Source organism: Stenella coeruleoalba, assembly GCF_951394435.1.
Source record: "Stenella coeruleoalba genome assembly, chromosome: 5".
Taxonomy (NCBI): Eukaryota; Metazoa; Chordata; class Mammalia; order Artiodactyla; family Delphinidae; genus Stenella; species Stenella coeruleoalba.
Window position 1 is genome coordinate 32,751,624 of NC_137150.1, and position 126,861 is coordinate 32,878,484.

At 51.6% G+C, this 126,861-nt stretch overlaps 1 protein-coding gene across 3 annotated transcripts; it reads left to right on the forward strand.

Moving 5' to 3' along the window:
• Nucleotides 1–39,068: 39,068 nt before the first annotated feature.
• On the forward strand, nucleotides 39,069–117,280 carry SLCO2A1 (solute carrier organic anion transporter family member 2A1). 3 transcript variants are annotated; one of them, XM_079922618.1, is made up of 14 exons: nucleotides 39,069–39,662; nucleotides 75,151–75,288; nucleotides 81,748–81,910; nucleotides 97,306–97,533; nucleotides 98,302–98,400; nucleotides 100,284–100,420; nucleotides 102,241–102,319; nucleotides 102,840–103,004; nucleotides 104,037–104,226; nucleotides 105,827–105,992; nucleotides 108,307–108,470; nucleotides 111,784–111,848; nucleotides 114,346–114,469; nucleotides 115,311–117,280. In XM_079922618.1, the coding sequence occupies exons 1-14, from the start codon at nucleotides 39,567–39,569 to the stop codon at nucleotides 115,429–115,431; spliced, it is 1,935 nt and encodes a 644-aa protein (XP_079778744.1). In that variant the 5' UTR covers nucleotides 39,069–39,566; the 3' UTR covers nucleotides 115,432–117,280. The 3 variants fall into 3 exon arrangements, with proteins under 3 accessions (XP_079778744.1, XP_079778745.1, XP_079778746.1); XM_079922619.1 differs by having other exon boundaries at nucleotides 104,202–104,226; XM_079922620.1 differs by lacking the exon at nucleotides 39,069–39,662 and adding an exon at nucleotides 64,269–64,362.
• Nucleotides 117,281–126,861: the final 9,581 nt, after the last annotated feature.

Here is a 126,861-nt window from a genome sequence, read left to right on the forward strand (position 1 = left end):
GGGCCCATGATCTGAGTCAGTATTTTTGTGTTTGTGTTATTATGTATGGACTCAGTTATTTTAAGCATATTTGATGTAAAATTTCATTGCAGTCATTATTCATTTTGATGCTCAAATTGTTCCATGTCTATCTGCTCAAATTTTTTCATGTCTATCTAAGACTTCACTCCTGTGATCTTCTGACATGACCCTAATAGTCTTGGGTAGCATCCTTTCTTTCTAGTTTAACAAGGTATTACAGGCTCACCTTGTAAATTTCCTGCTTCAGCCTCTGGACATTTCTCCCAGAAGCCTTTTATTGGGAGATGGTATTTAGAGACCATAATCTGGGTGTTAGGAGTGCTCATTTCTACTGGATGAGTCATTAATTCCAGGTCTTTTCAGAAGGCAGAGCTAGGAAATAGGTATTTGTTGTCTAACATAAAAATAAATTGTGAGTCATAAAAATAAATTATGAGTCAATATTAATATTTCAGATTAAACTTTAAGATTATAGAATTTGACTTAACATTTAAAATTTTGTATTTGTATCTCCTTTCTCTTATGCTGAAAATTTTGATTCTTATTAACACTAACAAAATTATTTATTTTATCCTAATATACAATAGTTTCAAAATAATATTACTAATATTATCACCACAGTATGATTACTGAACTAAGCAACTAAGCAATTTAAGATTCCTATTTAAGATTAAGATTTAATATTCAGCCAAATTACTGTATTTTAATGTCACTTTAATAATTCTCTGTATGGTTAAGCCACCAACTTGATAGCCACTTAGGTTCATTTGATTTAATTTTCTTTAATTATTCTGTAAAACATGTACATGATTCCGAAGTCAAAGCTATAAAGTTAGGTAAATTCAGAGAAATTCAGCTTCCAGTCTCTTCCCCTAAATCCTTTACACTCCCTCTCCATGCAGGATACCATTTTTATCTCCTCTTCAACTGTTGTTGTTTTGTCTTAAAATATAGACAAATATGAATATGTATATACATATATTTCCCCAGCCCTTATATAAAAATGTAGTATACTGTACACATGATTCTACACCTTGCCTTTTTTTCATAGAACAATACATGTCCTATTATACCAAAAATGTATACAGAAATTCTCCTCATTCCTTTTCATAGCTGCATGGAACTCCATTGTATTGACATGCTGTGGTTTATTAACTCAGTCCCTGATTGCAGGAATTGTGGATTTCCAGACTTTTGCTGTTATAAACAGTGATTCAGTCTTACAATATGTCATTTTGTATTTTTTGCTAGTGTATCTTTGGGATAGATTCCTAGAAGTAGGGTTGATGAGTAAAGGGGTAAACACTCATGTGATTTTGCTAGGTATTACCAAATTCCCCTTTTTAGAGTTTGTGCTATTTTCCATTCCCATCACGGCATACATTTTAAAGAGTGTGTGACACTTTATTTAATATTTACAATATATCAAAACTTATATATATTTAGAGCAATTTAGACTTATACTAAAATACTGTAGAGTTAAATTTTGAGACAGTACAAAGTGTTTCAGAAATCTTTTAGGGTTTCCCGAGGAAAGTTTTAAAAGACAAGTGGTGTAAGAAACTGTAGAATGAGTGTTTGGTTTATATGCATGTTGTTCCCAGGTGAAGGGTGAGGCTTTGATGTCAGGTAGACCTGTGTCCCCGTTCCTGCCTCTCCACCTATTGTCAGGTGACTTTGGATGAGTCATTTAACCTCTCTAGGATTCCTGGGGAAAGTATTTATGGAAAGTGTGAGATGAGGTAATACATGAAAAGCTCTTGGGACAGAGTCTGGAGCAGATGGACCACCATGAGGGAGAAATTATTGGGAGTTGACTTATTCTTGCCAAGACCACACTGTCCCTCCCTGTCCTTGTGGATCAGAGTGGAGAAAGCAGCTATGATGGGACTGAGTGATAGGGGACTAGGTTAAGCAACTTGTCCTGGTTTGCCCCGGACTTTTCTAGTTTTTGTTCTGAAAGTCCCATGCCCTGGGAACCTCCTCAGTCCCACATAAACTGGGGCAGTTGGTCACCCTCTTGGGGAAACAGGCCTGGGTTGAGGACCCCAGGGACCTCTGCCAGAGGTTGAAGACAGGCAGAATACATGGCAGAACAAAACAAGCTCTTCTCACAGAAGGGACCAGAAGAAATGTTTTGAAGTTAAAATGGAGACTTCGTCTTGAACGGCTGATGCCAAGGGAAGTTGGGGGTGCTTGGTTCCTTTCTGCAAGTCTGTGACCAGGAATAATTTTTCATAAGGCCTTTGGCTTTTTGGTGTCGACCATAACTGAAAAGCCCCTTGGCCATCACAGAATGGTTGATATCTTATTGATAACAATAGTTAGGTGTATAGTTAGCCTATTAACTATTCCAAAATACAGATATTCATGTAATAAAAAGCAATCCCAGGAAAATGAATTTAATCATCCCTATTCATGGGAGGAAGTCATTGTTTAATACTGACCAAGCGAATGAGAACACTGGTGTTTGACAGCCTCAGCTTCAGGACTCATGGCAGGGGTTTTCAGGCCAGACTTGGATCACTCAGCTCCAATTATTTCAATATTTTCATGAAAGAGAAATGTCCTTCCATAGACTGCAGGGCACCGCAAGATTGCCAAGAAGTAAGCCACTCAGCCAGAAGGTTCGGGACTGTGCTGGGATCCACCGACCCACCTCTGACATTCTCGGGCGGCTGACTCTCTCAACCCACTTCTGACATGCTCCCCGGGAGCATCGCGGGTGATCAGCTCTCCAGTTGCTGCCAAGAAACAGGCCCAGGGTGTGGCACGCCAGCCACTGGAGGTTTAGCCCTGATGGGCTTATAATGTGAGTCACACAACCGAATCCCATTAATTGCCTCTGAAATTGTAACTTCATGTTCAGAATAGCTTAGCAGTTCTTCAAGACCCAATTCGTTTCTCTCACAGGGCACTCTGTCAGTGGGGATGCAACCGTCTCCTGTGGCTGGTCACTGAATCTGTGCTTCCTTTGATCTGACTGTCCACCACCACGTTCCACCCTGGAGTTTCAAGTGTGCTGTGCTCCATCACCCCCGTGGGGGATGTTCTGCCAGTTGAGGTGGCCTGGCACCCTGCAGCACCCAGTGGAGTGAGTGAAGCTTCCCCACTGTGGCCAGCCCTGGCAGGTTTATCCCAGGCATGGGCAGGATGTCCACTCCCAGCCCCAGGCCCTTCCCATTATTGCTCTGATGCAGCTGAGCGGGGGCACCAGACCGAGGACTGGCCAACGGGAATTCCTCTCCTGGGACCACGATTCTCCAACAGAGCCATTCGAGGGCTGAGCAAACGTCTGGACTTGAGCCTCCTCGGGCTGCCACGGTGGGAGCAGCTCAGACACCACCTGGCTCTCCAGGCCCCCTGCCTGAGGGCTTCCACGTGCCTTCCAGCCTGGGCGCTCTGTGTACGAGTTGGCCAGAGTCCATGGTGTGCCAGGGCCCACAGCACTTGGCCGGCACCCAGTGGTGAGGAAGGCCTGTAGGCCACCATGCTTGGAGACTTGCTTGTGAGATAGTCTGACTCCTCAGATCCAGGGCATTTTTTTAAATGTTATGAATTAGTTTCTTATTTTGATTAAGTAATGCATAAACCTGATACAAAATTCAAAATGTGTTATAAAACCCAGTGAAAACGAAATCTCTCTCCTTCCCACTCCAGCCCCCCACCCCCATGCTGCCAGGATCTTTGTTTCCCCCGCAGAGCTAACCCACACATCCATGATTACGGCGACTTTTAACATCACAAGTGGAATCCACCTACTCACACGCTGTTCCGCACCCTGATTTTTCCCACTGATGACACCTTAGATTCTCAACGTTTCTGATGGGAGGAAGGAGTTGGGTGCTTTTGTTGGAAGGAATAAGGGCCACTTGAAGGGATTTGTTTCGGGGTGGGAGACTGGCCTCCAGGAGGCTGCAGGAGGGGAGCTGGGTGCAGCCTGTGAGTTGCCCTGTGGATCTTCTAGTGCCACTGCCTGTTTTCTGTTGGGAGAAATCCTTTTAGAGACTTGACAAGGGCCGCTGAGTAAGCTGTCATCCAAGTATGTCTTCTCCATGTATGTGTGTGTGGAAGTGCCTTGTGTACGTGCATAAGCATGTGTGTGTGTGTATGTGATGCTGGCTGCACACATATCTCTGACACCCACTGCCTTGTGCAGGGTGTGATAGGGTGGGGAGAATCGGGCCTGGTTCGTCTTCTTGCACTGAGCACAGGGCCTGGCACACAGCAGGTGCTGGAGAAACATTTGATCACCTCTTCCTGACCCCTCACCCCCACCCCCAGCATGAATCCCACACATCAGCCATGAATCCCACACATTAGGCAATCTAGAGGATTGTTTTCCAGCTTCTCTGCCCCTGCTCAGGAAACAGTTTTGTTATTTCTTATTGTATTTTGTTTCTTCTACCTGGAATATTCTCCCAAGTTCATGATCGCCTGTGGAAGTTGAGAGTGTGCTCTCTGGCCCTCCTTCTCTGGAATGATTTCCCTGGCCGGCCGGACCAGCCAAAGGCCACCAAAGGCATTCCTCTGTCTCTCACAGAACTGTGCTGAACCCTGACGCTTACACAGAGCAGCCCTCCCTGACCCTGCTCCCCAACCTAACACCCACACCAGTGATGTAATATTATATGTGTGGAAGGAACAGCTCTTCACCCAGGCCTGCGGGCTCCCAGTGGCACCTGGAGCCAGAGGTCTGTGACAACCTGGGGCCTCATCTGTGCACCCGCGGTCTTTCCATGGGGAGCCACTGTTTCTGCGACTGGGAACCCTTGGCAGGTAACTTCCCTTTCTTGCTATCTCCTGGCTAATCTTCTCTAAACTCCTGAGAAAGAGGGAGCTGGAGATGGATGAGGGCTTGGCCCACAAGTCCCCACCATGCAGAAGGACTGAGCTTTCTCCTCCTGACTTGCCTGGTTGCTGGCCCACCTGGGGATTAGCAGTCCCCGGCTCCGTCAGCTATGGGCAGAGTAGAGGAATCACGGCTGTCTGGGGCTGCCCTCGGCATTCACTCATTTAATCACCATTTATTCAACAAGAGTTATTCGAGCTCCTGCCATGGGCGGCTGGGCAGTGGGGATGGAGCCGTGAATACCACCACTTCCTGCTCCTGAGGAGCTGATGCTCTAGGGAGGGAGACCAATGATGAACAAGTAAGTGATGAGCAGACAGCAGTTAAGATGTCAGCAGTGCTATGAAGCAAATAGTAGAGGAGACCAGGGTGTGCAGTAGGGTGGACACTGGCAGTTGTCCAGATGGTCAGGGATGAGGGGATACCTGAGCAGGGACTCGAAGGAAGTGAGGGAGGCTCTGTGGGAACAGAGGGAACAGCTGGGCTGTGCAGGGGCTGTTCAGGGGAGAACGAGGGCCCAGTGTGCTTGGGAGGGTTGAGCGAGGGGACCAAGGTGAGTGTGCTGGGGGTGGGGTGGGAGCAGATTGTACAGGCCACAGAAAAGACTTTGGATTTGGCTCCATGTGAGCTGGGAAGGGTCCTCTGGACTCTGGAACATTCTAGAAGAGTGACAACTTCGGACTTACATTTAAAAATGATGCTTCTCCAGCTGGTAGGCTGTAGAGGGGCAAAGGCAGAAGCAGGGAGACCAGGGAGGAGGCCACAGCAACGACCCAGGTAGGAGAAGATAGTGCTTGGGCCGGGGTGGTCGCTGTGGAGGTGATGGGAGGTGGTCCAGCTCTGGACAGATGCTGAAGGAAGGGCCAGCAGGAGTTGTGGTGGGGATAGAGGCACCAGTTTTTGCCTTGAGCCCCTGGAAGGTGGAGATGGGGAAGGTACTGAGGTGTCCAGGACAGACCTAGGATACCCCCTCAACCTCGCCATCTGACTCATCACTGAATGGGCTTCCGTTTCTTCTCAAGGCCCGTAACTTGTGGTGGTTAGACACACAGGCATTAGAAAGACAAAGCCTTGCTCCCCTTCGGGTCCACGGTGCAGGGCAGCTGCTCTGCAAGCCTCCCTGTACGTAGGGTGCCTGCAGGACCACTGTTTTCACTTCAACAGCCTAACCAAGCCTGGCCAGTCTTTGCAGGAAAACCATCTGTAGCAAGTAAACCCACTTGTCACATTTAGACCAAAATTCTCAAATTTGATGCAGGAAGATAGTTTTTAGTAAATAGTTTTGGTAAAATAATGACTTTTTTTTTTTTTTGCGGTACGCGGGCCTCTCACGTTGCGGAGCACAGGCTCCGGACGCACAGGCTCAGCGGCCATGGCTCACGGGTCCAGCCGCTCCGCGGCATGTGGGATCTTCCCGGACCGGGTCACGAACCCGTGTCCCATGCATCGGCAGGCGGACTCCCAACCACTGCGCCACCAGGGAAGCCCAATGACTTTTGTTATAAACAAACCACCCAGCCAGCCTGGCCTCAACTGCAAGACGAGAGGAATTCTGACTCCATCCCGCCATTGTTATGGGAAATGGCCCTGCTGTGTCCTTTGAAACAATAGAGTCCGAGGAAATGTAAACAACGCCCTTTTCCCTTGGTGTCCTGGTGGAACACCCACTCCCCTCCCACAAGGTCTCTGAAAGTTGAATAGCTTCTCCAAGGAGGCTCTTCCACAAAGACAGAGGTCATGACTGAGCCTGGAGCACCCCCATCCTCCCAGCAGACTCTGGCTTTCGGTGAGGAAGTGGGGGGGTGCTTTGTGGGTCTCTGCGTCTGTAAGTTTGGGGACGGAAAGATCCTCAAGTGTCTGCGTCTCTGGACACTGCCGCTTGAGGCTTTGTTCTGGCCATGTAGCAGTGCCTCCCAAGAGGCTGCTCCCCACATGGTAGGGGTGCTTCCTGCTCCTCCATGAAGAAACCATGTCAGGGCCGGGCTGTGAAGCAAGACAGGGACCCAGCAGTTGGGAGGCAAACAGGGGTTCCCCCAGTGGCCAGTTCTGGCCTGCAGGCTGCAGGACTCTGCAGGAATAATGGTGGTGGTGGCTAACGCCGATGTATGCCTGGCACCGTTCTAAGCGCTTCGCGTGGATTATACCGTCTGATCCTCACAACTGCCAAATGAAGTAGATGACACTGTTGTGCTGTCTTACAGTCGGGGAAACCTAAGCTCGGCAAGATGAGGCAGTGTGCTCGGGGTCACACAAGCTGGGAGTGGTGGGGCCAGGGTGGGAGCCCTCGCGGCCCAACTTGAGAGCCCGCATGGTGACAGAGGCCCGTGGTCAGGGCAGGGGGTCCAGCGCACAGTGGGTGGGGCTTCAGCCATCCTGTCACCATAGCACAGGGCCTTGCAAACACTCACAGGCCTGCTCTGGGGGGTTCAAGGATGACTAAGGCGAAGTCCCTGACCATGAGCTAAGCCCACCACCCTACCACTGCCTCGACCCAGTCATGTTCTCTAGTGTTCCCTGCGTGGGCAAGAGTATAGAAGTGACTTCTGCTGGGACGCTAACAGTACTGGGCTGAGACACCTACCTTTGGGGGCTTGGACTTACAAAGCCCTTCCCTACAATGGAGGATCGTGACCTTTGGTGGGGTGAACTTTGAGCCCTCACAGGGCCTGGCACGTTGCAGGTGCCTGGGGAGGCGCCAGTGAGCAAAGAGCATGGATCGTTGAGGGAGGGGCTGCTGCACTGTCAGCCTGGTACCTGGCCGCCCGGGTGAGGCTCCCAGCGATGCAGGTGGACGCTGTCGATGACTCCCGGGGAACCTGCCCTGTGCTGGAAGGGACGGCACTTGGGAAACGTCCCTTAGCCTTGGAGGCTGTGGATGATGAACGTGTCTCTGAGCACCAGCCCAAGCACCCCCATCCCCCAGTGAGGCTCCTGGGGGGGGGGGGCGGTGGGCATGGGAAGCTGGGAGGAGCCTTCAAAGGTGAATGGGAAGACTGGGGGCCACTCCGGGCGGTGTCCAGACAGACACTCCCGACCACAGGACTTGGGGAAGGGAGGTGAGCCTGTGACGTCCAGAGGCGGGAGAGTCAGGCTGTCGGGTGTGCGATGAGCAGAAACCAGCCCAGCTGGACACGGGCTTTCGTAGCTACAGATTTTTCTATTTAAAGAATCTTACCTGGAACCCCATGGAAACAGTGTTTTATTAAGCAAAACTTTATCTGATGCCTTCCTATCTGTAGTGTTTACTTATTAAGCCAACTGATGAGAACAGTAAGGCCATTTTGATGAAAAGAGCCACCTGAAATCCAGGGTTACAGAAATCAATCAGAGTCTCATGCCAACCTGGGCATCCAACACCTCCCCCTATATCAGAATTCTTCAGCCTGTTCTTTGCTGTGGGGCTTTCCTGTGCCCTGTAGGATGTTTGCCAGCATCCCTAGCCTCTACCCGTTGGATGTGAAAACCAAACAAGTCTCCAGATCTTGGCAGGTGTCCTTTGGGGAGTAATATCGCCCCAGGTGAGAACCACTGCCATCTACTTTGATTGTGCAAGATCAAAAAATCCTGTTTCACAGTGAGAAGTATTTGCAATTGTTAAAAGTGTCATTGTTTTCTTTGTTTTGCTCATTTGCTTTTATCAGCTCTCTTTCGGCTCCTAGGACCACCTTTAATTAAATCTTGCTGCTCCTAGGACCACCTTTAATTAAATAAGAGTTTTGTTCTGAGATCTACACAAAAAACACATTCCTGCAGCAGCCCAAGTTAATGTGTTGGTAGTTTTCAATGTACTAAAATTTGTATGTAACACATTTGTGTGGGTGTGTTGTTTTCATTACAATTTTGAGGAATAGGAAAATTTTCATATTAAAAACATTCAGACCAAATGTTGGCGGATCCCCCAAGCCTTTTGGAGGAAGGTTCAAAGACGCTGGTTTCACGTTGGGAAGCAGCCACAGAGAGAGGCCAGGACATGATGATGGTGCAGGTCGGGCGGGAGGGCAGGGTCACTGGGGCCTGTCTGCTGCCCTGAGACCCCAAGGCTTCATCAGACAAAGACTGCAGGATTGGGGGCGGGCGTGCAGAGGACTGGATCCAGTCAGGAGAAATCCAGAATTGAGGGAAGAGAAATAAGACTGATTCAGGGGGTGAGCAGAGGAAAGAAAGGCCTCTCACTCCATGCAATTCTAAGAAAGAGCCCTCAGTTCTTGGTGACACAGGGCCAGGAGGTTAAACACAGAATAATCATAATGAAAACAATCTGTTTGTACCATTTGATGCTTCCAGAAATTCCCGGGAGCGAGTCCAAGGCGGAGAATCCCAGCAGAAGAGCTGCTGATTGGAAGTGAGAGGGGGGGTTGGGAGGGAAGGATGGAGGAGAGTGTCTTTCCCAGGTCCCAAGGGTCTAGGACCCGGCCACTCTGGGGATGACAGGGTGGGGGGCACCCCTGCAGGCAGCAGAAACAACAGCTGTCTTTAACGTTCAGGAAAAAATAGTCCTTCCCTGGAATCGGTTTGTTCTCCCTCCTGCAAAATCGGGAGCCACTTTCGGGGCTCACTCCTGGAAAATCTGCCTTGGATATGGGGGACCACTGACCACAGGCCAGGACTCGCCACACAGCAAAACACGGCAAACCTGACCAGGGGCCTGCCAGGAGAGTTCGGAGCTCAGTTCATCTGGGCTCCCAGGGCTCTGTATTTCAGAATCAAGGACTCTGAGAGTTTTCAGACCTTGCCTGTCCCCTCATTCTGTGGGTCCCGCTGTGCCCTCAGGCAAAAGAAAACCCCAGCTTAGCAGCTTCTCTGCTCCAGCGTCCTCCGCTAGGGTGACCCAAGCCTGATAAGAGCCTCACCTCACACTTGGAAAGCACCGTACAGCTTCCTGTGACCTCAAACCCTTTCTCTGGCACTGGCAGAGCAACTGTGGGTTCCATTTCACAGATAAGGCCACTGAGGCTTGCGGAGGGCGAGGGTGGGCTTCCTCGGAGGTTGGTGTTCTCCCCACACCCAGGCCCTGCCTTGCAGCCCCTTGCCCCTTCCAGCCTCCGGTGACTTCCCTCCCAGCACAGGCCATACCTCCGTTCCTATGCGAAGGGAGTGGTTTCCAAAACCAACTGTGAAGTTTCCTGAAAGGCGCTCCAGGGCTGCCAGCTTCAAGGGCTCCGGCAGGGCCCTGCCCAGGAAGCACTGAGCCAGTACTGGTCTGTGGCGTCTGCGGCGTGCTGTGCTGACCCTGGCCTCAGGGGCCTTCCTCTCCTCACTAGAGGAGGATGCTGGGGACGGTGAAGCAGACCCTGGGGAGCCAAGGCCCTTCTGGGAACCATCCTAGTGGAAATACCCCTCCTGCCTGGCCCTGCCCCATGCTGGGCTGTGCCCACCCTTGGCTTCAGCAGGGCTCTGGCACTGGGAAGAATGGGCCTTAGCTCCTGGGCGTTGCAGGAGGCAGAGGTCAGCACATTCCAGGGTTTGGCCTTTCCGCCTCAGTCAGAAAACTCAGCAGATGGAAGGCCCAGCCCTCCTGGGCTGCATGGAGCCGGCAATGGACAGGGTGTGGAGACTGGCACCCCCCTCTCTGCTGGGCAAAGCTCTTGGAGCTGCTTGGCCTCTGCTGAGCAGGAACTGACCTGGGAGCCTCCCTCTCCAAGGGTGCCATGAGGCCCCAGGCCCCTGCCCACTCCCAGTGCCTGGGCCCCAGCCACCGAGCCACCTGAGGGAAGGGTGTGTGTGTCTTCTGGTGGATAAGACACACTGCTTCTGGTCCCGCCTCCCATTGGGACATCCCCAGTCACCCTGCCTGGTGTCCCCCCTTGAGGCACAGAGGCATTCTCTGTCCCTCACAGCCCGGCCCCCTCCCTCCTCCATCTTCCCCTGGCGACTTCTACTCATCCTTCAGCCCCAGCTCTCCTCTCCCTTCCCCGGAACACCTTTGTGGACCCTGGGATGGCTGGTCCCTCTGTCCCATGCCCTAACCTTTTCCTTCAGAGCATGCTTCATGGTCAAAGTTAATGACCTGAGGTTGACCCACTGACTTCCCCTCTCCAGGCACAGGATGGCTAGGACATCTGTCCTAGGACAGAAATTTCTGTCCTAGGACAGAAATGCAGGTTGCTATTAACTGCCTCTTGTGTGCCAGGCCAGACACTGTGGGAGCTGCCCAACTGTGTTTATCGGGTAAGTTGAATGTTCTAGCAGGATTGGGGTTTCCAGAAGGTACTGCCATGAGGCCCTGCACACACCTGGGGTGTGAGAAGTTATGCATGGCCCAGAGAAGGTCCTTGAGGACAGGGCGGGGTTGGGGAGTGTGGGCTCACAATGAAAGGCTAGGATGGAGTGTCAATGTGTGAGGCTGGTCAGGGAGATCGGGTGGCTAGTCCAAACAGGACAAAATGTCTTGCAATAGGTTTGCAGAGAGAGCAGAGCCCTGGAAATGGGGCAGTGCTCAGCTGGGGATGGCCAAAGGCAGATCTGCTCAAACTTTCATGCCACCAAGGGTCACCAAGGTGGCAGTGGATTCAGAGACAGCGGGTTCAGATCTGGTCCCATCTTCTTTCTGGAGCCCCACTTTCCTCATCTGTGAAGTAGGGACCTAACTGGTGGGGTTATTGGGAGGTCAGCTGAGGGAATGTTAGCGAAAGGTGAGTCAAATGTCATCTTGCTTTTTCCTTTTCTGCAAAAATTCCGGCCAGAGGTGAGGCCCACGGGAAGCGGTTGTCGTCGTCTGGGTACACGCCCTCCAGTAAAGGGTCACAGATCCCGCTCTTGTGACTCACGCTCTGTGAAGAAATGGTTCCTGCAAACATTGCAGAGGTGAAGAGAGTTTTCCTTGCCCTCCTAGCCCAGTTGTTCCACAAACGTGTTCCAAGCTCTTCCCAGGGACCAGGCCCTGTGCGGGCACCGGGCAAACTGAACGACACTCTGCCCTTGGAGGGCCCCCTTTCCAGGGCTCGGGGAGGCCTGACCCCTGGAGGGAAGCAGACCTTGTCTACAGAGCCGGCCCTGACCAACCACTTAGTGGGAGGCCAGGGCCCAGCCATCGCCTACACTAACTCCTTGGAGGTCTGGCAGTCCCTGGCTTCCAGTCCTCTGCCAGTCTCCAGCCCAGACTCTAGAACTCAGGGCTCCTGTGGCTGACCACCCCTGACCCCTCTCCACACGGGGATGACTGGACAGCCCGCCTCGTGCCCAAAGCTGAGCTTGGGTAGCTCCCCCTCCTCACCTCAAAGGACGGTGGCTCCAGCCTTCCAGTCCTCAGGCCACAGTCCTGGTGGCACCGCTGTCTTTCTCTCCCAGGCCACACCCAGCCTGCCCACCAGCCCTGTCAGCACTCCCTTAAAATAGATGCAAAAACTCAAAGGGACAGAAAGCAGACCTGAGGTTGCCTGGAGTGTCGGTGAGGGAGACGGGACAAAGGGTCATGAGGAAACTTCTGGAGGCGATGGGAATGTTAAGGATCTTGATTGTGGAGCTGGGTTGATGGGGGTGTATGTGTGTCAGAACTCATCCAACTGTGCACTTCATGTGAAGTTTAATGGATGCCACTTATACCTTAATAAAGCTGTTTGTTGTTTATTTAAAAAAACAAACCAAAAAACAGATGTTTCCAGTGACCTCTGTGAGACCCTAGACAATTCCCTTACCCTCTGTTAGCCTCAGCTTCCCCAGCTGTAAGATGGGAACCTAAGAGACCTTCCAGCTGGATCTCCATGACCCCCCATCCACACAGCTCCTTAGAGGCGGCGCCTATCTTGAGGGGAGGGCGTTAGGCTGTGTAGCCCAGGTTTGTCCCAGCATTTTCCTGATCCCAGCTTGGCTCACCAGCCCTTCCTGCAGAAATGGATCCGACCAAGTAATTGGCTGGGGATAGGTGGATGCCAGGAAATAGGGCCAAGTCATGTAGGAAAATAAGGAAGTGAGTAACTCCACAACTCCACAACTGTCTGGGCTCCCTCAGGCCCAGAAAACCTCCAGAAAGCTGGAGAGAAGCACGGAGATCTTTGTCAACCCATTTGACAGATGGGGAAACTGAGGCCCAGAAGGAGGTTGTCTCTCAAGTACACTGAGCTAGAACCTGGCAGAGTTGATGCAGAAATGCAGGTTGCTATTAACTAGACTTACTGTGGTGACCATTTGCAACATAATACAAATATTATGTTGTATACCTGAAACTAATGTAATGTTATGTGTCAATTATATCTCAAGTTTTAAGAAAAGAAAAGAAATGCAGGTTACTGGACTCCTAATCCAGTGCTCGCCCACAGCTCCCTCCCCTGAGGGTCAGAAGACATGAAGCTCATCCCTGGGTCCCTGGGCCTCTCTAAGCTGGTTCCCCCATGACAACGGGCTCTGCCTTTGGGGCCTCGCAAAGGGCTGCATCCATCTGTGAGCCACACGTATGGAGGGTTCCCATTTGGGGCAGGGGGACGAGGGCTCAGAGCCCCACAATCTGAGGCAGGTTTCAGGCCCTGGAGTTAGAGGGGCCTGGACAGAGCCAGCTGGGACTGAGCATCTGTTACCTGCTAAGCGCCCCACATCCATCCATCCACAGGTGATTCTCCCACTGCCCTGGGAGGCTGGCATCGTTAACCCCGTTTCACCCCATTTTCTAAAGGAGAAAACTGATTTTCTGAGTGTTGAAGCAGCTTTCTCTGGCCTCAGAGCTGCTCACTGGAGACACCAGGACTGCAATGCAGTCAGCTGCGTTCCACAGACTTTCCAAAAAGAAGGCGGAAGAGGAGGAGATGGGGAGAGGGAGAAACAGCAGCAACAGCAGCAGAATCTGGCACTTTCGGCATCAGTACCACCTTGTCCAAGCCACTGTGCGGATTATCTCAGAAGCCTCTTAACTGGTGTCTCTGCTTCCTCTCTGTTCCCTCGCCGTCTGTCCTCAACACAGCAGCAGGGATCCCACTAGCTCTGCAGAGGTCCCACTTCTGAGAGCCAAGCCCAGGTCCTGGCACTGGCTGTGAGCCCAACCCAGCTGGCCCTGTTCTGCTCTGATTTCCCCTCCTGCACCCTCCTCCCTGCCCACCTGGACACAGAGCCGCCTTGCTGTCCCTACAACGCACCAGGCACCCTCCTGGCTCAGGGCCTTTGCGCTTGTTCTCTCTGCCTGGAGCCTTCGTTTCCAGGCATCCTCACGGTCTAACTACTTTCCCTCCAGTCTGTGCTTCAGACGCTTTCCCTGCACACCCCGTTCAATACTGCAACCTGGCCTTACCCAGCCCAGCATTCCTGATCACCCCCACCCTGCTGCCTTTCTTTCTTCCACAGCATTTACCACTTTCCAACATGTAACACATTTACTTATTTATTATGCTTATTGTTTGTCTCCCTCTGGAAAACTCTAACTCCATAAGGCCAGTGGTCAGTGTCTCCTCTGTAAACGGATGAACACCAAGCAGCTAGAACAGCACCTTGAACGGTGCCTGGCATAGAGCAGGCCCCTAATGAACACTTGCTGAATAACTGACTTTGCTGAGGTCACTACCCTAGAAAGACATGGGCTTGTGAATCGACCTGATCTGGACTCAGCGCCCCACTCCAGCGCTGACTAGCTGTTCAGTGTTACCTCCTTAAGTCTTCATTTTCTCATCTGTGAAGTATGATTTATACTTTGATATAATGCACGAGGGGCCTCGCAGAGTGCCTGGCCCACGGCGGCCACATGAGAGCCAACTGCAGGGTGAAGTGACTTTATTTAGCAAAAAAATGTTACGAGGTGAAGCTCTGGGACATTAAATAGGACGAGCAGACTGGGTGCCTGCGAACTTGACTCAGGTGTGAAGCTCTTCTCAGAGAAAATACTTTCTTCCTTCCTTGGAGGGAAATGTGCTGGTCCCTGGAGCAGTGAGTTTGAAGGAACAGTGCGGAGAAGTTGAGGGGCCCAGACTCAGCCCAGAAAGTTCACTTCCTGGCAGGGGGCTCAGGGCCACGGACTTCACCTCTCAGGACCTCTGTTTGCTCATCTGTGAAATGAGACAAAGTTGCCTTCTCTGTTGACTCCAGGGGGATTATAGGGATTGAAGGAGAAAGCACATGTGAAATACCTTGTGGGCAATGTAGGACTGCCCTGTGGGTGGGGTGCCCAGCTGCCATCTGGGTTAAGAAGCTTGCTGCTCTGGCAGGCGTTAGGGGCTGGAGTGCGTCCTCCCAAATTCACATGTTGAAGCCCTGCCCACACAATGGGGCCACACTTGGAAGTAAGGTCTGTAAAGAGATAATTAAATTAAAAGAGGTCCTTAAGGTCATTCTAATCCTATGTGGCTGGTGCCTTATAAGAGGAGGAATTTTGGACATGGACACACATGGAGGGAAGGCGATGTGAAGATGCAGGGAGAAGACGGCCATCTACCAGTCAAGGAGAGAAGCCTCAGAGGGAACAACCCTGCTGACACCTTGACCTTGGATTTCCAGCCTCCAGAACTGTGAGACAATAAGATTCTGTTGCATAAGCCCCCTAGCCTGCTGGACTGCAGAACTGTAGTTACAGCAGCCCTAGGAAGCTAAGAGAGTAGGTCTGGATGAGATCACGGAATGTTAGGAAGTCCAGGAACTGAGCGCTCGCCTCCTCTCCTACTCAGAAACCCCTCCCCAGACACACATACTGACCCCAATACCAGTCCCCCGGGGTCCTGCGTTCACGCCCTGCCTCCCTCGGTCCTGGAGCTGTCCATTTGTGTCCCTCAGTGAAATACCCAGTAATTCAAGAGGAGTCCACTTGGCACCGTGGGGGCCGTCTCTGCACAAAGACCCTCAGGAACACACCTTGCTGAGGTTCCACGAGGAGCGGGTGTCTGGGAGGGTCCTGGTCACATTGACTGGGATGGAAAGTGCAGCCTCTGCTCACCTTTTTCCGAGGAGAGGAGTCTGTTCTCTCTGGAAAGGGCTGGCGCACACCCAGGGCCCCGTGCCCACCTGCCTCGTCCCTCATGTGCTCCGAGGCCCTGTCTGGGGTGCTGGGCTCTCAGGGTTGGGATATCTGCTCGTGTGGAGGAATTGCCTCTGGGCAGTGATAGTGCAGATCCCTCCCATGAGAGTGTGGGGTTCTGGGGGGCTGCCCGAGGACGGCCCTCACTCCTCTCAGGGATCAATTCCGCTGGGGCAGCTCATCTCCAGACCCTCCTCTCCTGCACCAGATTTGTTTAGTTGTGGCCTATGGTGGGTCCACTTGCCCCCCCAGAACCTCCCACCCTGTCCCCCTTTCAGGTCACACACCCCTTTAAACTGCTTCTGTCAGTAATGCAGGCTAAAAAGATCAAAGCACTGAGACCCACATATCAACGTTATGAACGTGGACCCTCTTGGAAGAGCTTCCAAGTCAGGTGCTGGGCTAGGAGTCCTGTGAAACCATGGTGGAATGTATCTTATTTCTTCTGCAGAGTAAGGGGGAAAAAACCAAGGTTTTTCTTGGCAAAACAAGGACACCCACACACACCCCTTTAAAAAATCGAGGCGTAACTGTGTGCCTTAGTCTACTGTCGTGTAATTGTCACACTGCAACATGTGGTCTGAGGCCATCTCCCCATCTGACTGGCTCCTGACCTAGGAAAACAGGAGACTGCAGGCCAGGCCAACATTCCCCACACCCAGGCTGCCCACACCCAGGCCCGTGAGGAGAGAAGTCCGAATTCCAGCCCCACGGCCTTGCGCCCGACTGCCACCTGGGCTGAAGGAGACTCCAAAGGTCAGTCCCCCTTGGTCAGCACGGGGCACAGCCTCCAAGGAGCCGGCTGTCCTGTGAGAGCCTTGCCTCCGAGGTAGCTGCTGGCACGCAGGGTTTCGGATCCACAGGCAATTCTGTGTGACATTGGACGGGGTCCAGAAATCGGACTGTAGCTTTGTTATAATAACACTCAGTTATTTCCAGTGAAGGGTATGGGGCTTTTGCTTCTTCCTTCAAGCTCCTCCGCAAATATGGATGTTTTCTAACAGAAGCTGGACCACACGCTGACGTTGAGGTCTGTGGCCTCTAATCTAACTGCGCAAAGGGCCAAATTGAAATGGGCTTTTCCTGACAGTTCCAAGGAGGGAGCAGCAGCCTGTGTTTGCGGGTGTTACGGGGCTGAGGGACCGGAGGCCCCACCTCTGTTCTCTGTCAGCGGGGGGAGCTCCTGGGAAGGCAGATGACCGAGGAGCTGGCCGGGGGCCCCTCACGTGTAGGCGTGCCCAGAGGCCCCTCCGTGCGGGCGGCCCTCTGCAGCCTGGGCTGGAAGGTCCTGGGGGAAGGAAGCCGCCTCTCCCAGGGGGCCTGCCTGCATTTGCAGCGGATACTACGGCGCCGCCTAAGCTCGTTGAACCCACTGCCAGGGAATTTCCTCCTCGTTGTGGCCTCTATATTAACATGAAGGCAAATAACCCATCAGGAATATTTAAAAAGACGTTTAGGGAGTTTCCTGGTTACCACCACACGTTAGCTCTCCGTACCCTCCGCTTCGGCTGTCTGATGCCGTTGGAATGCAGAAGGATGTCCCAGGAATCATAAAATCCTGACTAATTTTTGTAGATGTTCAATTATGCTTACTAGATGAATCTTACGAAGTCAGGAAAACAAGAAATATGTTCAGGAAAGATTTCCAGTCATAGCATTTGAAACCACACCGGACAATCTGTGGTCGGTGGAGCCTCTGCCCCATCCCCAGGGGCTCCGAGAGTGACTGGCTGTCCTGACCACAGCTGAGGGCCCTGCCCCAAGGCAGCTGCTCGCTGTGGGAAAGGAAGGAGCTGGAGCGTGGGCCCAGTCTGGCCAGTGCTTTGCTGGCTTTGCTTTCAGGTTGTTTCCCACCGGCTGGAATCTGCCTGACACTGAGGGTCCCCTCTCAGGGAGTTTTTAAATCGGGACACACAGAGTGAGAAGCAGAGAAACAGACAGACAGACACGCAAAGGTGTGGAGAAGTCATCATGAGAGAAAGGCAGATCCACCAGGGCAAGAGTCACAGACGCCAGCTTCTGGGAGCGGCAGGATGAGGGGGTCTCCTGGGCACATGGATGGGTCCCTGACAATGTGGGCTTGCCTCCCAGCCCTGCACTTACTAGCTGTAGGACTGCAGGCAAGTCACAGGCCTTCTCAGCCTCACCATCCTCCTCAAATGGCCAGTGATGGGAATTATTCCATAAGACTGCTGTGAGCATCATGTGATAACGCACGTTGGGTGTCTGGGGGTCGTGCTGGCACCGAGGCGGGGCAGACGCTCAACAAATGCTCACTGTTCTTAGAGTTAAACCCAAACCCACGTCCTGACTTCAGGACAACTGCCGAGGTCCTGCCTGTGTATCTCTCTCTGTCCTTCCTGTGTATCTCTCTCTGTCCTTCCTGTCTTCCTTTCCAAAAAACAGCCATCACTCCAACCAACTGGAATGTCTGTGTTTCTGGCAGCTTGGAAGAGTTTCTCTAACGTGGAAATAAACAGAACCATATCGACTTGCCCAAGAGCCCAGGGGGCCAGGTTGCAAGTTCCTCCAGCGCTTCATGTTAAATGTGTGGGGAAAAGCAGCTGGTAGGTGGTGGCTTGGTCTTTGAAAGGCTGGGTCTCAAGTGCCCTTTGGGTCAGTGCAAACAGAACAAAATGCATTTATGGGGCCCTGCCCTGTTGGTCGAGCTCAGGAAGGAGGTGGAGACCATGCCAGGACAGCAGTGGAGGGAGAGAGCTGGTGTCCCTGCTTCATCCAGCAGAGGAACGGCAGCCCCAGGGGCTTGATGGTCATCGGCAGAGAGTCCGTGCCCCTGTCTGTGTGTGTGTGTGCACTGGGTGTGAGCACACATAAGAAGGGTGGCTGTGCCAGAGTGCATGGTGTCCTGTGTCCATGCACGTGAGCGTGCTCATGCCAGGATGGGTGCATGCAAGCTTGTGTCTGGGGACAGCTGCAGGGGTAGCTGAGGTTGGGTCGTGTGCACAGGTGTGAGTGCAGCCCCGTGCACAGGTGGCCGTGCGTGTCTAGGCGTGTGTGTGACTCTGTGTGTGGCCGGCGTGTGGGGAGATGACCCTTTGTCTTCAGCGGCTCAGATGGCTCCGGCACAGGATGGGGGTGTGGGGTGCAGCCAGCAGGTCACCTGGCTGACAGGGCTGTGATGAGAGCCTCTACGGGGCCTGCTGTGTCCCAGGAATCAGAGCCGTACGGGAACTGCTGATGGAAGACAGGAATGAGTAGGTCCCAAAGGTTTCTCTGGGTTTTCATTTCAAGGGACACAGAGTGACCTTTACCTGTGCTACTTGGGCTGCTGCTGCTTTGCCCTTCCCCCAGGGAGGGGAGGCTGGTTTCACTTTTCTATCTGTTGTTTTCACTTTCAGACTCCCTTGATGAAACACCGAGAAAGGTGGGGCAGCTCTGGCTGTGGGTGCCCGGCTCCGGTGCCAAGGCAGGCCATGCTGCGTGGAGGCCGTGGGCTCAGAACCTGCTTGGTCCATGCCAATGGCTGTGCTGGGCCAACACGGCCCACCCGATGAGAGAGGCTGTGACTTCCCAGAGCACATGGAACGGGCTTCTTTGTGCTGCTGAGAAAACAGCTCCCAAGAGGAGGCATGGTTTGTCCAAAGTAACACAGACATGGTGCCGGAGCTGGGACCCGACCCAGCTGTCAGGCCTGGCATTGGTGGGAGATACCTCGCCAATGGGCCAACAGCAGGCAAAGGCAGGATCTAACCCCCTGACCCATGTGCTAACAGTCTAAATCAGACAGCGTGGCTCCCTACACCTGTTTCCCCAGGCCACGCAAGGTGCCTCCCTCTGTGTGGCCACTTTGTCATGGACCTCACTGTCCCCTCCTGCCTGGTCAGGAGCCAGGCAGGCCCTGCCCACTCCCACTCGGGCCACACTCACCCGACAGGCCGTGGGGTCCCCCCAAGACTTCTCCCAGGGTAATAAACTTGGGCTTCTCAGCTCTAGTCTCCAACCCTTCAGACAGGTCCCCCCTACTCCTAGAAGGGTCCCTTCTGTGTGGCAGGGCAGGCCATGAGCAGACCCAGATTTCTCTCTGGGTTAGCAACCCTCAGCTTCCCATGCCCCCTCCCACTTGGGCTATGCCTGACTTGCCCTGGCGCATTGCCCTCCCAGGGCCTGGGGCTCTGATGGCCAGTCATCTGGGCTCTGCATTCTCCAGAGTGCCCCCAACAATGACAACACCACAAACACACATAGCCCCCAGGCCTCCGTGTGCCCCCACAGATACTGTGCATCCTTAGGCAACACCGCTTCCCCCAGAACACCGCTTGCCTTCAGGTCGGCTGCGCCTCTCCTGGTCCCTGTGAAATTGTTCAGCTCTGCCCGAGGCTTGCTCTCCTGGATTCCTCTCCCATTGCTTCCGAGGTGTCTGTCTGTGCTGCAAGTCTGTTAACAAGCTGTGTCCTGGTGGATCCTTGACATTTCTCAGGCTGGAATAGGTACGTTCTGCATTTCAAATAAGATAATGGTAGTCTTTTCCCAATTCACAGAAAAAGTTCATAGAGAGAACTCTCTTTTAAGTCCTCCTCCCATTAAACTTTTGACATCTGTGACCTCAGAAAAAGAAACAGTGACACGTTTGATATAAAGCATCTAGATTCAGTTTCACCCACAGTCTTCACGTTAGATTTGGCTATTGTTTATTTTTACCCCACTGACCTGTGTCTGAGATGAAATGCAGGATGAGGACCCTCGCTTGTGGAATGGATTCAATGGCCCCATTCTCTAGGAGGTCACTCAAGAGTGGCTTTGCTGTCACCTGACCAGGGCACACCCCAGATCTGAGTGATGCTTGTCATCAGCACCCTGACTTGGTCCGGAAAGGCCGTCAGGCACCCAGTGTAGCTAGTTGCTAGATTTCGTGAGTAAAAATAAAGGGCACCAAGTTCAATGTGAATTTCCAGGAAACAACAAATAATATTTTAGTATAAGCTTGTCCCATGCAGTATTTGGGACATACTTATACTAAAAAAAAAAATTGTTGTTTGTTGGAAATTCAAATTGAACTGGGCATCCGGCATTTTATCTGGGGACCCTAACTTGGCACCTACATCCACTGGCGCATGCCATCCAGTGTCAGAGGCTCTGCAAGCAGCTTGTAACTGGCAGTAAAGAACTGAGGTTTGTCAATGATCTACGTGTGTGGGCCGGCCCAGGCCGCTCCTGGCATAATGTCCCTCTCTTGGGTTCTAGAAAGTGCATATAGCCTCTAGACAATCTTACTGATACCCAGACCCTCATGCCCCCAGAGGTCACTCCAGCGCATCAGTTTTTGCAGTGGTCACCAGCTGCATAGTGCTCTGAGTTTATGCTTTCACCATGTCTCTTGCTTTTCTTCCTCTTCTTGGTGCATTGCTATAGGCTGAATGCTTGTGTCCCCCAAATTCATATGTTGAAACCTAACCCCCAAGGTGATGATATTTGGAGGTAGGGCCTTTAGGAGGCGATGCGGTCATGAGGGTGGAGACCTGAAGAATGGGATTAGTGCCCTTATAAAAAGGATCCCAGAGAGCTCCCTTGCCCCTTCCACCTGTGAGGACACAGCAAGAAGATGCTGTCCATGAACCAGGAATCTGCTGATGCCTTGATCTTGGACTTCCAGACTCCAGAAGTATGAGAAGTAAATATCTGTTGCTTATAAGCCACCCAGGCTATGTTGTTTTGTTATAGTAGCTCGAACACATTTTTAGAAAGGAAAAAGGCAGCATGACAAGAGCCCTCAGCTCAACATTGCACTCAGGCGCGAAAGACACTGTGACTGATTCCCACGTGAGCTCAGAGCTGGATGTTATCCAGGTTAATGATACCACTGTATGCATCTGTAAGTTAAATAGTAAATAAGGTTTCTTTATTCTTCATCTTCAATAATACATCTTCTTAATAATACTTGTGGATTGGAGATATGCAAATGGAATCAACATTTATTGAAAAATATCCAGTATTTGAAAACTTAGCTAACCTTATTAGTTTTTCCTGTAAAGTATCACACTTTAGGCTGGTGTGTTTACTCATATGCTTGTGAAACACTTCGGGATGATTTCTCTAAAAGACGACATCTGAAACACACTCTGCCCCGCATCACAGCACAGGGTTCTAGGGAGGTGCCCATGCCCCAGTCAGCCCTGGGAGGGGTCAAGGACTGGGTTTCTGCCCGCTCCCCAGCTTCAAGGGGGTGGTAGCCACATTTCCCTCGACATCAGTCTGGACTGAAATCGCTGGCAAGTTGACTCCTATTTCTTCTCGTCGTGGTTCCCCTGAAGATGCCAGGTCACGAACTGCATCAGATGTTGACAGAAGGAATGGGAGAGAGAGGAGCTGCATTGCTTTTTGTTTGTGGAGGCAAAGGGCCAGGATGGGAGGGAGGCAGACCCCGGCCTCGGCTGACTGATGAACGGACTTCCTGCTCCCTCTTCTCCAGGGGCTCTGCTCCAACAAGTCAGGCATCCAAGCCCAGAGAGGGAAACCTGGGGCTCTGACTTTGGGCCACATGGCCCAGCTGGGCAGTGCTGCCCAACCCCATCCAGCATGCACCCTGTCTGCCTGGCTGGCCTCGCGGGACAACAGTCATCTGCTGGAGCGGCACACGGGGAGTCTTCTGAGGTTGGGGGCCTGGGGCAACACTGCCCAAAGAAAGGACCACTTTCGGTAAGGGGTACTTGACATGAGTTTAGCTACACAAACTTTAGCATTTTTGTAAATGGTTATGAATTTTTTTCTAATTCGTTCAAAACTAGAAAAATATGACACTAAATTCACCAATAACCATTTATGATACCATGACACGCTGTAGAGTGATTTCTTTAACCTCTGCCACCTGGTCACATTGCATGGCCGTTTTTTTTTGTTTGTTTGTTTTTTGCGGTACGCGGGCCTCTCACTGTTGTGGCCTCTCCCGCTGCGGATCACAGGCTCCGGACACGCAGGCTCAGCGGCCATGGCTCACGGGCCCAGCTGCTCCACGGCATGTGGGATTTTCCCAGACCAGGGCACGAACCCATGTCCCCTGCATCAGCAGGCGGACTCTCAACCACTGCGCCACCAGGGAAGCCCTGCATGGCCGTTTTGATGAAGATGGCTATGCCCAGTAAGACTGTGACTTCCTTACAGGGGAGGGCTATGCCTGCATTGGTGAGGTTCTGGCATTGAGAGCCCGATCAAGAAGAGAAACTGGGCATGAAAAGAAGCAGAGCTGGGTGCAATCTTCCCAACTCTTGGCTCCAAAAAGCAAGTTTATTTTACAAGTTGGCGACAAAATCAATTCTTTAAAAACATCTTTCATTTGCCTTTCATTGACCCCTGGCTCACATCCCTGGCTCTTCTTTGTTTTTTAGTCCTCTTTTGAGGCCCCAGATCTCCTGAGGCCTGGGAACGAGGGACATCATGTCACGAGGAATCTACAAGGGGAGGGACACCAGCACAGTCACCAGGCGACACCTGCCCTTGCAGATTCCTGGAGCTTTAGATCTCCAGAGAAGGGGAGGCAGCCCTTACATCCCACTGGGGGGTCATCAGAAGGTGGCCCGGGGCTCCCTCTGGGGTGGGGCCCATGGAGGGAGGGCTGGGTTGGCTGAGTGCAGAGGGAGCCCATGGCTAGGGATTTTCATGTGTGCGTTGGTTGTACATGACTGCTTCATGTTTCCTGGCAGGATGAAAGAGGATTTGTTTTCTGCTCCATCTGAGAACTTTAAAAAGGGAAGGATTAAAAGAAACAGGAAATGCAAGAGATTTCTGTCCATTAATTTTGTATCCTGCTACACTTACCAAATTCACTGATTAGCTCTAGTAGTTTTCTGGTAGCATCTTTAGGATCCTCTATGTATAGTATCATGTCATCTGCAAACAGTGACAGCTTTACTTCTTCTTTTCCGATTTGGATTCCTTTTATTTCTTTTTCTTCTCTGATTGCTGTGGCTAAAACTTCCAAAACTATGTTGAATAATAGTGGTGAGAGTGGACAACCTTGTCTTGTTCCTGATCTTAGAGGAAATGGTTTCAGTTTTTCTCCAATGAGAATGATGTTGGCTGTGGGTTTGTCATATATGGCCTTTATCATGTTGAGGTAAGTTCCCTCTATGACTTCTTCCTGGAGGGTTTTATAATAAATGGGTGTTGAATTTTTTTGAAAGCTTTTTCTGCATCTATTGAAATGATCAAAATTAATGCACAGAAATCTCTTACATTCCTCTACACTAGTGATGAAAAATCTGAAAGAGAAATTAAGGAGTCACTCCCATTTACCACTGCAACAAAAAGAATAAAATACCTAGGAGTAAACCCACCTAAGGAGACAAAAGACCTGTATGTAGAAAACTATAAGACACTGATGAAATAAATTAAAGATGATACCAACAGATGGAGAGAGATACCATGTTCTTGGATTGGAAGAATCAACATTGTGAAAATGACTATACAACCCAAAGCAATCTACAGATTCAATGCAATCCCTGTCAAACTACCAATGGCATTTTTCACAGAACTAGAACAAAAAATTTCACAATTTGTATGGAAACACAAAAGACCCCGAATAACAAAAGCAATCTTGAGAAAGAAAAATGGAGCTGGAGGAATCAGGCTCCTGGACTTCAGACTATACTACAAAGCTACAGTAATCAAGACAGTATGGTACTGGCACAAAAACAGAAATATAAATCAATGGAACAGGATAGAAAGTCCAGAGAAACCCACACACAGTCACCTTAATTTTGATAAAGGAGGCAAGAATATACAATGGAGAAAAGACAGCCTCTTCAATAAGTGGTGCTGGGAAAACTGGACAGCTACATGTAAAAGAATGAAATTAGAACACTTCCTAACACCATACACAAAAATAAATTCAAAATGGATTAAAGATCTAAATGTAAGGCCAGACACTATAAAACTCTTAGAGGAAAACATAGAACACTCTATGACACAAAACACAGCAAGATCCTTTCTGACTCACCTCCTAGAGAAATGGAAATAAAAACAAAAATAAACAAGTGGGACCTAATGAAATTTAAAAGCTTTTGCACAGCAAAGGAAAACATTAACAAGACGAAAAGACAACCCTCAGAATGGGAGGAAATATTTGCAAATGAAGCAACTGACAAAGGATTAATCTCCAAAATTTACAAGCAGCTCATGCAGCTCAATATCAAAAAAACCCAATCCAAAAATGGGCAGAAGACCTAAATAGACATTTCTCCAAAGAAGATATACAGATTGCCAACAAACACATGAAAGGATGTTCAACATCACTAATCATTAGAGAAATGCAAATCAAAACTACAATGAGGTATTACCTGACACCAGTCAAAATGGCCTTCATCAAAATATCTACAAACAATAAATGCTGGAGAGGGTGTGGAGAAAAGGGAACCCTCTTGCACTGTTGGTGGGAAAGTAAATTGATACAGTCACTATGGAGAACAGTATAGAGGTTCCTTAAAAAACTACAAATAGAACTACCATACGACCCAGCAATCCCACTACTGGGCATATACCCTGAGAAAACCATAATTCAAAAAGAGTCATATATCACAATGTTCATTGCAGCTCTATTTACAATAGCCAGGATATGGAAGCAACCTAAGTGTCCATAGACAGATGACTGAATAAAGAAGATGTGGCACATATATACAATGGAATATTACTCAGCCATAAAAAGAAACGAAACTGAGTTATTTGTAGTGAGGTGGATGGACCTAGAGTCTATCATACAGAGTGAAGTAAGTGAGAAAGAGAAAAAGAAATACCGTATGCTAACACATATATATGGAATTTTAAAAAAAAAGGTTCTGAAGAACCTAGGGGCAGGAACCTGAATAAAGACGCAGACGTAGGGAATGGACTTGAGGACACAGGGAGAGGGAAGGGTAAGCTGGGAAGAAGTGAGAGAGTGGCATGGACATATATACACTACCAAATGTAAAATGGATAGCCAGTGGGAAGCAGCCGCATAGCTAGTGGGAGATTAGCTCGGAGCTTTGTGACCACCTAGAGGGGTGGGATAGGGAGAGTGGGAGGGAGACGCAAGAGGGAGGAGATATGGGGATATATGTATATGTATAACTGATTCACTTTGTTATAAAGCAGAAACTAACACACAATTGTAAAGTAATTACACTCCAATAAAGATGTTAAAAAAAAAAAAGAAACAGGAATAACTCAGTTTAGATAAGAGTAGCCAGGATCACTTCAGATCTCTTGGAATGGACAGATTATACTGGAGTGAACGCATTCATTCACTCAACAAATATTTATCGAGCATCTCTTGAGTGCCAGGCAAGGATCCAGGCACTGCTCCACAGGCTGTATTAAAGTGTGGCTGTTTTGAATGATTGAGTCAGATCTGGGTCGTGGTAAGGAAATGAGTACCATGTTATTCCAGTGTTTACCAAAGAAAGTGTCACTCTTAGCCTTCATGCAAAGAAACTCAACCCCTGCCTCAGCGGCTTCGTGCATTCATGAGCACGAGCATGCCAGCCTTCCTTCCTGTGCAGATACCATCAGCCCGCCAGTCCACGCCGGCTGTGGAAAACAGGGCAGACCCTTGGCAGGGGCTCACAGTGAAGGCTGCTGAGGCAGAGAGGAAGGAGCCAGGCAGCTGTGAGGCTCAGCCCCTGGGGAGCGAGCTCCTACAGCAGGAATAAGTTCACTGTTTCCTCTTCAGGGGGGCATCTGCCCTGCGCGGAGGGTCCTCTGACCCTCAGCCCAGAAGCGAGTGCTGGGGAGGGAGCTCATGGCCTTAGAGGAAACTGAGTAATAATTCTGAATGTAATTATTAGATACCTTTTTTCAGGTCTTTGAGGAAGCATAGCTTTGTGTGCCTTTAAACCACAAAGAATGTGGCATAGATAAAATGCAGCGGTAAGAAAGGAAGGTGTGAGTCTAACCCCGGGGCAGGCAGAGCACCCTCGGATGGCCATCACTGCTGTCTACCTCCACCTTTAGCACCAGTAATGACCATTAATACCTATTTCCTGCTCTCCAGCCACAGCAACGAGGACCAAGAATAAGTTGGAAACTGAGCCAAGAGAGGAGTCAGTCCAACCCAAGGTCAAGGGCCTCACTGTTGTAAGCAGAGCCCAAGTGGAGCCAGAACCTTCTCCCAGTCTGGGTGGCAGGGCCCCACTTTGCAACGAGCCTGCTTTATTCACTGAGGCGCTCAGGACAAGGCACTTTCCTCCAAAGTGGTGCTTCTCAAAGCGTGGTCATGGACCAGCCGCAGCAGCAGCACCCAGGAACTTGTCAGAAATGCAAATTCTTGGCCTCTCCCATGGGTGTTTGAGGGCTACATACCATGAGGGTGCTGGGAAAGAACCTGAGGGCAGCCGGAGTCGGGGCAGGGGAAGCAGGAGGGGGCGGTGTGCAGACTAAGCCGGAAGAAAGCCTCCACGAGCACGTGTTTGCGGCTGCGGAGAGCCTGCCAGGAGAAGAACCCAGACGTCCAGGGAATAAGTTAACAAGGTCCCTGGTGATCCTGTCACGAGCAGTCCATTGTGATGGAGAAATCCCCAGGCCAGTTTGCAGTGGGTTGAGCCATCAGTGGTAGGTGAGAAAAACAGAGACAATCTCAGGAAGCTTGACCGTAAAAGAGGACAAAGATAGAGGACAGAGGCAAGTGGAAGCCAAGGGGTGAATGGTTCCTCTGTTACTCATGTGGGGAAACATGGAAAGAGAAGCAAGTCTGCTGAAGGAAGAGGTTCACAAATGAGAGAAAGTTGAAGCTGCAGTGGGGAGGGAGGAAATCTGAAGGAGCAAATTACTGCCCAAGAAAGCAGAAGGGGATGGACCCAGGGCACAGCCTGAGGGTTGGTCACTCTTGGTCAAGAAGAGGGACAGCCCTTGCCGGAAATTCTCTGGTTTCTAGGCTGGAAGGAAGTGAAAGTAGGTGGGGACAGATAAATGGGAGAACTAAGGCATTAAAGCACCGTGTGACTCGACTCTGTGAAATGCGAGGCTGCGTGCAGAGTGATGAGCCGGAGTAGAATGTGGGTGTTCTGGGGGTGGAGCAGCTCCCAGGGGAGCGAGGCACCCCGCGTGTGGCTGCAGGTGACCCCTTTGCTGGGAGGGAAAGGCCTCCGAAGTGGAGGAGGTCAAGGACTGAGGGTGTGGGGTGTGGGGTGGGGGCTGGGGGTCAGTCCATGTGGATATCCATGCTGCCCGGGGGCAGTGATGTGGAGGCCGAGAGGAAAAGCTCTGAGCCAGAGTCACGGCCTTGGAAAATGAGGAGAGGGGCCTGGGGAAGGTTGGGAGACAGAAATGAGGAGGGGCTGAGGGGGCCTGGGCTGGAACTCCAAGCCTTGCAAGAGGCAGGGCTCACAGAGAGGAGGCTTGGAAGTGGCCTCTGGGGCCCAGGGGAAAGCCTCCAGCCAGCCCCGCAACCACTGCCTGGGCCTGGGTGTTGGAGGGTGTGCAGCTCCGCCCAGGAGGGCACAGGGAGGTGGGCCCTGAGGGCAGCCAGTTCCTCGAGATGCAGGTGGAGGGAGCAGAGAGGCAGAGGCTGAGGAGGTGGGAGATGGGGACCACAGACCCAGGGTTCAAGGTGGGCTGGGCTGGAAGGGGCGGGACGGTGGGAGCAGTTGGGTCTGGTAGGAAGCATGGAGGGTCTAGGGGTGGAGGAGGCAGAGGATCTGGCTTCAAAGATCTTGAGTTCAGGGCCATGTCCCGGGCCAGGGTAGGAGCCTAGCTGCTGGACTGGGTGAACACAAGCTGAAACACGGGGGCCCAGAGGCGGGCAGGGCCAGCCAATGCTCTGTAGGCTCCGAGCCGAAATCCCACTCCCTGAGTTAGGCCGGACACCTCCCCATGGGGCTGTGGCTGGCGATGTTCTCGTGTTGCCTTTGATGCCCTTTTCTCTCACTCTGCCTGGATAAAGTCCATCCCAGTGCAGCTCCCACCTTCTCCACAAGCCTTTCCTGATCATCCCAATGTACAGTTTCATGTATATAAACATATAAACAAGATTATATGCCAATCAAAGATTTATCACGTATGTTTTATAGGGATGTCACTATATCAGTATATCATGTATATTATAAATGCTTAAAAACAGAAATGAAAAATTATTAGACAGAAAACAGCTATAATAGAAGTTGTGGTGTATTCAGACCGCTGCCCAGAGGATGATCCTGTAACCCCACCAGGCTGCACACGCTCTCCTTTGGGACAGCTGGGCTGCATTATGAGCTGCTGGGGTATGCAGTTGTCTCAGATTTCCTCCGAGTCTCCTTTGTGAATAAAAATTGTGTCATGGGCATAGCGGATGCTCAGCAAATATTTGTGAAAGGGACAAATAAACAAGTGACCCAGGAAGGTTTTAGAATAGAGGCCACGTCACAGCACGGCCAGTGGTGTGGACTTTGGAATCAGACGGGTTGCAGTTCAAGTTCCAGCTCTGCCCCTCACCAGCCCTAGGGCTGAGGGCAAAGTTTTAGGCTCCCTGAACTTCGTTTTACCCCCCCAGTGAAATGGGGGCAATGCCCGGAGCTCCCCACAGGCTGCTGTGGGCTGGAGTGCACCATGAGGGGGGCCCCCGCCTAGCAGGGGTGTGACGTGAGCCCTCCGAGTAGCCAAGCTCTCATAGGAGGGAACAGGATGCATGTGAATTTCGGCCGCGTTCACTGACTGGAACCTGAGCACCAGGGGAGAGTGGTTACGGCAGGGCTGGACCAGGAGTAGCTTCCCTGACGCCCTTCCAGACAAGGGATCGGTTTGGTTTCAATTCTGAAAATGGTACTTATGGAAAATTGCTGTGTGACCAAGTGATTCCTTCTTTCTTTTGTTTTTTATAAAGCTTATATTTGATTCATTGTAAAGTAAATTTATCATAGAAATGAGAAAGATGTAGAAAAAATGAGTTAAAAAGTTCACATTTCCACCATGGAAAGATCATCTTTATTAACATTTTGCTGTATTTTCTTTTAGTCTTAAAAAATTTTATGCACAAGCTTTTTGAAAAACATAATTGCAAGTATTATATGTGTGTGTGTGTGTGTGTGTGTGTGTGTAATCTATAAGTTTGTCCTTTTTTTTTTGCAGTACGCGGGCCTTTCACTGTTGTGGCCTCTCTCATTGCAGAGCACAGGCTCCAGACACGCAGGCTCAGCGGCCATGGCTCACGGGCCCAGCCGCTCCGCAGCATGTGGGATCTTCCCGGACTGGGGCACGAACCCGTGTCCCATGCATCAGCAGGCGGACTCCCAACCACTGTGCCACCAGGGAAGCCCCCGGTTTGTCCTATTTTTAATTTGACATCATGACACAGCGTTTTCCGTATTATCGCAGATTCTTCGTGAACATGATTTTAGTGACCGTGTACACCCACGGAGCTGTTTCTCCACATGTTTTCGGAGCCTCTGCAGCTCGGCCGTCTCACCAGGTGCTGGGCAGTCCGGCTTCCACACTTGTGTCTTCAACCTCCAGGGCACGACTCCAGCATGGCATTAGGGCTCCTTGACACCTGAGACCCAGCAGAAGGACAAGGTCTGTGTTCAGAAGACCTAGGTACCAGGCCACGCTCACCTCTTGCCTTCGTTCTCGTTCTTTGAAAGAAGGGTAGTAGCAACCAGACCTGCCTCGCAAGGCAGCTCCCAGGTTAAGTGAGATCCTAGCTCTGAGGCTGCTCTGTGAATTGCCTGGTGTTGTCCAAACCTTGGTTTATTGGATTCATTAGCACTTTTTACATGCCAGCAACAGGAAATCCAGCACCACACAGCTTAAATTGGCTCACAGAATCACAGCATCCAGATGCTGAGGTCCAGCGGGACCCAGGGCCTGAAGGACACAGTCACAGGCCTCAGTGACCTCTGTACCACATTCCTGCTCCTTCAATGGTCGCATCCTGGGACAGATTCTCCCAGAATGCCCCAGACCCCTCCCTGAGGGAGGCACCCCCCCTGCTGGCAGCCCCAGGAGAGAACATGCTGTCCTGACAGCTCCAGTAGAGGGCCAGGCCCCATGCCCTCTGCCCCAGCAGGGTCCACCCACCTAACCTCATAACCTGAGAGTGGGGAGGGGGTACCCCAAAGGAAGGTCGGGTGCTTCCACCAGAAGTGGGACAGATCTGGGGAGGGGCCAGCCGGAGATGCCCACTTCTCTGGCCATCATTCCTACTACTGTGGCTAGAGGGAGGCTCTCAGAGCAGGAGTCCCCACCACACCCCAGTGTGAGGGAGCTGTGGACTCCCCAGCCTTGGGTTCAAATCCTGCCCGGTCACCCGCCCCCACCTCCTCCCCAGCTGGCTGCGCACGGAAGCAGTCAACATTCTCTTCCCGAATTCCCAGCAATGGGGCCACACCCCCAGGCGATCGCTCCTGGTGACCCATGAACAGGGAGGAGGCCTGACTCCCAGTGACCTCATCAGGTGACTCAGCGCACGGGGAACAGGGCCCAGGGCCCAGGGTGTGTTAGGGACCCCAGCGCAGGGGAAGGACCCCACGGAGCTTTGGAGGCCCCAAAGTGTACCGCTGAGAACGCAGAGCTGATGCTTCCTGGCAGAGCGTGGGCAGGCAGAGGGCAGAGCAGCAGAACGGGTAGCTGTCAGAGGAAGCACTGGTGCCGTCAGGTCAGGCCCGGGAGCTGGGAAGGCCAAGCTCTGTCCAGTTGGGAAGTGAGGTCTGTGTGATAAGCGTGTCCCCACGAGCTGCTCCCACCCGAGTGACAGTCGGGCTCCTGCTCTGTCCCCCGGGTGACATCCTGCTGTCTGCGCACATGTTTACACTTGGTCCCTGCCCCAAAGGTTCACAATCCACCTGATATGGGGTCAGTCCAAACAGCGCCGGAGGGTGTGTGCACAGCCAGGCAGGGCCCACTCCCTCTCCTCGAAGGAGACAGAAGCAGGCCCCAGAATACCCTTGGGAGCTGTGGAGGGTGGGAGGGAAGGAAACAGGGAGCTGGAGGCCTTTCCGGTGAGGAGGCCACAGACCTGGATAAACACAGGAGGAGGAGATATGGGTGAAGAAGCAAGACTGACGAAAGAGCAAATTCCTTCCAGAAGCGAGGCGGGACCAGTGGGAGCGCGAGGCCAGACCTCGACCCACAGCCCGACAGACAGGGAGCAGAGTAGGATCCAGGTGCCCCAGAGGGACGTCATCCAGGCCAAGTGGGAACTTTAGGAAATGGAAAAGGTGCGCAGCGCGTGTCCTCGTTGGGGCTTCCGTGGGGTGACCCTGCTGTGGACAGGTGTGAAGATTCAAGGAGAGGGCAGGGTGAGGAAAGGATGGGTACCTCTGAGCAGGAAACACGTGTGTGTGTGTGTGTGTGTGTGTGTGTGTGTGCGCGCGCGCGCACCCTCACACTGCAGCCACGACAGAGCCCAGGCCTTGGGCTCCCAGGCGAGGGTGTGGAATTCCAGGGCTGGGACTGGGACACTTGGCCTCTCCCAGTGCACACAGAGGGGACACCACGGTGAGGAGAGACCACGGGGCCTGGAAGGAGGCCTAATCCTGCAGTTCCCCTGCTGGACCCCCAACTCCATCCCCAACATTAGGGGAGGATGGGGCTCCAGTTATGCTTCCTTAGGGATGGGAAGGCTTGGGCCCCTCATGCCTTCAACCACCTCTGGCCTGGGGTGACAGGTGACAGCCCCACCCAGGCTCAGCTTCCACAGAGGGGGCTGGATTAAGTGTCTCCCAGGCTCCATTGAGCAGAAGCCTCTGGGGAGATGTTTCTGGAGAAAGGAAGCCTCCGAAGGGGAAAGCAGGGAACAACTGAGGAGGGATCAGGGCCTAGGAGGGAGCACTGCTGGCTTAGGAGAAAACAACAAGGGTAACAATATGGTGACCACCACGGAGCTGCTCACTCCCCACGCAGCTCGGAGAAAGCTAGCGCTGCACAGACAGGTTGAGCAACTTGTCTTAGGTGATACAGCCAGTAAGCTGACAGAGCTGGGAGAACAAGAGGTCCCTCTTTGGACCATGGAGCCCAATGCCTTGACTATACAGGTGAGGAGTCAGCTCTCTCCGGGAAGGTGCCCACACAAGGTGCCTACAGTTCCTTCTCCAGAACTGGGGATGGGGGACAGAGTGTCGGATCAAGGCAGCCACACCACCTGGCATCTGGGGATCAGCCCTGAGTTGGCTCTCTGAGTTCCAGGGCTTTGTCTGGGCTACTGGAGACAAGAAAGACCCTAGGAGGTTCCCAGGGCCTGGGTGGACTTTACAGTAGCAAGTCAGGCCATTCCCCTGGGGTGCTGGCTTTCCTCTACAGGGGCCAGGAGGGGTGTCACTGGTGAGGAGACAAGACCTAAGGGGTAGAAATGCAGCAGGAGGAATGATTTTGAATATCACAGAGGAAAATATCTAGAGGTGTTTGAATTACACTGCTGGCCAGCAGTCCAAAGGCAAAGAGCTTTCTGCAAAAAGTTATCCATCAAGTCCCTGTGTGTAAAAGACAAAAGTTAGAGACACCCCCAACATTCAACAACAGCGGAGGGCTTAAATAACTCCTGGTTGCCCACTCAGCCATTCAAAGAGATAGTGACAAGCCCCTGTCAACGTGGAAAAATGCTTATTGTAAAAAGTAAGAGCTAAATGCTATACTGTGATCTTTCTAAGTAGAAACATGCTTATTGGAAAGAAACGGGAAAAGTAGAAACCTGAGTAAAGTTTTAACAGTGGTGTGGGATGATGGGTGGAGTACAGTTCAAACACAGTTAAATTAGTTTTGAAAGACTATAATATAAAGATTAACAAACAGTTCAAAAACAAGCGTCATGGCAAAGAGACAAAGCATTGGTTTTCTGGTTACTTGGTAACATCCAAACAACAGGATCCACGGGCCCCAGGCCCTCAGGGGCCAAGGGCACTCTAGATGCTCGTGATTGTGTGTGGCATGACCCCCAGCAGGATCAGGACGGTGAAGTCCGAGCCCTGCAGGGAGGCTGGCTGGTGATCACGCAGGAGGACGGGCTATGATAACACCGCTTGGGGACAACCTGAACCCGGGTTGATGGAGCACAGAGGATGGGGCCTGGCTGGGCTCCTCACTCACAGGGAGGGGTGCAGGGCCAGCCCTGTTGTGGTCTCTCTTTTTCCTGCGTCTGCTGCATCTCCTGCCATAGCAGTGAGCGACCTGCACTGGGTGAGACCTAGAGCTGGAACAGGACACCAAGGCCTTGAGAAGCCCTTCCCGGAAGAAAGCAAACATCCCATCTGTGTGCCCCACCCTGAACGAGCACTGGTGTACCCCAGGTAACATGCGACGCAGCTGGGGTCCCAGGAGTGGGACCCCTGCCCCTTCCTCTCTTTGCTGCATTTTCTCATGGGGAGTGGGGAGCTAGGTCAACCCCGGGAGGGGCCCAGTGGCCGAGAGAATGGCGTGCAGCAGGTGCTGCAGGAGGGAAGGTGCCAGGTAGAGGGGAGAGGGATGGAGGGCCCTCAGAGCTGGATCTAGAAGGGTCCCGGAGGCCCTGGGCTGTGCTCAGACCCCCACTCAGGGAGAGCACTCTGGGCTGGGTGTGTTGCTGGCAGCGGAGGTTCTGAGGGGGCAGGGATGGGTGAGGCCCAAGGTGTCTTCGGACCCCTGAAGGTGCATCCAGTGGGGGACTACACTTGTCCTGCCCGAACGCTGCGAGCGGAGGCCCCCAGGAGCTGGGACTCTATACCGAGAGGCCGGGGTTTGAATCCCGGCTCTGCTACCTCCTAGCTGTGTGGCCTTGAGCAAGTTCTTTTAATCTCTCAGTGCCTCAGTTTCTCCAAATATAAAATGGCACTAATAAAAGTAATCCCTCTTATTGGGCTGTTTTGAGGATTAAATGAATCAGCATTGTGCCAGCACGGGGCAAGGACTGTCAACACTGCATGTTTGTCCAATAAAAATATAAACTAGTGGCCAGGGCGGTTCACAGGGGACCGGGCCTCCCCACCAGTGTCACTGACAACGTGGTGGAGCACTTGGCTGCAGGGGTGCCCTCCACCTTGGTGATGGGGTGGTCATTGGGCCCCCCTCACCACAACCCCCCCCCCCAACTTGGCACACAAGGAGCTAGGTGGGCAGAGTTAATGCAAGATCGTAGTTGTGTCCAAATTGTCAACAGACCCCCATTAGTGGCTGCAGGAGTGTTGGGTGTGGCTCGGGGACTGATAAACATACCGAGGGGCCCCTGGCCAGCCTCCAGTGACGACAAGGCTGATGAGGGAGGCCTCCAGGGGGCAGAAGGGAGGGGCCCGGAATGCAGGCAGTAGGGGGTTGACAGAGACAGCAAGGGCTTGGAGGCCTCAGGAGCAATGAGGCCTTTCCCAGTCACTGGGTCTTTTTGGACTTCATTTCAGCTCAGTTCCATTAAATAAACATTTTAAAGCAACGGGATGTGCTCGGCCAAATGGGGGATGCAAAGAGAATGAACACAGAACCGTTGTCTCAAGGAGCTCACAGCTGATTTGGAGCAAGAGAACATCATCAATTCCACCAACCACCAGGCACCGGCAGCTCCCACACCAGCACCAGGAACTCTCGGCACCACCTCATACACTTATAACAGCCCCAGGATGGGCACAGAGAAGCTGAGAGGTTAAGCAGGCCAACTAAGGTAACGCAGCTTGTGAAGGGTAGTGGCATCTATGTCTGACTTTGGGGTCTGTGCCCTCAGCAACACATGTATTGTCTCCACTGGAACCTGTGAAAATAAAGGCAGGAACACATGGTATGTGTTGGGGAAGAGCCCCAAGCCTCAGTTTATTCATCTGTGAAATGGGCATAATGACCTCTAGTTTCGTGAGCGACACGGGATACTGTATGTGACAGGTTCTATTGTTTTTATGGGGGCCCAGAATAGGCAGTAACAGGAGCTGCCCTTGAAGGGTAGAAGCCCAGTGCTATGAGGCAGGCAGCAGGGCAGGAGGAACAGCATGAACAAAAGCCTGGAGGCGGGACATGTAACTGCTCCAGTTTCAAGCGGAGAGAAAGCAGGAGGTTTCAGGGCTGAGATGAGAAGCTGCTCAGCTCCTTTATCTTTCTTCTTCCCTCTGCACTCCTCGGGCAAGTTCTGCCGGCCTCCGTTGGCACTTTCTCCCTTCCAGCTCCCCCTCAGCCCACGTAGTCTGGCTTCTGCTCACATCACTCACCGGAAATACTTGCCAAGGTCCTCGGTGCCAGCCTATAGCCAGCCCGATGGCCATCCTTGGGTCTTATCTTCCCTCCTCACCGTCCTAGGCATGCTCCTGACCTCCTCCTCCTTGAAACACTACCCCGGGGCTATATCAACATGTGGACATGCACTCTCGGGTTTACTTCCCTCCATGCTGGACTCTTCCCCTCTGTCTCCTTTGCTGGCTCCATCCCCTGCGTGACCTGGATGTTGCTGTGGCTGGTCCTGGACCTGTTTCTCCAACACATTCTCACCAGGAGACTCATCCTTTCTTGAGGCTTACCCACTGCCTCCATGCAGATGTCCAGGCCACAATCTCTAGCTCAGCGTCCGCCCTGAGCACTGGACCCCTGTACCAGTCTGCCTGCTGGACGCCTTGCCTGCATGTGCTCCAGGCCATCTGAACTCAAAAGGAACCTAGGAGGACGCATCGCATTCCCCCAGTTGCTGCTGCCCCTTCTGGTCCCCTCTGCCAGTAGTTGGTGTCACTGATGCAGGCTGCCCAAGTCAGACCCTGGGAGTCATCCCCGCAGAGCTCCTGAGATGCCTTCTAGACTGCCCCACTGCACTGTGACCCCGCTGCCAGAAAGGCCCATGTAAAATGCCAAACAGCCCACGTCACCCCCTGTTCAGAAGCCTTTAAAGGCTGTCCATTATGTTGGGGATAAGACCTACACTTCACTGCATGCCGCTCGTGTCCCAACCTCTTCACCGCACACCTTCCCACGGTCCCCAGGTCTCATGCTCCAGCCAGACTGAAATCATGGAGCAGATTTACCTTCCTTCACCTTAATCCTCCCAATCCTGGCAGTCCCTAGGGCTCAGCTTGAAAGTCACTTCCTCCAGGAAACCTCCCTGCTGCCCCAGGACGAGTTAGGACCCCTCTTCTGTGTTCCCACAGCAGATGTGCACAACAGCTCTTTTCCTAGGTCACACTGATGCTTCCTCTCCTCACTCCCCACCCTGAGTTCATAGAGTTCACAAGGAACTGTCTTTGTGCTTTGTTTTTCTAGTGCTAAAAAGTATTTGCTGAAATCAAAGGATCTGGGAAGAGTCTTAGAAACAGACCCTGGGGGTGTTCTTTGAGGGAAATGGGTTACCCTATGTGTAGACGCTGAAAGGAAGCAGCTAGAGTATTAACTACAATTCTTAGCCGCCTTCTAATGGGTGACCATGTGACCCAGTTTGGGCCAACAAGCCTTAAGGAAAGGTAGCTGAGCGTGCACAGGAGAGATTTGCTTCCCTGATGTGCTCACGGCCCCTTCCTGTTTTCTGTCTTCCACTTCCTCCCTGGAATTAGGAGAGGAGGCTGGCGGTGGAACAGGCATCTTGTGATGATGAGCCAGCCATAAGGACGGGAGTCACACACTAAGGAATCTTGAAGGGACCTAGGTCATGACCCCTAGACTACCTACTAGTGGCTTCTTATTATGAAAGACAAATAAATCTCATTGAGGCCCCAACTTCAGCTGGGTCTCCATTACATTTAGCTGCACTCCCCCATAGAAAAGGCAGATGATGGCAGATAACCATCTGTGGGCATTTCTGAATAGACCTTTTCTTTAAAGATGATGCTAGTCCTGACAGTGGGCAGAGGCAAGATGAATGGATCAGGACAAGGTGAGGGCTAGAGAGGCCGACCCTGCCTAGGATTCTGTCAGAGGACCATGGCAAGGACTCACTCAAGGTTTGAGGAAGAGGCTCCAGTCATGGTGGCCCTAATGTGACCATGACCTTGGCCTGGGCCTTCTCTGGTCTCTGCTTGGTTTCACTTGTGAGATGGGGCTGCTGGGATAGATAGCTTTTCAAAGGGCATAGTGCTGCAAGTCTGGGCTTTGGAGTCAGGAAAGCAGGGTTCAGGTTCCAGCTGCATCGCTTACTGGGGGTATGACTTCCAGTCACTCTTTTTGGTTGACCTCATCATCATCCGTAAAATCCAGATTGTGACAGTGCTGATAACCGTTGGGCTAATGCTGGGGTTCTGTGGCATCGTGCCTGGGGGTGCCAGCAGAATGCCTGGCACAGTCCATCATGGCTGCTACAGCCCAGCGCCCAGCACACATTGAGTGCTCTGTGGGGAAGGCCGTTCTTGTGTTGCAAGTTCTCTGAGACGGCTTACTGGTGACCAGAGTTTCATGCCTACTCTGGATCTGGGGCTGCTGCAGGGCTCTGGAAAGCCTCGCTGATGCCCCTCGATCTGTGGGTGAGTAAAGTGGCCCAAGGCCACCCACTGTCCAGCGGCTTTTCCTCCAGCACTGTGTGTTGTTGTGTCCAGGGTCCTGGGCCACAGGTAGAAAGGAGAAGCCCCTGGACATCGGACAGCCCAGACCAGGCCCAGAAAGGCATCAGGCCTTGGGTAGAAGTAAGAAACCTACATGGTCCATCTGTCCTGTGGCCCCTGTCTTAGCCAAATCTTCCTGGGAGTTGAGGGGCATCTTTTCCTAGGAATAGCTAGGAGGAGGATGTGAGGGTGGGGTCTTGAAGAGGTTGGTTCTGCAGATAACTACAGGAATTAGGGAGTTAGAAAAATACCCCCAGAACTGGATTCCTTACTGCAGCTGCTTTGGGCAGACCCTTCTTACCCTTCTCGTGAAAGTGTCACCTTCTTTCTCTTTTCTGCACTACCTCTCCTGGTGGAAAAGATCTTGGGGAAAAAAAAGTAAGCGTTTGTTCATTCCAGCCCTGAAAAGATCAGTGGGTGCATCCCATTTGTCCACGACCTCCCACGCCTCCCCTCAACACTCCAGGCCAGGCGCAGCCATGCTGACACTCGACAGCACCTCCAGTTTACCTTGGCTCCCGTCCAGAGAGTCCAGGCGCAGCCCGGGGCGGCCCCCACCTCTCCACCTTTGTTACCAGGCCCCTCTACAGAGCAAAGAGCAGTTTAAATATAAATCAGTCCTGGACGCAAACAGAGCCTCGGCAAGTCTCAGAGCCATCACCGGAACTGAGAGCCCAGGTTTTGGACGAGTGCAAACAAGCAGAAACCGACTCCGTAAACCTTCCTGAGCGCGTCGGGAGGGGCGCGGAGTCTCCGCTTCCCTTCACAAGCGTCGGCGCCTCTCCGACGCCCCTGGCTCCCGCTGGCCCCCCCGGCGCCCCTCGCTCCTCCGCCAGTCTCCTCCGGCCCCCGCAGCCCTGCCGATCCCTTGTCGGGGCCCCTGCAGTCTGCGGGCCCGCGGCATTCACCCCGCCCCGTCAGCGCCCCGGGCGCCCCCCCCACCCCACTCAGCAGCCTCCCGCCCCCTCCCTCAGACTTCCCCCTCCCGGGGCCCGCCACCTCCCGCCCCCACCCTCCAGCGGGCGGGACCTTCTCCCGGGGCGGTCGAGCCTCGCGGGTCCCTGCAGGGCTGCGGGCGCGGAGACAACTCCGGCCGGAACGAGGTCAAGCGCAGCCGGCCACCGCGTCACACCTGTCTGAGGGGGCGGCGGCGGGGCGGGGGCTCGCAGCGCCCTTGACACCCGAGGGAAAGAGGGAGGAGGGAGCGCGCGTTTCATCATCGGCGGTGGCGGCGGCGGCCACTTATAAAACTTCTGGGCGCGCACCCTCGCGCTCAGTCTCCTCCGGCCGCGCCGCGTGCCTCCTCCGGCCACCAACGCCGCAACCGCCACTCGCCGGCCGCCCGCCGCAGCCCAGGCGTCCCGGCCCCGCTCGCCCGGCCTCCCGCCCCGGGCCCCGCGCTGCAGCCACCATGGGGCTCCTACCCGAGCCCGGCGCGCGCCAGGGCAGCGGCGCCTCTGCGGGCCGAGCCGGCCGCTGTCCCCGCTCTATCTTCAGCAACGTTAAGGTGAGCGGAGAACCCGGGACGTCCTGGCCCGAGCCGCGCCGGGCGCACCTTCGGCGGGGTCCCGGCGTCAGTGCTGCGGCCGCTCGGGAGGCGCTGGGGGGGCGGGCTCCCTCCGGGCGGGCTCCCTCCCCCGCCGTCCATCCGTCGGTGTCACGCTCCGGGACGCATCCCCGCGGGCCCCGCGCCGCCGGCGAGGAGGCACCTGGCCAGGGAAGCGCGTGCTGGGCGTGTGTGCGTGTGTGCATGTGTTTGTGCGAGTATGTGCTCGCGCGCGTGCTCACACGCCCTCGTCAGGGTAGGAAACAGGGCGATGAAAGTACTTGCTTATTGGGCCAACTATCTATTCAGATAGTCCTGGCACTAGCCGAGGGAATTGTTCTGTTCTTTGAAAAAGAACATCTCCGGGGCACCTTTTTGGGCTCCTGTGGGCAGTTACTTCGTTAAGGGAATGGGCTTGGAGTTGCCCGTGTCTGGCACCTTGTAGGGGACAGGCTGGGGTCCCTCTGAGATGAATATCAGAGCCCATCTCATACTGGGTGGCTGGCAGAAGGGCTGTTCTCCGCTAGGCTTTCGTCTTCCCCAAGGGCGGCAGTGCGTGAGCTCTGCTACCTGAACGGGCTGCTGCCTGCAATGCTGAGAATTCCCCCGAGGCTGGCAACCAACACTGCAGCTCTTGGACCAGCTTTCCTGGTCCGGAACTGGCCCCAGGAAAGCAGCGGCTTTCGCAGTCTATTCCGTAAAGTCTAGGCAGGTGCCTGGCAAGTTATGGGGAGTAGGTGAAGAGGTGTAGGCAGTAGTGTGGTGAGGACCCCCCAGGGGGTCAGGAATGCTTTCCACCCCATCACAGGTCCAAGAGGACTGGAATGGTTGAATCCACACTCGGGCTTTTTTGCCTCTTCTGGCAGGGCAGAAGCAACTGAGGAATGCACCTCCAGTGGTGAGGATGTGGGAGGTTGTAAAGCCCAGGTCACAGGCTCCTTGGGGTCAGGGTGGGAATTATGGTGCAGAGAGGTTGTTTCTGGCAAGCCCACAATCAGATGGGGCTAGGTAATGCCTCCAGTGGCGCAATTAAGGGGAACCCAGAACATACAAATGGAGGATGGGGGTCTCTGTGGACCAGTTATGTGTGTCCAACAGAAAAGGATCTGGAGGTCACAGTGGAGCCCATCTATGTACTTACTCATATTGTTAGCAGTAGAGCTGGGCTCCCCACTCCTGCTTCTGCTCGTTCCCCACACCACACTAAATAAAGGTTGAATTGATTCCATGGTTGGACATAAATAACACATAGAAATTTTGAGATAGTTTAAAATAATCCTCAAATCTCCTCACCTTTGGCCAGACCCTGATGAGAACACTGTGTGTGGTTTTGGTTCCATCATTTAAAGGAGTTTAGAGAAGTTTCAGCAGAGAATTGTGGAAAACTTGGGGTTTATAAATTAGGAATTGGGAGGAAAGGGCAGGGGCAACAGTTGGGTGGTCTGAAAAGAGAGAGGCCCAGGAGGGAGCCAGGGTGGGGGCAACTCTCTCTGTTTTCACCACTCTTAGCGTTGGGAGCAGGAGGGACAGCTGACAGCGAGGGTAACGCCAAACGAGACTGATCCATTTAGACCCGCCCTGAGTCCCTAAAATAAATGAGTTTATGGCAGCAGTTTCTTTGAAGATCTATAAAAATAAGATAATGTATCACATGCTGATGATATAGCCACATGTGCCTGAGGCCTGGGCCCAGGCCAATTGGCCTCCGGAAGGCTCATACCAGTTAGGAGTTTTTCTGAACTCTAAAAACCAGATTCCTTTAATCATTGCCTCCGTTGATCCATAGTAATTCTAAGACCAGAGTTAGGAGCAACTTCCACTTAGCTTCACTTATCCGCCTGAAACCAGGTAGGAGACTGGATATCTCAAGGCACATCTTGGGGCTGGAATTCCATTAGTTAAACTCCCTGAAGTCATTTCTTCCAGGGGGTAGGGCTGGCTTCTGGGGGCTTTGCTATTTGATGAGAGATTTCCTTCTCCCAGTGAGAGGTTTGGTGGCTGCCATGCACCCTGCCAGGGGGGTATGGACTGCACATGTCGTGACATGTGTAACATGGGAGGAACACAGGACACCCAACCTGAGGACCCATCATTTTTCTAGGTTCCTTGTTGTTGGGACAGACTAACCAATAGGCTTTATGACATTCCTGCAAAACGCCACATACCACATGGTTTAGGGAAAGAAGATGAAGCCAGGGGACTCAGATCCAAGCCCCATGCCATCCCCTTACTAACTAGGTAACACAGGGAAGTATCCCTGAGCCTCGGAGTCCTTATGTGAAAAAAAACTGGGTAACATGAACAGTTCCCTCCTCCCGGAGGCAGGGTAGAGAAGGCCTTCATAAGGATTATGTGGAATGAGGCAGAGGAAATGGCTTTGTAAACCATACTGGGCTTTCTGGGATTGGCATCATTGTGAGGACAGTTCTCGCCTCAACAAACAAGACTGTGAATTCAAACGTCATTTAGGATCGATTATTCCACCAATTACGCCTCATTCTATGAGACATAGTTAATAGTTAAGAAAAACTACAGTTAATAATAATATCCAAAAATAGCAATAGTAGCGAACAGCAACAGATCTGTCTGAATTTACTGGGAACTATGGAAATATCTTGCCCATATGCAGTCCTCATTACAGCTCTGTCAACTGGATGCTGTTACTGTCCCCATTAATGATGAGGAAAACAAGGCTTAGTGAGGCTGGTCCTCTGGGCTTGGATACATAACCAGAAAGAGTGGAGTGTAGAGGAACCAGGAACGTGAGCCTCCAGGTCAGAACCCCTAACCCCTGTGCGCCTGGCCCTCTCTGTCGCACGGCACTGGTCAGCTCAGCGTTAGCGCGTGGAGATTCCTCAGATGTGCTTGTTCCGAGTGGTCAGGGCTTTCTCCAGGCCCTGGTGACACACACATCTCAGCCGTGACCAGGGACCACTGCCATGGCTGCAGCACAGATCCGCGTAAGCAGTAACAGGCTCAGACCCTTTCACTCCTCCCGACCTCATCTCGAGCCTGGTGACTCTCAGGCTCAGGCTGAGTTTTTGGTACTTCCTTCTGCAGGAGTCAATACAATCGTGTTAATCTAGAGACAGTCTCAATTGCCTCTGGGTTACAGCATTCTTAAGAACTAGAGGACCTGCTCGCCAGTCATGGTTAGAGGGAGCAGTTTGGCATCCAGTACTCCAAAGCTCTAAATTAAAAACAGGTTCATTCAGCAATTATGGGGCAGGGGTGGGGGAGTTAGCAGGGAGCCTTTTGTCTAACTTATCCTGGCAGCCTCAAAGAGATCTGTTTCTTCTGAAAATGAAACTTTGGGGGCCAAACTGAGGTTGTCTTATAGAAGGAGTGGTCGATTGGTAATTGCTGCCCAAAGTTTGGGAACTTAAACACACCTAGGGCCCCAGTGTAGGGAAATAATGGATATCCAGTCAGTGGATGGAAGGCTGGGGAAGAACAGTGGGAAGAAAGGGATAGACGAGTCTCACAGCTTGGCCTGGGTGGCCCTGGTGACCTGTGACCTGTGACCTGGGAGGGAGGCCCCCGAATGAGGGAGAGGTGCTTTGTCCTGGTCTGTGTCCGTAATGTCCTGAGGCCTCTGACTCCCAATCATGGGGCAGCAGTTTGGACTTAACTTCTCAGTTTCCAGAGGAAAGTGCTATATCCCAGAAACCTGCAATCCATGCTTGGGGAGACACTCTGAAGAGAACCCTCTGGGCCAAAAGAATTCCTTCATCAACCTGGTGGATTAAGATATGCTCCTCCCTCCCCAGGATGTATTTCTCTGACACTGGGGACAGCATATATTATGATCTCCAGGGTGTCTGTCCCCTGAGAGGCCCACCTTGCCCTGCTTGTGTGTGTGTGTTGGGGAGGCAGTTTTGGGGGATGGTTTGGGGGGTGGGGAGGGAGAACCATGGGAATGGGTGGGGTGGTGGTCAAAGGTCACTTAGACCCTTTCCTCCTGTAACTATGCTCAAAGCCCTTCCTAGCTTTCCTCGTGTCTCCTGGTGATGAATTCGTGACCTGTGCTGCCACAGAACAAGTGGCAGAGGGATTTATTTTGAAATAATTATAGATGCATAGGAAAAACAGTGCTGAGAGGTCCTGTGTTTACCCAGTTCCTCCCAAGGATTTCATCTTACATAATTACAGTGTAATACCAAAAGCAGGAAATTGGCATTGCCATGATGTGTGAGTATAGTTCCAGGCCATTCGATCGTGTGTACAGATTCAGGGAGACACCACCCCACTGCTTCAAGACAGAACTATCCCATCTCCACAAAGGTCTCCTTCCGACTCCTATCCTTGATATGTTCTCTAGCACAGTAATTTTATCATGTTGAGAACATTATATAAATGGAGTCATGAAATATGTGTGTGACCTTTTGAGACTGGCTTTTTTCATTAAGCATAATGCCCTTGAGATCGACCCAAGCTGTTCCATGTATCAATAGCTTGTTCCTTTTTTGAGGGGGTACGCGGGCCTCTCACTGTTGTGGCCTCTCCCGTTGAGGAGCACAGGCTCCGGACGCGCAGGCTCAGCGGCCATGGCTCACGGACCCAGCCGCTCCGCGGCATGTGGGATCCTCCCGGACCGGGGCACAAACCCGTGTCCCCTGCATTGGCAGGTGGACTCTCAACCACTGCGCCACCAGGGAAGCCCTTTGTTCCTTTTTATTGCTGAGTACTATTCCATGGCATGGATGTATCGTGATTTCTCCGGCCATTCACCTATTGAAGGACCTTTGGGTTGTTTCCTGTTTGGGGCTATTACAAATAAAGCTGCTGTGAACAATCATGTATAGGTTGTGTGGACATAAACTCTCATTTCTCTGGGGTGAATGCCCAGGAGTGCCTTTGCTAGGTCATATGGTAGTTGCACGTTGATTTTTAAAAGAAACTGCCAAACTGTTTTCCAGAGTGGCCATAACATTTTACATTTGCACCAGCAAGCTATGAGAAATTCAGTTTCTCTACATCCTGGCCAGCATTTAGTGTTACTGCTTTTTATTTTAGCTATCTCTTTTTTTTTTTTTTTAAGAATTCCACCCCTAAAGAGAGGCACTGCCTCTGGTGAAAATAAACCAGAGGACCCCATTTTTATGCAACAATAGAATGTAAACACCGGAAGGAACCTCCTCCAGTTAAAGAAATGGGCCCAGGAGGGGAGGTGACCTGTGCAAGGTCTCAGGGAACTGGAAGTAGAGTATTTTAGTTATTCAAATTGGTGTGTAGTGAGATCTCATCATGGTCTTAATTTGCATTTCCCTAATGGCTGGTGATGTTGAACATCTTTTCATGTGCTCACTTGCCATGTGTATATGATCTTCACTGAAACATCTGTTCATATATTTTGTCCATTTTTCTTTTCCTTTTTCTTTCTTTCTTTCTTTCTTTCTCTCTCTTTCTCTCTCTCTCTTTCTTTCTTCCTTCTTTTCTTTATTATTTTTGGCTGCATTTGGTCTTTGTTGCTACGCTCAGGCTTTCTCTAGTTGCGGCGAGCTGGGGCTATTCATCATTGCAGTGCGCAGGCTTCTCCTTGCGATGGCTTCTCTTGTTGCGGAGCACGGGCTCTAGGCGTGCGGGCTTCAGTAGTTGTGGCATGCAGGCTCAGTTGTTGTGGCTCACGGGCTTAGTTGCTCCATGACATGTGGGTTCTTCCCGGACCAGGGATTGAACCCATGTCCCCTGCACTGGCAGGCGGATTCTTAACCACTGCGCCACCAGGGAAGTCCCTCCATTTTCTAATTGGATTTTTAAATTGTTGTTTTGAGAGTTCTTTATATATGTGAGATACAAGTCCTTTGTTGGGCATGTGGTTTGCAAACATTTTCTCCCAGTCTATAGCTTATGTTTTCATCCTCTTACCAGAATCTTTCACAGAGAAAAAGGTTTTGATTGTGATAAAGTCCAATTTATCAATTTTTAATTTTCTGGATACTGCTTTTATTGTCATGTCTAAAAACTCTTCACCAAATCCTAACTCCTGAAGGAGAAATCCTCTGTTTTCTTCTAAAAGTTTTATAGTTTTGCATTTAAATCTATAATCCATTTTGAGTTAATTTTTGTAGAGATGTGAGGTTTAGGTAAAGGTTCATTGTTTTGCCTGTGGTTATGCAATTGTTCATGTACCATTTGTTGACAAGACTCTCCTTTCTCTATTGAATTACCTTTGTATCTTTGTTGAAGATCAGTTGGCCATACTTGGGTGGGTCCATGCTGGGTTTTCTATCATGCTTCATTGATGTATGTGTATATCTCTCTGCCAGTACCACAGTGTCTTGATTACAGTAGCTAAATAGCAAGTCTTGATATCAGGTAAAACTTGATTTTCATTCCGCAATGGAATGATTACCAAACCTTATAACCCATTCAGTTTCTCTTCTACTTTGCCTTTTAGAAAGATTTAAGGACAGATTTAAAGCTTGCTTTTAGTAGGTGGATGGGATCTTACATATTTACATGTTTCCAGCTTTTCTTCTGGCCTTAGCTGAATGGTTGTCTTTTCCCTTGAATTTGATTTTTCAGTCTAAGTTCTTAAGCTTTTTCTATGCGTAATGCCAGCCCTGCAAGGGAGGTATCAGCATCTCCCTTTCATACTTGAAATCGAGGCACATCCAAGACCACATATCCAGTCAATGGCAAAGCAGGAATTCCCACCAGGGTCATCTCACTCCCAGCCCCTTTCTTCCCATGGCCCCAGAATGCCTCTCAGTTCTGGATTCTTTCGTCCGTGAACCTTGGGGCCTGAGCGCAGTGATCTCTGAGGTCCTTTCATGTTCTCAGATTCCCATCTCATGCTAAGTTGCTGATTGAGATGAGACCAGGAGCAGGGCCAGCTGGGTCTGAGCTTTGCCAGGAGACCTGCTCTGAAACCTGGCAAAAGAGGAGGGTGCGGCTGGCCCGGTTGTCTGCGATCAATCCCAGCTCTCTTGGTTTCGTGGACCTTGATTCCCTGGGATGGATTAAATTTGATCGGGGTGAAGGATGAACCCAAGGCCAGGAGTCTCAGACTACACTGTGGACTGGATGGATGGGATGATCCTATCCAGCGAGCAGCCGTCTCCCAGAGCTGTCTTCCCAGCCTCATTGTCTTGATGGGTGGAGATGCTATGGAGGCTGTGGCTTGGGGAGAAGGCACCAGCCGGCGCAGTAACCCCAGGACTTGTGACCTGTGGGACACTCAGTCTGGTCAGCATTGGCACTGACCCCCACAGGGCTGACCACTGCCTCTATAAATATGGGCAAACTAACCCTTTCTTTATCATTTAGTGTGCACCAAGTCCTATAGGAATCTGATGACAAGTTTTATTTTGTTTACCCAAACATCAGCCGTACCTATTTATGTTCTGAAAGATGTTCCATCCAACACCCTTGAGAGATGCTGGCCTAGAGCACAGAAGGCCTCAGTTAAAATGCAGAGGGCACCAGGGAGGGTATAGCAAGCTAGTGGTTGTCAATCTGCCCACCAAGATGCCCTGAATTCTAGAAGGGAGTGACCGGTCTCCACAATGGAGTAGGACAAGGGGATGAAGGGTGGTGTCGGGAAATGTGGTTTAACTAATCATGGATATTACATTTCTGTAGAATTTTATGTTTCGTCCTAGAATCAAGTGTATTTTGTATTTTCCTCCACAATATATCTACATGCTTCCAAACAATATGTTGTATTTTCCCCCAAATCTTGGAGTAACACTGATGCTCCAGGAAGCTATGCCATGTCTAGCTCACGTCTGCCAGATGTGACCCCAGGTGGCGTTTGGGAAACAACACAGCAGGCCTCAAGTCAGAATTAGTTTTTCTAACCCAGACAGCTTGTTGGGCATAGAGGGAACCTAGGAAATGTAAGTGGGACAGGTGTGGGGTGTGAATAGCAGACAGTTCCTGGGCTGAGCCCGTGGGACACCCCAGGAGAGGAGCCGGCTAGAGAACGCAGTGAGGCCCCTGTTGGCCTGGGGAAAGGGGACAGTGGCAGAGGGGAGGGGGAGGACAGCAGGCTGCCGGAGCCACACTTGTCCTGCCCGACTGGCTGCCAGAGAGATTTCAGGATGGAATTAAACTGACCACATTCTCAGTCTGTTTTACATGTCCTTCCTGCCTGTGCTCCAGGCCCTTCTGAAACTGTGCTGCTTTGCCTTTGATTCACAGTGCATTTGAGGGAAGTGGTGGGGAGCTGAGTGTGGATGTCGGAGCCTGGACCTCGCTCACTCATGAGCCTTTACTGCATGTTTGCGGTGGGAGGCTCTTCCCCAGGCTTCGCTGTTTGCACTCAGCTCTCGAAGAGACACCCACGTTTCCAAGAAACAATGGCCCGTAGGGCCCTGCTTCTCAATGTGACCCACTGCCTCGATTTGCCCAGGACCGAGGGGGTTCCTGGGACACAGGACTTTCCGTTTTAAAACTGAAGACTTCTAGGCAGATTGGGATAAGTTGGTCACCCCACTGCCATTTTACAAGAATGGACTTCCACCCACCGACTGTGGGGCAGGGGAGGTGCCCATGGAGAGCCAGGGGTGGTGCCCAACAATGGAAATAAGCCTCAAGGACTCATGACAGGAAGGAACTGGAGGCTTCCAGGGAGAAACCAAGCGGCAGGGCCCACTTCTGCCTCTTGTTAGTACATGGAAGTTCTCCCGCCTGGCCCTGCCTTCATTGCCCGTTGTGATTTGTGCAGCATTTTTTTTTTTTTTTTGCGGTACGCGGGCCTCTCACTGTTGTGGCCTCTCCCGTTGCGGAGCGCAGGCTCCGGACGCGCAGGCTCAGCGGCCATGGCTCACGGGCCCAGCCGCTCTGCCGCATGTGGGATCTTCCCAGACCGGGGCACGAACCCGTGTCCCCTGCATCGGCAGGCGGACTCTCAACCACGGCACCACCAGGGAAGCCCTGTGCAGCATTTTGAACCTCTTACTGTATAGAATCCATACGAGTAATGGTAAAACTGAGCTATAGAAACATGGTGCCCCTCACTCACAGAATTACTGAATTTCAGAATTGTATACCCCCCAGAGTGAAGCTAGCAGAGCCCCCTCTTCCTGGCCACTCTCCTCATTGCTTCTGGTAGAAAGCAGTGTCCCCTCTCCCACAAGTCCTCTAACTAGGTTGAAACAGAAAGCCACGTGTCCTGGGCTACCCTCCTCTAAAAGCCAGGCCAGGCTCTGAAGGTGGGTGTTGCTGAGGGGCACATGTGACCCTCCGACCCTTGTTGTCCCAGATCACAAAGGTTCCTTGCTGGCTCTGGTTATCACTCACGAGGGGACCTCAGGCTTTAGGGAGGCTGGTGGGCCCGGGGTTTCCTGGAACCAGCAGAGACCTTCCCATGATTGAGACCCCGCAGTTTGTTATGCTCTCAGGAGCCCAAGGCCTGCTCCCACCCCAGCTCTCACACTCTTCCATCTTACCCCCATCTTTCTCTCTTCTCACCCCAGCTCTCGCTTCTCCCTGACTTGGAATTTTCATGGAGAGTCCAGCAAGAGCCCTGGACAGGCCACTGGGTCCACCCCCTGGCCTCCAGCTGGGCGACATCTCTCTGGAGCAAGTAGACAAGGACCAGAGTCCCTGACTTGATCATTAGGGGGCCTGACAGAGACCCTTACGGAGGGCGTCCGGCCTAATGCCCGTGGGAACATTCCTGTGGACCCCCGCCTGTGCCCCAGGCTGTAACGCCCACATCCCACCCACACAGACTGGCCGAGCCCAAGCGAGGTAGAACCGGCCTTGCCTAGCAGACTGTCTCCAGCCCTGGACCTTGTCACTGACTTGGAAAGTGAGCCTTAGGGCCCTGTGGCTGCCGCTTCATTTCCAAACTGCGCTTGCTGTCAGGAGGCTGCCCTCTCGGGCTCGCTGCCGCTCCAGCCTCCTCCCTCTGTGTCCCGGGAAAGCACAGGCCCACTGAGTCAACATGTGAAGTTAATACATAAACACGTACAGTTAACAAGGAGTGGGGACAGGTGTTAGTCAAGCCTGTATTGGTTTACCTTAAAGTCACAAATTTTAGAATTCCCACCCTCAGCACCAACACATTTTTAGCAGCAATTATGATTTTCTGAGCTATCATCACAAAGACGGACGCGTTTTATTAGGCCACATCTGTGTGATAAGGCGTAAGGGGATATGTGGATATTTAGTTGTGAATGCAAATGCTTTGTTGGGGGGCACCCACGTGTGCCAAATTTAGTGAAATACCAAGGGCAGGTCCTTTCAGAAACACTCTCTGTGCCACGAGGTGCATGTTGTCCATGTTGGGTAGTGGAGGAAAGTGGCAGGCAGCTTGTGGACACTGCCACATCACACAGTGACAGAGCTGCAATTCGGGCACTCTGTCTTAAGACCCTGTCCTCTGTGGCTGCTCTCCATTTCCCACCACAAACCCCAACCAGCCGAGCCAGGACTCTGCTACTTCCGTGCCCATACTCACAGACACAGCAGGGCTGCTTGTTCCTATTTATTGTTTTATTTTCCTGAACCAAATCTGACACTGGTGGCCCGGAAAGTCCTTCTTCCTCAGTCTTCCTCTCTTGTGGCACGTTGTCTCACCCACAGCACACAAGCGTTGAGACCAGGGACCCGGCGTGGGGTGGGAACAGCGACCAAGTGGCTTAGAAAACCTTCCTGAGCAAATAAATGGAAACCCAGTCTGCTGAACAACGTTTTATCATTTAACTCGTCTGTTCAGAAACTTGTAATGAGGAAATGACTCGTATAGCTAGTAGTTATTGGCAAGGCAATAAATGAATCATGGGACATCCATCTATGAGATATTTACAAGACATGTTTTAAAGTTTTATTGCGAAAAGTTTCAACTTGAGGGAAGGGTTCGTTCTATAATGTTAAGTAGAGGCGGCAGGATGGACAACTGTATGAAGAGATGATCCAGATTTTTAAAAGTCACGAGACTTAAAGAGGGTATACCTAAACAGAGATAGTGCTCTGAGTGGGATCCTATAAATCGTTTCTTCTTCTTTATGATGTTCTATGTTTTCCATATTTCTACAATAAACATGTCCTGCATTTATAATTAGAAAAAACTACCAATTAAAAGCCCTGAAGTCTGTGGTGACACCCACCTTTGCCTGGTGCCATGAGATCTGTCGTTGTGGTCTATGAAGTGAGACGTAAGGTGGGAGGAGGCTGATCTCCAGGTCCCTGAGGATGCACCAGAGGTACGGCCAGGAGGGCAGCCAGGGGACGGGATTGTCTATAAGGACCACTCCTGTGCCCATCACTGTTGTCACTGCGTTATTACATCTATTATTTCACTGGAGTCTTATGGCTCCTCAGTGATGGAGGTGAAGTCAGATAACAATGCTTTAACTCTTAAAGAGAGGCAAAACTATGGAACATTTTCTTTTCTGGGAAGATTGAGAAGTGTTTCTGTCCAGGAAGGCCTCTCTGCTCTTCTGGTGCCCCACTCCCAGGGACTGGCTCAGAGTTTGGGAATCCAGCCCTAAGGGTTGGCCAAACATCTTAGGGGAGTGAGTGTACCTGATAAGCTCCGTGCCATGTTAGGAAGAATGGGCCTCAGGGGGAGGTGGTGAGGGCAGAGTCTGGGACAGAATCTGCTAAGGGCTGCCTGGGGTCTGGTCCTGAGCCTGGAGTTTTATAGTTGGGAGGATGTGATGACATCCCTGGGTTGGCTTTCACACAGTCATTTTGGTGAGTGTTGAGTCAGTTGGTGACCCACTGTTTGCAAGGCAGGACTCTGCTGATGTCATAAACAGCAGGGGTTTCAGAACTCTGAGGCTAGGAATGGTGTCAGTACAGCTGCCTGAGGTGCATTCATTTGTTCATTTATTCATGCAACATGTAATTATTGATCACCTACCATCAACCATTGGAGGTACAATGATGAACAAAACAGAATGGGCCATGCCCTCATGAGAGATGTAAACAGTGGGCAGATGCACAAATAGATGCAAAGTTATAAGATGTGTCAAATAAGAGGGGAAAAAACTGGGTTTTGTGAGGGAGGAGAAGGTAGAAACAGAACTGGGTTCTGCTCAATACATCTGGGACCGCATACTCTGAACTCTAACATGCGACCTTCATGCTTCTGCTATTTAGCCGCTGCATGGGGAATACAACCATGAATCAGGCAAGGTCCCTGTCTTCCAAAGGCTCTGGTTAGTTGGGATAAGATGGGTCATAAAGAACTATAGTGAATTGTGGTTTTCATCCATATGACAGGTTTATAAAACATGGGACCCTCCTACTACAAATACCTAGAGTTACTGCATAAAATAGAACACCATCAAATATTTAAATGCAGAGCTGAACTTGCAAGAAAGAAAGTGAAATCTTCAGGGGCAAGAAACGATGAATGAGTTGGACACCCGAACAATGACTGTACCAGCAGGGGTTGAGGGGAAGCTGTGTATAAAGAAACCCTCAAGAAACTCCTGTTGCAGATTGGGCATTAGTAATCCTACAGGCACCAAAGATGACATGGGGAGCTGGCACGAAGACTCACGCATGAAACTGGGTCCCTTGCTCAGAAAGGAACCCGTAAAACTTTGCCCACCACCCTGTTACAGGTTAGAGGTATATCTCTAACAGGACCTCTGGGTAAAATAATTCCGCTGAGAAATCAAAACACCAAGTCCATGCCACATGGACTTGGAAGCAGAATGCATACTATCCACACAGTATGGGAATCTCTAAGCATATAAATTAGGATAAGAAATTCATTCCGGGCTGGTGACAACTCTTTGTCATCTGGTAGACACAAGAGCAAAACCACTCTGGAGGGATACTTCTACAGTCCAGACCAACTGGTATCCCCAAGAGAAGACAATGTCCGTGGAACAGGAGCTTACGATAAACAGTTATACAGGAAATGACCCACCATAAGCCACAGGCAGTACATATATTCAGTGAGGAAGATGAGCACCTCAAGATTTTAAGATAATGGAACATTTTGAAAGAGACTATAAAAATACATTGAAATGTTTAAAGAAGTGTAAGAAGAAATAGAAAACACCAGGAAAGAACAAATGCTGTGAAAAAGGAACAGGCAGATTTGAGAAACAAATGGGAATTCTATACATACAGAAAGTAACAATTCAGCAAATGGTGAAATAGCAGATTAGATACAATGATTGGTTAATTAACAGATTAGATAATTTCCCAATTTGAAGTCCTTAACTTAATGACATCTGCACAAAATGATAATTAGTAAGTGGAAGATAGGGTTGAAGAAGTCACCTGAATGCAGCACAGAGGAATAAAGAAGTAGAAACTGACACTCCACAGAGGAGAAACCTGGCAAGCACTGCCTTGGCCAAGTGACCAAGGTTAGCATTATCAGTGATAAGTCATCTTGAAAATATGTACCCTTTAACTAATGTGGTGAGAAGGGCGGTTTATCTCTGTGGCCTTCCCAAAAAACATAACCTCAGTCTAACCATGAGAAAATCATGGACAAACCGAAACTGGGGAGCATTCTACAAAATACCTGACCAGTACTCCTCCAAACAAGGAATGTCTGAATGTCTGAGAACTGTCACAGCCAAGGGGAGCCTAAGGAGACCTGATAACCAAATGTGGTATGGTGTCCTGGATGGGATCCTGGGACAGAAAAAGAGAAAAGCTAATGAGATCTGAATAAAGTATAGTTTCGTGAGTAAAAAAACAAAACAAAAACAAAAATAGTGGAAACTCTAAAAGGCAGCTTAAGAGACATGAAAACAGTAAACATAAAGTCCAATATAAGTCTGAAATGAGTCCCCAAGAAAAGAATGAATAGGTGATAGTCAATACTGAAAAAATGACAGAGAATTTCCAGAATTAATAAGACATATGGTACCTCAAAATAAAAAAGCACAGTAAGTTCTGACAGGAATTTACAAAAAAGTACACCTATACATATCATACTGGAACTGCAGAACAGTAAAGACAGAAGAACTTTAAGAGCTACTAGAGCAACATTATAGATTACACATAAGACTCAATAATTAGACCAATAACAGTCTTCTCAAAATAAATAGATATACTAGAAAATAATGGAATACTTTTCAATATGCTGAAAGAAAATTACCACCAAATTCAAATGTTATAACTAAATGATAATTCAAGAGGACAAATAGAGATTTTCAAACAAAGGTAGAGAATTTACTAATCGTGAGTCCTACTAAAATAAACTACAAAAGGATGAAATTCATAAAGCAAGAAATCAAACACAGAAAAAGATGATACAGAATGGTAGTAATTATTGATTGTGAATAGACAAAAATAATCATGATTTATGGAGGGCAGAAAAGATGGAAGTAGAATAAGACATACCAGTAATATGGAGAATTGGCAGGGAAATTTGGAGTTAAAATCTTAAGTCCTTGGCTTGCTTGGGAGGAGAGTGGAATAATTAATTAACTTTAGTCTTTCTTAAGTCAAACATTAAGTTAAAATGTATGGGTAATCATTCAGTGTAAAGACATTGAATGCATACCTTCCAAAGCAGAAGAGTGTAAAAAGTAGAAACCGAGTCAACCAAAAGAGGGCAGGAAAAGAGGAGAATAAAAGGCAAAAACAAACAAACAAGAAACATTATGGTAAATAGGAGCACAATAAAAGGAAGTGGACATAAATCTAGGTTTATCAGAAAGTGGAGTACTCTCACCATTTCAAAGCTAGAGACAGACTGCCTAAAAGAGAGAGAGAGAGAGAATCTAGTTTCATGCTCTTTAAAAGAAAATGTTGAAAATCAAAGGACAAAAGAAGATATATCAGGAGAATACCAACTAAAGAAGGAAGATTTATCTACTTTAATAACAGAAAATAGTGTTTCAGGCAAAAAGAAAGACGGATTGTGAGATGTCTGCAATGTCTAAAACTGACTAGGATATGTGGAACCTAGAAAAATGGTACAGATGAACCAGTTTGCAGGGCAGAAATAGAGACACAGCTGTAGAGAACAAATGTATGGACACCAAGGGGGGAAAGTGGCGGGGCGGGGGTGTGGTGTGATGAATTGGGAGATTGGGATTGACATATATACACTAATATTCATAAAATAGATAACTAATAAGAACCTGCTGTATAAAAAATAGATAAAATAAAATTCAAAAAAAATAAAATTAAACTGACTAGGGACTAATATCTAGACTATACAAAGACCTCCTGCTAACCAACAAGAAAAAGACAAGAAACACAATAGAAAAATGTGTGAAGGATTTGGGCAGGTGGCCTGGAGTGCCAGCTGCCCCCATCTCCTCTCTCCTCTTCTCTTAATTCCTCTCGTCATTGTCTTCCATTGTAAACCTCTGTCCTCTTCATGGCTGAGTCATGGTCAGCAACCAGCTTACCTGCTGCCCTTCATTTAGTTCCAACCTGAAAAACTACTGGGGCAGGACTCTCATTGGTTCGGCTGGGTCATGTGCCTTGAGGCAAGGTGGGGTCTCTGGGGGCTTCTCATAGTTGAATAGGTACCTTTTTCTAAAATAAGGGGGAGCCCTGTTCTCAGGAGGGGGGCTGAACAGACAAGACCGTTGAGCCTTCCTGTGGAAAGTTGGAGAACAGACCCCCGAAGATGTCAAAAAAGGGGAGGTGTGGTTCTGCCGAGGGAAAAGAAGTGGCCTGAGTGAGAACATTGAAGCGGGGGAAGACGGGGAGGGTTGATATGAACCAGGGTTTGTATTAGTGTACTACTGCCTGGTGGCTTAAAACAACATTGATTTACTCTCCTACAGTTCTGGAAGACAGAAGACCTAAAATCAAGGTGTTGGCAGGGCTGTGCTCCTTCTGAAGGTTTTAGTGGAGAATCTGTTTCCTTGCCTTTCCTAGTTTCTAGAGGCCACCAACATTCCTCGGCTTTTGGCCCCTTCCTGCATCCTCAAAGTCGGGAGTTCAGCATCTTGAAATCTCTCCTTTTCATCTTTTATTCTGACTCTGACCCTCCTGCCTCCTTCTTATAAGGACCTCTGTGATTACACTGGACCCTTTCAGATAATCCAGGATAACCTCCTATGCTAAGAATCTTAGTTCAATCATATCAGCCAAGTTCTTTTTGCCATGTAAGGCAACGTATTCACAGGTTCTAATATCAGTACACAGGCATTGGGGAGGCCATTAGTTTCTCTACTGTAGGGTTTAATCAAACCAGAGCCAATAGAAGATACAAACACACACACACGTATGTGTGTGTGTGTGTGTGTGTGTGTGTGTGTGTATATATATATATATATATATATATATATATATAAAAAGAGATTAATTTCAAGGAATTGGCTTATACAGTTGTGGGGGTGAATAACCAAATCCAAAATTCACCGGGCAGGCAGTCAGGAAAGGATGATCACAGGCATTGGGCCAAAGCTCCTATTCAGGGGAATCGATCTCTCTCTCTCTCTCTTTTTCTCTCCACCCTGCTTTTAAGGCCTTCTGATTAATTGAATCAGGCCCACCCAGATTATCAGATTATCTAAAATAATCTTCCTGAAAATTATATATTTTAATTACAGCTGCAAACTCCCTTCATAGCCAACACCTAGATTAGTGTTTGAATAACTGGGGACTGTAGCGTGGCCAAATTGACACGTCAAAAGCACTGCCCCAGGTCAAAGGGCAGTGACATTCAGGACAAGTATGGGGCAGAATGTCCTGCAGGAAGGAGAGGTGAGCACCCCTGGTCAATAGCCCTGAAAAAGGAGGGGCGTGGGGGGCCAGAGGTGCTTTGCTGACGTCACTGATTGGAGGAAGCTGTGCTTAGGGGCGAGCTTCCACAAGGAGGCTTGCAATGGGGCATTCCATCCTCTCCTTACCACAGTTTGAAAATTCCATGATCGGGCTGTGCTTCCCTCCCCTACACAGAGCAGATGCCCAGCATATCACCAGCGTCTCAATGACCCTTCCTATGCTGCCCACCAGTATTTGTTCTGTGACCTGCTGCTGAGGTCACAGCCCCCTGGGCTGCAGACATGAATCGCCCGCAGTGTTGGAAGGGTGGATGAGCTCATGTCTGCTCCTCCCAGGGCTGCGGCTGGTAGGCGTCGAGTATTTGCCCAGCTAATCTTTCCCCATCTGAAGATGGTTACTGATGATTTCATTCAGGAGTCTTGAAACCTGCCAGGAGAGAGTCCAGCCAAACAGACCAGGTGTGGAAGATGAAATCACATTCCCTTGCCCTTGCTGTCAAGAGCTCCATGCGAGGCAGTTCAAAGGAGTTGGGAGGTGGATGGAAGTTCCTAGTCAGAGCTAATTGTGGGGTGCTCTCGGCCCACACGACAGCGCGGACAGAGCCTCACTGTGTGAGCAGATCCCGTACCCAGATGGGCAGATGGCTAAGGGGAGGGCAGAGACATCAAGGGTGTGTCTCAGTGTTACCCCCATTCCTTTGTAAAGGGTTTACACAGACGTTGGGCCTTGTCTCCAGGAAAGGAGTGCCCAGAAGTAAGGATTTGGGTTAGAGTTCAGGGGGACTTACTCGAGTCTGAGGCAGTGGTTCCCAAAGTGTGGTCCCTGTACCAGCAAGCCTCAGCGTCACGTGCGAGCTGGTTAGAAATGTGAATTCTTGTGCTCTATCCCAGATCTACTGAATCCAAAGCTGGAGGTGGGGCATGCTGCTTTAACAAACCCTCTAGGCGACTCTGATGCACCCTAAAGGTCGAGAACCTCTGCTCTAAGGCAAGGCACATATCAGAGCACTGATTCATAGGCAGAGGGCACTGAGGTGGCTGTGATATTCTTGTCTCCAAGGTATTCGTTAAAGTGATTGATGGGAAGTAATCGTATTAAACTGAAATGGTTCCCAGGGAACGTGAGTCTCTTGTGTGGAGAGGAACTGAAGGGAGGAAGTTTGGGAAGCATTCTAGACTGGCCAGCGAAGGCCTCCCAGAGCTCCCTGTGGAGAAAGGAAGGTGGGTGGGGTGGAGCAGAGCCTTCTTGGCCTTGAGGAGCACTGCGGCCACACGCTGACGTTCAGAGAATCTCTAGGGAGCTCAGGGCACACAGGCGTGCTCTGCTAGGCTGAGTTCCATTTTGCTCTCTTTTTTCCCACAGGTAGTTTGGAAATGGCAGATGTTCTCGGAGGCCGAGGTCAGGGGCATTGTAACTAATGCTATTTATAGCTTAAAGCTTACCATAGGTAAACAGGGAATTTGAGGAATTGGTTTGCTTTCCCCTTGCTCCCACTCCTGCCCTCATTTCCTGTGTTTAGACTGGCCATTTCATGGCACAGAGAAGACCTTCACAGCCTAAACGACCCGTCCCAGCAACAGTAGAGACCCCTGTGGCCCACTCCCCTGCTCGCTCCCTGGGGCCCTAGGCAGCGGGGGTGGGAGGGAGCAACGGAGGGTGTGGGTACCAGGAAAGGATGTTCAGTTGCTTTCATCTAAACGTGGCTTTGTGATGGGAAAGAGGCTAGCATGCCTCACTTGGCCCCCTGCCTTGACCTTTCCGTGTTAACAGCTTCCTTTCCTCTCTCAGGCCAAACCTGGGACCTGAGGAAACTTTTCCAAGAAAGGCTTAGGGCATTTTCTGCGGTGCTGACTGAAATCCTCTCCTGTCAGCCGAGGGCTGGATCCCACTCAGTTTCTTCTACCTTCCCCTCTCCAGGCCCTGAAACTGTTTTTCCCTCTTCCCTGCTCCTTGCAGATCTGAAGAGTGGAGTGGGAAGGAAGGCAGACACGGCAGAGGGCAAGGGGAACACCTTGGGAGGCACGTAGGAAAGTCCAGGAGGTGAGGCCATGGAAGGAGCAGCCCTCAGCCCAGAAAAGTCCAGAAATAAGTTGAAGTGATGGAGAGAGTAGAGCTGGAATAGAGGCTCCTTGGGACAAAGATGTCCCAGGCCACTGTGCTGGCGGGGGGTGACTACAGAAGACCAAGTAGATGCCTTGACCACCCTCATCCTGATGCAGCCTTCAGAGACAAAGCTGCCCACCCCTGGAGAAGGGGACCAGATGGGCAGACTTCTACCCATTTAAAGACTAGACAAAAGACTGGACTTGGACCAAATCATATTAGAAATCAAATAGCCTCTGTCAGGGGCCAGATCCTTTATCTTTCAAGTCAGAATTCACATGTCCCAGAGAGCCTCATCAAAAACCCCTTTGTCCTCCTGATTCTTCTGCAAATCTAGCAAGTGAAGTTCTGTTAGGAGATATCCTTGGGGCTCCTTGCAGGCAACCTGTCCATCTTACAGACAGTGACTTGCAGCTGTGTGAAGTCTAACAAGGCATGAGGCTCTGACCTCTGGGAGAAGGAACAAAAGGTAACAGAGATAATAGGACAAGACATCTTCCCACAGCTGTGGTCTTGCTCAAAGAGTGCCAACATAAAGCCCTAGGGGGATTTATTTCAAGACCCCAAATAGTAGCTACTGAGTCACCATTTTAATGTAGTGATTAGTCCTTGGATTCCGTTTGGTCCTGAGGGGATCTCCTCCTTTCTTCTTGGGGTGTGGAGTTAAGGAGCTGTCAGAAGTGAGGGCATCTTTCCCTAGAGGTACCTGCCGGCTAGCCTGAAACCAGGGATGGCTCCCTGGATGTCCACTTGGGTCTTCCCCTGCCCCACAGCCCACCTCTGCCTCCACCATTCACCTGCTCTGCATTGTCTTTGGAGCTCCTTGCTTCCCTTCCCTTGGTCTTCAGATGCCCACTCACCATCCCCCACTTCTCCTTAGTCATCAGGTCATGACCTTCTCCCCTGCTGGTGTCCCTGCTGAATGCCACCCCCTGACTAGAGGCTTCTTGGACCTTGTCCCAAGATCTTTTATTGGCCTCCCTGCCTCTACTCTGCTACAGATTAACCTTTCTAAAAATGTTTGACATGCATTATCCCTGCTCAGAAGTCGTCGGTGATAGCCAGAGAGAGAGAAAAGTCTGTGGCTCCTCTCAGGTACCAGTCCTCTTACTTGACTTGGTTTTCTCCTCTCACTTAGCCAGAACTTCCTCAGATGAACCAGATCATTTCCTGACCCCTAATCACACTTGTGTTTTTCTACTCTTCATTTTGCCTCCTGGGCCTGGGATGGCCCCTTTTTTCCATTCCACTTTCTGATGTTCTCCTCATCCTCAAAGACCTAAGTCCAGCCTCCCTTTCTCCAGGAGCCTCTCCCTCACCCTCGTGTGTCCTGAGCCCCTTTGGCATCTGCCATATTGCCTTGAGAGTAGTTGCCACTACTATGTACACATACCTCATCTTATTAACACACTGCCCCAGAGGAGTCTAGCCCTGCTTGGTCTCCCCTGGAATATGCTTGGCCCATAATGATATTCAATAAATATTTGCTTATCACATTACTTCAAATGTTCCTTCTGGGCAAAATTAGCAATAATGTACCCCCTGCCACACACGCGCACACACACACACACACACACACACACACAGCCCCCAATAAGATCTGTCAAAGCTGGCCGACCACAGGAACTGTAAACTGTGCTTGCACCTTTGCCAGAGGGAGGTTCCATTTCAGTCTTCATAGGGAGACACAGCCTCCAGTGAAGGATGTCTTGACTTGTGCGTGTTTTGAAGGAAATAAGCGTCTTCAGGAGCGGATGCCCGAATCACTGCTCTGGAATCACAAGTGTGATGGCGTCGGAGAGAGGAGTCCACAGGTCCCTGTGGGGGTATGTGTCAGCAGCGGAGTAGCCTAAATAAGGGACCAGGAAGCCTTCCTAGGGAAGCGATGTTCAAACAGTGCTTGACAGGGGAGTCAGGCCAGCAAGGAGGCAAGGGAAGGGGCAGGAGAATATTCTAGGCATAGGGCAGCATGCACGAGGAGTTGTAACCTGGATGAAGAGGGCTGAGTTCAAGTTCAGTGTGACGGGGCTGCACAACCCTGCAAGGCGAGGAGGCCTCTTTCAGGTACACATGTTGCAGGCTCAGGTTTAGAGCAAGTGTGGAGAAGCCAATCAATCTGGAGTTCTGTCTTTCACAAGGCCTAAAAAAAATGGTGGGTAGACATTCTCTGGCCTGTGGAGAAATGCCTGCAGACTGCCTCTGCTACCTGGGAGAATGGCTATCAGCCGAGAAGGCAGAGCACCACCCTACAGGACAGCTTCGAAGGGAAGGAAGGAAACAGTCTCAGCTGGTGGAGAGAAGGAAGGCCCCTCCACTCCACACGGGCTTCCTGTAACGACTTGGCTCCCACAGAGGAAAGGTCTGTGTTGGGGGAAAATCCTCATGGAACGTGAGCAATCAGGCCCCCCCAGGTGTGGACAGAAGGCAGAAGAGCCTGGGAATGAGAGGGGGGTACCCAGGGCAGGGGAGTGGAGCCCAGAGGCAATCAAATCAAGGGTGGGGGAGAGTGAGGCAGGAAAGGAGTGACCAGCGCAGGAGGCCTCAGCTGTCTTGGTGTTTGTCCACAGAGAACAATGATGAGTAATCGCGGACTTAAGAAAATAACTGGGTGAATTTGGAGGGACTCGAACAATTCAAAAATAAGGCAACCTGCTTCCTCAGTCAGCTGGAGAGCAGGTGAGCGCAGACTCTCTCCGAAGCTGGAGGAGGAAGGGTGGTGGGCCCGGGAGAGGTGAACCAGGTTTCTAGTAGGGTCAGCTGGGGACATCTGGGCCAGAGCGACAGGATTTGTTCACTGAACTGAGGGAAGAGGACCAAGGGAGTTGCAGGTGTGCCTCTAAGTGACTGCCAGAAATCCTTGGCTTTTAGCCACATCACTCCATTCTGTGCCTCCAGTGTCTTGTGTCTCTGTACCCAAATTTGCTCTTCTTATAAGGACACCCATCTTTGGATTAAGGCCCAGCCTAATCCAGTATGACCTCACCGTAACTTGATTATATCTGCAAAGGCCCTATTTCCAAATAATGTCATATTCACAGGTACCAGGGGTTAGGCCTTTGACATCTTTTGGAGGACCCAATTCAGCCCATAATACCCAACAAAGAGGCTGGGGACGGCACAGGTGATAGGGAATGTCCTTAGCAGAGGCAGAGGGAGTAGGGTGGAGAGAGAGGTGAGATCAGTCGTGAGGATCGTAACGAGGATGCGGGGGGACCACCTGGGGGGTTGGAGGGGAGAGGGGCTTGTGGGGAGGTGAAGTGGAGGCCCACAGGGCATGGTGGCGACAGATATCCTGGTTTCCTTGCCAGAGTCACCTGCAGGAGGTGCAGCCATTTGCGTCAACATCCTTGGTATTTTGACTGTCAGCGGTCAGTGGGGAGCCGGGACCACCAGGTTCCACGCCCCTCCAGGGATCTCCAGGAGGGCAGGTGGTGGGATCTGGATTTGTGCTCAGCACTTAGGGAGAACACGTCATCCTCTTGAGGCATCTGATGGGATAGAGAGGTTTGAATGTTGGACAAAGCCTTTTCCTCCTGCCACCCTTCCACCTGCCGCCAGAAAAGCAGAGGGAGGGCATGCCCACGAAGTGTGGCGATTGTCCTGTGTAGGGAGCATCTGCTGGGAACATCTTATCCTGGCTGCCGGGGGCCTCTCCTCTTGGGACGGAGTTTTCAGGGAGCTGCCGTGGCTTTTGGAGTGATGGGGGCGGTCTTCGAAGGAAGCAGGCACCTGTGAGAACAGCCGTGGTTATGAATGTTGGGTATCCGGCAGGCAGAGGAATGCAGGGGTGATCAGGCTGGGGTGTGGGAATGCTTCCGTGCAGGAGAGCGTCGCTGCCAGTGACAGCCTATTGCAGGGGAGTCCCCGCCTTTGTGAGCTCAGACGGTGGCGGCGGCGGCGGGACACGCCTTCTGCGTCCGTGCGGCTCCGGAATGCCACAGCCTCAGGAGGCGCTCTGACACCAGAGCAGCCAGCGAGACGGCCAGTGGGACGACGAGCCGACCCAGCGTCGTGGCGTCCACGCACGCCTGCGCCTTGGCCTCTCTTGGTGGGCGACGGGCCCACCCTCGTCTCAGGCGTCTGCTGTCTCTGACTCTGTTACAGGTTCTCGAGACTGGGTTCTCAGACCTCCACAGTGGCTTTGAAGGGGCTGGGCGTGCTGTGGTCTATCAGGAGCTCGGCAGCCTCTGAGGGGGTGGGCACAGGCTGCCGGGCAGCGCTTCCCTGGGCGAGGGCTCCTTTCTTGTCCCAGCGGGGCACCCACTGTTCCCGATGGAACCTCAGACTCCCCGCCGGGCAGCCTTGGGGGGACACCCAGACACGCCCTCCCTCACTGCCCAGTATGTCTCCAGTCTCTTTTCTCCTAAAAAATTGGGCAGGGCCAAGAGGTGAACATAAGTCCAGGGGTTCATTTCTCCAAATGGAGATGTTTGGGAGCTCTGATGTACAGCTGGCTCTGGGTGTCACCCTGATGACAGTGAAAGAATTTACAAGGGTTTGCTAAGAAATTGATTTACCTCCTTGGGAGATAAATGGGCATAGTAGAAGGGGGAAAAAAAGAAAACCTATTTCTTCAAGGAATTCATGATCCACATTGATAATTTTACATCCACTTACTTACGGCTTACAGGTGTCTATGTAATGGGTGGTGTCATTCCCTGAAATTCATTCTTTCCCGTTGATTTGTTCATCGTCAGATATTTGCTGAGTGGACTGCCTCTTCCTCATAAAGTAGCAGCAGTGCTTCTGTGGTCATTTTCTTCCTCCGCCCCGCTGGCTGGCAACAGCTATGCTCTGGGTGCCAGGATTGCCACAGGGCACAAAACACTTAAGGTGGTTGTAACTGTAATCTGGGCTCAGGGCCATGAAGTAACAATGGAGAATGTGTAACAGGAGGGACATTCTTTGCCATCATATAGATAGGTGAGTAGAAGCTAAGCAAGGGAGGGGGTGGGAATGAAGAGCCCCTCCCTCCATAGAGAGAATGGGCCCCACCACCAAAGGCTCTGAGGCAACACATCGTCTCACATGGGCCATGAGTTTTCCAAACAGCTTACAAATTTCAACTGCCTGTTACCCCAGACCGAATGTAGGTAGCCTAGTACCCGAGGAGAGGCCATGGTGGTGGGAAGCTCAGCGAGGCCGGAGGTGGATGGGAGCTGGAACAGGGAGGGCCCTGTAGGCTGGGATGCTCTGCTTGATTTTGATCTGAGCTGGTGGGAATCCATTGGAGGGTTTTTTCACAGTGTCGTGACAGGCTCTGGTCTCCATCTTCAGAAGGTCACGCTGACACACTATATGATCGTATTTCTGTAAAATACAAAACTGGCAAACTAACCTGTGCTGCTAGAGGCCAGGAGCGTCGCTCCCCCGGGGCAGTGGGGGGTGACCGAGAGGGCACTGGAGGACGTCTGGGAAGCCGGAAATGTTCTGTTTCTCTGTCTGAGTGCTGGTCCCTCACGTGTCCTCGGCATGTGACATTTTTATCAAGCTGTACCCTTGTGACTTGTGCCTTTTTTTGGTGAATGTTATACTTAAATAAAGTTTCTTAAAAGATCACTCTGGCTGCTGGTTAAAGAATAGATTGGGAGGAGGAAGGAGTGGGCTTGGGGAAAGGGTAGGAACTTGTGGTAGTGGCCAGGTGGTGTCTGGACGGGAGGTGGCAGTGGAGGTGGAGTTGCGGCGTGGGCTGGAGCCTTGGTTTGGAGGTCGAAGCAGCAGGGCGAGGACTGGAACCCAGACGAGGCAGCGCCGGGTAACGATAGTCGATAGTCGTTTGGGGCGTGAATTTCAGATACTGATCATTGGGAGTAAAGTTGAACTGCGTGGGAAGCAGGGGGTTGAGGTGGGAGGTCCACAGCCTGGCTGTGGACTGGAGGCTCCAGCACACTACCGAGGATGACCTCTGGCGTGGACGAGTAGGACCCCCAGGGTGAGTGTGTGCAAAGAGATGGGCAAGGGGGCTGAGGCCAGAAGCTCGGGTGGGGCGGCAGGAAAGAGCTCCCACAAGAATTTCTAAGGAGAAACACTTAGAGAGACTGCAAGAGCTCGGGGGTGGCAATGACGTCACAGATGGTGAGGGGAAACAGGAGTGTCAGATGCTGCAGGACTTGGGTAAAGCCGTTGTTGGAGAACCCACTGGATTTGGCAGTTAGGTAACCAGCAATCTTGGTGAAAACAATGTCAGCGATGCCTTCTTTGCCCAGACTCTCATGCGCTTGGGCTGCCAGGTGGAGCAGAAAGAGGGCGTGACATGGCTTCAGTCGGTTGCTACAATTTACCAACTGTGTGACATGAGAACTTTGTAAGCTTCCCTGAACCTCAGTTTCCTCAGCCATAAACCAACAGAATCATATTTGCCTCTCAGGGTGGTATGAGGATTCACTTTATGCAGGAGATATTTATTGAACATTTGTTATGTGCCAGATAGGCAGCCAGATGCAGAGGATACAGGGTGACCAACAAACAGGAAGACAGAACAAAGAAGATGAGTGAGGAAAATAGCCCCTCAGTGCTTCCCTGTGGCCATGAGCCAGGCTTCTGGGGCAGTGGGGTCCCTCCTTCCTGGCCGGCTTCCCAGGGATCAGCTCCCAGGGTCCTGGGCTCTTCTGATACCACGTCCCCACACCCCGCCGTCTCTCTCTCTGAAAAACTAAATTCCCCTTCCTTGAGGGCAGGAAGGGAAGAGCTTAATCTGCAAACCCTTCAGGGAGGTGAGGAAAAATATTAACATCCCATCCTGTTACACAAAGAATAGGAAGAATATAAAATAGGTGAAGTTTCTATATTAATACAGTTTGAATGTTCTTTTCCTGCCATAAATGGATTCAAAGCAGTTTCCCTAATGGCTCCTTACTTCACCTAACAAACTGCTCTTGTGCCAACTTCCAGAGAAGACACATGGCACTTGTTTTCTGTGAGGGAAAGCTTTTCCGACTTAAAAAAAAAAAGAAATTTGGAAATTTCTGAAGAAGAATTTGGACACATATTTACATAAATGTCAATGATAATTTTGTTTCAAAGTTTCTATATTTCTGGGAAACTTTGAGCACCATGCTTCTAGCTAATCTGATAAATTCATCTAGTCTCATGCGCTTATGTTTCATCTCTTCCAGAATTTTTTTTTCATCTATGATTTCTAAAGCCCACACTGCAGGTCCCGGTCACCTCAGGCGGTCTCTCGCCCTTTGCTCTTTCATCTTCCCTTGCAAATGTCACCAGGTCAACGCAGCCATCTGCCTTCTTCATCCCTGGGGCTGAGCTTCAGACACGCACCACCGGGAAAAGCAGAGCAAAACAACCACAGCCAAAAGCATGTGAGAATTTACTGGTATTAGGAGCTAGGAAGCTCGTCTGCCTTGCTTTTCCGTGGCCGTGTCGCTTCCAGCAGGGCCGCTGCCATGGAAATCCATGTGTTTCTTTACAGATAGTGCCCATCTTTGTACTTCCAAGGGCCCTTAGGACTCGGTCTTATCAAAGGCCTTTCCTAGCTCACAATAACAACAAAAACCACAGAATTATGCGGATTGGGACTTCCATTGTCCAGTTAAATTTTCTCTTACCTAGACGCCTTCAGGTGAGATTTTTTTCTAAGCTGAGTGGACTAAACTAAAAAATGGCCGAAAGATCCTGGTCTGACCCAATTCCTTGGCCACCTGGCTCCTAGAGGTACTTGGCCAGCCCCACCCCGCCCCCCAGGAGTATGAACGGTGGATTAGGCCACTTCAGCACCGTGGTCCACTGGGCCTGTTGTGGTTTCTGGTGGCCTCCTGGCCTCCACTGAGGCTCCAGTCCTCCCTGGAGCAGCTCCCACAGACCTCAGAGGAGAACCTGCCGGACAGGAAGGTCATGGTGTGGACAGTAGAGGCTGGCTCGGGGGCCCTGGAAAGGACAATTACACTGAGCAGAGGTACTGTCGGGGCCCTGGCTCAGCTGGCCTCCCTTCCCAGGCAGGATCCCAGTCCCAGCTCTTCAGCCTGGCCACTGCCCTCTTAGGGAACAAGGAAGCTGTGAGGAAAATCTGTGTTTTTCTTTGATTGTTCTGATTTTTATACTTCCAAGGGTCCCCAGGACTGTGTCTTATCAAAACCTTTTTCTAGTTCATAATAACACGAATGATACTAAAGATGCCTTCTATTCCTGCTACTGTGACTACCACCACCTTGGACCCTAGGCTAGCTATTTTGAATATCTGAACTTTATGTTTTTTCCAGCATTCTTGCTACACAGGAACATACTTGATTTTCTGAATCACTTGGAAGAGACATTCCCTTTTGTGGCCACTGGGCCATGGTTCGGATCCAAAGTCACACCCTGCTGAAGGTACAGGAGGGGTGAGTAGGCCGAAGGCCTTTACTCCAGGACACACCTTTGCTTTGCTTCCTTTTTCTTTTGGCAGGATGGGGGAACGATCCCCTCTCTCCTCCAGCTCTGAGGGGCCTCAGAGGAGCCAACCCACAGACCCTCTTCCCCTTTCAGATGCTGCCTCTCTGAGATCTTTGGGAAACAGCCGGAGTCACCGTTTCTGAGTTTCCTTCTCTGTCCCCATTGCATTAGGGCCTCTTGAGCCCTGAGCCTCACCTTCCAGGTCTTACCCATTTGGTGAACTTCCAACCAGGACTGAGCATGGACTATGAGAATAGAGACACTAAAAACATAGAAATATTTAAGCGGAGATGGGGAGACACCCCAAGCAAGCATCACTCTCCAGCCATGTGCCTTCTGTTGGAGACATGCCAACCATTTTGGAAGATTCTAGTCAAATCATGAGGTGTCAGGATGCATGAGTGTCCTGGGGGTGGGGCAGGGAAGGTTGTGGAGAAGGGCCTGGGTACACTTTTTGGTTTGACCACTTAGTCCACTTCTTTTTTTTCCCATTGAAAAAGTGGGGACAGAATTGTTAATTTGTGTCCTGGAGTCCTCATCAGGAGGTAGGTTGGGTTCATAATTCAAGATGGTAGGCTCATCACGTTTGTCTCCCCTCATCTCCAGCACTCTCATTAGGATAAGAGCAATGAATTCAAAAATGGTAAAGATCAACAACAGAAAAAAGAAAGGGAGAGGGATTATGAGTGGATGAAATGGTCCAATAGCTTCAGCAAGATGGAAGTGTTGATGGATGGAACAGAGTGGCGGAGGGTGGGCTCTTAAGTGCGTGGGTGGGGCCGGCAGCGGGGGAGCCTGTGGACCTGGGACTCGGCACAGCCATGGGGAACAGCGCATTCAGAGTGGGCAGACATGGCAGAAGGCAGAGATGACACGTGAAGCTGAACCCGAGGGGCTAGTACGGAGCAGCCCTTTACCCCAGGGAAAGCACAGGTAGCCTTCTCTCCATGAACCAAGGGGCCGTCAGCTGGTGCGGGTGCGCCCCCAGGGCGGAAGCCCTGCTCCTGGCTCCCAGCTTGCTTGCCACACAGTGAAGTGATTCAATAAGGATACAAATACTGATAGAACTATTAAAAGTTGGGGGGAATAGGAAGAGAGGTGGGACCTGAATAAGTGAGCTAAATGCTCCTCTGTCATGGCACACAGTCAAAAGTGATAAATCAAGGAATTGCAGAGCAAGCATATTATTCTGAGATGCGTGGATGTAATCAACAGAAACACTAAAAACAGAGGTGGTTGATTGTACTTGCCCTGCAGTACTGGCGGTGGGCTCCAGCTGAGCTCAGGGCTGGCCTTATCGTTCCAAGCCCTTCCATATTACTTAATTTTTTTAAACATGTGCATATGATACATTGATTCAAAATAAAAGAAAAAAATGAAAAAGTGAAAATAAATGTAAGTGGATTTATGATTGTAGGAGGGATTCCAGCTGACCGTGAAAAAGAGCTTCTGAAAGCCAGTGTGGCTCAAACCCAGCTGGGTTATCACCATGGCTGGGCAGCTCTGGTGCTGCCCCAGAGACATGGGAGCCTCCAGCTGTTCCTGCCTCTGGACTGCAGTCCGCTCCAGCCCAGAGAGGAGGAACCGCACGGGCCCTGGGGCCAGATTTTGACCCGTAGAAGCTGGAGGAGCTAAAGCAAGCGGCACTTCGGAGTCTCCTCGCTCACTCAGGAGAGCTGCAAGCAGCCCTCAGCGCTCCTCTGAGCCCTCCCTGCACTGCTGGGCAGGGTGAGATTAAGGTTTCCCTGAGCTCTTTTTCATCTCTCTCTCCTTCCCTCCCCTTTCTTCCTTCCTTCCTTCCTTCTCTCCCTTCCTCCCTCCCCTCCTTCCTTCCTTCCGAAGAATAGTTCCATTTAGACTGCTGACACCTGCCATTTATGGATCAGAGCATTGTTCCAAACTAGGAGGTCACAGCCGATGTCCCAGTCCAGCCCCATCTCCTGCTCCTGAATGGCTTTCTTCCCACTCCTGGGCTCCCTAAGTGTATTAAACTCAGAGACATCACACCCTAGTGGACCTAAGGCATCAGCTGAATTTTCTAGAGTTTTGCCTTTATCAGGATGCGTGTGGATGAAATCAGAGTTGGTTAACAACAGAGTCAGTGGTTAAACAGGTAATAACCCTGTGGGGTCCACACTGCAGAACTTCTCCCAGTGTCCCTGTAACTCTAATTAGCTGCCTCAGATCATAGTTCTTATGTCTAGTTTGGAAAAGAGGGTCATGAACGTGTAGAGCAGAGGAAACTATGGCTAGGCTGGACTTTGATCCTTTCTGATTCATCCTGTGCTGTGAGGGTTTCACCCCTTGTCCTAATGGTTTACCCTTATGGTCTGATTACTTACTTATTTACTTACTTAGAGCTCTGAAGTTTGGCTGGGGCCTGGGGCCCCACTCTGAACCTTCACTTGGCATCTCAGCATCTTTTCAACCTTTCTTAGCTCTCTGGCAAAGGTGGTAAAAAGAGTCCTCATTGTTAAAGAAAGATCTTCATGACCATTCCAATCTCCCTGCTTCCTTCCTCGTCGAACTTCCTCTTCATGTTTGTTAAGATTGGAAAAAGAATAGAGCTGTGAACATGAACAGTTAGAAGTTTTAGAGCTTCCTGCCCACCACACCCTACAAGAATGTTGTTCCCCCTGCATTAACTTTCCCTTCGAGCTTTCTTCTATAAGATGTGCCTAAAGACATGTATAGTTTTAACACACACACACACACACACACAAACCTAGATGTTTACATTAGCACACACACACATAGATATTTACATGGGTTTTGATGGTTTCAAAGTGAACCCCTTAAATAAACAGATCTACTCCAATGAAATTGCCCATGCTCACAGTATTTTTTAAAAACTGTTTGTGGAATTCCCTGCAAAGGCTCAGAACATTATTTTGAATACCTTCCTGGTTGCAGATCTTTTTTAAAAGATCCTTAAATCAACTTTATTAAGGTATGGTTTACATATAATAAAGTGCACAGATTTTAAATAATTGATGAGTTTTGACAAACGCATACACCTGTGTAAATACCACCACAATCAAAATATAAAATATTTCTACCACCCCAGAAAGTCTCTTCATACATAAATGCAAATCTTTAACTTTTTAATTTGAGTTTAGAAATATCCAAAAATGATTTCAAGCCGAGCCAAGTGAGTAGGTGGGGCAGCTGAGCTGACAAATGATGTTTTGTACCTTGTAAACTTTGTGGCTTGTAGTCTGATTAAAAGCAATGCTGAAGGGGAAATTTATGATTGAGGACAGATCATTGGAACAAATCTGCAGCTTCCCAAATGAGTACTCTGATGGATGTATATTCTGGAAGAGGGTTCATCAGTTAGACTATTGAAAGACATATTCATTCACTTGACAGTGAATGAGCCCCATTTAAGGACCAGGCATTGTTCCAGACAACAGGTATGTGGCATCTTAAAAACACATCATTTTTCCTCTGTGAAGTCTGCATTCTGGTGGGGGTAGATGTCCATAAGTGAGAAGTCAAATGCATGACGTAATTTTAGGAAGCAATAAGTGCTATGAAAAAGGAAAAAAGTAGAGTGAGGAGACAGAAAATGCTGGTGTGCTATTTTTAAAAAGATAATACAGCCCATGTAATATATCTTTATTTTCTTTTCCTTTTGTGAAGAAATCTCAAGACCCAGATTCTACCATAAGCTTCTTTCAAAAGGGACATGGAATCTTTCCCTAAGCTGTATTCTGCAGAATGCTAGAATCTGTTTTATATATATGCAGGGGGTTACATGGCTAAAGAAGCTATGGAGAAAGTTGGGTAAAACAAAGCTAAGACGGTCTTTACCCAAGGTTTTCTTAGAGCCTTTAATATGCTAATGCGAATTGTAAATATTTGCAAGGGAGGATTATAGCATGCAAAGTTTTCCAAACTTTTTTCTCCTGGGAATCCTTTCAACTTGGAGCATCTCAAGCAAGTGGTGATCTGCCTAAGACATTGTGGGAAATTCTATCCTAGAGTTTTCATGCCACAGGAGACGTGAAAGCAACAGAAAGGTTCAATTATTTGGGCAAGAGGAGGGAGTGGAGGAAGCCTGGGCTTATTACATATCCCCCCAGAATGTGGAGCACTCTCTGTGGGCCAGGCAGGGCGCCAGGCCTTTAAACACAGACTCTCTCGTGCAAGCCTCACAAGGCAGCGGGAACAGGTATTACCACAGCTTCCACTCACTAGCGCGGAAACTGCTGTCAGAGGGTCAAATACGTGGCCGAAGGTCTTGCCGTTCCTTACAGTCAGGATGTGAACTTCGGCTTGTTTGACTCCCAAACCCAAACTATCAAATTCCACAACACTATGTTGTCTAAATGGTGGTGGCAGGAGGTGGGTTGCAACCCAATGAGCGCACCTTTCCTTCTCCCACCAATCCGTCTGCTTATGCTCATAAGCCCCATGTTCTCGCGAGGGGTGGAGTTCTGCGTCCACGCATGGTGTCCTGCCTGGTGTCGAGTGTTTGCTGCTCCATATCATGCTGGCCATGGAGTGGGTACTTGGTAAGTTTCAGCAGCCTGGGTCCTGTCCACATAAGCTCAGTAGATGGGACCAGATGGCTGTGATTCTGAGCGGCTCAGGCCAGAAAGCTCTGCTGGAACCACCCATCCACTTCTTTCTCTTTACCTGGCATCTTCTGCTGGGGCACCCATAAGGCACCCCGACCTGACAGGACTGCAGTGGCTGAAAGCTGGCCGTGTGGTTGGCTCTTTGGTGTGTGTGTGGGGGTATGGAATGAGGAGGCACCCGCTGGCTCTAGGTGGAGTCTTCCACCTCATATCTGAAGGGATTTTTGTATTTACTGGAAAAAGCAAAGGCTTATCTTTCAGGAAAAGATCTGAGACAGATTTTCCCCCCACTATCTTCACCTTCCTCTCCTGAGACTGCTAGGGAACTGAGGAGAGATTAGTCACTCCTGTTAATTCATTACTAATTTGGTTAGAGGGAGACAGTCTTTTCTGAGCTTTATGCTCAGAACCTCGGGTGTTCCAAACCTGAACTCACTGACCACCCTCTCCATCTACACTCCTCCTCGTGGGCCCCCGTCACACACAGCCTTGCCCCGTTCCTGGCCCTCAGGCTGGAAACACTGCCCCTTTTCTTCCACCTGGGATCAGTGACAGCCTTGTCAACTCAACCTCTGCAGGAGCCTCTGATCGGCCCCTGCCCACCTCCCCACTGCCCTGGACATTGGTTCAGCCCTCACTGTCTCTCCCCCAGGCTGTTATGACAGCCCTCATCCTCTGCTGGATGTCGCTCTAAATGCCAGCCATGTGCCAAGGCATCAAGATACCTCTTCGCAGAAGTCAGTATCAGGTGCCAGGATTTTCGGAAGCCACCTTGAGCTTGACACATGCCTGAGCCCTGTGCTGGGCAAGGGGGCCACCGAAGGGTTATCCAGACAAAGGCGGGGAAGATGATTTTGTGCAGATTGTGAGCAAAGATGCAGACAATGAGTGTGTGCTGTGGGGTGGTGTGACCTTGATGCAGTTTGAAGGACAAGGTGTTCTAGCTCTAGTGCTGCATAACAAAGCAGCCCTAAACTTAGCGCTTAAATCAATGGCAACATTTAGTTTGCTCACGGATCTGCCATCCATAGAAGCTCACTCTTGCTCCACTTGGCATTGGAGGCTGGAATCCTCTGAAGGCTCTCAGTCACATGTCTGGCCGCTGATGCTGGCTGCAGGCTGAAACTTTAACCGGAATTGTTGGCTGGAACACCACCATGTGGACCCCCCCATGAGTAGGGAAGACGGGGCTTCCTTATAGTGTGATGTCTGGGGTCTAAGTGTCCCAAGAGAGAAAGGGCTGGGGGTTCACTATCAACTTTCAGGACTTGGCTCCAGGGGTCACAGAGCATCACTTCTTCTTCCTTCTCTTCCCTAGAAGCAAATACTTAAAATTGGCCCATATTGAAAGGGAGGGAGTACAGAGCCCACTTCTTGATGAACGAATGTCATTGTCCCATCGTTAGAGGTGTATGTGGGACAGGAGATATTGGTGTAGCCATCTTTGTGAAACTTGATCTGCCACGGCAGGATGTGGAGCCAAAGAGGCAGGCAGGGTCTAGGACCTGTAGCATCTTGGATACCAACCATGAGCATTGGTTTATATCTTGTAGGAAGTGGGGAGCCAGTGAGAGGTATTAATTTGGGAGTAACCTGCTCACATTGGTGTTTGATAAAGCTCTTTCTGGAGTGGTGGGATGGAAGGTTTGAGGGGATGGCAAGAGATCTGTGAGAGGAATCTGAAGGAATCTAGGGGAGAAGGGAGAGGGCCTGAGGCAAGGCATAATCTGGAGATGAAGGGCCAGTCAAATACAAGAGATGCCAAGGTGAAATCACAGGGCTCAGCAGTGGCACCGAATGCCAGGGAGTGACGAACAGGCATCCAGGAGGATTCCCGGTTTCTGGCTTAGGGAACTGAGTGAAGGTGGTGGGGAATGAATGAAAAACTAGAGAGGTTTGTGGGGGAGGACCCTGAGCCCTATTTGGGAAGCGATTAGCCTGAGGGATCTGAGAATGTCCACGTGGACACGTCCAGCACACAATGAGGTGGACTTGAGTGTAAAAGCTCTGGGGGACGTTCTGGAGGAGGGTCTGGGATGTGGGCACCACAAATGGGGTTTCCAATGAGTGTGTGCAGAAAGGGTGCCGTGCGCAGAGAAGGGGACTACAGACAGAGTCTGGGGGGGCATCAGCCTTTAGGGGACGGTCAGAAGAAGAGGCTCTGGCAAGGCATCCAAGACCAAATGGCCTCTGTCCTGCATGTGGCAGGCACTGTGGGCTTAGTGCCAGGCGCTTGACATGCCTGCCGGGGACCGGTCCTGGGCCTGCCCCTCACACTGTGGAGCAGCCATGGCCAGTTCCCACCCTCGCAGGCCCTTGGTTTCCCCAACTCTGGGGCGCTAGGATTCCCCCTCTCCCTCTCTGGACTTCTGTTTCCCCATTTGTAAGAGAGACTAGATCATTTTCCAGGGTACCTTTATCACAGAACATTAAGAATTCTAGTATATGAAATGAAGCAGAGTGGAGCCTCCCTAAGGGGGCAGGGGTGGCAGGCTGCCCCTGACTCCAGGTGGACAGGTTTCCTTCTGCCACTGATGAGGAGTGAGGAGGCCCCGCGGGCTCCGGGGTCAGGGGGCTGGTGGTTCGGACAGGTGTCTGCTTTTGTGGCCTGATGACCTCCTTGGATTTGGATGCACGGGCAGGCAACTAGGGCTGCACGCTGGCCTCACAAAGGCTCTGCCTTGACAGGTAGGAGAGGGGAGGTCAGCTCTGATCCCACAGCCTGGAGCCGGGCCCCTGCGGAGGGGCTGGCTTGGCTTTACAAGGAAACGGAAATGAAGGTGGAGCCCCAGTTGCTCTCCTGAGATGCCAGCCCTTCAATTAAGGGAAGAGCTTTGGCAGACTACGAAACATAATGGCACCCCACCCTTCCCTGGAGGAAAAGTGAATCTCCAGAAGGGGCAATTCCAGGGGGCTCAGGATGTGGGGCTCTGGGCTCTGAGCTCTGAGCCTGCTCTCAGCCCAATAGCCGAGGACCCAGGAGAGCTCGGCCTGCAGCCGACTCTAGATACCACAAGCCCTCTCCACCCTCCCCATCAACCACATTTACTTGTCACATTTACTCATACCCACAGGACAAGGCATATGGGGCAGGGTGGGATGCCTTCTCCAGGCCCTCATCATCCACTCAGGAGAGGAGCCGGCACAGTCACAAATACCCCGTATGAGAGGTGGTAACAAGCTTGGCTAGTGTTTTCATTCAAATGGGCTAGTGTGAAAGCCCATCCTGGAGCCTCACTGGGGTGTGAGAGGTGGGCCTGGGAGGATGGGTGTTGATGGAGGGAGGAGAACGGAAGGCAGGTCAAGAGGAATGGAGCAGTGTGACCCCTGGCTTGTTTGTGCCCCTGGGAGTGACATGAATGTGGCCCTGAGCCCTCACAGGACACAGGAGGGAGGGCAGAGCTGTCAGAGAACAATTCCAGGTGCTGAATGCCCTGGGCCATGGCTGATGAGTCAGGCCTTTCCCTCAGGGATGCTTCTTCAACCCTGTGGTTTTCCTGCCATTGATGATAATGTGACAAGAATGGCAGGAATGATGGGAATGGTTCACATGTGTTGACTAAGGCTGTGGGTGAAACTGGTCCGAGGATGATGACATTTCACCCTAGGACCACCTGATGGAGAAAGTGTTCCCAGCTAACAGGGGAGCGGGGCCAGGCTGCTGGGCCTCTGTGCCCCCGAATGGAGGGCCAAGGTGGGTGGTCAGGGCTCACTGTCCAGAGGCCTCACCGTCCAGGTCTCCTCCCCAGGTGTTCGTGCTGTGCCATGGCCTGCTGCAGCTCTGCCAGCTCCTGTATAGCGCCTACTTCAAGAGCAGCCTCACCACCATTGAGAAGCGCTTTGGCCTCTCCAGTTCCTCCTCAGGTCTCATTTCCAGCTTGAATGAGGTAAGCAGGATGCTGTAGTCCATCAGACCCCACTTGTGCACCACCCTGATCATGGCATCCAGGAAGGGCCTTGGGAGGAGCAGAAGAACGGGGTGGGGGAGGCGGGGTTGGACCCTTGGGGGATGGAGACAGCCAGCTACATTTCCCAAGGCTGCCCTGCACCAGGCGCTGAGCTGAGAGCCTCTGGAGGCACCTGACCTCCTCACAGCAGCCCTGCGAGCAGGTACTCTGCTCCTCCCTGCTGACAGCTGAGGGCACCAGGGCTCAGCAAGGGCAGCAGCTTGTGCCAGGTGTGCAGGCCTGCTGCCTCCAAACTCTGTGCCTCTAATTGAGTTCTGTGACCATCCACAAGGTTATGTGGCCTCTGCCCATCCCCGGTCCAGGGGAAGACGAGCCCCAGGCATGCAGCTAGGGAAGCAGCCCCAGGCTGGCAGCTCCTGTCTTAGGAGGGCAACAGGAGACAGAGCTGCTCAAAGGCCCTGACTGCCAGGCAAGGTCAGAGGTCTATGACCTCCCAGCCACGTGGAGTTTACACTGTCCCTCACTGATGGCACATCAAAGTTAGAGGAAGATAGGGTGGGCCAAGAGGCCAGGGTGAGAGGTCAGAGGGCAGGGTCAGCTAGGAGTCACTGGAAGCCAGGGAGAAAGGGGCAGGGAAGGCCGCAAGCCCTTGCATCGCGGCTGCAGCATCGTCGGCTCCAGGTGAGGAGATGGGCCCTGGGCCTGGCTCCTGTCTTTTCTTCCCACAGGGCCCACTGTTCTGGGATGGAGGTCTTGGCCTCCCCCTCCCAGGAGCCCAGATGCAATTAGATCTTCCCTTGACATAGCGAAATTCAGACCAACAACCGACCCAGTAGAGTCTGGGCTCCCCAGACAGCTTCTGGAATGGGCTGTAAAGAAGGTGGGAAGTGTTCCAACGTCCCCCAACCCCCACCTTCCAGTCTCCCCATCGCACAGCCTGCTCCCTGCTGGAAACGCCCCTTTCCCCTTGACTCCTGCGCCCTCCACGGCCCACACGGCAGTGCCCCTCAGGAGCCCTCTCCGCCACGCCTGTGCTAGATCCCCCTGCCGTCCTCGGAGGAGGCTCTCTTCACAGTCACGTCTTCTAGACAGGAAGCTGGCAGCAGGAAGTCTACCCCCATCCCAGTGGCCGCACACGTGTGTAGTGCAGCCAGGATGGGAGCTCAGGTCCGTCTGACGGTCGCCACGCACTCCTCCTCCCCATGGACTGTTCCTCCACCCTGTGACGTGCACGTACTTGCACACGTACGGCCCTGAGGCCCATCAGTCATGCCTGCTGGCCTCATGGGCCTCAAACCCCCTCCTCTGAACCCCCAGGCCCACGTGGATGCCTTCACTGCTTTCTGGATGTGTGTCTGTGTCCGTGTGTTTTAATGTACGTGTATACACGTGCATACGTATGCCTCTGTCTACCTGATTGTGCATCTGTGTCTTGAGCTTCCTGGTGATGCCCAGTGACGGGGGTCTTCCCCTCCACATAGGCTGTGCTCTCTTACAGGACAGGGACCTGGCACCACTCACACAAAATGCACCCTTCTATGTGTTGGCCTGTGACTTTGATAATGCTTCTGGCACATGTTGTCTTCATTCACGAAGGACACAAGAAAAACAAATCTCTGACATTTGTGTCATCACAGTCCTATCCCGTGACCCTGGCAGACATCACTAATCAACTGCAGTCTTCTTTTCTGCTGAGTCCAGACTCTGAATCCTTCTCAACACAGTGTTCTAGGCACATCTACTAATCAATATCAGAGCTGGTGTGTAGGCTAATCCTCTCTTCCACTATGGCTCGCATGATAGTTGAATCTATGATCTTTGATGGTTAAATTTTCATTTTTATTTTTCCCATGCTTGGAACAAAGATGTGGGCCCAGGAACAACTGGATTTTTCAAGGGGCAGGGAGTAGCTAGCTGGGACATGTGAGACTGTGTGTGTATCCGTGTGTCTGTGGCAGGAGACTGATTAGGCAAATAAGGGGCAAAATATTTCCCCAGGTTATAGTTCAATAAAAAATGAAAATAATTCACCCATTAAATTTTCTCTTTTCTAAACTTAGATGAGCTTTTCAACAGTCAGGTTTTAGAACATGCCTATGGGCATGGTTTGAGGCAAACATCATAAGAAAGTTAATTCCTTGAACCTAACAATCTTGTGTGTGTGCTTAGTGGGAAAATGTGTGTCTGTGTGTATATCTGTTTCTCTGTGTGTCTCAGTATTTGTGCGTGTCTGTGTGCATGACTATATGTGTGTATCTGTGATCTGAGACTGTGTGTGTATCCGTGTGTCTGTCTGTATTTCTGTATCTGTGTGCGTCTGTGTGTGTATCTGTGTGTGTGTGTGTATCTGTGTGTGTGTGTGTGTATCTGTGTGCGTCTGTGTGTGTATCTGTGTGTGTGTGTGTGTGTGTATCTGTGTGTGTTGAGGGGGAGTGGATGGGTGATTGTGTGGAGGAGAGGAACTCAACCAAAGGGCTTTCTACAATCCCGTTGATTCTGACCGAAGCGTTTAGAAACAGACTAAGAAAGTAGGAGTCTTACCGGAAGAGCAGAGAGCAGCCAAGCCAGAGGGGGCTTCATGTTCAAGCTCGAGGCTCCCAGCTTTTGGGGGGATCAGTAGGGGACTGGCCTGGCTTCTTGAGCAGAGCCAGGCCCGGGTGCACAGACTCGTGAAGAGGAACCCTCTGGAAGAGGTGCCTGGTAGACACTTGAGTTGAGGGACAGTGTATCCCGAAGTCGGATGGCTGGGCGGCTGTCACAGACAGGCCTGAGCGGCTGGGGGAGAAGAGGACCCCGGCAGTGCTGCAAAGGAAGAAAAGGCAGGATTTGGCAGCACCGCAGACCACAAGGCGGCTGCCTATCAGAAGCCTGAGGGGTGTGAGAAAAGAACCAGGCCTGGTGGAGGGGAAGGCGAGCCCATCTGGATGCCTGGAGTGTGCAGCCAGCTTCCAGGAGACGGGAGCCTTCACGCTGGACCCAGTCTCGCTGGGGTTCAGAGGGTGAGGAGAAGGGGAGACCAGGGCTGGGTGTAACAAGCCAGTGGCAGGAGGAGGGCTTGGCTGGCAGGGAAGACGTTGGGCATCCAGCCCGGTGAAGTAGCGGCTTCCCTGGCCCACCCACGGCCAGGGCTGAGCAGATGCAGTCAGCCACCCTTAATGCCCCCCATCAGTTTGCCCTGGGCCCCTTTGGTTTGAGGCGTGGGTAAGGATGTGTTACAAATGGGCTGTGTGATAACCTTCAGATGCTCTAACACGAAGTCCACAGAGTTGTTTTAGGGGCCATTTCCGGGCCGAGGGGCTGAGGCCCAGGCTGCAGAGGCCCTGTTCTCCTCAGCTAGAACAGCTTCTTTTTTTTTAATATTAGGGAAAATAATTTTTTTCAAAGGAAAGCCACAGCTGAAGGAAAGTTTGGGAACCAAGGTCTTAAGCCAGCATCAGCCGTAACAGCTGTAGAGGCCCAGCTTCCTTCCTAGAAGCCAGCCCAGGCCCTGGGGGGAGCACAGGAAGGGCCGCTCCAGGTGGATGGGATGGGACACCCCCCAATCCTTCCTCCCTGGGTCCCTTCGAGGCCCTCTCCCGTCCCTCTCCCAGACCTTTTCAAGTCAGCCTCAGTTGGCTTAGCTGATATGATCTGACATTTACAATCATTTCATGCAAAATGATGGGGAAACAAAAAGGGAATGAAATCTAGGAAGCATAAGGATAAAGCTTTGTTTCCAGGTGCTGGTTTCAGAATGTCCTAGAACCACGTCTTTCCCGATCAGACTAGGCTGCCTCCTCACCCACCTTCACATCCCCTTTCTCTGTGTGTCATAAACCATTCTTACTCTTGGCCACACAGGAGGGGTCTCTGGGCAATCGTGTCCTCTTCTTGAAAAAACCTACCATTTACAGCAGCTATGTGTCAGACACCATTCTAGGTGCTGGGGAGACAGGAATGAACAGACAGACAAAAATCTCTGCTCATATATATCATTCTACTGATAAATATGACATTTATTTATAGAAATAAATAAAACATGGTGGATCAGATTAGAGTAAATGCTATGAAGAAAAATAAAATCGTGGAGGGGCACGGTGGTTACATTTTAAATAACTTTATTCTTTGAATTATATTTAAATTATAAATATATTTTAATATATTATAATTTATTTCTGTTAATTATTACAAATATAAGTTATATTTAAAATAACTCCTTTTTAATTAAGATATCATGGATATTTAACTTTATATTAGCTGTCCAAGTGTACGACATAATGGTTCGAGATAAGTATATATTGCAAAATGATCACCACAGTGTCTAGCTAACAACCAGTACCTCACATGGTTCAAGTTTTTTTCTTGTGATGAGAACTTGCAAGATCTATTCTCTTAGCAACTTTCAAATATACAGCACAGGGTTATTAACTATAGTCGCCATGCTGTATGTGACATCCCAGGACCTGTTTATTTTATAACTGGAAGTGTGTACTTTTGACGCCCTTCACCCATTTCACCCACCCGACCCCCTTCTTTTTCAGAGAAGGCCTTAATGAGAAGGTTCGACCTGAGCAGAGATCTAAAGTAGGGCTCGTTGAGAAGGGAGCCCCCCGCAGACATGTAAGATGAGGGAGCAGCAAGAGACAGAGTGGCTGGGGTGGAGGAAGTGGGGGGACAGAAGGAGAGCAGGTCGGAGCAGTGAAGGGGAAGGGGACAGGCTCCTCAGGGCTTCAGAGGCTCTGGGACTGACTTTGTTTTTGTTCCCGTATCGGATTTGGGCAGAGGGAACACGGTCTGACATTTCAGCAGGACCACTCTGGCCGCTAGGAGGAGAATAGAGGGCTCTGAGGCAAGAGTGGCGGTGGGTAGAAGGCAAAGCTCAGAAGGGTGCCATGGTGGCTGAGACCAGGTGGTAGTGGTGGAGGTGGTGAGAAGTGGTTGGCTTCCATTGAGGGTCCGGCCAATGGGATTTGCTGGTGGTTGGATGTCGGTGTGAAAGGGCAGTCGAGGATGATGCGCAGACGTTTTGCTTGAGCCACTCATAGGATGAGGTGCCATCTACTGAGAGGAGGAGGACTGGGGAGGGGGGCACCGGGTTTTGGGTGGAAGGTGAGGAATGAGCTCTGGGATGCGCCGGGCCTGTGGGAATCGGAAGCGCATACAGAACAAGGAAAGCCGTAGGACTGGCTGAGCTCCCAAGACAAGAGCAGAGGTATGGGGACTGAGCTCTGAGAGTTGAGAGATCAGGGAGGCAAAGAGGGACCAGCCAAGAAGACTGAGAAGGAGCAACCAGGGACAGCAAACTAGGAGAACATGGTGTCATGGAAACTTAGAGAAAGGAGTGTTTCAGGAAGGCAGAAACAGTCAACTGAATCAAATGGTGCTGAGAGATCAAGTGAGAAGAGAACTGAGAATTGGCCAGCGGACTTGGCAATGAGGAGGTCATTGACAATCTTGGCAAGAGCCACATACCAAGACTCTGGTCCCTATTTCCCGAGACAGGGACACCTGCTTTAACGGCCGGAAGGAGACTGTGGTGTGGACAGGGTAGGGGTTATGAGTGCTGACATCCAGGGCTCCTCTGGTTCAGGTGGACTCACCTTCTGGGGCAGAGGACCATCTCTTTGGATGGAGTCGAGGTCAGAAGATCTGCCAGCACCCCTTTTACCATTTAAGACCCTGCTCCCCAAGCTGGGGCCTTCGGTTCCCCTCTTTGGCTCTGGGTGTGGCTCAGAGAGCACGCTTTCCAGGGAGCACCAGGAACATGAGTTACTGGTGTTTCACCCGGGAAGGGACTTAGGGCGCTTTAGTCCTCACCCCTCATTCACAGAGGTGGAAGCCAACCCAGGGAGGGCCAGAGCCGATTAGGAGCAGAGCTGCTGGGGCAGAAACTCACTTCTCCTAGGGGCAGTAGACCACTGTAGTTAAGGCGGGGCCCTTTAAACTCAGGCAGTCCTTGTTTGAGCCGCCTCCTGACCTCATGGACATGGCAAGTTACTTACTATTCTGAGCCCCAATTGTGTCGTCTGCAAACATGCGACTTGTTGCATGATGAAATGAGATAGTGAAGGCTGCTTGGTGGTTATTCTGACTATGAACTCAGAGTCCTTAGGGAGTTTAGTTAGGGAACACGTACTGTTCCTAGGAGCCAGCCAGAATAGGAAGCTTTCTTGAATTTGGCCCCCAAAGCTTTGGTCCTAATGGTTGAGCTTCCCATGGTCTCTAGATACTTCTCTTGGTCTGGTCTAGAAGGCTGAGGCTGGGAAGGGTTTCTGACAACAGGGGAAAGCTGAAACTGCATGCTTGGCCCTCCCGGCAAAGCTGGCACCACTGCTCTGCCTGGGCCCTTGGGCGACACCAGGCAGCTTCTTGCCTCTCTGCTGTGACGGTCAGGTCCACTCTGTGGGTGGGTGAGGACAGAGCCTCTGGTCTCACTCGGCTCCTCTGCTCTCTCTGCAGATCAGCAACGCCATCCTCATCATCTTTGTCAGCTACTTTGGCAGCCGGGTGCACCGTCCGCGTCTGATCGGCATGGGGGGTCTCCTCCTGGCTTCGGGGGCCTTTGTCCTCACCCTCCCACACTTCCTCTCAGAACCTTACCAATACACCGTGACCAGCATGGGTAAGTGGCCTCCCACTCTTGCTTCAAGGGGATGAGGGTACATGATTCTGTAGGTTCTGACTTTCAGATACGCTCTGGGGAGAAAAGCTGAAGAAACTTTCTGGTGGGAGAGGACAGCATAGCCCAGAGTGGTATCCATTGCCCCAGAAGCACCCCAACCAACTTTGTGAGACACCCGCTCAATCCTCCTGTGCTTTTGGTGGGATCCTGGGATGTTTGGATGCCCAGCATCGTCTCCCATCTTCCATGTTATTGTTGACTATATTTTAGCTCTGCCTGTCTTTACCCTCCTCCCAGTGGTCATTATTAATACAGTTGTTATTTATAAATAGTTCAGTACTTATTTATATTTACCCACAAGTTTACTGGTTTCTTTGCTCGCCGTTGCTTCTTGCATTTCACCCACCCTTGTTGATTTAACTTCCTTTTTCCTGAAGTACATCCTTTAGCATTATTTTCAAATAGTTTTTCAAATCTATCTGCCCTATTTTCATGGTTTCTTGGTATTTCCTTATGATTTCTATTTTCATTTTAGTTTCTTCAACTATTTTAAATGTATTTATTTTATAGTCCTTTTTGGATTGTTTTATTATCGCAAATTTTGAGATTGCTAATCCTCCCACATTCTGTGTCTGCCTGCTCTTGTTTATGGTGGAGTGTTTCCTTTATGTTCTGTAATGTTTGATGGTGTGGTCATTGGCAGTGGGATTTTTTTCCCCCTGTGGAAATTTTGTGTGGTCTGGGTAGGAAATAGCCCCAGGGGTGGTTTTGTATTTGCATTTACTTGGCACCCTGGGAACGTCACTGCTTTGGAGCCAATTTTATGATAATGTATTGGCGTGGGATCAATTTGTACTTGTTTTAAGGGATATGGTATGTGGCAGTGGTTTTGTGAGGAGCAGCAAGTGAGAGGCCCAGCCCCTAAATGCTTATTGTCGGTCTGCTGTATTGGAGTTGAAGATGTCTGAGGATAGCCGGGCCACCCGGGGATGCGCGGAGGGGTAGCTGATTCCTGTTCGCTTAAATACCAGGCTTGTTTTTAGTCATATATGCAGATCAGATCCAAGAGGGGAGTCACTTAGAATGCCAAACAGGAATGCTTTATAGGCTGTGAGACCTACAGTGGGGAGGTGGGTAGCTGGAATGGAAAAAGAATGGAGGAACAGTGATGTGTAATGATGAAATGTTTGTTGGGTTGGGAATCTTTTCCCCACCTCCCTTGTAATCACCAGTAGACTGATCATTGATGATTACCATAAATTCACTGTGGCCTTGGATCTATTTGGACTCTTTAAGCCTGAGTCTTGCTTCAAATAGGCCCAGGAGGAAGACAGACCCAAGCTTAGGGGTCTAAGCTCTTTCTCCCCCTCGGTCTAGACAAGGGGTCTGAGGCCAGCTCTGAAGGAGAGTCAGGGGTTGCTGGCCACCTCAGAGAGCCATGTGCCAAGCCTGCTCCAGACACATGGTCCCTGCCCTTCCCCGTCAGCATGAAGACTGGGCTAATGAAATCAGCAAGGGAACCTGGGGTGCTGGGGCCAGGCTTCGGGGAGGGCATGCTGCTAGGCGCCACACACCATGGCCTGCTTAGCCTGGGGGCTGGCTCCCCCAGCCTGGGCCAAATACCAAGGGCATTTGCATCACGCAGAGCAGCCACCACAGAGCGTGGCTGGAGACCTGCGGGCCTCTGAAAGCAATCACTCTGCTCCTTGTTAGGGATGGGCGGGCGTCTTGGGTCCTTTCCACCACCATCCTCCCTGCTCTGAGGCACACTCTCTGCCTCAGTGCTCTTAGCCCACCTCCACTGAGAGAGGGAAGAAGGGGACTGTGAGAGGGACCACAGCGCGCCTGCCAGCCTGCAGGGAGGAATCGCTGTCCAGGAGCGTGAGCTTTGTTGTTTTTTGTTTGTGTAAATTCTATTTGCAACAATAGGACACAGTCTCCTTTATGCTGGCTGGGATCAGAGCAGCAGCTGCAAGTACTCAGGGCTGGGCTACCTTCAGGGCATCTTCCCAGTGCCAGGGGGTTGGGATAAGGAGGACTTTGGCCCAGGAGCCACATCCTTGGGATCTAGCTGGAGCTGTGGGTGCCCGTACAGCGGGGGCATGTGCTATGCTAATATGTGCAAACAAAAATATTCATAAAATCTCACTTCGTGGGAAAAGTTTGAAATACGACTCTTACTTCAAATGTATTCCTATGGGAACTTCAGTTTTAAATTATGCAGGGCCATCAGGCACACACAAATCTCATTAAACGCGCCACCCTGAATCATGTCATGAATCTGGACGGTCCGGGGTCTGAAGCTGGACTTTGAAACCCCCTAACAGCATGGCCTTGGGCCACTTCCTCCGCAGCTGAGTCTCAGTTCCTACCTGTATAAAATGGACCCTCCCCCGCAGGGCTGCGAAGGCCGAAGGATGCATGCTCTGAATTTAGCCAAGGGGCTGGCACATGCGGTAACCATTAAGCGGCGGCTTTTATAACAAGCGGTGCTGGGAACAATACGTGTAATATGCTGGATAACTAGGGTCCCAAATGAGGAAGCGCCTGCTTCCTCTGGAGAGTCTGACAGCTCACAGCCAACGCACTGGGCGTCCTGCGGGCATCTGAAGGCAGCTTCTCCCTGGTCCTCACTGTACGGCTGTCCTCTGCTCTAGCCGGAGTGGGGCCCCTTCCTTGGTGTAGTCCTTGCTGCGCCTTTACGTGTGAGGCATAGGATTTCTCTTGGTTGAAGCGTAGGCTGCTGTTCTGCTCTATTCCCAGACCCTTCAGTGGGAGTCACCTGGTATGCTGGGTAGAGAGGGCATAGACATTCAGATCCCAGCTCAGCCATTTAGGTGCTAAGTCTGCTGAGGCAAGCTGCTGTTCATCTTTCTGAACCTCAGTTTCTTCATCTGTAAAGTGGGAACAATAACACCTCCACTTTCAGTGTGTTCCGAGGGCAAAATTAAAACTACATAGTATAGGTAAAGTGCTTCGCCCGTGTTAGCTGTTCAGCACATTTCTCTTTGCCTGCCCTTGATGTGGTATTTGAAATCTCTTCCTCATGAGCAATGACCCCCAGACCTATTATCATGTGTTGACGGCTGACTCTTTCCCCTTGGAGCAAAGCTGCTCCAGAAATGAACGTGGGAAATGAAAAGTAACTCTGTATTTCAGGGAAAAAAATTAAAGAGGAGCTGAATACTGTGGGAATCACAGAGACCTTTAACAACTCATGGCTAATTTTAAAAAGGCCATGCAGACATTTATGAATGTTTAGATTTTCTAAATGTCAGTGGGGTCCGGAAATACGCCTGGCGCCTTTCGAGAAAAGCCTAGCCACCAAGCCAGAGCCTCTAAGACCACTTCTGGAAGGCTCAGAGAGGTTTGGATAGGGGGGAAACAGGCCAACCCGAGACCAGTTCTCCCGGGAGACAAGAGCAGGGGCTTCGGAAACAAGTGTCTGGTAGGAGTAGGTGTAACCTGTGAGAGGTCCTGAGCCAAGTCCAGAGGGAAGTCAGCCCCACCCAGACGATGGATGCACACAGGAGGGGCTTCCTGTGGGAGGAGCAGGGCAGGGGGGAGTCTGATGTATTTTTGGAGCAGTCAAAAAAAGAAAGGGAAGAGTGGCTTTCCAGTCCTCTGCTCATGAAGTTGCCAGTCCCTCACGCACTTCCGTTCATCAGAGGCGTCCCTGGGCAGGAGGGTGGTGGGCAGGCCTGGGGACGGGAGCCTCGGGCTCCTGAGTGACAGCGCCCCTTCCTCGGTGGAGGACACGCCGGCCTGGAGCAGAACCCCAGTGCCACGCAGGGTCCTTCCACTGGGGGAGCCGCTCAGGGGCCCTGAGCTCAGGGCAGTTCAGCAGGGAGCACCCAGCCGTGGTGCCAGAGGGACCTGCTGGGAACTGTGGGGGAAGGGAGTGTGTCTGCAGGGGAAGCGTGAGTGTGTGTGAGGGAGGCGTTCCTCTGTGAGGAGGTGGCCCGCAGTGGAGGGGGGGGTGGAAGGTGTGGGGTCTGCGTGGGTGTGGAGGCGGGGACGGACGAGGGGGCAGCAGGGCCGCTGTTAGGGTGGAGGTGCCTAGGGAGGCGGGGGGAGCATGGGTGTGCTGGGGGCGGAGAGTGGGTGGACGGTCGAGCGGGAGGTGCATGGCCCTGCCAGCTGGATCTGTTTAACCTGAAAAGGGGGGGAAAGCAGCAGGGGGGGCGAGTCACAAAACACATGGGTATTATCAAGTCAACTGAGAGGGAAACAGCCCTGAACGGATGAGCACAGCTAAGCTAACGAGACCTGATGTGGGACACATTTTCAACACACAGTATAGGAAAGAAGAGAAACGCGTGTGGAGAAATGACAGCAGACACCAGGCTGCTGTGTTGCGTGTCAGGGGAAGGCCGGGGAAGGAGCTGGGGCCGCGGAGAACGGGCATCTCCAAGGCATGGCCCCAGCGGCTGACCTGAGAGCGTTTGCCTGTCAGGCTCTCTTAACGTTTGTCTTGTGGGAGAGTCACGACCCACCCTGGCTGGCCTGGAGGCGGGATCCCTTGTTCTGGGTCTCCAGCCCTGGCCCCAGGAGAGACCTGGGGGTGACTCCCCCTCCCCTGGAGGCTTGTTCCTCACTTCCCTTGCTCAGGGGTGAGGCTGGGGGCTGCAGGCCTGCTCCATGTCTGGTGAGGAGAGGAGGGACGCCTAGGGGCCAGGCTGGGTCCTGCGTCCTGCTCCTCTGGGGAGAGCGGCGTCCCAGGGACCCCTGGTGGACTGTGTGTCTTGGGCCCACCCAAGGCAGCAGGGAGGGTCTCCTGGGGAGAGTCATCAGCCAGGGTGGAAAAGGAAGGCTGGTTACTATTCCAGTGGCTATGGTTGCCCCAGAAAAACAGTCGGGGTCGGGGATAGCCCCACAGAAGCAGGGTGCCAGCCCCTGTCCCCTGGGGCACTGTGGTTTGAAGAAACCATTGATGCCTCCTGCCTGAGGCCTTGGGCCCCCAAGGACCCCCAGAGGACACAGGGAGCAGCTTCTGCTCTTCTTGCCACACTCGAGGCTGCTGTGCCCAGACACCTCCTGTGGCCCAAAGGCTTGACTAGGGAACCAGCAGGCACATTCGGGCAGCGAGAGACCCACACCATGAGGCAGGAAACCAGCAGAAGCAGTTTCTTTCTCTCAGGAACAAAAGGACTTTTGAGGATTCAGAGCTTGGATTGGCCACCGTCACGGGATGTGAGGCTCAGAGATCTAAAGGGGGAGACGGCAAAGATAAGTCAGGTATTTGGAGGCGGGGAGGTCATGGAAGTGGAGCCCCGTGTTGGGATTCGTGGCCCTGTAGAAGAGGCCAGAGAGCTGTCTGCACCCGTGAGGGTGCAGCGGGAAGTCAGCAGTCTGGCTCTCACCAGAGCCCCACCAGGCTGGCACCCCGATTTTGGACTTCCTGCCTCCAGAACTGTGAGAAATAATTCCGCTGTGTGTGAGCCTCCCAGGCTATGATTCTTTGGTACAGCAGCCGCAGCTGACTCCAGAAGATTCAGTCCCTTTGGCTGGAGCCCCTCCTCGTAGCCTGGGATCTCATTTTGAATTTTCAGCCTTTGGACTGTCTTATTTGCCATTGCCACCGGCTTCACACCATTCATCATGTCCTTCACAAATCTGTCAGCTGCTCTCAGCTGTCCCCAGGTCCGGGACAGCGGTGCTGCGTGGTGTCTCCCAGGTCACACTGGCCCATCCACGCCTGCATTGGGCACGCCTTGAGCAGTTCTCCCTCGAGGACTCAGCCGCGTGTCCACCTCTGGTCTGGATATCTGTCAGGATATCATGACAGGCTTTGTCAGAAGGCTTCCTCCACTCAAGTAACACCGTGTTCTGGCTTCCTGCCAGTCTGGGAGCCCCATTAACAAAGGAAATGAGCTTGGCTTGGCAAGACTGACTCTTGATGAACTCATGTTGGCTCAGCTAATCCCCTTTTTTTTATTTCCCCCTTCAAATTGCTCCTCATTAGCCTGTTAATAAATCTGTGAACAATAAGTTCTGCTTCACTCCCAACTGGGGGGTGCACATTCTGTTTGAATAGTAAAATTAAATGGCTCTGAGCTGCCATCCTGTTGCCTCGGGTGTGTCTTGCTTCCCTCCTATCCACTAAGAAACAGTGTTGATGATGAGTTGAGCTGGGTGATGCCTCTTTCCGAGGCCTGGTGGCAGTTCCTCAGGGGCGGGCGTGTGTGCGGGGAGGGGGGTAGGGTGGGGCTGAGGCAAGTCCCTTGCCAGCAGCGTGGTGCCCAGCCTGTCACACAGCGCACAGTGGACCTGCCCTCTCATGCCCAGCTCACTCGCCACATGGCCTCCTCAATACAAGTAGGCATTTCCCCAAGGCCCCTCTAGTGCCAGGGTGGCGGTGCGGAAGGGGCGTCCAGCCTCAGTCTCAGTCTCGGAAAGTCAGTCTTGAGATCAGAGCAGGGGATCCCTCTTCTTCCACTCACCTAAGCTCACTCTTTTCCTGCATGGATGTGAATCCTTGCAAGCAACCCACTTGCCCTCAACCCCTCTATTACATCCATCCGTTGCTAGTGACCAGCGCTGATCTTACTTATCTCTCAGTTTCTGGATCCAGTCCCCAAGTCCTTAAAAACCTGGGCCATAATGCCTGTCTCCAGGGTTCTGCCATCTCCCTCATCTGTTTAAATCACTATATCCCAGGTTATGACATTGTTATTCATTTTCATCTGAATAAGAATGTCACAAGGTAGGTATGATTATCTGTATCTGTTTTGGAGATGAAGAGACTAAGATTCTGAGAGTTCCCTGACTGGTGAGCAGTGGAACCAAGATTTGAACCCGGTCTGTCTGACTTCAAAATATGAATTCCTTGCACTGCTCCACCAGCTGTCAACCCCCAGCTAGTGCAGAAGGATATGCTCTCCTAGTTTCCCAAAATAAAAGTCAGAATGCACGTGCCCATAGAAATCATTTTCTAAGTGGAGGCTTAGTCTGGTTGGAAGAGAACACATGTTATCACAGGGGCACGATGGACTGACAAGGCTTTGTGAACTCCATGGAGACCCAATCACTTCTGATATGCAAACAGGTCACTTTATAAATGACTTTGAGATCTCAATCATGGGTAAGTTCGGGACAGCCTGTTCCAGGCCTGCCGGTGGGCGTGGCCAGAATTTCGGGAAGAACTGTTGAGTGGCCGAATTTGGGAGGATGAGGAAATAGGTCTTTCAGAGTGGAACATTCTGAATGAGGTTCCGGGAGTTTGCTGATAGCTCGAGGCTTGGCATTTTGGCCACGCTTCCAGAATACTCTCTGGAAACACCGCTGCCTTTCTCTATTGTTCTCTATGGGTCGCTTCTGAGGTTTGGGCCTTGCTAACCTCCTCCTCATTTGGCCCTACTCACTCGCAAACGGTGCCCCCTTCTGAGCAGGGAGGTAATGGGTGGCTCTCAAGGTGCTGCCCTCTTGTTTCCTGGCACAATTCTCCCTTTCCTCTACCAGACAAGAAGCACTACTCAAAGGAAAGCCCACTCGCCACAGCCTTCCTATGTTGCTCAATCCTTCTAGGGTTCTCTCTTGGCCCCAGCGCTGGATCTTTGTGGAGAGACCTCTTATTAGACCCTTGACAGCCCGCTGGCCTCAGCCTGGCCGCACCTGGAACGTGTGTCCTTGAACAATGGAGAGGCCAGGCCTTAGTCTGCCCAGCTTCACCCATCTCCGTGGGTCCCATTCCAAGGAGGTAGCCCTTCCTGCCACCGCGTCCCCACTTTGCAAACCCACGGAGGGGTTCAGAAATAAGAGCTGAAATTCTGCGTATGTAAATTGTGGGATGAGTCAGAGGGTTGACTGGCGTGCATCTGGGCTGGTGGGGGGGTAGCTGGAGGAGGGGAGAGGTTCTGAATTGTTTCTAGTTAGCCCTGTGAAAACTGGCACGGCTAGACCTCTGGTGTCTTGTGGGAAGAAGAATGTGCTCTGACAAACTTGAGCCTTCCAGAAGTGGGCCTCAGGGAAGATGAGAAACAGACTGACAGCCAGTTCAAACATACCCCCCTCCCTCCCTTACCCAGGCCCCTCAAGGCGGAGGCGGGTGGCCCCCGAGTCTGTGGTAGCTGGAAGAAGCAGGCGTTTCTCTGACCATATCACAGGATCTGATGGTGGGCAGGTGGGAGAAGGAGGGTGGTGAGCTTCTCTAAGTCCAAGGAGAGGACTGGGTGCGGGGCCTTTGCTGGAACGCCTGAGGAGCGGGGAGAGGTTGCTCTCTCCTTCACGTGGCCCGAGCTCTTCTGCTCCAGGGAGGAGAGGGGTGGGGTGGGCTGCAGAAAGCTGAGCCCCACAGTTCTGCCAATGGGTCCTGATACAGGTCTTCTCACTCCATCACTGTCTTCTTTTTTTTTTTGCGGTACGCGGGCCCCTCACTGTTGTGGCCTCTCCTGTTGCAGAGCACAGGCTCCGGACACGCAGGCTCAGCGGCCATGGCTCACGGGCCCAGCCGCTCCGCGGCACGTGGGATCCTCCCGGACCGGGGCACGAACCCGCGTCCCCTGAATCGGCAGGCAGACTCTCAACCACTGCGCCACCAGGGAAGCCCTGTCTTCTTCTTTTTAAGAGAAGAGCCTAATGTTCTAAACTCTAGAAGACTCTATCTTCACCAGAGTGAGCTGGCCACGGCCATCACCGCAGGGAGGCCCAGGCATGAGTTCCTGGAAAGCTCAGACCTTGTCTCTGACAAACACGTTCACCACAACACAACACGTCAGGGAGCAGCGGGTCCTCCCCACCGCCGTACCCCGCCTCCAGGACGGAGAGCAAGCCGCTGCTTCCCAGGTGGAGGAACTGATCTTTCCCTTTCGCTTGTGTCACAGCCTGGTCTGGGGTGGATTTGGCCCCACTTAGGGCAGGCATAAGGAAAAGAGAGTTTGTTGGGAGATCTTGAATCAATTTGGAATGTAGAATAGCCCAAGAAGATCTCAGTAGACTTGGATTTAATTTGGGGCCAATTGATTAGCTTTTAAAGTACACATTTTAAAAAATTTATTTATTTTAATTAATTTATTTTTGGCCGCGTTGGGTCTTCGTTGCTGCTCTAGTTGTGGCGAGTGGGGAGCTAGTCTTCATTGTGGGACGTGGGCTTCTCACCGTGGTGGCTTCTCCTGTTGGAGAGCAAGGGCTGTAGGCGTGCAGGCTTCAGCAGTTGTGGCACGTGGGCTCAGTAGTTGTGGCTCGTGGGCTCTAGAGCACAGGCTCAGTAGTTTTGGCACACGGTCTTAGTTGCTCTGCGGCATGTGAGATCTTCCCGGACCAGGGCTCGAACCTGTGTCTCCAGCATTGGCAGGCAGATTCTTAAACACTGTGCCACCAGCGAAGTCCCCAAATACACATTTTTAATAAAGGCAGTTAGTTTCTGACATGTAATCTGACGTTCTACAAGTTAATGATAACAGTTAAAAGATCCCCAGAGAATTTTGCCTCCTGGACACTTCATTAGGTGAAATTTCATGAGGATTTTTGTGGCATTGGTGCACTGTGCAACATGCCATGTAAAGACTTAATAAGCCAGTCAACATTTTTACAATCTTTGATGACCGCTAAATGGCACACAAAAAATAATTTTGCCAGCAACAATGTTCTAATAAATGTGACTTTAGTAAAATAATAAGAATCAGCAAAATCAAGAACTAGAACTCTGAAAAGAAACACTTATTCTCTGGCCCTTTGTTTCTGAGGCTCCTGCTTCCGTACAGCCAGCCTGGCCTTGTGTATCTGACACACCCACTGTGGGCTGAGCATCCCCGTGCTCGCAGCCGTGGAGTAGATCAGCACTCCCTACGTGCCTCTCAGGCAACACGCAGCCTCACCTATTTTACCACCGAAGTAGCTCTTGGCTGGGTCAGTTCTGCTCTTTACACATGGGCCTTAGAAAACTGGTTAATCCCTCCAGTGTGTTAGCTGTACTGCCCCCCCTCCTGATCGTCACCCTCTGGGCTCTCCTTAGGATGTAATCCAGGCCCCTTTGCGGGACACAGCAGCCCTCCAGGAGCAGCTGGGCCTCGCCCTGGTGGTGTTTGCATACCGAGCCCGCTGAACCTCTGAGCTCTCCCCTCCTCAGCACTGCTCTTCTGTCTCTTGCTGATTCTTCTCAGCTCAGAGACTATTGTCTCTGGGAATCCTTCCCAAACCCTCTCCCCAACAGCACTGGGTTTGGTGCCTCCCCACGTGCTCTCTGGTACGCTGTGGATACCAGGCTGTATTTTTTATTGTGGTAAAATATATATAACATAAAATTTGCTATTTAAACGTGTCCAATTCAGGGCATTAAGTACTTTCACACTGTTGTACAGCCATTGTCACCATCCATCTTCAGAGTTTTTCATCTTTCCCAATGGAAACTGTGCCCCTTAAACACTAACTCCCTCTTCCCCCTTCCCCCAGCCCCTGCCTGGCAACCACCATTCTGCTTTCTGTCTCTATGAATTTGTCTATTCTAGGTTCCTCATATAAATGGAATCATGCAATGGTTGTACTTTTGTGTCTGACTTGTTTCTGTTAGCATAATATCTTCAAGGTTCATTCATTTTGTATGTAGCATGTGTATTAAGCCTTCCTTTTTAAGGCTCAGTAATATTCCATTGCATGTGTGTATCACATTATGTTTAACCATTCATCTGATGGACATTTGGGTTGTTTCCACCTTTTGGCTATTGTGAATGATCTGGCTATGAACGCCAGTGTACGAATATCTGTTCAAGTCCCGGCTTTGAATTCTTTTGGGTAAATACCCAGGAGTGTACATGCTGGATAATATGGTAGTTCTATGTTTAATTTTTTTTGAAGAGCTTCCATACTGTTTTCCACAGTGGCTGCACTATTTTACATTCTTACCAGCAATGCACAAGGGTTCTAATTTCTCTACATCTTACCCAACACTTGTTTTCTGTTTTTTGAAGGGTATGAAATGGTATCTCACTGTGGTTTTGATTTGAGCAATATTTTGGCAACATTGCGGTTGCTTCTTTGATGATGTGTGTAGCACAGCAGACAGAAGGCTTTGGAAGGTGTGTCCAGGTGTCTTTTCAGGTCTTAGCATCCCAGCTTTTCCCTGTGAGGCAGGCATCGTCCATGGGAGCTGACGGGCCTGGGTGTGGTCCTTCAGTGGCTGCCCTGGGAGCAGGGGCCAATTCTTTGCACCTCTTTCCCAGTGTGGTCATTTGCCTTTGGGGGATCTTTACTCCACCCTTGCACTTAAGGGAGACCTGGCCCTGCCACCCCATAGCCCACAAGACAACATGTGACAGGGAGCTGCTGTCACACCTAGACAGAGACAGGCAGCTCAGCCAAACACATTTGCAAGTGACAGCAGCCCACGGTTTTAGGGAACTCCAAACTGTGCTCGTTTCCTCATACAAAATCTACTCGAAATTTGTTTGAATCTTCTGAAAAGAAATGCCCATTTGAGAACTTGCCCATTTGAGCAGCTTTTTAATTTACGAGCCCTTTGGATGTGTGTCACCTCAGTCAAAGTTGGCGGAGGGAGGTGAGCAGGGTGAGTGGCCAACCATTTGAGTGACCACACAGCTGCACCTGGCCAGTTGGTAGCACGGGTCAGAGGGTGGCCAGGGCCAGGCAAGCAGCTTTGCCCTCATTCCTGAACCTGCCCATATGGTCTTGAGAAGGGAAGTGGGGTCTTTTTCTAAAGACTAGCACAGCCCACAGCGTGTAAACGCTCACCCGCTGGGGTGTCCGTGTGGCTGCCGCACTGAGGGCACGGAGTATGCTGTGAGCCTGGCCCTCCGGCTACCGCCCACCCTCTGCAGTGCATGGCCCCTTCCCCAGAATCCTCTGAGGTCTCTCAAAGTCAAGGTCACTGATGTGAGGAGTCAGATCCAGGACTAGAACCCAGGTCCCAGGCTCCCAGTCCAGCCGCTCCAACCTGGGCCTCCAGCCACCTGGGCCTCCCCCTGGGGATGGGCGTGAGTCTGCCAGCACCACAGCCCCGTCTCTGAGTGTTGGACATGGGGCAGTGTTGGTGGGAGGGTTCCTGAGTGTGGTGAGGAGTGGCTCTTTCTCAGCAGGAACATTTCACAGCTTTGTGCTTCCAGACTAAAGAGACGATCCTGAGAATCAGGCCCTTGCAGCATCACTGAGGCACACCAGCCTTCCTACAAAGGGGTAGGCACAGCCATCAGCCATGCTGACTAACCAGCGGGCCCAACTTTTCATGCCTGCTCCCCTTTCTGGAACCATAGCCTTCTAGCACTTTAATGACCCATGGGGACTCTCCCTATCCGGCCACCTTATGGTCTCTGCCTAAAGGGAAACTGAGGCTCAGAGAGGTTCAGAAACTTGCTCAAGATCACACAGCTACCTGGGGCTAAAACCAATTTTTCTTTCTTTAAAAAAAAAAACCTCTATTGAGAAATGATTGACATGTAAAAAGCTGTACATAGTAATGTATAAAACTTAATGAATTTGAGGATGAATATACCCATGAAACCGTCACCACCATCAAAGCCACAGACACATCCATCACGTCCCAAAGTTTCCTCCTGCCCCGTTATTACTGTTGTGTGTGTGTGTGTTAAGAACACTTAAGTTCTACCCTCTTAGTAAATTTTGAGTATACAGTGCAGTATTGTTATCTAGAGGCGCTATGCTGTCTAGTAGATCTCCAGAACTTATCTGACATAACTGAAACCTTATACCCTTGACCATCACCTCCCCATTTACCCCTCCCCCAAGCCCCCGGCGATCACCATTCTACTCTCTGCTTCTTTGTGCTTGACTGTTTTAGATTCCACATATAAGTGAGATCATACAGTATTTGTCTTTCTGTGTCTGGCTTATTTCACCAAAGCCAATTTCTTGACTCTTTATACCATGTGTTTGTTTCGTCTCTTTGTCTCGGATTTCAGCAAAACTCCCAGCAGCCAGCCCCTTTCCAGGATACCTCTACCTGGGAGGAAGTTCCCAGCCGCTTACAGAGGTCAGAGGGCTCACGTGTTTGAATGTAACTAGGGATGGGTAGAGGAATCTCCCCAGGCCTGGCTCCTCCATCCCTGAAAAATGTGTGTTGTGTCTTTTCAAAACTGCCATTTCAGATTTGATTTCATTCAGGACTTTGAGTCAGGCACATATGGGTTCAAATACCAGCTCTGCCCCAGATCAGCCACTTATGTGGGCCAATAACCCCTGTGAACAGGACAAAATGTACATCACAGCCTTGGCAGTGTCTGCCTGTGCAGTAAATAGAAGCTTAAAAATTCTGGCGCTGGAACTTGGATCTCTACAGTAAAGCGTGTAAGTCAGAGAAAGGCCCAATACACAAGCAAGGAGAGGCGTCAGGGAAGGTGGGGTGGGCAGAGAAACTCAGCCCTAGTGTGATGGGCCTGACTTTTGCAGGCCTAGGGCAATGGCTGTGGAACAAAGAAATAAGAAGTGGGAGAGACATTGTTACAATTTGGCTATATATTTTTATGAAAAAAATATTTTTAATTTAAAAGCTTTCACTGTTGCTTTATTTCAAAAGTATCTTGTGTTCATTATAGAAAAATTAGAAAGTACACTGAGGCAAGCACACACACACACAAAGATCATCACAATCCCATCACCCTGAGAGAACCATGGTCTTCCAGAGTTTTTCTCTGCATATTCCATTAGGCCGCATACATTTTATAAATTACGGATCATATTCTTCTCCAAACTACTAGTTTTTGTTTGTTTGTTTGTTTTGCGGTACGCAGGCCTCTCACTGTTGTGGCCTCTCCCGTTGCGGAGCACAGGCTCCGGACGCGCAGGCTCAGCGGCCATGGCTCACAGGCCCAGCCGCCCCGCAGCATGTGGGATCTTCCCAGACCGGGGCACGAACCCACGTCCCCTGCATCGGCAGGCGGACTCTCTACCACTGTGCCACCAGGGAAGCCCTACGAGTTATTTTTTGACTCTACAAGATGTTACAGCTGTCTTTGCATGTCAGTAAGGCTACCTCCCCACTCTGATTCTAAGAGGCGCCTCCTATTTACCCATGTGGTTAGACCACTCTCTATCCAAACCCTGAATTGAAAGGTGGGACAGCGGGTGTGGAGTGGGAGGGTGAAGGTACAGAGGGACACTTCCAAATGTCTGGGGTTGGCCGTTGGCCTGGGTGCACACAGCTCCCCTGCACACGGCTGGTGTCAGGTCTGGATGACCTCGACCAGACAGGCGTCTTGGCCCCCTTTGCCAAGGGGCCCCCTGATCGATGGGGGAGCCCCCTAGGCCAGTGGTTTTTAAACATGTCCTACATAGGCACTAGTATAGAGGACAGGAGATGCTGGGGCCAGGATGGACAAGCATGTGTTTCTGCGGGAGGTGAGGGGACGATAGGAGGGCAGATCCCTCCCCAGCCCCACCGTCCAGGGTGGCCCTGAGCTCAACAGCACTGGGCAGAGTCCAGTGTGATGGACAGATCCCGTCCACGGCCCTCACTTTTCCTCTCTGTGGGACTCTGAGGCCCACCCAGCTCAGAGCTCTGCCACCTCTGGGAGGGCCACAAATGAGAGTGAAACAGAACTCCAAGGAGAGGGATCCGTGATGTTAGCAGTTTCCATTGGCTTCTACAAGGCTGGAAGAGAAGGTATCTCACCGAAAGGAGCCCTCAGGAGCCGTCAAGGCCTCGGAGAGCGGACAGTGCTCTTTGTTTAGTATGAGCCAAATTGGAAACAGTGGCATGGGAGGGGCAGTCCAGCCTGGCCAGGTCCCCAAAGCCATAGGCACTAGTGCCCACAGGCCACACTGCGGCCTCTGGGGCCCTCACAGAAGGTGCAGCCTAGCTCCTGTGGGTGCAGCCCCGCCCCCCATCTGTAATAGGGGGTTTTAAACCAGAGGGTCTCAAAGTCCCTTCAGCTTCCCAGGTTCTTGATCCTTGGGAGCTGCCAGGTTGGGTAAGCACGTTCAATGCCTTTGACAACAGGGCTCTTTAGCGTGACCCAATGCCGGGTTCATCTAGGAGTGAGGGCTCTGGGGGTCATGACCCCCGGCGAGCATCCCAGGCTGGGGGTGACACCATCTTCTGTGGGACAGAATGACCTCTGTCCTGCTAAAGTGAACCACACCTTGGGGGCCCGAGCCTGAGGCTGCGCACAGGGACGCTGAAGGCCGACAAGCCTGGGTGTTGACCTTGGCTCCCTCTTTCCCAGGGAGGAAGGTACTGATCCCTCCATGCCCAGCCCCCCACCTGTACCCAGAGAGGAGAAGGAATGGACCCCCGGGAGACGAGGATGGCTCTCACACCCGACAAGGGCTGCGCCGCCTCAGGGCAGGGAGCCCACCCTCTCCCCTCCTCTCACGTTTGTTTCTGGAGCCGCTCCCAGAAGGCCTGGGAGAAAGTCCGGGTCTGGAGGCCAGCTGATGCGGCCAGGACTCCAGGGCGGGGGTGACCGGCGCCCGCTGTCTCGTTGCAGGGAACAGCAGCCGTCTCCAGACTGAGCTCTGTCAGAAACACTGGCAGGGCCTGCCCCCCAGTAGGTGCCACAGCAGCACCCAGGACTCCCGGAAGGAGACCAGCAGCATGTGGGGTCTGATGGTGGTGGCCCAGCTGCTGGCAGGCATCGGCACGGTGCCCATCCAGCCGTTCGGGATCTCCTATGTGGACGACTTCTCGGAGCCCAACAACTCGCCCCTGTACATCTGTGAGTCGGGCTTGAAGAGGGCTGCGGGATGGGGGCGGGTCCTGACGTGGCCCAGCCAATGCGTGCAGAGGTCTGGGGATCTGACACACCTGGTTTGAGTCCCAGCCCAGGCCCCAGCTCCTCACCAGCAGGATGGGGCCCACAGTCTCTGTGCACTGGGGACGTGGGAGTACCTGAGGTGATGTATGTGAGCCCTTGGTCCCAGGGCAGGCACCGGGCAGCTCCTCGACCAGCAGTAGCTACTGCATCTGTCACGTCTGGGCACAGGCTGGGAACACGTGTTCTCTGAGCCATCCACTTAGGGAGAAGTTTGGCCTCAAAGAAGCATATGCAAAGCAGATAGCACATGACCATCTGACTGACCAAATCCTTCCCTTAGAACAAGCCACACTGAGCATCCTCAGGGCCCACGGCCCAGACCAGACAGACCACACCCACAGGCTCTGTGGCCCACAAGCTCCCCCAGGGCTGCCACTGCCACACCGTACCTGCACGGAGATTTGCCCAGCAACACGCACCTGGGCCAGCATCTGCAAATGCCGAGGAGGCCGCTTCTTTCCCGGCAAGCGGATCTCTCTGGCATCTGGCTGGAGGAGAAACAACTTTGGTTCCGCACATCTCAGGATCTTGAGTGCCTGTAGGAAATGCCACAGGTGTGGACCCGTCAGGGCCAGGGGACAGATGGGGTGATGTCTCAGGAAGCCCTCAGCAAGGGAAAGAGCCCGAGGCTGCCACCCTCTCAGCCTCCTTTCCTCCTCCCCTTTCCAGCCATCTTATTTGCCATCTCTGTATTCGGACCGGCTTTCGGGTACCTGCTGGGCTCGGTCATGCTGCAGATCTTTGTGGACTACGGCAGAGTGGACACAGGTGAGTGTGTGCCAGGACCACGACCCCCAGCCAGTCAGGACAAGGATGAAGCTTGAACTTTAAATGCTCACGGCCCCCTCGCCACCCACTCCCTCCCTCCCTCCTGTAGTCAGCGGACAGGTGGGCCTCCTCTCTCCAGCAGGTGGGGGTGGGCAAGGGGGATGCGCTGCTGAAGAAAACACACTTTCTGCCCTAAGAAAGCACACTTTCTGCAGCGGGAAACCTTGAGACCTAGGGCAGGGCCTCAGGTGTTGCCACCACAGCTGCCTGTCTTGGTGGTGGTATTAAAAAGAGCTCTATGATTCTTTGATTCTAAGATGGTTTTGATTGCTTAAAAAAATATTGGTAAGAGCTCTTTTGGGGAAAAGAAGAAGCACTACATAGAGTACACACATGGATTATGACTCCCATCCAGAGGGGTGTAACATCGTGTTTAACCATGTGGGCACAGGTAGTAGAGAGCCTGTGTCTAATCCTGGTTCCACCTCCTCTACTGGCTGAGTGATCTTGGGCACGTATCTTCATCCTTTCTGTGCCTCAGTTTCCTCATCTGTAAAAAGGGGCTAATGATAGGGAAATAGAGATGTTACAGTGTTTAGAACCTGCCTGATATACATTGAGTTTGACAGGAGTGAGCTCTTTAAAAAGTGACCTGGATGAAGCCACTGTGTATCTTAGGATGAGAAAGTACAGTCCATAGACAGGAGCACACGTACTGAGTTAACCGTTCAGGGAGCCGACCCCAGAATGGACCCTGCAAGGGCATATGGTTATTGTGAGGTTGCCTTACACACCCCAGCCTCCCACAAGGCAGGGAAGGCTGGCAGTGTAACAGAGGGACAGACAAAGTGCTTGATGAGGTGATGAGGGAGGGCCTCCCAGGGAGGTGAGGTCTGCATCCCATGTGGGTGGAATTACACAGGTGGTGATGGGAGAGGCCTTCCCAGTGGAGGAAACCATCCGGGCAGAGCCAAGGGGGGCAATGCGTGGGGCGTGTGTGGGTGATATGTAAGTTCCCACAGGCCAGATGTGGCTGGAAGGCAGGTCCAAGCCAGACCTTCAGGAATAACACCCCCCCCACCCCCCAGTGCCCAGCACCCAGATCAGAACCTGCCTGTCTCACAAAGAATGTGGGCAGGCCTTAACCCAGTCATGCTGCCAGAGCCCATAGACTCCTGTCCCTGGGACTGTCTGACCACAAGGTCATCTGCTCAGGGTCATCCACCTGTACTTCAAATGAAAGGGCAAAGCTAGCAGAGCTGTCTGCTCAGGGTCAAGCCATCTTTGCCCTTCACTGGCACTTCCTGAGTTGGGTCCCAAAGAGACTAGCAACTGAGCTCCCAGGCCACCAGGGACAGTGCCCAGGACAGTGCTGGGCTGAGGGCTGTTCTGCTATCTTCTCCCTCCTTCCATGCCCATGTAGTTTCTTTACAGAGAGAAACACAGTGGCAGACCCTTAGACGTGGATGGGAGACTACAAAGAAGAAAGCATCGCCTTCAGCGGCCTGGTAGCCTACTCTGCTGGTGGTTGTTTTTTTGAGCATCTAAGGATTATGAGGCCTCCTTTCTTAGGGATCACTAAAGTTGGGAGGCAGTAGCATCCAGTGATTAAGAGTGCAGGTTTGGAAACCACGAATACATGCATGGGTTTGAAAATTGACCAGTGAAATGGCGCTTGCAGGCCAAAGTTAACCTCACTGATCCTCCCAGTGGCCTCCGTTCTCCGAGAAGACCAGAGTGGCCTGGAGAGAGAACACCGACTGGATGAAGATGCTAGCTCACAGCTTACCTCTTCTGCATCATGGGAAGAAAGTTCCCCCGATCAGTAAGGTGAGATCATGCATTCATCCAACAAACACTTGTGTCCTTTGTTTTCTCTTCAGCTGCAGTTAACTTGAGCCCCGGAGACCCCCGATGGATAGGAGCCTGGTGGCTGGGCCTGCTCATTTCCTCAGCCTGCCTGGTTGTTACCTCTTTCCCCTTTTTTTTCTTTCCTCGAGCAATGCCCAGAGGAATGGAGGTAAGCTTCTACACACAATTCTACCTATAAGAGTTTCATAATAGTAGGTAGAGGTAGAAAATAAACAGAGCTGAGAAGTTGCAGCAGGTTAAGTAAATTCTGGGTGAAATCTAAACAAGTTTCATGATACAGGACTTCTGAGAGGCTTTGAGAGGTGAGAGTGCTTGTGAATTTCCAAAAGATGGTATCTCATCAGTGCTCCCTTACTGTGTTAGCATCTCACAGATTAGGAGGGCTCCAGGGAATGTAGTTTGGGGAGACACTGAGTTCATCTAAAGTGGGATAAAGAATTAAGAGCCAATAAAAGCTGCATATGTGACCTGGAGCAGTTGACTTTTGCATGTGATAGGGCCGGTCATGTCTAATCCTAAAGGACTGAGTAAGAAGGGGATTCCTAGTGCTGCAGAGCGTGAGGGTGGGCTGTGAGTAGAGCAGACTTTGAGCCGACTGCCCTGCCCTGCATCTTCCAGTCATATCTGTTGGGGAAAGGAATCAGGGAAGGATGAGAATGGAAAACAGCAGGGAGAAGTCTGGGTGGGGGCCTTGCCCTTAGACTGAAGGGTCTAAAACTTGTTCTGATCCCATGAAATTCTGAGTGAATGGTGCCCACTCAGGTGACAGCATGGCAACTGGGTCAAGGTTGAGGTTGGAGAGTTGGGAAGGAATGAAGGCTGGAGATCTGATGAGGCCAGTGCAGAGATGGGGGATGCAGCTGAGGACCGAGGCCATGGCTGCCGGACAGATGAGGCAAGGGCAGGGGTAGATGTCCTCGGAGGGGGTGCCGAGAAGGACTCAGCAGTGAGCTGAGAGGGGCAAAAATTTGTGCCGAGGTTCAGAGCCAGAGGCAGAGCTGGACGTCTGGCAATGAGGTGTGTGAGATCTAGGCCCAGCTTGGAGGAGGGGTGAGGGGAGAGGGGCCTCCACTTGTCTTGAGGAAGAATTTCAGAGGTTGGCAGCACATCGGGGTGGTTTTGCGGGGAGGCAAATCTGAATCCAGCTCTGCTACTTGTCAACTAGCTGAGGGATCCTAGGCAAGTTTCCTTGCTCCTAAGTCTCCTCTGCTTTAAAATACTGGAGATAGAGTCCCTATCTTGGGAGGAGGTTGTGAGGAATGGGAGGTTGCACGCAGAGCGCTGGGTGTGGTGCCCACCGTGGAGAAAGCACTAAACGAATGGGAGCTCCTAGGCCTGCTGATGAGTCCCCTGGGGGATCCTAATGGTGTCAGAGCTCAGGGGCCTTGCGTCTATGTGGTGGTTCAGAGCTGGGGGCCTCAGGCTGCAGCTAACAAGTTCAGAAGCGGAAGGCGAGTTCACTGAGGAGGTCTGCACAGAAAGTGCAGGCTGAGAGCCAGGTCAGAGCCTTGAACAGTGCCCAGGTTTGGGCCCAGAAGAAAGAAGGGACTCCATAGAGGAGACTGAAAGAGAGAGCTGGAAAACAGAGGTCATTCTAGACCAGAGCGTCCCAGAAGCCCGCAGCCCCTGGAATCTGAGGACAGGGAAGAAGTGTAGCCATGACAGACAGACGAGGGGTGAGATCCACTCAGATGCCTTTTGGCATCAGCCAGCAGTTAGATACGAAATAATATGCCCAGGTATGAAATAACATCTTGGGAGGCCCTGGCATGGCTGCGTTCTGGTCGGTGGCCAAGCACCGGGCTCACCGACACAGGTGGTGATGGCTTTGGACGCCCTCCCACACACACCCGGGGTGGCTGACCACTGCCCAGCCCTGAGCCACTAAGACCAGAGGGATCAAGGGCCCAGGGAAGGTGGCTGCAGGGAACCTGGGTCATTAACCCTCACCCCCTTCGCTGCCTTCAGAGGACTCCCACCATAGCAGATGAGGCAAGGAAGATGGAAGAGGCCAAGTCAAGAAGCTCCCTGGTGGATTTCATTAAACGTAACTGAGTGACCCGGCAGCCCTGGGAGGGCTGGCTTGGGGTGGGGGCGGTCTGGGGTAGCCCAGCCCATGTGGTATTAGGTGTGGTGAGGGGCACTAAAAGCAGGCGGTCTAAAATTGGACAACCCCTCACGAGGGGCTCTGCCAGGGGCCCTGGTGACTGCTGCTGTGCAGATAGCAGGAGACCCAAACTCAGATAGAGGTAGCCCCACCCACACCGCCTGGACCACGTTCTCCTCTCCCCTCCCTTCCCATGGATGCAGCCATCATGTACAATCACCCTCTGCCTGACTTCTTCCAGGCCTGTCCTCCTTTCATTCAGCCCATGAGCATGTTGAGTGGAGTCTGAGTGGCTGTGTGCCCCCAACAGGCCACTGAACAGCTCAGGGCCTGGATTCTGCCCTGAGGAAGAGAGAGGAGCTGCCTGGAGGGGGGCCGGGGGGAGGAAGGGCAGTGGCCAGTGTCGCGGACCCTGTGACCGCTGCCCGGAGGCCCGGCCCTGACGGCAGCCTGTTGGCAGGGTTCCCCCGCATCTTCCTGAGCCTCCTGATGAGCCCGCTCTTCATGCTGGTGGTCCTGGCCCAGTGCACCTTCTCCTCCGTCATTGCCGGCCTCTCCACCTTCCTCAACAAGTTCCTGGAGAAGCAATACGGCGCCTCCGCGGCCTATGCCAACTTCCTCATCGGTGAGTCCCCCGGGTGCCGCCGCAGCTGGGCCCTCCCGCCACCTATCCAGGGCCGGGAACCCCCAGACCGGACACAGGCAGGAGCCAGAGGGTTCTTGCCCGAGAGAAAGAATTTTAAGGACATTCTTCCAGGTTGGCAGTCTAGACCGTTCCTGGCAGATTTCTTAGGCCCTTATCATTCCAGACAGGAGTGGGCGGAGGCTGGGGGATGACTTCCACCCTGTCAGAGGGGCTGAAAGCCTGACTGCCTCCCAAAGGCCCTGACATCATCAGGGGCGACAAAGGAAAGAGAGAGGATTGAACTGGGGGTTGGGCAAGATGCCTCTGGGTTTTTTCCTTCTTCTCCAATGACTTGAAGACATTCACCTGGATAAGGAGTATGGGGCCCAGTGATTCTCCATCCCCACTGCACTTTAGGCTCCCATGGAGAGCTTTAAGACATACGGACGCCCAGGCCCCACCCTCGATCAATGAAAGCAGAATGTCCAGCATCCAGCATCGGTGTTTTTTGCAGCTGAGGGTGAGAAGCACTGATGTGGTCCCACCAAGTACCCAAGGGAGTTATGGGGCCCAATTCACAGGTGAGCTTGACCATGTGGAAGTGGCAAGGTGGTCAGGGCGTGACCCCTGACCTCCTGTGTGGCTCTTGGCTGTGACTTCACGCCTCTAGCCTTTGGCCTCTGACTAGCACATCAGGCAGGGGGCGCCACCAGTGCCTTGCTAACCCCATGTGATCACAGTTCAAGGACGGGCCAGGTAATGAAAGGTGCTTAATAAGTGCACATTCAACCCACATCCCTCTGGCTGCAAGGGCCCCACTTCTTTCTTTATTCTTGGCACAGGCAGGGCAGTCTGCCATGTCAAGATAACTCTGCAGTAAATGCTCAATTAATGTCGTTTATTACTATTGCAATTAATCATATTGAATGTCGCTTCAGGAAGCCATGCTCCCTTCTCTGTGGTCCAGCTCAGTGTGCGGCCCACACACACTGCGAGGCCTGTGCACCCAGACCAGCTTCTCTCCGTCTGTAGGTGCTGTGAACCTCCCTGCTGCGGCCTTGGGGATGCTGTTTGGAGGAATCCTCATGAAGCGTTTTGTTTTCTCTCTGCAAACCATTCCCCGCGTGGCTGCCACCATCATCACCATCTCCATGATCCTCTGTGCCCCTCTGTTCTTCATGGGCTGCTCCACACCAGTCGTGGCAGAGGTCAACCCCCGCAGGTAGTGGGAATGAGGCTGAGGCCAGAGCCTGTCTGTGGCTGCCACACGTCTTCCTTTCTGCTTCTTCAACTATCCTCTCTCCTTTTCCCTTGTTGATCTAATCTCTTACGTGGCAACTGAGAAAATCAGATCTTGAGTAGTGTGCTCAATTATGAGAGGAAATCAGAGGGTCCTAGTGGGGCACCAGCAATCAGGTTAGGGTTCGGTTTTTTAAGAAGCACCAAAAACTAATTAGTTTGGTTTCAGGATGAATCTGTAGTGCTGTGAGCCTCAGAAACCAGGAACTGTCTACCTTTAGCATCCACTCTGTACCGGCTAAAATTACAGAGTCTTATTGAGCTGCCAGAGAGATGCCAGATGAGAGACGGAGACCTGCAAAGGTCTGAGAAAGAGCAAGGAAGGTGATGGCAGACTTGAAAAATTAGGGCAGGTGAGGAAGAGGGCAGGTAAAGCATACCTGTCGGTTTGCATAAAGCAACATGGTTTTAAGTTCTAAGTCTGGCTTCATGTTCAGGAAGGGCTTTGAGGCCCATGAGGGAGTGTGCTGAGCAAGGAGCCGTTACTTTTTTCCTGGGAGCCACCTTTCAACAGCTCTTCTTTAAGATTTTGCCCGGTGAGGTTGCAATACTTGGAGATGCCATACTTTTCAGCCTTGGTGTTTTCTCTTTCTCTTTGAAAGAAACTCTCCTGTCTCTGGTGGGTATGAGGGAAGGGAGTATCACTCAGGATGGGACCCCCCCCACCCACCGGTTTGTCCTGGTCTTCTGGCTGTGGATTGAGAGAGACCAAGAAGACTTTCACTGGGAGTTTAGCACGGGGCCTTGTCATCAGACCAGGTCCTAGTTCTGGCACTGTTCTTTACTGGTTGGGGAAAGTTACTTAACTTATCTAATCTTCAGGTTCCTCATCCACAAAAGGAGCACCACTAATACTGCGATGGCTGGCACGCATGAAAAGCCCTCGGGCACAGTGCCTGGAGCATGAGGGATGCCCATTAACTAGGATTAGTGTAATTATTTTAGCAAAGCTCTGAACCTTGGTTTATCAGCCCCAATCCCGACCCTCCCCTAAGAAGATCAGGAATATCAGATACGGTAAGATTGGTGAGATCAGCCAGTGAAATCGCTTGGTTGAAGCTCAGGGGAATGGAGTGACCTGGGTGATGGCTACATAGACCCAGAGACGGGAGCCATCTAGACCCTGGATTGCCTCAAGGGGCCTCAGCCCGAGCTCAGATGAAAGAGAAGGGAAGGGAAATTATTGCCTGTGACTCTCCCATAGCATCTGCCACCTCTCTCATCAGAGTCCTGACTGGTTGGCTGTCTCGACCCCTTCCAAAGTGGGGGATTTGCCAACCAAGCATTTCCAACGACTAGTAGTTTGGGATCCTACTAGCAGAAGAAGTAGAGGTGCCATCAGCACTGGCCGAATTCACTGTTGGCTCCAATAGACATAATTCAGATCCCTGGGTGGCGCTGGCCCAAGACAAACAGAGACGCACAGGCACACTGACCAGGCGGGGCACTCACGCTGGGCTGGAGTGGAGAGGTTTTCCTTTGGTCTTGCTTTGTTTGATTCCCATTTCCTGTTTTGCTGGCAGCACATCAAGTTCTATACATCCACAGCCTCCCGCCTGCCGCAGGGACTGCTCGTGCCCAGATTCCATCTTCCACCCGGTCTGTGGAGACGATGGGGTTGAGTACCTCTCCCCTTGCCATGCTGGCTGCAGTGAAATCAACGTCAGCTCTATAGTCTCCAAGCAACCGGTAAGGGCCGGAGGGGCCCCGGGCCACTGCCGAGTGTGTGCCCCTGCAGCTTGCTCCTCCACTCGGGATGGGCAGGGCTCCACCCCACTCATTCCCAGCATCCTGACCTCTGGGCCACACCCACCCTCTCTCCACCTCCCCTTCCCTAGGGTCATGACCAGATGTCTACAGCCTAAAGTCAATTAAAGATTGGCCGATGTCCAACAAATTCACATTCCTGAGGCCTAACAATGCTCAGAGCAGAAACAAGCCAGAGCATTCCTTCAGCTGAGGACTGCCAGTCTCACCCTGAAGGATCCTGATGGGCCTGTCTGCGTCCTGGCAGTGTTGCAAGGCCACATGGACTGGCCCAGATAAATCGAGGGCAGAGGGCCTCTGTGATGTGGACCTGGAAGCTTAGAGCCAGAAGTGGTGATAGAGGTCATTTGGTTCAATCCCTCTCGACACTCACCTATGGCCACACAACTGGCTTGAAGTCTGCAGCTATTTAGGAGCAGATCTGAGACTAGAACTCAGGGTGCTGCCTCAGCCTGGGGCATGTCTGTGCAAGGCCAGGTATCTCCCGGCCACAGCCTCCCACTCAGGTAGCCCACACTCACCAGGCTAACTTGGTGAGGTCCTGGCCAGCCCTCAGAGCACTACGGCTCCCAGCTTCCCAGGACCAGACAGCAGCAAACCAAGTCCAGTCGTTTGTGCGGTTATTCAGCAAATACTTAGTAAACACCAGACACAGCCGCGGGTGCTAAGTATTCAGGGGGGAACCCATCAGCCCAGGTCCCTGCCCTCATGAGTTTGTATTCTACCAAATAAACGCACAAGGGAGTTTTAGAAAGTAACCCATGCCATGAAGAGACTTAATGGGACAGAGAATGCCTGGGGGCCTCCCTGAGGAGGTGACATGAGAACTGAACCACCAGAAGAAGAAAACACTATGAAGACCTGGGAGTGAAACGAACAGAGTGAACGCAGCTGCAAGGCCCCAGGGCATGAATGAGCTGGCACAGGAGAAAAGAGAGAAGGCCAGGGCTGCCAGGGAGTGAGGAGAAGAGTCATACCCAGCTCAGCCAGGGAGCCGGCAGGGGTCAGGTTAGGATTTGGATGTTCTTTTTCCTAAGAGCACTGGGAAGTCTGTGCAGTTCCCCTGAGGATGCCCTAAGGAGAGGATGCATCTTATTCCTTTAAGCCTGTGTGGAGGGCACAGGCAAGGCTAGACCCATTTACCATCCTCCCCTGAGAGGACAGGACAAGGCTGCTTCCACAGCCAGCTCTGCGGACAGAGGAGCGTGGTTCTCAGGCAGCAGGAGGACAAAGAACTTGGACAAGTTACTCTCTCAGTTGCCTTCTAGTTGGAGGAGCCTGTGGTGGCTTCTGTGGTTTTCTTATCTTTATTTACTTACCTCTGACTCATCTATTTCCAGAAGTAATCTTGACAGGTTTCCAGTAACAGCACAAGCACATCAAGACCAAAATCCATTAGCATAATATCAAGAAAAAATAGCAAATTATAAGGAAAAGTATCTATGTTTAAAAAAATCCAGACTGAAGGAGGTAGCAGCAACACTGTATATAACTTAATTATGAGCTTCCTAGCAGCCAAAGTAAAAAGAGTACATAGTTCCAATGCCTGGTAGAAGGACGCATACCAGTTCATTAGTTCTAATCTTGCCCCTATAACTGCTTTGACACTTACAGTAATTGGACCATAGGCTGGTCTATCAGACAATGTGAGAGAAAAGGTGAAGGCCACCTGACAGGCAGTGGCCACCAAGGAGAGCTATACAACAGTGTTGAGCCGTATGGATTCGCAGACTTGAGACAGAGACCTTTGCAGACAGGAAGGATTTCTCTCAGGCAGAAAGTACAGTAGATTCCTCTGGGTTCCCACTGCTATCTCCCCCTATTTTTATCTTCCTTTAATGTCCCTGCAGTAAACACACAAACAGCAAAAACAGCAACCCACAAAACCACTGCTGCTCCAGAGGAGGGCCCTCCCAGGCCCCGGTCCCCACTGGGTGGGCAGTGCCTGGTAGTGGAATCCTACATATCCTGATGCGGGTATAACCGCGGGAAGAGCCCAGCCCACGCTGGACAACTGGTTTTGGTGAAGATGGTTTCTGTTGCCCAAATAGTGGTCAGAGGCAGTATCCATGGGGCACCTGAAACCCCCACCTGGTCTCCCGTCCAACCTCTGCATCCAGCATCACCAGCTCCCCAGGGAGGGCAGAGGAGCGAGAGCTGGGGCAGGCATTTAAAAGTATGTGGAGTCGAAATAATGACAGCAGGTTTCCCCCGTTCCCCTCCCTCTCCTTCCAAGACCTACTCGAACTGCAGCTGCGTGAGAGGAGGATCCGCTTCAGCAAAGACGGGCCCGTGCCCCATCCCCTGCGCCCATTTCCTGCTCCCGGCCATCTTCCTCATCTCCTTTGTGGCGCTCATAGCCTGCATCTCCCACAACCCTCTCTACATGATGGTGCTGCGGTGAGTGTGCCTCTCCTTCCCCACGCTTCCCTCACTTCGTGCCCAGCTGCCCCCTTCTCAGCTCTCCTGCCTTTCGTGCCCCTCAGTGTCCTTGGACGTTCTTGGGGTGATACAGGGAGATAATGCTGGTGCGCCAGTGGCGGGGGCTTCTGTGCCGGGCTTGTTGGGAGTCCCTCGCTGCAGCCTCACTCTGTGTCTCACGGGGTCCCTGTGCCTCCATCCCTCACAGGGAGGGCAGAGCCTGACGGCTGAGCCACGTGACCAAGCCAGGCTGCCTGATTGCACATCTGTAGACTCATTTATCTTCAAGTCCTAAAAGAACTGAGAGGGTGGAGGAGAATTCAGTTGGATACATAAAATCGGGGAAGGAAAATGAGGAAAGTTCCAGAGACAGAATGAGGGCCACGGAAAGGATGGAAATGAGAAAAGCGCAGTGTGCTAGGAGCCAGGTCAGAAGGGAGGGGCCGGCCAGGTGGGAGGGGAGGACAGAGGTATCCTGTTACAGCAGCACTGAGGTGCCCCTGAGGTGTGGACAGGGAATGACCTCCCTTCACCTCACCCTCGGCGAAGGAGAAAATAAGGTTTCAACCAAGTGGGCATAATTCACCCCCTGCCTGCCTCCCTCGTGTCCTCATCCGTCTGGCAAGCAGAGAGGGAAAAACACAGGATCTGGAAGCCCAGGGCCAGGGTCAAAGGCCCACTTCTGCCATGTACTGGCTGAAAGTCCTTGGGTGTTGCCCATCTCACCGAGTCTCAGTTTCCTCGCGGATGAAAGGGGGTTAATGATATTGACCTCGAAGGATTGGTGTCAGGGTTATATGGTAAATTGCTTTGTAAATACAAGGTGCTCTGCATATTAGTTAATTATCACTATTAACCAAATTATTGTTATTGCTATTACTATTATCAGCTAGCTAGGTGGCTAGTTTCCCCAGAAGACTAGGAGATGAGGAAGGGTCTGGGATTTTACCTTATTTACAAGTTAGCTTGCAAACTACCAAGCTCCTGTTTCTGTTACTGTTCCACAAGGATGCTGGCAGAGGCTGGGAGACTCCCGGGTCAAAGCCAAAGGACTTTGCTGCTCACAGCACAGCAAGCAGTGTGAACCTCATGCTGCATCATTTATCCATGCCCCCCAAGTCCTACTGGGTGACGTGGAGGGGCTCAGGTGTATGTTTCGCCTGCAGTGGGTGTAGGTCACAGCTAAGGAACACTGAGTTTGGGAGAGCCACTGCTTATATAGACCAAGCCTGCTGCTGGTCTAGAAGATTTTACCTCATGCCTCAAGGATGCTCGTTGCAGCCACAACCCTGGGAAATGGCCCACGAAGCGAACAGTCAGGACCTTGCATTCTTAGCATACTCCGCAAGACTGTGTAGGGACGCTGGGAGCACCTTGCCTCCCAGCACCACCCTCTCCTCCACTGCTCCCCATCCATGCATTCCAAGTACCCATGCTTTCACCCAAGGCCCCTGAGTGGGCTTCCCTTCTTACACCCCAAGTCAGATGGACCATGGTGGACCCAGGGATCCTGAGAAAGGTGTGTGGGTGGCCATGACGAGGAGAGGGAATAGGATAAGGAAGTCCCTGAGCAGCGGAGAAGGGCATCCCTGTTAGATCACCTCCCAGAGGGCTGTCAAGCCCCAGGGATGGGGAAGTAGTGGAGGCAAAGCACCATTTCAACCACAGGGTGGGCTTTTCTAGAAAATCTCTGGTCAAGGGCTGGAGTGAAATTGGAGAAGAGACCCCAGTATCCCAAAATGATTTAAAGATAAATCCCACTGGGAAAGATGAAAGAATGGATGCTGTGTCGTATGGAGAAGGTGAGGCTTAACGATGGCATTGTAGGTGACCCAAACCTTATTTGTATCAGTCGTGGCCTCCAGCCAGGCATGGAAATACAGGCTGGGAGTGAAGGTTTGCCGAAAATGTATCAGGAAAGAGAGGTCAGAGAGCCAGCGTTAATTCGGGGCTGAAGGGGCAGAGAGTACAAGGAACTCAAAATCTCTATCAGAAGCCAAACTGGGGTTCCCAAGTCCCATCTGGCTGAGAATCCAGAGGAGTCTGCCCAGGGATAAGGACCAAGACACGGAAGCTTCTCCTATGGATCGGACCACTGAAGGCATCTGTGGGCAATTAAGGGAGTGTCCATGAGATTGAGATTTGAGGCACTTCCCACGTGGGGGATCCCAGTGGGTGCCTCCCCGCTACTTCACCCCAGTGAGTATTCTGAGAAGCTGAAAGAAGGTCCCTTTCCAGTTTGCTAGCAGAACTATGGAGGTAAAACAAAACGTGTGCAGAGACTTGGGGATTACTTCTGAGTTCCCTCCCTTGCTGGCCCCTCAGCCCCCGAATGCTTTCCCCCAGCCAACTCCCGCTCAGGAGTGCGTGCACTCAGGGCACAGGGAAGCCTGGTGCCCCGGCTGGCCCGCCCCTGGCCCCCCACCTCGTGGAAGGGCGTGTCGTCGCTCTGCTCCACGCCCAGCCGGGATGACAGGGCCTGGCGGTACCTCCTCCAGACAGCCTGCCTCCTCTCTCTCTGAACGTCCTTCCTCAGCCAAGCACTTCTCTCCTCTTTAGAGAAGAAGGGTGGGAGCACGACTGGCTGCATAACTTTCAGGACCCAGTTCAAAATGGAAACGCAAGGCTCCTGGTTTGAAAATTATTAAGAATTTCAAGCCAGCCGCAGCAGAGCACTAAAGCAAACACGGGACCTTTCTGAGGGTGGGGCCCTGTGAGGCCACACAGGTCGCATGCCCACGAAGCCGGCCCAAAGTAGAGGATTCTTTTAGTTGCACACAGGAGCCGACAGCCCAGGGGCCCTAATGACACTTAGTATCAGGGCTGTCTTCTATTGCTGTAAACACCACAGGAGCTGTTCAGACCTGCAGCCATAAACACAGCCTTCAGTATCCTCTCCGCTCCCAGACACTCTGCCCTTTGCTTCTTGAAGGGGGCTCTGGGCAGCCCAGAAAATCACAGAGACCAGTGGTTCTCAAACCTGAGTGTGCACAGAATCTCTTGGAGGGCTTCTTCCAACACAGATCGCTGGGCCCCATCCCCAGAGTGTCTGACTCTTCTTCTGAGGCAAGGCCTGAGAATCTGCCTTGCAAATAAGTTCCCAGGGGATACTGACGCTGCTGGTCCAGTGATCATGCTTTGCGAACCACTGAGAGGAGCAACGGGAGCTCGGGGAACCCAGCCAGGCCACGTGAGGGCAGGTTCCGACGCGCCCTGAGGCTGTGGCTGCCCCGGTGGGGGGAAGGCACAGCCCTGAGTCCTCCCACTGCTGATTTCCTGTGTGCCTTTTCAGCGTGGTGAACCAGGAGGAAAAGTCATTTGCCATCGGAGTACAGTTCTTGCTGATGCGTCTGCTGGGTAAGTGTCAGAGATGCCCCCCTCCCCGTGGCCCCAGATGACAGGGAATCAGAGGGCTGTGGGGTGCAGGGTGGGGACGGGGAAAGCCCCGTCTCATCTCTGTCGTAAAGAGAAGCTGTACACAGTCAACACAACAGTAAATGCCAAATCCCACATGGGCGGTTTCCCCATCACTTGAGGTTAGGAAAGATTCCATCTATGGCATTAACACCAAATGAAAGTATGTAAGAAAAAGGAAAAGTGGACGCAGCTGAGAATGCCTAATAGAACATTGAAGGCAGGTATTTTTTCATCTCTCTCCAAGAATTCTCTGTAGGAACAAAACCTCGTGCTCCTGTCCCAAGCAGAACGGCAGCGGAGCCCAGCCCTGGCTTCCTTTCCATTTGACAAAATACACTCCTCCTACCTCTATTTAGCAAAGTGGGGCCCTCTGCCGACCAACCCTGCCTGCTCTCAAGCAGCCCAGAACCCAGGAGGAAGGGAACTGTGCACAGCAATCAGGACTGGCTACAGGAGGACAAGCTGCCTGCAGGCGTCAGGGAACACCCAGCTTGCCCTGCAGGTCCTTTCCCAGACTGCTCACGCTGGACTGTCCCTTCTGGACACCTCCAAGCACTAGATAAACACAGGGCACTAATATGGAGACCCTTGCAGTGAAGGTACACTAAGTAAAGGGACTGATTCCAGGACGGATTCACACTAAGTAAAGGGATCAGATAAAATGACAGATTTATTGAGGACCCGGGGGCATGCACTGCAGCGGGGAATACGGTGACTGCAGTGGAGGGATTTCATCTGTGATCAGGGTGCACTTTCTGACCTTAAACGCTGAAATCCCTGCAGAGCGCATGGTGCATTATTATCTGGGAGTCTGATCTGCACTTCACCCCGTAGCAGCTTCCATGATCACACTGGGGTGTGTGGGTGATGTCTCTCCTGGGCCTGCTGAGCAGGAGGCCCTCTCCGACCAAATCTGGGGGAGGTGTGGGGTGATGAGGAGTGAATCAGTTTTTTCAGTGGGATTTCTCGGTGTCTGGCCACTTGCTCCTCTCGCCCCAGAAGCCCCCCTTCAGACTCTGCTCCTCTGGCCTATATTACAAGCACAAAGGACACAGGACACTGGGATCTATCCTGTCCTGGTGGCAGAGGTATGGTCGTCACCACAGTGCCTTTCCATTTATAACTTATCATTTATAACTTGCTCTGAAACCTCCACTGGGAAGGAAACCTTACATTCCGCCCAGCCCAACAGCAGCCAGGATGGGCTCTGGAGAGCCCTGCCCTGCTTCTTCTAGCCACGGTGAAAACAGCCCCTCTCCTGAGGCTCAAAGCACCTGCTGCCTTTGTTTTGTCATTTGAGCTCAGATAACTCAGTGTGGCCACCACAGATAGAAAACCCAGGCTGGAGGGATCCATTCATCACCTGAGAAGGCAATTCCACCCTGGGTAGAAAAAAGGACTTGGCAAGTTTCAAATTACCCACTGGGACTTGGCTGAAAATTTTTCTGGACTTTATTTCTATTCAGGGAACAGCATTCAGGAAGGTCAGTCCTTGTGTCCAGTTTCCATCCCCTGTTCACCTGGAGATTAGGGAGCCAGCAGGTCTGAATAGAGAGGCTGGTTCTTGAAGGTTCCCACCTCTGGGCAGAGCCAGAAACAGAAGATTGCCTTTTTCTTTCCTCCAGAAGCAGCTTCCCACAGGGCCCAAAACAGAACTCTGAGAGACTGTTCAGAGTGGTTCTGAGAATGGGGTGGCCTGGCCCAGGTGTGGATCCGGCCGAGCCCTTCCCCAGTCCAGTGACTGCCTGGAACTGTAGCTAAGGATGTGGGGCTCATCCGAATATTCAGCAGCCGTAGGGCATGGCCCCGATGGACCAGTTCTCGCCACTCAGCTGTGGGGAAGTTCAGGGGGCCTGGGAGGTTCTGAGCAGCCAGGGTATTGGGGGTCTGCTGGGGGTGTTGTCTAAACCAGCAGGGCAGCTTCGTGTAGTGGAAGAATGTGGGATCTGAACCTCCAAAAACGAGGGTGCAAAGTCCAGCCCTAACCCCGCTTGCCTATGCAAAGGTGAGCCAGCCAAGCCCACCTTCCTCCCCGTTAAAATGAGGACACCCACCCACCTCCGGGCTGCTGTGAGGACCCGAGGAGTTGGTGTCCTTGAGAGCCTCCTGCCACCCAGTGGAGCCTAGCAACCCCAAGTGTGGGAACTATGGTATCTGTCTGAGCAGGCCCACGGTGACATCTGCAACTCACTCTGCCCTGGAAGGATGGCTCAGGCCCCTTTTCTCTTCTAAGCCTCTGGTGAAAGAGTAATTCAGGCTTCATGGAAAGCTCTTCTGCTTTCCAAAGTCACTGTGGTTCCCAGGGTGGGGCAGAGCCGTGCTCATGCCCGTGAGCTGTGCAGGGGTGCTGGGGGGCTCACTCCCCACCCTGCCGGGTGCCTCTCCTGGCAGCTCCACGTGACCTGAGCTCTCTGAACTCTCTTCCCACTGATGCCAGCCTGGCTGCCGTCTCCAGCCCTCTACGGCCTCACCATCGACTACTCCTGCATCCGCTGGGGCGCGCAGTGCTCTGGAAGGCGAGGGGCCTGCATCTACTACGACAACGACGCTCTCCGAGACAGGTGAGGGCCCGCACGACGTGCCAGGCCCCAGGCCCAAGCAGAGGCCGTCATCTGCTCCAGTGGCAACTGTGAGGCTCTCAGGCCTCCGAGGGAGAGGGCAGGAGGGGAGCTGCCTTGGGCAGGGAGCGGGGCCACCGGTGACCGGCATTTCAGGGCCCACAGAGAGCCATCCAAGACTCAGGGGCTGCTCTGTTGTGGCCCCCCTTCTGCGGTCCCCACTGGCCCTCGGGGGGTGGGAACAGCAGCAGAAAGGTTTTTCAAAGGGAGAGGCCGTGGCTGTGGGATGATGATGCCAGGCCAGCCTCCCACTGCTCAGAAAGAGGTGGCCCGTCACGGCTCCTGGCAGAGGCCAAGGGCAGGCGGCACCCAGCTGCAGCACCACTGAGTTTGGCACCTCTTCCAGCCACCTCACCTGCTGCCTCATCACACAGACAGAAACAGCAGGGAGAGTGGGCTTCAGGGGGCAGGACGGGATCTGGAAACGGCGTGGGAGTGGCATAGAAGGCCTGGAGCGGGGCAGACCAAGAGGCAACGGGAAGGTGCCCCCTCCTGGCTGTGCTGGGCAGCAGGACCCTCCAGTCGGCTGGGTCTGCGGTGTTTCTCTGGCCCTCCAGGGGTCGCCAGGGCAGGGACGAGAAGCAGTGGACTGGGAGTCCCACATCTACTCCCCGCCTACTCCTTGCGAGGCCTGTGGTCCTGGGGTTAAAAGGAATGAGGAGAGCAGCCCCACCTGGGTGGGCCCGTATCCTGCCCTGAGTGGTGAGGACACCTGGCCCGGGCCACTGTGATGCTGCCCACAGAGCCTCCACACCCCTCACAGGGCCTGTCTCCTGCCCCACAGGTACCTGGGCCTGCAGGTGGGCTACAAGGCTCTGGGCACGCTGCTGCTCCTCTACATCAGCTGGCGGGTGAAGAAAAACAAGGAGTACAACGTGCAGGAGAAGGCCGCCAGCCTCATCTGACAGGTGACCTTGGCCGCCGCTCTGCTCTCGAGAACGGACCCTGCCCCGCACCTGCCCACATTTACTAACGTTAACACGGCATCTCCTTTTCATTTCTTAAATAAGAGAGAAAACCCCACCAACATTTGCCTTCCCTGTACCCCCCTCCCAGAGCACCCCAGGGTCCCTTGGGGCTGCTGTGCACCTGGGCCAGGGGGGGCACAGAGCTGGTGGGCTGTGTCTTCCCTGGCCCCTTGGGAGGGGCCCCCAGAGGCCCAGGCTCATCCTGCGCAGTAGGGATGCTCACTGAGGCAGCTCTGCACCCCCAGCCCCGTAGTGGGTGGTTTCCCAGGCGGAGAGACCTCTGGGTATCTGCCCAGAGGAAGAAGGGAGGGCTGAGCTCTTACTGGCCAGAACCAGGCTAGGGGAGGGGGAGGCTGGCTGCAGCCCCCTCTGCCTCCGGGTTCGGCACCAGCACAGAACCCAGGAGGGGCTGGCTCCCTTCCCCTCAGATCCTCACTTCCTGCCCCGAGAGGCCACTTTGGAAGCTTCCCCGTTGGGAAGTACAGCCAGCTGTTCCCCTCTCAGTTACCCACGCTCAGGCGCCAGAGCTGGGACTGACACCCAAGGATGGGCCATCCAAATGCCGTTCACGTTAACTCTAGGCCCTTCCGTACACGGGTCTGTGCATGTTTATCTCTGTCTTTCTGGGGGTATATCTCGAACTAAGAATGCCACGCTGTGGTGAAGACCTGCGGCCGGCTGTGGATAGCCGTGATGCCCAGGCCCCACTCCACGGTGTGAGGACAGGACTCGTCATCTCAGAGTGGTGGGAAGAACCCCTCCCCCACAAGCCTCCCCAGGCGCAGATGAGGTGGCTTCACATGGGCTCCCTCATCTGGACTTTAGCCTGTGTGTCACGGAGTAAAGGGAGGCCATCAGGGATGTCCGCAAAACAGGTGATGATGCCCAGGGAATGTCAAAAGCTGCCAGGCTGCTCGGCCATCTGCAGCCCACAAAGTAGAGGCCCGAGAGGTTGACTCTCCTGGTCCTGAACACACTTATCAGCATTTTCTCAGCCTCTTCTCACCGCCTCCAGAGGGGTGAGCGCCTTCTCCGGACTTGGGCTGAGAGGCGCTGCTGCTGTGGGTGCAGGTTCAGAGTCAGAAACCAGCAAGGGAGGCCTTTCATCCACAAGTATTTTATTTATTGGAGACCGACCTTGTGCAAGGCGGCGCTGGCGCGTGGTTCTCCCGGAGCTTCCCCGCCCTCCATCTACACTAAGGCCTCCTCCCAGAGTGGGCTCGCTGGGCAGGGCTGGGACTGCACAAGCAAGAACCCGGAGACTGTCAACAAGACCTTGACCGTCCACGCCCCATCGGACTGAGCCCGCTCCTGGCCTTTACCAAACAGGGAGCTGACTCGCCATGCCCTCTGGAGCAGCTGGACATTGGTTGTGGCCACATGCAGATCTCTTGAGTGCCACTGCTCTTGGAAGACCCGTCCAGAAGCCACCTCCAGAAAGGCCTCATATAGTGGAATGTCAACGGCCACACTGCCATGGGACCGAAGTCTTTGTGAAAGCCACTGTCGCAGACAGCCTGATTCCAAAGCCACCAGCTCTATTTCCACAGATCTCACTCTGGAAGGGAGGCTCTATGCAACCTCAGGCCCTTAAATGGCCTGCTTGGAAAATGATTCCCTGCAACTAACCCTGGTCCTTCTCGCTGCCATTTAACCAAATTCTGAAGGCACTATCTTCAGCTGAGCTCATGAAGAATGAATGCCAACCTTCAGATTCTGGAAGATGGTTGCCCTCCCAAGCCTTTTTTTCTATTATGATATTGCTATTAATATATTATAATTCTGCTGTTGATATAATTTGGTCATGAATTTGTACTGTCATGTATATTGGCTAGAGAGCAGACAGAACCTATACCTTCTGGCCAGAGGAGCTGCCCCTGCCCCAACCCTTGGGGGCCCAAGGCCATGGGGATGGGAAGTGATGCTACTCTAACCCATCATCCTGGTACAGAGCAGCAGCAGGTACCTCTTGTCCCTTCAGTGAATCTCTGCAGGTGACTGTCAAGACCCCACAGTGCTGGGCTCTCAGGAGCCCTGATCCCTGCCCTTGAGTTTATATGCAGAAGTGGGGTTGGACATGAACAGCTAAGTCCATGACACAAAAGAGAACTAATATCGTAATCATCACCGATCACTTGGTCACAGCCAGTACAACTGGCCCACAGCAAACCTGCCAGCTGGGACTATAATAGTGTCACCTTCATTTCACTTCCGGTGCAAAGCTTAACAAGTTTCCTTGAGTGTTGGACTCTCATAGAGTGTGTTGTTAAAATGCAGATTCCCGACCCTCTCCACCCAGCCCCAGAGGCCCTTTATATGGGGCTGAAGGGGGCCCAGGAGTGGCATTTTTAACTGGCCCCTCGTGTGAGGCTGATGTGGCTTGTTAGACCCTGTGTGGTGGGTCGTCAGGGCCTCAAGGATGTCCACTTATGCTTAGACCACTGAGACACGGACCCACACTGGGCCTGTGGTCAGCTCAAAGGTGGCCGGAGGAGGAGAAGGCTCCAGTCAGGGGCTAGTGGACATGGAAAACAATGCAAGAGCCCACATTTATATTGAGTTCTACCAGTCCTAAGGGTGGAACTCTCCCTCTACAAGCTTGAGAGTGCAAAATGTGTCACTGTCATTTCTTCATATTGGTTGTGTCTGACTTCAGGCCCTCACGCTGCTGACTGGCCGGAAATTCGACCTCAACCAGCCTTGTGTTTGGCTCTCAGAGCCATCTGCATGTCCTTGGGTCCTGCCACTGTGGGTCTTTGGTCCCTTCCCAGTCTGAGGCCTCCTAGAAGCCCTGCTTCTTCCCTGAGCCTGGAAACCCTAAAGAGGCCAGATCCCAAGACTAGGGTCCTGTGTACCCGCAATGATGCTCCCCATCCCCACATCCAGTCCTAGGAAGTCCACCCCTCTGCTCCACTCCCTCTCCCAGCCCCTCGGGGGCTGAATGAAAAAGCCAGGAAAGGAAGGGTATGCAGGAACTTTTTTATCCCATCCTTCCTTGAGCCTTTTTGGCACAGGAAAGGGAAAATGCAGTGAGAATTAAATGCCACATCTCCATAAATCATGCTTTGGCCCACAGCCCTTTGGGGTGATCCTTACCATAGCCCCATGTTGGAGGCCAGACTGGTCTTAAGGCTCCATTTGAAGATGAGGAATCTGAAATCAAGGAAGTGACCGTGTAGTCAAGTTTACGCAAATAATAACTGGCCGGATCTGGACTCAAACCAGGCTGTCCAGACCTCTCTGTCTGCTCCAGCTCCCCTACTGAGTCAGTCTGTTCCCTCGGAAGTTCACTAGCCCATGGGATGGAGGTGGGGGAATCTACTGAGGGCCAAGCAAGGTAGGTAACGGAGATGGAGAGAACCAGGTAATATTTCACTTACCCACCTGCTTTTCAAGTAATGAACGTTACAACTGTTCATTAACCAGGGCCACGTCAGCCCTATAGCACCAGAAGTTAAAGGAGAGTCACGGAGAAAAGGGACAAAGAGGAAAAGGCTTTTAGGAGAAAAGGCCTTGAGAGAGCTGCACACAGACAGACCTTCAAGGAGACACGCCCACCTGGTGACGGGTTAGCAGTCTCGCTTAGGAAACAAAGCCACGTTGTGATTTTCTCCAGCTGCGTTCAAAGATGAAGAGATACATTTAATCTGGGGGTGAATCCAGTCACTATCAAATTAATATTAAAATATTATATTACAGATTCCCAGGGGCTGTGTGTGTGTGTCTGTGTGTGTGTGTGTGCGTGTGTGAGAGAGACAGAGACAGAGACAGAGAGCGAGGAAGAGAGAAAGAAAAAACAAAAACTCTGTGAATCCAAGAGAGAAATACTATCTTTTACAACCACAAGAACTAAATAGCTGGGAGAAATGTCCATCTCCTGCCAACAGCACAGAATTCATTATAACCTTTAACCAGAGATTAAATACGTAAACAGGTCGTGGGCAAGCCCTTGGCAAATTATAAGTGAGAGAAAGTTTTTCTCCCAAGATACACCCTGCCCACTCACCCACTCATCCGCTCTCCACCCCACCCCCGCAGTGTCATTGCCGTGCCACACAGGGGTCACCACAGCTTGCTGAAGTCCCTGATCCCAGGCACCTGCTACAGCCTGATGACAATAACAGTAACTAAAATGTGCACAGATCTTTAGAGTTCACAAAGCCATCCATTCATTTAACAAACTCCTTTAACTGGAAACTCAGTCAGGATAGGCTTGGCTGCGCTGGGTAGCAAACCTCACCAATCTGTCACGTGACACAACAGGAGTTTACGTCCTAGTCTACTGTGGCTCTGGGTGACTCTCAGGGCAGTGGCCTCCAAGCAGTGGCTCAGTACCTCCACTTCATAACATGCTGCCATGATGGATGAAGCAGGGCCAGGCAGTCCTCGAAGGTCTTGCACTGGTAAGTAAACGTTTTGGCCCAGAAGTAACATGCTTCACCTCTGCTTCCAGCCCCTTGGCCAGAACTAGTCAGTGTCCCTGCCTAACTGCCACAGGGATGGGGAAAGAGAATCCTTTTGTGAGCTCAGAAGAGACAGCAGATATGGATAAGCGCTAGGCTCCTCCACCACTGAGGCGAACCTGGATGGAGGTAGGTGCTCACTGGGACACTTAAGTGCATCAGGTGTTGGGGGAGGGGGTCCAGCAAAAAGAAGTTCTCCAAAGGAGGCAGCATCAGTACTGGGTCCCCAAAGGTGAGGAGGTGATTTCCAGGCAAAGCTGAGCCCGTAGGCAGTTTGCCGAGGAACGGGGAGGTGGGCAGGAAGGTTGGCTCAGAGGAAGCAGATGGAGTATTGGCAGAGGGAGATGCGGGGTCGGGGAAGGGTTCTCCTGAGATGGGAGAGACTTTCTGGGGCAAATGGCCAAGGGAGCGGGGAGGCTGAAGAGCCAGAGCGAAGGGGTCTGAGGAGGAAGAGGGGGTGCGCCAATCCTCTGTGCAGGAATCTCACCCAGAGCTTCCACCAGCCCTGAAAGACCAGCACGACTAGTTCTACCCTACAAATGAAGAAAACGAGGCCCTCCCAGTTGTGACTTGTGCCTTCCTTTATTCACTTAGTACCTGATGTAGATGAGGACAAAAGATGATACACACATGATCCCTAACCTCCAAGGTCACATAATTAAGAGCAAGAATTAGGTACAAGTGCTGAGAGCTCATTCGGCTGAGAGATCAGAGTAGGGGCTTGATCCATCCTTGCAGGATGGGCTAGATTTCAGGAGACCCCAAGGTGCAGGGAAAGACATTCCAGGCAGAGATCAGGAAGCAGGAAAACCTGTGGGAGTTCTGAGAACTCACTGGACACAGGGTGCATGAAGGAGAGCAGGGGTCATCTCTGGAGAGGCAGTCGTGTCTGGGCTTAGCGGTTCCTGGAGGGTTTTGAGGGCGGCCAGGAGTGGTGGGGCCCCCTGGTCCTGGCTGAGTCAGCGCCCACCTCTTCCCACTTGGGCCTGGAAGGAGGACCTCAGAGCCCCAGCCAACCCATCCCAGGAAGGTCCTTCTAGCTCAGGTTCCCTCCAGGGCTCTGTCTACACTGGGAAAGGGCTCCTGAGTGGGCCCTGCCGTCCCTCAGGGAGCGGTCCTCTCAGTACCCCCAGCACACCTGGCATGCTCCCAGGGAGCCCCCACGTCTTGTGCTTGGAGGAACCACCCATTTGCGTCCTCCCTCTTGGCCAGAGCGCCAAGGCTGCCCCAGCCCAGCGTGGGGTGGAAGCTGCTCTATCCCCTCTCTTCCCCTCCCACCTCCTCTTTCTCCCTACTTGAGCCTGTTGGAACTCCAGACTTGGAGCTGGGAGTCAGAAAGTCTGAGTCTCAGGGCAGAACGGGGCAGGTAATTTAAAGGGGCATCCATCCAGGCCTTTAGTGTTGCTACCCCCTTCTCCTTTATCTGTGGTCCATCAGCGTGCAGCCCCTTCTACAGACACCAGCTCCATAAACGTGACCTCAGAGATCCCAGACGGGGCCCAACATTTGTTTAAACCTCAGCCCTCATTACACCTCACTACCACCAGCTTGCGGAAAAGGAAGCAGCGGGTTCGGATGAGTTCTCCCTTGGGTCCCCCACTGCGAAAGACCGAGGCAGGTTTCACGCTATTCCCGTCTGGCTCCTTTCCTCTCCATTCACACCGAGATTCCAGAAGGGCTCCTGCAGCCCAGCGTTTCAATAGATCAGGTGTGTTGAGCGCCCACTCATTCTGTCCTAAGAGCTTCACATACGTTTGCACCTTTAATCGTCACCACAAGCCCAGTGAGATGTAATTATCCTGCCGTTTCCCATGAGGAACCTGAGGCACAGCGGACTGTGGTCCGGGGCCCTTTTCTCTCATTTCCACCGAAAGGCGGCGCGGGGCAGGAGCTGGGGTCTGCAGAGCCGCGCCTCGCGGGCGCCATGGGAGCGAGGCCGAGGGGCAGGCGGCCACCAGGGGGCGCCGCCCGCCGCGCCGGGCCCGGAGTAAGACGCCGGGCACCACGCCCCGCCCTCCGGAGCGGCGCGGGGGAGACCGGCTCTGCGTCCCCACCAAGCGCGTCTGGGGGCCCCCCGAGGCCCGGCCCAGCGCGCCTCCCGCAGCTCAGCGTCCCCGCCCCGGCGCCCTGGGGCCCGCCGGGCTCCTCTCGCCCACCCCACTCCCGCATCCTGGACACCCCGGGACCGCCCGGGGTCTCAGCCCGCCGGCGCCTGCCTCTGGCGTGTCCTTGAGAAGATTTCCTTCCCCCGCCGCGCGATAAAGCGCCATTTAGTCTGTTTATCTGTATTTTCAGTACGAAAGTGCAGTAAACACATTCAAGAACGAGGAAGGTAGAGAAAAGGGTGCCAGGAAGCACCGAGAGGGCCCGCAGGCACATATGTCTTACCCCACGCTCTACGACGTGTCGTGGGCAGGGCGGTCACCCCAGCCCGTCTTGTGGGGTCACAGCCTCCCCGCAGCGTCGCCGCCTGGGAACCATCGTTCTGTGGCTGCAGGGCGCTCAGGTATCCTCCCATCCCTCCTTAACTCCGGTTCTTGGAGCACCTCCTGGGGTCTGGCCCTGAGACAGAAGCGGGCACCAGAGAGAAAGCTATGTCCGATTCAGGCCCTGTCCATCTCGGGGAGTGTCCAATTGCCCATCCTGTCGCAGACTCGGGCATCAGGCAAGTGCCGGGCACCAGGCTTGTGGCGGTGAACAAGACAAATAGAAGCCATTCCCCGGTGGAAGACAGACGTAACCAAGAAGGCACACAAATTGTGTGGTTGGGATTGGCTAATAATTCCAGTTGCAATAGTGCCATGGAGGAGAAGTGCAGACAGATGCCTGCATCGGAATGCAGGGCAAAGGCGGGTATGTGGTGGTATCACAAAGGTGAGAGAGGCCAGTTCCCTAGTGGATTAGGGATCAGGAGTAGGGGAGGTGAACTCCAGCTGAATCTTGAAGGGTGGGAGCAAGTTTGTGGAGCAGGGGCCTTAGAATGAAGGTGTTCTGGGCAGGGGGAGCTACAGGCTTGGAGACTCACAGGGGAGAAGCTTGTGGTATGTTTGCCTGGAGGGGGGTCGGGGGTGGGTAGCACAGTTACAAGTTGCTGGAGGCGGAGTGTAGCTGGGAAGCAGGCTCTAGAGGGAAGGTGTGCCACGTACCGTCTACACCTCCTTTAGTAACTGGATGCTGCCTGTGGGTAATGGGAAGCCACCGACACGCTTTTAAGGGGCAAGATGCAACCAGATTTCTGGGTTTAAAAGGCCGCTGGGGCTGCATTGTACTTGGGAAAGGGAGCCGGGCTGGCAAAGGTAGGTTCTCAGGAAGGAGGCCTCCTTCCTGTCTTGGTGGCTGCTGGGGGCACTGCTGCTAGAGAAGGTCAGAGCTGAGGTGCCCCAGCAGGTCCAGAGCCGAGGGTGGGACCAGCGAGAAGCAGGAGCCTCCCAGGGGCCCACAGGCTCCCGGTGGCCAGGCTGAGCTGCCCAGAGTGTGAGGGTTCGCATGAGACCTGCTGGAGCGGGTCCCTGCACCAGAATGTGCCTTGTTAAAAAATAGATGTTGGGAACTGGCTGTCTCTGGGCCCAACACATGGGGTCTAATTGGCCCACTTAACATTTGTTTTTAAATTAGCTGCAATCATTGAGAGAGTTTGAATCTCGGGAGTTTTTTCTTGGAAAAACCCTGGGCCAGTACTCAAGTCCTACAACAAGGAACTGGAGCTGAGTAGAGACCACCCTTTCAGGTGGTCCCTGTATTCTTAGGGTTGCTGAGGTCCCCACATCACGTGCTTAGCCCCTGTGGGTATTTAAATTTTCACACATACCTACACCCCTAAAGCTTCAAGCTAAGCCACCAGAAATCCGGGTGAATGTTGGAAAGGGCCAGTCCAGAAGCAAAGGGCTGTGTTTGAGAAATAACCTCCAGATAGATGACTGCCTGCTAGAAGCCGTGAGAGACAGTGGTGACTGCAGGTGGCTGATTGGGGCCTGCTGGAGAATGAAGTCCAAGCAGAACTCCCACCTTTTTCCCCAAACCTCCTTTCACTGACTTTCCCATCTCACTTAACAGCACTCTAGCCTCCTAGTGATTAGACCAAAACCTCGGAGACAATGGAAAATAAGCTTAAAAAAAAAATCAACTTTATTGACATATAATTTGCATACAACAAAAAGCACTAATTTTAAGGCTACTTACTGTTCAGTGAGTTTTGAATCTAGATATAGAATGTTTCCATGACCTCCAGAAAACTTTCTGATACCGCTTTGCAGTCAATACTACACTTACCTCCCTACCCCATCCTCTCACCTCATTCAACCACCACTGATACGCTTTATTTCTACAGATAACTTTACTTGTTCTAGAATTTCATATAGATGAGATCACACAATACATAGTCTTCAGTGTCGGGCTTCTTTTGCTTAGATTCATTCATGTGGTTGTGGATATGTACAAGTTCATTCATTTTTATTGCTGGTTAGTATTCCGTTGGATGAGTATAATTTATCCATTCACCTGGGCATTTAGGTTGTTTACAATTTTTTTTACTACTATGAATAAAACTGCTATGAACATTTATGCACACATCTTTTTATGGATCTATGTTTTCATTTCTCTTGGGGAAAAACCTAGGAGTAAAAATTGCTAGATCAAAGGGTATGTGATGTGTAACTTCATAAGAAACTGCCTGTTTCCAAAGTTGAAATGGAAGTGGAAGACCTCAGTAATGATCTGTTATGTAGAGTACAAGTAGCACTAACTATTAAAAAGATTGATAAATTGAACTACATGAAAATTAAATACTTCTTTTCAGCAAAAACACCATTAAAGGAGTGACACAGCAAGCCACAGAGAAGAAAAAGAGTTGCAACTTATATAATAAGTAAAACACTTGTATCCAGAACCTGTACATAAAATTCCTATACATGTAAACAAGAAAAACATACCCCCAACAGAGAAATAGGCAAAGTACTTGTATACTTACTTCCCAAAAGAGGATATCCAAATGCCAACAAATATATCAAAATGTACTTAATATCATTAGTCATTCAGGAGATAAAAATTAAAACTACAGAGTGATTCTACTACATCTCTACCAGAATGGCCACAGTTATAAAGACTGATGATACTAAGTGTTGGCAAGAATAGGAATGCTCATATGTGGCTGGTGGGGGTGTAAATTGGTGTAATCACTTTGAAAGCATTTTGGCATTTTCTACTGAAGCTGAACACATTGCATATCATCTGACCCAGAAATCCCACTCCTATGCATATACCCACAGAAATACACTGCCTGTGTGCAAGAGACACCAGCAAGATGTTTCATAACAACATCATTCATAATAGCCCCACCTGGAAACTGCACCATACACATACATGAGCACATACATATACAATACATACAGCAATGAATACAGTAACCACAGCATCATGGATGGATCTTACAAACATTTTGTTGAGTGAAAAGCTGAAACCCAATAGAATTCATACCCTGGGCTTCTAGAACCACTCAAATGAAACTGCATGTTGTAAGTCAGAAAAGTGGTTAGTTTGGGAAGAAAGGAAGGCTTAGTAACTGGGAAGGGCATGAGGATACCTGCTGTGATTGTAGCAATGTTCTACTTCTTGAACTCCTGGTGGATACATTGTTTTGTGATAATTCATTGAGCCATGCAGTTATGCTTTATGTGCTTCTGTGTATCATAGTTCACAGTATAAAGAGTCAAAATGACATGGATGCATCTCTTTTGGCACCTCTGTAATTGCACCATTGCCCCATGGATGAAACACAGAATCGTCCTTAAAGTAAAACTCACACCTAAGATTTGATTTTACAAGGATTTATTTAATTAAGTTTTTTGAGTAAATTTTAGATTAAAATCAACACTTGTGATTTTATTGTACAGTAACATGTTACCAGCTTTTAAAATAAATGGTCTTTGTATTGAAGTGCCTCAAATAGAAAGCATTTCCAATTGTAAAACTTGCACCAATTTACTTTTATATTTATGATTTTTTAAAATGAGGGCCAATACTATCATGTTATATGGCACCACCTGCCCTGCAACTTATTTTAGACAGAGATGACTTCAAACCAAAAGTCTGATTTGTTTTAACTTAGTAGAATAAAGAAGTGGCTTTTTTATTCCCCACTTCCTCATTCTGCACTGTCTGATAGGGGAAAAAACATTATGTGGGAAAAAATAGGATTATCAGTTTTAACATTCAGCATAAATTGTAATAAATTTTAATACTTATTGTTCAAAATTCATCTTCCTCTTAAAATGTTCTAATTAATAACTTTTTACCCCAAAATATCTGCATACATTTGTTCTGTCTTGTCAGAGCACAATATTTACTTTTTAAATGGGAGCTTAATTGTTTATACATAGTTTAATCTTATACTCACAAGCTACCTATTTCAAGAACAAAGTTTTTGAGATAGACTCATCCACCAGAGGGCAGACAGCGGAAGCAAGAACTACAATCCTGCAGCCTGTGGGGGAAAAAACCACATTCACGGAAAGATAGACAAGATGAAAAGGCAGAGAGCTATGTACCAGAGGAAGGAACAAGATAAAATCCCAGAAAAACAACTAAATGAAATGGAAATAGGCAATCTTCCAGAAAAAGAATTCAGAATAATGATAGTGAAGAAGATCCAGGACCTTGGAAAAATAATGGAGGCAAAGATCGAGAAGGTGCAAGAAATGTTTAACAAAGATCTAGAAGAATTAAAGAACAAACAGAGATGAACAACACAATAAATGAAATGAAAAATACACTAGAAGGAATCAATAGCAGAATAACTGAGGCAGAAGAACGAATAAGTGACCTGGAAGGCAGAATGGTGGAATTCACTGCTGTGGAACAGAATAAAGAAAAAAGAATGAAAAGAAATGAAGACAGCCTAAGAGACCTC

What these genes read in the sequence shown, in the direction of transcription:
- SLCO2A1 (XM_079922618.1), top strand. Translation starts at nt 39,567, where the DNA reads ATGGGGCTCCTACCCGAGCCCGGCGCGCGCCAGGGCAGCGGCGCCTCT. An exon ending in CTATCTTCAGCAACGTTAAG is followed by an intron (nt 39,663 to 75,150) that starts GTGAGCGGAGAA and finishes TCTCCTCCCCAG; the next exon opens with GTGTTCGTGCTGTGCCATGG. An exon ending in CTATGCCAACTTCCTCATCG is followed by an intron (nt 103,005 to 104,036) that starts GTGAGTCCCCCG and finishes CTCCGTCTGTAG; the next exon opens with GTGCTGTGAACCTCCCTGCT.